Source organism: Dendrobates tinctorius, unplaced genomic scaffold, assembly GCF_039654945.1.
Source record: "Dendrobates tinctorius isolate UK_male_01 unplaced genomic scaffold, ASM3965494v1 ptg000404l, whole genome shotgun sequence".
Classification (NCBI taxonomy): domain Eukaryota; kingdom Metazoa; phylum Chordata; class Amphibia; order Anura; family Dendrobatidae; genus Dendrobates; species Dendrobates tinctorius.
In genome coordinates, this window is record NW_027362069.1 from 1,604,470 (window position 1) to 1,748,648 (window position 144,179).

The 144,179-nt window shown below is 46.3% G+C and overlaps 1 protein-coding gene across 1 annotated transcript; it reads right to left on the minus strand.

The window, feature by feature from the left end:
- Window positions 1–17,202: 17,202 nt before the first annotated feature.
- On the minus strand, window positions 17,203–78,191 carry LOC141076413 (uncharacterized). Its single transcript, XM_073563865.1, is given in 5 exon segments — window positions 17,203–18,699; window positions 61,818–63,898; window positions 77,116–77,206; window positions 77,878–77,975; window positions 78,059–78,191. Coding segments are annotated over 5 exon segments (3,843 nt in total). The 3' UTR covers window positions 17,203–17,259.
- Between the last annotated feature and the right edge of the window lie 65,988 nt (window positions 78,192–144,179).

The following is a 144,179-nucleotide window of genomic DNA, read 5'->3' on the forward strand; positions in this document are numbered from 1 at the left end:
TTACACAGTTAGTAAACACAAAGTACCATAATAACACTGGAGTGATGATTGTTGGAAATGGGTCTCTATACGCCTATTAAGATATTGCATTACAAACCAGACGTTTGCAGCTAGAATAGTCATTTATCACATTAATAATGTATAGAGTGTATTTCTGAATCATTTAATGATGGCTTCATTGGAAAAAACTGTGCTTTTCTTTCAAAAATTAGGAAATTTCTACGTGATCCTAAACTTTTGAATGGTAGTATATGTGTTACCATTCTTTAGAGAGCTGAATTATATTGTGTTGTGTTCCTTTAGCATAATATTCTATATAACATTTGTGATGTGTACTAATGTTCATGTACAGTTTAGGGAGAGTAAGGTGCTTTCTTTTGGGGACATTAGAGAGGACACCTTAGTATATAGTTCTTATATACAAGGGTAAACTAAGGGAAAGGGACAAAGAACCAGCTGAGATTGTAGCAAGGGGACCTCTTGTTTCATGTAGAAGCACCAGATTAAGGGACATCTTGGTAAAAAATCGCATTGGGATGCATAGTGTGAATTGGATACACAACGGCATAACGAAATGAAACCATAAGTGTGGCCATTGCCCTTATTGCAAATTCCATTTAACGGACCAAATTATTTGCATGGGAGCTGTAAGCCATTCTGTTGCAGAGTTTATCTCATGTAAAACGAATGATGTCGTTTATGTAGTGCTCTGCCCGTGCAAATACTTTTATATAGGGAACACCACACGGTCACTATATGTCCGTTTTAGGGAACATTATAAATCTATCATGTCGAATAAGGGTGTACCGAGATTGATTCATCATGTCAGAGAGGCACATGCAGGGGACCCGAATGTTCTGGCATTTGCGGGTTTGGAGAAAGTGGATTTGCCCCCACAGGGGGGAGACCTACACTAACTTCTACTAAGACGTGAGGCTAGGTGGATTATGCAGACTAATGCAATGGGCCCCACAGGATTTAATGATAGGGTGGACATGTCCATTTTTCTGTAGCAAATTTTCCCTGATAATAGTCACTTATCGTTTGCGGTATCCTTAGTAATATTTTGCTTGTATAGCTGGTAGATAATATTCTAATCATGTGAAGATTATTTACAGGGAAGATTAAATATAATAATTAATATTAGGGCATGTATCCATAACTAAGAACAACATATATGATATATCATTGAGTATATTTTAGTCATCACGTCTGTTCTTTAATTATTATCGCTATATTTAGATCGCATAATTTTTGTATAATTAGGTTACATGTTATTAATGTTTAATTTAATATCTAATTTGATTATCCATTCAGTGTGCAAGACAGTGATATTTATAGTAAAATAGTTTTGCAGATAAATGTATATATATGGAATCTGATGAACTACATTATAGTGTAAAAGATTTTTCCCTACACATTTATGTGAATTTCTGTGTTTTCACGTTCGTGACTTGGTTTTAATTGTTTTTAAATGTCTATGTATTTCATGTCATTATGGCAGCAGCTGTAGAAGGAGGAGCAATAAGGTGGCAAGGTATAATTTCCCACGTCACATTCTTCTACTCACTGACCCGTTGAAGTGCTAGTAGGCACGTCGTCAGATTTTGCTCACTCTTCCCTCCAGCCTCCTGGCCATGAAGTTTTCATGTAGATTGCTAAATAAAGCAGACTTTTTCACCTGGATCGGTGAGTGCTATGGTCTTCTTTTCTTCCATGTGGATTTATATACTGTGTCTTCTGTTCCAGCACCCGAGATCACGGGGTTCAGCCTCTATCAGCAATATGGATATAGCAGCTTTATATCGGCAGTAGTTTTGGCAGTGCTGTCTGGCTTTTTCCTTACATGTTGATGATATACAAGGGCAAGTGTAGTTCATTTATGGACCACTAGATGGGGGCATACTAGTGTGCTCTGTTAGGTATAGTTGATAGGATGGTTATAGAGGTTTAAGTGTAGGAGGGGCTGCCGGGTGGTAAGACAGGAGTTTCTAGGAAGTTAGGTCAGACCCGGCCAGGGTGCCCAAGTGTCCACATGGGCTATAGACCCGGACAGCTCATTAGCCACGTAATGTTAAAGCGCTGCAACCCACGTTATCCACAGCCACTGTGCATCATAGCAGTGGGCCAAAACAGGGAAGAAAAGATGTGGCAACTCATCACCTGGGCAGATGCCTTTTAGGGCAGGAATCGGTGGGTGGAGATAAGGGGAGGGGGAAGAAATAGTAAATTAGTGATAGGGGTTTGTTATAAGTCTCCAAAAATAATGGAAGCAACAGAGAATATCCTCATAAAGCAAATAGATGAAGCAGCGACTCAAGGAGAAGTCATTATTATGGGGGACTTCAACTACCCTGAAATACATTGGGGAACCGAAACCTGCAGTTCCAGCAAAGGTGATAGGTGTCTGACAACTATGAGAGACAATTACCTTTCACAACTGGTTCAGGACCGAACAAGAGGGGGGGCACTGCTAGACCTAATATTAACCAACAGGCCAGACCGCAGATCAGATGTAAGGGTTGGGGGTCACTTGGGTAATAGTGATCACAAATTAATAAGTTTTCATGTATCCTTTAATAAGATGTGTAGTAGAGGGGTTACAAGGACACTAAACTTCAGGAAGGCAAATTTCCAACGGATGAGAGATGATCTTGGTGCAATTAACTGGGACGATATCCTGAGACATAAAAATACACAAAGAAAATGGGAGACGTTTATTAGCATCCTGAATAGGAGCTGTGCACAATATATACCATATTATTATTATGCATTTATATAGCGCCAATTATTCCATGGCGCTTTACATGTGAAAATGGGAAATATAGACAAGTATAGCAAACATGTGTAAGACAAGGGACACACAAGTACATAAGGAGAGGGGACCCTGCCCGCGAGGGCTCACAGTCTACAGGGATGGGTGAGGATACAGTAGGAGGGGGGTAGAGCAGGTCGGGCGGTGGTTCAGTAGACCGAGGATCATTGCAGGATGTAGGCTTGTCGGAACAGGTGCGTCTTCAGGTTTTTCTTGAAGGTTTCCGTTGATGGTGAGAGTCTGATGTGTTGTGGCAGGGAGTTCCAGAGTATGGGGGATGCACGGGAGAAGTCTTGTATGCAGTTGTGGGAAGAAGAGATAAGGGGGGAGTAGAGGAGATCTTGAGATGATCAAAGGTTGCGTGCGGATAGGTACTGTGGGAATAGATAGCTCAGCTGGGATCTTTGCTTTGGCACAAGCGTGTGGCTATGAAGTCACTTCAGCAGACTAGCAAGTTCCACATGAATATGGACACGTCATATTTATTGTGCACACTTGTTATTCAATGTTACACATGCCAAACATGAAATAAAACATCTAAGGCCGTCTGGCCACTAACTAACAGTAGCAGGCTAACTACAAAATAAACCTATATAACAGCAAACAAGTCCATGTAATCTTACTGTGTCAGCTCCCAGCTCAGCAGACCAGAGATAGACTGAGAGATCCCAGCTCCTCCTGATTATATCAGCTGGACCAGTCAGGAAACCAAAACCTGGATTGAATAAGTGGAGGGGGAACTACCAGTCCTTTCCATGCTGATCACTAAGGAAACCAGGACTGGATTACAGTGAAATAAACTGGCTTCATCATCAGTACAGGGAGACATACGAAATGAAACGGGGAGAAATATACCTGTTTTCTAGTACCTCTCCCCTTGGCACCTCACACACCCCCCTCCTCTGTTCGAGCCCGTGGGATCGGACATGACGAGTCACCAAGCAGTGCGTTCTAGACAACGCATCTGCATTTCTGTGCGCTGTGCCCGCCCTGTGCTCAACGGAAAATTTAAACCCTTGTAATGCTAAGAACCAGTGTGTCACCCGCACATTGCCTTCTTTTGCCCGGGACATCCACGTTAGGGGTGAATGGTCCGTCACTAGTCTAAACTGGCGACCAAGTAAATAATAGCGCAAGGTGCACAGGGCCCATTTCACAGCCAGGGCTTCCCGCTCAACTACACTGTAGTTCTTTTCTGCTCTCATAAGCTTTCTGCTTAGATAGGCCACTGGGTGTTCCTCGCCATTTGCTTCTTGAGACAAAAGCGCGCCGAGGCCCAGCCCAGAGGCATCCGTTTGGACAATAAACTCCCGTTTAAAGTCTGGTGCAACCAACACTGGTTGGTCACAGAGGACTATTTTCAATCGCTGAAAGGCCTCCTCTGCTTTTGCGTTCCACTTTATTGTGACAGATTTCGACCCCTTAGTAAGATCTGTGAGAGGAGCTGCGATGGTCGCAAAATGTTTGATGAACCACCTATAATAACCAACGATCCCTAAAAAAGCTCCAACCTGTTCTTTGGTTACTGGTCGTGGCCAATTTTGAATAGCGTCCACTTTATTGGCTTGAGGCTTCACGACGCCTCTCCCTATGCTATATCCCAGATAGCGAGCCTCTTCCAATCCCAACGTACATTTCTTGGGATGGGCAGTCAACCCAGCTGTTTTTAGGGAGTCTAAGACGGCTTGTACTTTTGACAAATGCGTGTCCCAGTCATCGCTAAAGATAATGATGTCGTCCAAGTACGCAGATGCATACTGGCCATGAGGTTTTAGGACAATATCCATTAGACGTTGGAAGGTGGCTGCGGCACCATGCAACCCAAATGGCATATCTCGGTACTGGAATAATCCCTGGGGCGTAACAAAGGCAGTTTTCTCTTTGGCTGATTCCGTGAGGGGAATCTGCCAATAACCTTTTGTTAAGTCAATAGTGGATATGTACCTGGCCGAACCCAGTCTCTCTATCAGTTCATCGACTCTTGGCATCGGGTAGGCATCGAATTTCGATACTTCATTTACTTTCCGAAAATCGTTACAAAATCGGATAGTCCCATCGAGTTTGGGCACCAGTACAATAGGGCTAGCCCAATCACTCCGGGACTCCTCAATGACCCCGAGCTCTAACATCTTCTTCACTTCCTGGGCAATGGCTTGTCTCCGAGCCTCCGGAATTTGATATGGTTTTAGCCGTACGCGCGCCTGTGGATCAGTAGCAATGTCATGTTTAATTAGGTGAGTCCGGCCAGGAAGTTCCGAGAAAATATCTGCGTTCCTCTGTATGAACTCCCTGGTCTCTTGTTTTTGGCTTTCGGATAGCGTGTCTGCAATACCCACTTCTGGCGGAGCTACCTGGGGGTCCTTTACCTTAGAAGGTGGTGCCCCTCGAGGCCCATCCTCAAGGGCAGCTCCTGCCACCAGACTCTCCCTGTCCCGCCAGGCCTTAAGCAAGTTTATGTGGTATATTTGTTCGGGCTTTCTCTTGTCTGGTTGGTGTATCTTATAATTTACTTCACCTATTCATTCCAGCACTTCGTATGGTCCCTGCCATTTGGCAAGAAATTTATTCTCTACGGTAGGCATCAATACCAACACCCTGTCTACGGGTTGAAAGACTCGTGTTTTTGCCGCTCGGTTGTATACCGTGCTTTGGGCATGTTGTGCGCGCTCTAAACACTCTTTAACTATTGGCATAACTGCTGCAATTCGGTCCTGCATAAGTGTTATGTGTTCAATTACACTGCGATAAGGAGTCACCTCTTGTTCCCAAGTCTCCTTGGCAATATCTAACAGGCCTCTAGGACACCGCCCATAAACCAACTCAAAAGGTGAAAAGCCTGTGGAGGATTGGGGTACCTCACGTATAGCGAACAGGAGGTATGGTAGTAGGGCATCCCAATCTCTCCCGTCCTTATACACCACCCTTTTCAACATTCCCTTTAAGGTTTTGTTAAAGCGCTCCACCAAACCGTCAGTCTGAGGGTGATTTACTGAGGTACGCAAATGGGAGATTTTTAGTAGTTTACATAAATCCTTAAGTATACGAGACATAAAGGGGGTCCCTTGATCCGTAAGTATCTCTTTCGGAATGCCGGTGCGGGAAAACATATTAACCAGCTCAATTGAAATTGATATCGCATTGGCATTCCGCAAGGGCACTGCTTCGAGATAACGCGTTGCATAATCCAATACTACCAAAATGTACTGATGACCCCTGGCAGATTTAACTAATGGACCGACTATATCCATTGCTATCCTCTTGAAGGGCACCTCTATTATTGGTAAGGGCACTAAGGGGCTTCTAAAATGTGACATACCGTATTTTTCGGACCATAAGATGCACTTTTTTCCCCCAAAATTTGGGGGGAAAGTGGGGGGTGCGTCTTATGGTCGCAATGCACGGTACCTGGTGTGCTGGTGGCAGCGGGCGAGGCTCTGCGGTGCGGTGGTGGCAGCGGGCTGTGCTCCGGTGCAGGGGCGGCGGCTCCGCCGGCGTTTCTTCGCAGCCCGGAGGCCCCCGCACGCCCCTTGCTGGGCGCCGCCATGTTGCGGTGGCCTCCGATAGCATGGACGCCGGCAAGATGGCCTCCGGTCCGGGGACGGCGCATGCGCAGCTTCAGATCTCGTCCCGAGATCTCGGGGGACGAGATCTCGTTGCCGAGATTTGAATCTCGTCCCCCGAGATCTCGGCACGAGATCTGAAGCTGCGCATGCGCCGTCCCCGGACCGGCGGCCATCTTGCCGGCGTCCATGCTCCCGGAGGCCACCGCAACATGGCGGCGCCCAGCAAGGGGCGTGCGGGGGCCTCCGGGCTGCGAAGAAACGCCGGCGGAGCCGGCGCCCCTGCACCGGAGCACAGCCCGCTGCCACCACCGCACCGCAGAGCGCCGCCCGCTGCCACCACCGCAGAGCCCACCTGCCCCAGTACAGCTGCCCCTGCCCCAGCACACCTGCCCCTGCCACAGCTGCCCCTGCCCCAGCCCAGCTGCCCCTGCCACAGCTGCCCCAGCACAGCTGCCCCTGCCACAGCTGCCCCAGCCCAGCTGCCCCACCACAGCTGCCCCTGCCCCAGCCCACCTGCCCCAGCCCAGCTGCCCCTGCCACAGCTGCCCCTGCCCCAGCACAGCTGCCCCTGCCACAGCTGCCCCAGCACAGCTGCCCCTGCCCCAGCCCACCTGCCCCAGCACAGCTGCCCCTACCCCAGCACAGCTGCCCCTGCCCCAGCACAGCTGCCCCTGCCCCAGCACAGCTGCCCCTACCCCAGCACAGCTGCCCCAGCACAGCCCACCCGCCCGAGCGCAGCTGCCCCAGCACAGAGCCGCCACGAGACTGGACCACTGAATGACCCCTGTGACTACTTCTCCACCTGTGCCGGATCCCTTCCCAGGTAAGCTGAATTCGGACTGTAAGACGGACCCCCATTTGACACATTATTATTTTTTTCCCTATTTTCCTTCTGAAAATAAGGGTGCGTCTTATGGTCTGGTGCGTCTTATAGTCCGAAAAAATACGGAAGGTGCGGTCAATTGACACGTAGGACATGACCGACAGTACTGGGTCACGTCTCCCACTAGACCTGGCCAAAAGAAACGTTGCAGAATACGGTGTTTTGTCTTTTCTACCGCCAGGTGTCCTCCCAAGGGATGTTTATGTGCCAACTCCAAAACTACCTGGCGAAAGGACTTAGGTACCACTAGTTGTTCTACCACCACCCCTCGCACCTTGTCTATGTGATATAACATATCCTGCTGCACCGCCACGTGTGGGAACTCGTTTTGAGCCCCTGGGTACAATGGTCTTCCCTCGGAGACCTTTATGTTTTCCCACGCCCTTGCTAGAGTAGGATCCTGGTGCTGAGCGGTCCCGAACTTACCACGGGCCACCTCAAGATCAGGCATTTCTAAAACATCCTCTAGCTGGTCTGCCTCGCCTGCATACACAGCCAAAGGAGAGTCCGCAGATTCTAGTACTTCCTCTGAGATGGGTTCTCCGTCGTCTTGCTGCAATGGTTCAGGGACTAGCTCCGGAGTACCGTCTTCAACTAGAGGGTTCACACCACTTTTGAAGTTCCACAAGTCCCAAAATAAGGGACAGTCTCTCCCCAGGATTACACTGTGTCCCATAGACTTTATGACTGCCGCCTGATGTCTTTTGGTCCCTACTGGCGTGGCAAGAGTAACCCAGGCAGTGGGGTAGTACTTAGTATCCCCATGGATGCAACTAATGCCCACGGTTAAGTTCGTTAGGGCGCTAGAGTCCACCAAACTGGCATGTACCAAAGTTACTTGACTGCCGGAATCCAAGACGGCATTTACACTATAACCGTCAACCTCGACGTGGCACACGTATTGTTCATTTCCCTTGAGGGTCTCCGCCACACAGACTGACTGCACATATAACGAAAGACGCCTCATAGCGTTACAGTCCATTGGCTCTGTAGTCATTGGGCAGTTAGCTGCTACATGGCCAAGTCCGCGACATCGCCAACATTGTATAGGCCCTTGTCTCCTCGATGGAGATCCCAGACGAGGTCTGCTGGCTTGATGTGAGCCCGTACCACCTCCATAGTCCTTTGTAGGTCTGCTACCCTTCATTGTGACATTCTCTTCTTTTGAAGATGAAGTAGGTTTCGCAGGACTCTCCAGTGATTTCTTGGGGAGCCAGTGGGGTGCTAACGTCCCTTGGAGTAGGCTTTCAGAAGCATTGTAGCGTTCGACCATATTCACCAACTGGTCAGCGGTAGTTGGGTCACCCTGTCCAACCCACCTCTGGATCTTAGCGGGTAAGGACCGCAGGTACTTGTCTAGAACAACACGCTCCACCATCTGTGCGGACGTCAAAGCCTCTGGTTGCAGCCATTTTTTTACTAGATGGATGAGATCATGCATTTGTGAGCGGGCTGGCTGATGCTCCACAAAATTCCATAAATGCACCCTCTGTGCGCGTACATACGTGTTTACTCCCTGCCTTGCCAGGATTTCGCCTTTGAGTTTGATATAGTCCATAGCATCCGCTCCACTCAGATCGTAATAGGCCTTTTGTGGATCTCCGCTCAGAAATGGAGCAACTACCTCAGCCCATCTGTCCAGTGGTAAGTGCTCACGTTCTGCAATACGTTCAAACACGGTGAGGTATGCTTCCACATCATCGTCTGCAGTCATTTTAAGTAAAGTCTTCTGTACGGCTTTCTGCGCACTAGCAGCGCTTTGTGCACGGTCTCCCTCATCTCGGGGTTGCCGAACCAAGGCCTGTTTTATTGCCTCCAACTGCTCTTGCTGCATCTGGTGTTGCTGCTCCAGAGCCTTCTGGAAGCAAGTATTAGTCTGCTGTTGTTGCACATTTGCTTGCAATAACTGCTTCACTAGTTCCTCCATATTACTGGACTCTTGGCTCTTCAAAAGCGCAGAAGCTTTCAGCCAGGACATACACAGCGGTTTCTCTGCAGTCACAGTCCAGCAGCCACAAGTGCCCGCATTCGAAACACCATTTGTGGGAATAGATAACTCAGCTGGGATCTTTGCTTTGGCACAAGCGTGTGGCTATGAAGTCACTTCAGCAGACTAGCAAGTTCCACATGAATATGGACACGGCATATTTATTGTGCACACTTGTTATTCAATGTTACACATGCCAAACATGAAATAAAACATCTAAGGCCGTCTGGCCACTAACTAACAGTAGCAGGCTAACTACAAAATAAACCTATATAACAGCAAACAAGTCCATGTAATCTTACTGTGTCAGCTCCCAGCTCAGCAGACGATAGACTGAGAGATCCCAGCTCCTCCTGATTATATCAGCTGGACCAGTCAGGAAACCAAAACCTGGATTGAATAAGTGGAGGGGGAACTACCATTCCTTTCCATGCTGATCACTAAGGAAACCAGGACTGGATTACAGTGAAATAAACTGGCTTCATCATCAGTACAGGGAGACATATGAAATGAAACGGGGAGAAATATACCTGTTTTCTAGTACCTCTCCCCTTGGCACCTCACAGTACCTAGAGACCATGTCACAGATGTATGGAAGAGACAGGTTGTGGATGGCTTTGTATGTCATGGTTAGGGTTTTGAATTGGAGCCTCTGGGCAATAGGAAGCCAGTGAAGGGCCTGGCATAGGGGGGAGGCTGGGGAATAGCGGGGAGACAGGTGGATTAGTCGGGCAGCAGAGTGAAGGATGGACTGGAGCGGAGCCAGAGTGCTAGAGGGGAGGCCAGAGAGTAGGAGGTTGCAGTAGTCGAGGCGGGAGATGATAAGAGCATGCACTAGTGTTTTTGTGGTTTAGTGGTTGAGGAATGAGCGGATCCGGGAAATATTTTTGAGTTTGAGGAGGCAGGAGGAGGCGAGGGCTGGGATATGTGGTTTGAAAGAGAGCGCAGAGTCGAGGATCACCCCAAGGCACCGGGCGTACGGGACTGGGGAAAGAGAGCAGTCGTTGACATTGATGGATAGGTCTGGTGGAGGGGTTGAGCGAGATGGGGGAAAGATGATGAATTCTGTTTTGTCCATGTTCAATTTGAGAAAGCGAGCAGAGAAGAAGGCTGAGATAGCAGACAGACATTGTGGGATTTCATTCAATAAGGAGGCGAGGTCGGTTCCAGATAGGTAGATCTGCGTGTCATCGGCATAGTGGTGATACTGCAAACCGTGGGATTCTATGAGCTGTCCCAAGCCAAAGGTATACCATATGGGAATAAACATGCTAGAAATAGGAGGAAACCACTATGGCTAAATAGAGCTGTAAGGGGCGCAATAACAGACAAAAATAAAGCATTTAGAGAATTAAAGCAAGTAGGTAGTGATGAGGCATTGACTAAATACAGAAGATTAAATAAATTCTGTAAAAAGCAAATCAAGACAGCAAAGATTGAGACAGAGAGACTCATTGCCAGAGAAAGTAAAAATAAGTACATAAATAGTAAGAAGCTAAAAAATGATAGTGTTGGCCCCCTTAAAAATAGTCTGGGTGAAATGGTGGATGAGGATGAGGAAAAAGTCAATATGCTAAATGACTTTTTTTCAACAGTATTTACTCAAGAAAATCCCATGACGGATAACATGATCAGGGATAAAAATTCTCCATTAAATGTCACCTGCTTAACCCAGCATGAAGTATGGCGGCGTCTAAAAATCAGTAAAATTGACAAATCCCCCGGCCCGGATGGGATACACCCCCGAGTACTGCAGGAATTAAGCACAGTCATAGATAGACCATTATTTTTAATCTTTAAAGATTCCATAATAACAGGGTCTGTACCACAGGACTGGTGTATAGCAAATGTGGTGCCAATATTCAAAAAGGGGACAAAAACTGAACTTGGAAATTATAGGCCAGTAAGTTTAACCTCAACTGTGGGTAAAATGCTGGAGGGTTTTCTAAGAGATACTATGCTGGAGTATCTGGAGAAGAATACCCTCATGACCCAATATCAACATGGGTTTACAAGGGACCGTTCTTGTCAGACTAATCTGATAAGCTTTTATGAAGAAGTAAGTTCCGGACTGGACCAAGGGAATGCAGTGGACGTGGTGTACATGAACTTTTCAAAAGCTTTTGATACGGTGCCACACAAAAGGTTGATACATAAAATGAGAACAATGGGGATAGGGGAAAATATGTGTAGGTGGGTTAAGAGCTGGCTCAGGGATAGGAAACAAAGGGTGTTTATTAATGGAGCACACTCGGACTGGGTCACGGTTAGCAGTGGGGTACCACAGAGGTCAGGTTTGGGCCCGCTTCTTTTTAACTTATTTATTAATGACCTTGTAGGGGGCATAGAGAGTAGAATTTCAATATTTGCAGATGACACTAAACTCTGCAGGGTAATAAATACAGAGGAGGACAATTTTATATTACAGGAGGATTTATGTAAACTAGAAGCTTGGGCTGATAAATGGCAAATGAGCTTTAATGGGGATAAATGTAAGGTCATGCACTTGGGTAGAACGAATAAGATGTATAACTATGTGCTTAATTGTAAAACACTGGACAAAACTGTCACTGAAAGAGACCTGGGTGTATGGGTGGACGACAAACTCACATTTAGTGGCCAGTGTCAGGCAGCTGCTGCAAAGGCAAATAAAATAATGGGATGCATTAAAAGAGGCATAGATGCTCATGAGTCACTAGTGCGACCACACTTAGAATACTGTGTACAGCTCTGGTCTCCGGTGTATAAGAAAGACATAGCTGAACTGGAGCGGGTGCAGAGAAGAGCGACTAAGGTTATTAGTGAACTAGGGGGTCTGCAATACCAAGACAGGTTATTACACTTGGGGCTATTTAGTTTGGAGAATCGAAGGCTTAGGAGTGATCTTATTACAATGTATAAATATATGTGGGGACAGTACAAAGACCTTTCTAATGATCTTTTTACTCTTAGACCTGTGATGGGGACAAGGGGGCATCCTCTACGTCTGGAGGAAAGAAGGTTTAAGCATACTCACAGACGCGGATTCTTTACTCTAAGAGCAGTGAGACTATGGAGCTCTCTGCCATATGATGTTGTAATGAGTGATTCCCTACTAAAATTTAAGAAGGGACTGGATGCCTTTCTTGAAAAATATAATATTACAGGGTATATACACTAGTTTCCTTAATATTGCGTTGATCCAGCGATCTAGTCTGATTGCCGTATGTGGAGTCGGGAAGGAATTTTTTCCCCAATGTGAAGCTTACTGTTTGCCACATGGGTTTTTTTTGCCTTCCTCTGGATCAACATGTTAGGGCAAGTTAGGATAGGATATGGGTTGAACTAGATGGACTTAAAGTCTTCCTTCAACCTTACAAACTATGTTACTATGTTACATGACTCGGTCGGTCAAAATATGGAAACATTATAGCTCTCAAAATGTGGTGATGCAAAAACTATTTTTACAATAAAAAGCATCTTTTAGCGTGCGACAGCTGCCAAACATAAAAACCCGCCATATATAGTAAATCAAACCCCCCTTTATCACCTTAGTTAGGGAAAAATAATACAATTAAAAAAAATGTATTTATTTCTGTAATGTTATGTGAGATATTACTGTAAGATATGATGTTCTGGAACACTCTAGAATCTTCCCTTCCTCCACACACAGATGAAAATTGGCCTGTCACAGCTAAGTGAAAGGAGTGTTAATTAAGCTGGAGTGGAGAGCATTTCTTTGTTTGAGACATGTGGCTGAATAAAACTATGAGAGATATTAAACTAAGCTAGCACGGGCTCCGGTCGCGGCAGAAAAATTATACAGACATTTCTGTGATCTGCGCAGACCCAGCTCCGCTACGGTGGATCTTGCAAAGTTCTAAAACCTCCCGAAACTGAGATATGGATTATTCCCAAATGGAGTGTCCATATCATGGCATGCTTGGTGTTGTTTTACTGGATTCGATAAACTGAGAAAAATGAGACCATCAGCGAGTTTATACGAGCTTCCCTCGTTAAGATATAGTTATTATAAGTTTTACAGTTGAATTGCAACTTGCAGAAAGGGGGGGCTGAACTTCTCCAGACTGCCCCTTTCGTGATGTAACCGACCCTAGGCTATAAGATATCCCTGCCTTAAAATTCTTCAGTTAAGCTGGAGTTTTCATGCTGCAAAGACCTGCAGATGTCTGGGGATGTGTGGCTGGCTGGCTGCCCCTCCCCCTAGCACATTGTTTGCCTAATACCAACTAAGCACATGTAAGTGTACTTTCTGCTATCATCCCTGTTATTTTATATTTGCCTTGTACATATTTAATGTCTAACCTTTGTAAGGCTGGTTTCACATTAGCGTTAAAACAACGCTGCGCACTGCGTCGGTAAGCCCCGCCCCGATCCGGCTCCCTGCCCGCTCCATCCGGGATCACCGCCTACTATCGCATTTGCACGCATGCGATCAGCGCACCCTATCTTTAGCATAGGGTGCGCAGATCATGCGCTGCCAGTGTGAAAGTAGGGTGCTGCGCACTTTTGACGGTGCGCCGTGCGCGCCGAAATGCAACATGCACTGGCAGCGCATGATCTGCGTTCTCTATGCTAAAGATAGGGTGCGCCGATCGCATGCGTGCAAATGCGATAGTAGGCGGTGATCCCGGATGGGGCGGGCAGGGAGCCGGATGGGGGCGGGGCTTACCGACGCAGTGCGCAGCGTTGTTTTAACGCTAATGTGAAACCAGCCTAACAACTTTTTATCTATGTAATTACTGCCCTCTTTGGGGAATAAATCATAAAATTATCAGTCTGTCTTCAAGCTCTAAGAAACGAACTATGTGCTTTTTTAGATAATCGCTACTAATTTGGGGGTTTGCTATGCACCCTCTTAATTAACTCTTTGATAATTCCCTTACTGCAGTAGTCTAATTGCCTGTGTACAACAAGCAGCCCATCCAGTGACTAATTATCCTAGGTGCAGTTCCCTGACTGACCTGAGGGTAAGGGGGGCACTGAAGAGCTGCGAGTTCCAAAGTGGAACTGAGAAAGTGGGATATCACAAAATCCCCACAGTTCTTGGAAGGTTGTTAGCGGTGGTGGGGCATCCAAAATAACCCCCCTGCAATAAATTGTTAGGGCAAGATTAGCTTTCTGTATATTTTTGTCACATGGTGCTAGTGGCGGGATAACTAAGATAAGCCCCCACTTTGCCTGTGATAGCCATGTGCTGGCAGTGCGTCGCATCCCTCCGTCTGCTGACATATTGGTGTCAGCGGTGGGATTGTCACATGTTGGCAGCAGTGGGATCGTGACAATTTCCATTTTCCCGTTAGGGCTAAGGCTGAGATTAGGGATAGGGGTGTGTTGGGGTTAGGGTTGGAGTTAGAATTGGGGGTTTCAACTGTTTAGGCACATCAGGTGCTCTCCAAACACAACATGGTGTCTGATCTCAATACCAGCCAAAAAAGTCAAATGGCGCTGCTTCCCTTGCGAGCTCTTCCTTGCGCCCAAATAGTGGTTTACCCCCACATATGGGGTATCAGCGTACTCACGACAAATTGCACAATAACTTTTGGGGTCCTGTTACTTTTGGGAAAATAACAATTGGGGGTGAAAAGATCATTTTTGTGGAAAAAATATTCAAGTCAAACGGCGCTCCTTCCCTTCCAAGCTCTGCCATGAGACAAAAGAGTGGTTCCCCCCACATATCAGGAATCAGCGTACTCAGGACAAATTGCACAATAACTGTTGCAGCCCTATTTCTCCTGTTACCCTTGGTAAAATAAAAAAATTGAACCTTAAGTAATTTTTTTGTGAAAAAAGTTAAATGTTCATTTTTTTTTAAACATTTAAAAAATTCCTGTGAAGCACCTGAAGGGTTAATAAATTTCTTGAATCTGGTTTTGAGCACCTTGAGGGGTGCAGTTTTTAGAATGGTGTCACTTTTAGGTATTTTCTATCATATAGACCCCTCAAAGTGGCTTCAAATGTGATGTGGTCCGTAAAAATAAAATGGTGTTGTGAAAATGAGAAATCGCTGGTCAACTTTTAACCCTTATAACTTCCTAACAAGAAAAAATTTGGTTCCCAAATTGTGTTGATGTAAAGTAAACATGTGGGAAATGTTACTTAAGTTTTTTGAGTGCCGTATCTCTGTGATTTAAGGGCATAAAAATTCAAAGTTGGAAAATTGCGAAATTTTCGCCAAATTTGTTTTTTTCACAAATAAATGCAAGTTATATGAATTAAATTTTACCACTAACATGAAGTACAATATGTCACGAGAAAACAATGTCAGAATCACCGGGATCAATGGAAGCGTTCCCCAGTTATCACCTCATAAAGGGACAGTGGTCAGAATTGTAAAAATTGGTCCGGGCATTAACATGCAAACCACCCTTGGGAGTAAAGGGGTTAAAGCAAAAAATGTGGTCAATTCTGTACTTAATATCCCCTATCCAGGTATATATGGTCGCCTCACCCCCATCCTGATACACAAGGCCCCCTCATCCCTATCCTGGTATGCATGGATCCCTCATCCTTATCCTGGCAGGAATGATCGCCCTCATCCCTATATTAATATAAAGGGGCCCCCATCTCGTCCTGGTATGATTGGCCCCCATCTCGTCCTGGTATGCATGGCCCCATCCCATTTGCCCCCACCCCCATCCTGGTATGCATGGCACCATCAGAAAACTTAAAAAAAAAAAATTACACTTACCTACCTGGCGCTCCCTCGCTGCGTCCTGCTCCGGTATCAGCAACTGCTTTATGCTTGTAAGCAGCACATGGCAGGGGCGTCATGCGCTGCTCACAAGCAGAGCACAGCTGCCGGAGTACTTACCGGGACTGTTCATTGGAGATCGGGGTGATTATTCATTGCTCTTCAGTAGCGCACAGTGTCAGCCCCCGGCTTCCTGCTGCTGCCGGCGGTCACGTGTGCCGCTACTTAAGAGAAATGAATATTCAATGGATTCATCATTCATTCATCAGGAGACTATTTCATACTGAACTACATTCAAGCGGGACTAGACGAAGAAAACCCTAAAATCATGTATCATGTTATCCGAAACAGTCAGAAAACTAGCCACATATTGGCAGATCCCAGACCTCAGACTATATACTGTGTAAGTTTATAAGCCACTCCAGTGTCAGGAATAGATAGTATGTGACAATACCGTATATACCACTCAGGGAACACTTACCTTTCAGAGATAATTTCCATATTCATACTAAATAATGGCACAGATCTCCCAGACATTATGATTGCACATATCCCTAGTCTTTATACCGATATTGCACTCATTCCCTGCCAGACCGCAGCATGGCCATTAGTTAGAAGCTGCTAATGATCTTTGGAGCAGGTAAGTTTTCCCTGAGTGGTCCATATTGGGCCGTCTGAAGACTGAGTTTAGTCTAGGACAATTTGTCTGCACTACTAATTATCAGCTGTTACAATACCAAACTAGGGCAGTCCCTATAGGAGAAAACACAAGAATTATACTGTATTGTCACATACTATCTATTCCTGACACTGGAGGGGCTTATAAACTTACACAGTATATAGTCTGAGGTCTGCGATCTGCCAATATGTGGCTAGTTTTCTCTTTTGGATAACATGATTCATGATTTTAGTTTTTTTGTCTAGTCTCACTTGAATATAGGTTAATATTAAATAGTCTCCTGATGACGCCTTTGGTGAGGATGATGAAACCCATAGAAATGAGAGAATTGGAGAGTGAGTGTGTAAATGTCACCTCACACTATATACTGAACTGTGGTGTACATGTTTTTTCTATTAGTCACCTATTAACTAATCTTCAGGGGGTGAATTATGGGTATAGTTTTACATTTGGAATTAATAAAGTTTAGTTTTATCCTTTTGTCAGCAAACATGAGGAATGACAAGAGACAACCCATTTAAGAAGATTCAATTTTGGTTAAAACTATTCCAACATTATGAATATAAAAAAGACTTCTCCCCTATGTGACATCTCTGATGTTTATTAACAATTGATTTCCAAGTAAAATATTTCCCACATTAAGAAAATGAAAAAGGCTTCTCCTCTGTGTGACTGCTCTGATGTCTAACAAGAAGCGCTTTCCGGTTAAAACATTTCTCACATTCTGAACAGGAAAAAGGCTTCTCCCGTGTGTGGATTCTTTGATGGCGATCAAGATCTATTTTCCATTTAAAACATTTCCCACATTCTGAACATGAATATGGCTTCTCTGCTGTGTGAATTCTCTCATGTGTAACAAGACTTGAATTCTGAGTAAAACATTTCCCACATTCTAAACATCAAACAGGCTTCTCTCCTGTGTGAGTTCTTTGGTGCCTAACAAGATTCCCTTTCTGGTTAAAACATTTCCCACAATCTGAACACGAAAAAGGCTTCTCTCCTGTGTGAGTTCTTTGGTGCTTAACAAGATTGACTTTCAGTCTAAAATATTTTCCACATTCTGAACATGAAAAAGGCTTCTCTCCTGTGTGAGTTCTTTGGTGCATAACAAGATTGACTTTCAGTCTAAAATATTTTCCACATTCTGAACAGGAAAAAGGCTTCTCCCCTGTGTGAGTTCTCTGATGAGTAACAAGCAGTGATTTATGTGCAAAACATTTCCCACATTCTGAACATGAAAAAGGCTTCTCCTCTGTGTGAGTTCTCTGGTGATCAATCAAATGTGATTTCTGGATAAAACATTTCCCACAATCTGAACAGGAAAAAGGCTTCTCCCCCGTGTGAGTTCTATGGTGATCAACCAAATATGATTTCCGGTTAAAACATTTCCCACATTCTGAACAGGAAAAAGACTTCTCCCCTGTGTGAGTTCTCTGGTGACTAACAAGATGACATTTCTGGTTAAAAGTTTTCCCACATTCTGAACACGGAAAAGGTTTCTCCCCTGTATGAGTTCTATGGTGATTAACCAATTGTGAATTCCGGTTAAAACATTTCCCACATTCTGAACAGGAAAAAGGCTTATCTCCTGTGTGGAGTCTCTGGTGCTTAACACAATATGATTTATTGTTAAAACATTTCCCACATTCTGAACAGGAAAAAGGCTTCTCCCCCGTGTGAGTTCTATGGTGATTAACCAAATCTGATTTCTGGTTAAAACATTTCCCACATTCTGAACAGGAAAAAGGCTTCTCCCCCGTGTGAATGCTCTGATGTCTAACAAGAATCGCTTTCTTGCTAAAACATTTCCCACATTCTGAACATGAAAATGACTTCTTTGCTTTAGGAGCAGTTTGTTTCTTATTACCTCTTTTGTGACTTTGATTTTCCTTAGTAGTCGGTAATGAATCAGAAGATGGGACCTGTTTCATAGGATCAGATGACAGATCTTTGCTGTGAATGGATGATGGTATATCTGGAGTAATAGCAATCACTTCAGTTGTATCTTGTAGGATCTCAAGATTATCAGATTTAAAAATTGAAGAGTTCAGCTGTCCTTCTGATCTCCTGGTACAGTTATCTGCTAAGATAAAAAAAAAACAATTTTTTTTAATAAAATATCCTTTAGTTTTATATTTTTGAACATTTCTACTTAAACTGTCCATAAAAATGGCAAGCTATGTAAAAAACTTTAATTATTTACCAAGACAATGACAGTTCACAGTCTAATAGAAAACCTTGTTGGATGAGCCAGTAGTGTGTGGTGTTCAACTGTTTGTTCATTCTGCCTCCCAAATATCAAATAAAAAGAAACCAATCAATGTTATGTAGGCGAAAATAATACCAATTCTCATCTCACAAAAAACAAGTCCCCACTCAGGTCCATCATTTGTCAATGGAAAAACAGGTAAGGCAGGTTAGGGTTACTGTTAGGCTAAAGTTAGGGTTAGGCTAAAGAATTAGGCTTTTCTCAATTGTCTCCCAAATAATTTGGTCACGTCAGAGTTTTCTATTTCCAGAAAAAAAATTTAAAAAAATAAAATGGCCCATCAGTATTATAGTACAGAGGAGGCTTATGCACTTTCCTGTTCTGACAGTGAAGCAAGTGCAGTGTCAGATGGCGATGTGGATTTCGAGGGCTTTAGTAGCAGCGACAGTGATAGCTCAGAAATGAGCAGTGATTCTGGTCCATCCTCACACACAAGGACCAGTACAACAAGAAGGACAAATAGCGCTTCTGGAGAAATGTCTCCAGCTCAGGGAACAATGCCCAGTACTAGCGCTGTCCCTAGTGCTCGAGAATTGGCGCACACCAATGTCCAAGGGGCTTTGCCTCTTCATGTAGCATTTCCCAGATGGGAGGCTTCGGCTACTCCATTCATCCCTAATTTTAATGCCATTCCTGGTATAAATGTGGAGGTGGAAAATTTTGGACCAATTATTTTTTTTAATTTGTTTCTGACAGATAGCTTGCTAGAGCATATTGTCCTACAAATTTATATGCGTCCTAATTCATCAGCCAGAATCCATGATCCTATTATGCTAGGTCAAATTTATGGAACCAACTAATGTCCTAGAAATGAAAACATTTTCAGGACTTACATTCGCTATGGGGCTTGTTAAAAAACGAGCATTCAGTCTTATTAGTCCAACCGCCCTGTTCAAGCCACCCTTATGCTTTCTGCCTTTCTTCCTAGGACCCGTTATGAAAGCTTTTACATATATGAGAGGAAAGATAGCCAACTAAACCCACCAGGAGGCCCTACTTATCTGGGGACATCTGGAAAAATCGTTTGGGAGCTGATAACTCCATTTTTACAAAAAGGCTACAATCTGTATGTTGACAACTACTACACCAGCATACCTCTATTTAAAAGTCTGTTTGAACATAACATAGGGGCTTGTGGGACCATTCGCAAAAACCGTCAGGGGTTTCCACAATCATTGGTCAGCAAATAGTTCCGAAAGGGGCAGTCAGGGGCTTTACACAATGGAAAGCTGCTTGTCCTCAAGTTTAAGGATAAAAAAGATATATCCTGAGCTCGATCCACACAGATGCCACAAGGGCCACTGCAGACCAACAGGGATCCACTACTCCAAAACCTGTGTCTGTCATGGACTAAAAACAAATCTATGGGGGTGTGGACCTTGCAGATCAGGTTCTACAGCCATACCAGGTATCAAGAAAATCATATATCTGGTATAAAAAGTTAGTCATGTATTTGTTTCAGGTGGCCACATAGAATTCTTTTGTATTATACAAAAAAGCCGGAAATGCAGATACTTTCCTTGATCATCAGGAAAAGGTCACTGAAAATCTTGTTTTTGAAAATTTTGTCCCCGCCAATCCTTTAGAATGTGAAGATGTCAGAAGACTCACTGAGCGACATTTTATTGCACTCATCCCAGTAACTGAAACAAGAAAGAACCCCCAGAGAAGATGTCGTGTATGTTCCTAGAGAGGAATGAGGCATGATCCCCGCTATTATTACCCACAATGCCCATCACTGCCAGCCTTATGCCTCCATGACGGCTTTACAATCTTCCACACAGAACCACGTTTTTGAACTGTTTTGACATTCAAGCATTTGGTTTCTTTAGTGACAGACACATTTGAGTAGAGCTGACTTAGGCCTCTTTCACACATCAGGTTTTCGCCGTCAGGCGTGATCCGGCGCTTTTGACAGAAACCGGATCCGGCGAAATGCAATGCCGGATCCGGTTTCCCCCCCATTGACTTGCATTTGCGCCGGATCGTCTGGAAAAAACGGCTACTGTAACGTTTTTTGTCTCCGGCGAAAAAGCCGGACCCACCGGATCCGGCGCGTCCGGCTTTTTCACACAATGAAAGCCTATGAGCGCCGCAATGCGCCTGATCCGGCGAAAGCCGGATCCGGTGGCCGGATCCGTTTTTTTTGGTCTGAGCATGCTCAGTAGCTCTGCCCACAAGACATATATAAAAGCAAGACAGTGGGACCCACAGCCACACCCAACATGCCACCCAAGAAAGCAACCAAGCGCAGCAGGAGAAGGCAGGAGACCACTGCAGCACCATCAGCACCACCACCACCCCAAATGGAGCAGCAAATGGAACATGCTGAGGAGGGGAGTCCAGCAGCAGATGAGAGACGGTAATTATCAAATCCCCCATTCCTCCAAACTAGGGCCATGGAATATCAAGATATTCATTGGCCCTTTGTTTCTCTTTATTCAACAGCCGCCCAAGAGATGCAGCAGCAGCAGCAGCAGCAGAAATGGCATCACTGGCAGCAGCAACAGCAGCAGCAATACCCACAGCCATGGAGTCTGGCCATCAACAGGACAGCACATCTTCTTCTGGGAGACCTCCCTCGCATCGTCAGCGTTTGACGGTAAGTTTTTATTTCCAAAATCCATCATCTCTGTAATATATGTCTATTCATTGCCTTTTATTTCAAAACAGGAATCACAAGATGAAGAGGAGCTCCCAGAAGAAGAAGGAAGGGGTGGACAGACACCTGGAGTGGGCTCACAATTGGTAAGTTTTTTGCATCAAACGCAGAAACACAACATCACACTACACACAACACATAGAAAACAATGTTCTGCAGACCACACACAGCAAACAAATGCCTACATCCAAAGACATAACATTTTTTGTTTTCTTCTCTAGTCTTCCCAATCTGGTGCTTGGCCAAGAGGTCCTCGCAGTGCCTCCCAGGGTCGTCGGCGACAGCAACGCGGCGGTCACCAGCGTGTAAGTATAAATATTTTTGCTTTGTTTTTTTGCACTTTTTATTTCATTTCTTTTGTGGAGGCTAATTATGTTATTTTTGTCTTTTTCTTTAACAGCCTTCACAGCGTGCTCCCGACTCTGACGGTGAGGATGGAGGACTCGATGTGGACCACCTCATCGATCTCGTCAGAGAAAGGGAGCCGCTCTGGAATATGGCTGACTGCCGCCACGCTGACCTTATCGTTACCCGACGACTCTGGGAGGAAATCTGTTCGCTCCTTGTGGGCCGCTGGGAGGACCTCGATGTTCGGGCCCAGATTAAAGAGCGTAAGTATATACAGTACCGGTTGCTTGATGTAAACCAGTGTTTCCCGAACTCCAGTCCTCGTGGTCCCCACGGATCATGTGTTCAGGATTTCTATTTACTATGGAAATCCTGAAAACATGACCCCTGGGGACTATGAGGACTGTAGTTTGGGAAACACTGATGTTGTATACTAACCACTCCTTTCTCGTTTCAGGGAACAGAATTGTGAATTGGTGGCGGTCTGTGAGGGATCGTTTCAAGAAGGAGTTCAATAAAGAGATGCGGGCCCCGAGTGGATCTGGAGGACGCAGGAGCAAGTACAAGTACGCACGAGCCCTTTCGTTCCTCCGGGAGACAATGCTCACCAGAAGGTAAATATTACACACCACATGTGACAAAAAAATGTTAGATGTAACTTTTTTTTTTCAGCCAGGGCCATACCATGTCAGTATTTTAATTGTTTTTTTTTCTCTTTATTCCACAGCACGGTGAGCAACACTCGGGAGCCTGCACGATTGGACCCTTCTGAGGCGATCCCTGAGGAGACCGGCACCGAGGGACACTTCGACCGCCCCGGTACATCTGCACCTTCCCAGCCTTCCCACACATTCGACCCATCTGTCCCATCCACCAGCACAGGAGCATCGTGGCCGCCTACATTACATGAAGCTGCTGGTGAGGAGATCGCTTTCCCTTTACCCCACCCTTCTGCCCCTGCCACCTCTAGTACACCTGCGGGTACTGGGCGGCAGCGGCAGAGGGGTCAGGAAAAGAGTTATGCGCAAGAGTTCTTGCATCTGAATGCATCTTTCCAGAACTGTCTAAAAGTCTTGTCAGAGCAAATCTCCGCAGGCTTTCAGCAGATCAACTCCAGCATTCTGGAGGTGAAGACACTTCTGCAAACCATGCATTCAGAAGCAAGATCTTCGCCAAACCACACCTTTTTCAGGTCTGTTGTGGAGCGCATGGCAACACTATCTCCTACCCAGCAGATGCATGTAATGCATTCGTGCCACGGTGCTCTACAGCAGGTTACCTCCCAACCTCCACCTCCCACCACTGTAGTTCCTCCACCTGCACCCCCTCCAGCCACTTTCCATCCTCCCCCTCCTATTACATCTGCACCCCCTCCAGCCACTTTCCATCCTCCCCCTCCTATTACATCTGCACCCCCTCCAGCCACTTTCCATCCTCCCCCTCCTATTACATACCAGCAACCTCACCAGTACCAGCAACCTCCCCAGTACCAGACATCTCCCCACTTCCAGCAACCTGCCCCGTACCAAACTCCTTCCCCGTACCAAACTCCTTCCCCGTACCAAACTCCTTCCCCATACAGCTTTCCATCAACATCATCTGCTCCTACAGTCCCTGCCCAACCCTCCACTCCACCGCCCACCACCTCTTCTGCCTCCCACATGTCCACCCATTCTGTAGCTTTTTCCACACCTTCACCTCTAACTGTTCCTTCCCCACCACGATCCCAGTCCTCTCTCCACACACCCAGTGTCGAAGTGTCCCGCAGCCCCTCCAGCAGTATTTCCACCCCACACTACACAGATTTGTAATGTGTGTTTTTTAATAAAAATGCCCATTGGGTTTAAAACCTGTATTAAAAAAGTTTTTTGCACTTTAAAAACATTTTACAAAAAAAAAAAAATTTAAATAAAAGTTAAATTATCGTTTCACAATGGTTGTCTGTCATTTCTTTCTGCGGCGAACTATGTTTAAAAAAAAGGTTAAATACAGGGTATTTCAAAGGTAAAAAGGTATTCAAAACCAGGTATATAACTGTGGGTAAATTTTAGCTTTTTGCCACAGTTGTGTTCCTGGTTGTGTTTGAAGCAAAGTATTTCACCTAAAAAGTTGTGTTTATTGTTGGTGATTTCCTAACAATGTACACAACTTTTGTTAAAAGGTGAAATACTTTACATAAAACACAACCAGGTACACACCTGTGGCCTAAAGCTAAAAATAGAGACCATGACAAGATAGCCAACTTTGGTTGGCAAAGGTATATACTGTTGGTCCAGAAGGTACACAAGTTTGGTTAGGGCACAAATCTTTCACACTCTGTCATCCTGCCAGTGTACTCTGCCTTGAGGTGACATAAAGTATAGTGCAAAATTGTCCCTCATTACTGAAACCGTCACAGAACTTCTAGTGGTAATATTTCCAATGACAACATCCATCTTCGCCAGTAACTTGCTCTTCTCTCCAACCTGCACTTTCTTCTCTACAACCTGTCAAAGAAGGGCTGTAGGAACATGCTATATATAGTTTTCCAGTAGCCAATCCCGTTCGGAAGGCCACAAGGGTCAATTTTAAAAACCGGATCCGGCGTAATCCGTCGAAAAACGGATAGAAAAACGGATGAACCGGATGAGACGGATCCGGTTTTGTCTGTCAAGAACAAGACGGATCCGGCAGAAAACCGGATCCGGCACATCAGGTTTTACAAAACATTTGCTGGATCCGGCATTCCGGCACGACGCCGGATCGCGCCTGACGCCGAAAACCTGATGTGTGAAAGTAGCCTTAACAATTTCCGGGGGTAGGTGGGGGGGAGGTCTCCAGAGACACGAGCTGGGCACAATATATTGGGCACTACCATGACATTGCTGCAATTTTTGCTCTGAAACTTCTACGTGTTTCTGGAAATCATCCATGTAGTGAAAATGGTCACTATATCCCTAGATGAATTCCCAGAGGGATGTCATTTCCAACATGGGGTCACTTCAGGGGGATTCTGTTGTTCTGGCACTTAGCGGCTCTCCAAAGTGTCATAACAGCAGAATCCCCCTGAAGTGACCCCATTTTGGAAATGACACCCCTCTGGGAATAGAAAATGACCCCCCTCTGCGAATTCATCTATGGGTGTAGTGACCATTTACCTATCTATATATTTTCCAATGTAAAATCTGGGGTTAAAACAACATTTTAGTGGTAAAAATGTAATTATTTTTCTTCACTGCCCAATGGAATCCTCCATGAAGTGACCCCATTTTGGAAATGACACCCCTCTGGGAATAGGAAATGTCACCTCTTGCAAATTCATCTATGTACACCCATAGATTTACCTATGATGACCATCTACCTATTTTCCAATGTAAAATCTGTGGTTAGAACAACATTTTAGTGGTAAAAATATAATTATTTTTTCTTCACTGGCCAATGGTATAATTTTCTATGGAACAGCTGTGGTATCAGTATGCTCACTGCGCCACTAGAATAATTCATTCAGGGAAGTATTTGGTAAAATGCAGTCACTTTTGCGGCTTATGCTTATCCGGCACCTCAGGGGCTCTGACAATGTGACATGTCACCCATAAACAATTCCAGCAAAATCTGCTCTCCAGTATGACGCTCCTTCCCTTCCGAGCTCTGCCATGCGCCCAAACAGTGGTTTACCCCCACATATGGGGTGTCAGAATACTCAGGACAAATTGAACAACTTTTGCGGTCCAATTTCTCCTGTTACCCTTTGGATAAAAAATGGAGGGCGAAAAGATCTTTTTTTTTTTTTTTAAATATTTTTTATTTTCACGTTTCTACGTAATTAACTTCTGTGATGCACTTGGGGGTTCAAAGAGCCCACCACACATCTAGATAAGCTCCTTGGGGGTCTAGCCAAAAAATGGGGTCACGTGTTGGGGGTTTTCACTGTATAGACACGTCAGAGGCTCTGACAATTTGACATGTCACCTACAAACAATTCCAGCAAAATCTGCTCTCCAATATGGCGCTTCTTCCCTTCCAAGCATTGCCATGCGCCCAAACAGTAGTATTCTCCCACATGTGGGGTATCGGCGAGCTCAGGAGAAATTGCACAACAAATTGTATGGAGCAATTTCTCCTCTTACCCTTATGAAAATGCAAAATATGGGGCAAAAAATGAATTATTTGTGAAAAATGTTTTTTTTATTTCGACGACTCTAAGTTATAAACTTCTATGAAGCACCTGTGGATTCAAGGTGCTCAACACACATCTGGATAAGTTCCCTAAAGGGGTCTAGTCTCCAAAATGGTGTCACTTATTGGGGGTTTCCACTGTTTAGGCAGATCAGGGGCTCTCCAAACGCGACATGGCAACCGCTAATTATTACAGCATATTTTACATTCAAAAAGTCAAATGGCGCGCCTTCCCTTCCGAGCCCTGCCGTGCGCCCAAACAGTAGATTTCCCCCACATATGGGGTTTCGGCATGCTCAGGAGAAATTGCAAAACAAAATGTATAGTCCATTTTCTTCTATTACCCTTACGAAAGTAAAAAAAAATTAGGTCTAAAGGAAAATTTTTGTGATGGTGGGATCTGACACTGACGTTCCTTGAGCTTGAAGTTCACCTTTTGTTTAGAAGTTTTTCTGGGCTCTTTTGTTACCATTCGTATTATCCATCTCTTTGATTTGCCATGAATTTTCCTCCTGCGGCCACGTCCAGGGAGGTCGGCTACAGTCCCATGGAGCTTACATTTCTGAATATTATGTGCAGCTGTAGTCACAAGAACATCGAGCTGCTTGGAGATGGTCTTATAACTTTTACCTGTAACATGTTTGTCTATAATTTTCTTTCTAATCTCCTGAGACAACTCTTTCCTTCGCTTCCTCTGGTCCATGTTGAGTGTGATACACACCATGTCACCACACAGCACAGTGAGTATCTGTAGCCTCTATACAGGCCACTCACTGATTCCAGGATTGTAGACACCTGTGATGATAATTAGTGGACACACCGCGATTTATCATGTCCCTTTTGTCACATTATTTTCAGGGGTACCATCATTTCTACCCAGGCCTATTTCGCGAGTTTCATTTTTTTTTAAATTCTCTGGAAGCATGGCTGAAAAGCAATGTCTGACTTTCATTTGTTCATTTTCAGAAATGCTTTATTTATTATTACTTTTGTCAGATTCAAGTTATTTCTGTCACCATTGTGGGTTTTTCTGTCATTAAACGAGGGGTAACAACAACATTGACCCTGTGTGTATAGATTATAACTCTCAGTGAATTTATAAAATGGAATCACTTTATGGGGATTTCGATTATTCTGGTTTTCTGTCATTTAGTTATATTAGGGCTTCTGCATATGGTGTGTCCAATCTCATCTGGGATCTGTTCCTACTGTCCAGCTGGAGTAATCTGCTCCCTACTTCAGCCAATTGGAAAGTACCACACCCTACTAAAGCGCAAAGCACATGGCCGGAATCTGCCAGATACAGCGCTGTTCTCCTCTGGTTCAGTCCTCTGTGCTCAGCTCCTGGCTTGAGTATTTGTTTCCTGTTGTGACTGTGGCCCGTTTACTGACTACTCTTGTGTCTTCTGATTCTGTCCTTCTGGTTCTGACCCAGCTACCTGACTATTCTTCTTGCCATCTAACTCCACAGAATAGCAGGTAACACCATGGTCCAAGCCTAGGGGTCCCAGTGTAAGTCCAGATTCCATGTAAGGGTGTTATAGAGCGATGAGCAAGGCAATCCTTGGGATATGGAAAGCAGAGAAGATAGGGCCAACCAGCAAAATGTCACCGGCGATGGCGGCGCCTGCGCAGTAGCATCTATAAGTAAGAGATAGAGGTTACTGGACAGGAGCCGCTGGTGTCATTTTGCTGGATGTAATTTTTTTTCTAAGCCTCACAATAGCCCCAATATTATAGGCATTATCAGCAATAACATCAAAGCTATTATATGCATTATGTAATAATGGGGGGCAGGTCAGTGAGGGATCAGCGACCTGTCATAAGCCAATACAGATGAATATGTAATCAGAGCACCACATAAAGCCCCACCCACAGCCCCGCCCACAGCCCCGCCCCAGAGCACGAGAATCTCATTAACTGAAAACTACAAATACAGATTACACAACAGTAAACCAGAGTTGCCCTCATTTATGGTGGACCATTGGAGCTACTATGAATCCTGAGCAGAAGATTAGAGAAAATATTATTGCTCCCCATTTCAGGAGAGATTGTGCAGGAATCTGAATTCCTTAGGATGAAAAACAATGTAATTTATGACGTGGAGTGAATCCATGACACCAGGGCTGGAGCCAACACATCTCCTGCAGGCGGGAATAAATGTATATTACAGCCATCGGCCACACACAGCTTAGAGAGGTGAGTTGTGAAAGACTCGCCAGGATTTCAGTACCGCATTACTCGCCGAGTACCAAATCCTAACGAGTATACTCGCTCATCCCTAGGAACCATGAGACATTCAGCAGCACAGAAGGGAGATTCATCCGATAAGATCTCAGGGATCTAGGAAGCCAACAGCATCATTACCCTCCGCTTTCTCTTACAGGCCCAGCATAAGATTTTTCTTCAAGTGATTTTCTATCTTGTCAGCACATTCTACGTACGCTGTCATTTGGCTTTATAGTTACAGATCTGGGCAGGTAACGGTCAGTTTTTTGAGGTGGATGGATCCTCCAGGTTCTAAGTTCTATAGAAAAGGGCTATCAATGCCCAAAGAAATTTGAACAGTTTTGGGTGGAGGAGAATGTTGTGGTCTAGAGGCAAAATGGTGGTCATGGTAATACGGCCGGACTACATCACCGATAAAGCAGCCACAGCCGGTGACTAAGAGGAATCTGTGACTTCTCTGCATTCAGTGGTTACTACTCACCTGGGTAGTCATATGTGGGAATCTCCTCTTTACACCACTCATCACCCCTCACATATGTCTCTGTAGTATTAATATAGGTGAGATCTTCACCCTGAAACAAATATTGTAAAAGTCACAGACAGATGGAGAAGTCCCATCTATGATCAGCTCTAATCCTGCCATCTCCACCGCTCTCATTACACAAGTATAAAACGTATAATACTGGTGGATAAAACAAGACTGAGCACAAGACCTTCACAGCCGTCTACACATCATAGGGGAGATCTCCTGACACCTTCTCTCCATCTACCTGATGATCCTGAGGAGCACTGGGATCTTCTTGGTTACAGTCCTGTGGAAGAAGAGGACGGGGACATCTCTCTGGTGTTGTCCTCTTACTGGATAGATCTGGAGGAAACACATACAGGGACTGAATTCATCCTCTACATACAGATAATTATAGGCCGTGTGTATTTAGTCCTGTCTATTACCTGGTGATGTGAGGGGCTGGGGAACCTCCATTATGACGTTCTTGTACAGATCTCTGTGTCCTTCTAAATACTCCCACTCCTCCATGGAGAAATAGACGGCAACATCCTGACACCTTATAGGAACCTGACACATACAATGATACCGTCATCCCCCGATCCCTTCATAGCGTTACTGTATAATGTCCCAGCATTCCCAGCAGTGTCACCTCTCCAGTCAGCAGCTCAATCATCTTGTAGGTGAGTTCTAGGATCTTCTGGTCATTGATGTCCTCATGGATCAGGGGGTGAGGTGGAGGCCCCGTGATTGGGCTCAGGGGTCGTCCCCATCCCTCAGACACAGGGTCCTGACAGCGATCACTAGAGGTCTTCTTCACCACTGTGTAATCCTGGTTATGGAGAGACACATTAATAAATCTCACTACAGACATTCCCAGAGTCCTCACCTCTCCAGTTCTGTCCATCTGTTATTCCCATAGATAAGAATGATGTAATGTGACGTCATCAGAATCTCTCACCTCTCCAGTGAGACGGAAGAGGATCTCTAGGGTGAGGTGTAACATCCTCTCCGCCATCTTGTCTCTGTCCATATCCATCCTTGGTGGGTAAATCAGGAAAATTCTCTTTTGCAGATCTTCACTGAGAGGATCCGATATTGTAGAGACCTGAATGAGAAGAAGATGATCCGATGTAACATCATAAGAATCCTGTGTAATAATACAATTACTGGAGATAATACGGGAAACATATGAGGAGATTTATTATCTTACAGGGTTTAGTTTTCTTCCCTGACATCTACTAATAAAACCTATATATTTAGGCCACAGACAACAAGCAGTTTCCTCCTCGGAGTCGGCAGCTGAACACGTTCCTCATAGACTCATCTTCCATAACGCTAATTCTCGTCTCATTACCGACACTGGAATCGGCATTAGCAATACTGCAGGAGATATTCATTACACGCGACATGAGAAATAACTCCTTCATGATGAGGACGACATCTTCATCTTCTACTGCGGCTCTAGAGACAGATGTGGCCAGAGTCGGTCACTGCCTCCATCCCCACCGGCCGTCTATATGAAGGTTTCCCGTCTTCCCCGCACTGGAATCTTCTCTCCCGTTAGATCTCAGCTCTGAGTCACACACAGAAGTTTGAGGCTTTTCTGGAAGAACAGGACAGGAGAGATCTGAGGCCGATGTCTCCATGTACAGGGTTTCCCCTCGGGATAAGAGGCTTTTCTATCCCTTTCCCCCAATTAGAGGGGACACCTGTGGATATCGGGCTCTTTACCGGCTGCAGTCCTGGGGGGATTTACTCGGTAACGTGGACGTTGGACAAACGTCACCATCAATTCCCATCAGAGTGAAGGAACATCGCTCCTCTATTCAGCTCTATGGATCCGGGATGAAATCCACTGCGGCCCCTGCAAGAAAAGAGCGAAGTCTGGTGAGACCCCCGAGGCCGGAGATTTCTACAGCTGCTCTGTGCGCACAGGACCTGTGATGAGGTCACAGGGGGGAGGAGTCAGGGGTCACATGATCAGGGGCCTCAGTGTGTGCAGGACTCTGCTGTGCTGGTTGTCATGGTGCTGGATGAGGGGAAGTTTCTGTGTGGGGTCAGGAGGGGTTTACAGGGTGGATGTAGCGGAGCCGCGTGTGTACAAGGTGTACGGAGCGGAGCCGCGTGTGTACGAGGTGTACGGAGCGGAGCCGTGTGTGTACGAGGTGTACGGAGCGGAGCTGTGTGTGTACAAGGTGTACGGAGCGGAGCCGTGTGTGTACGAGGTGTACGGAGCGGAGCCGTGTGTGTACATGGTGTACGGAGCAGAGCCGTGTGTGTACAAGGTGTACGGAGCGGAGCTGTGTGTGTACAAGGTGTACGGAGCGGAGCAGTGTGTGTACGAGGTGTACGGAGCCGCGTGTGTACGAGGTGTAAGGAGCGGAGCCGCGTGTGTACGAGGTGTACAGAGCGGAGCCGTGTGTGTACGAGGTGTACGGAGCGGAGCTGTGTGTGTACGAGGTGTACGGAGCGGAGCCGTGTGTGTACGAGGTGTACGGAGTGGAGCCGTGTGTGTACGAGGTGTACGGAGTGGAGCCGTGTGTGTACGAGGTGTACGGAGCAAAGCCGTGTATGTGTGGACCCCTCTGTGTAGTCTGTATACCCCCATCTTCGGGCGCAGACCCCTCTCTGTACTCTGTACACCCCCAGCTTTGGTCACAAACCCTTGTGTATGCTGTATACACCCATATACCCCCAGCTTCGGTCGCAGACGCCTCTTTGTACGCTGTATACACCCATATACCCCCAGCTTCGGTCGCAGACCCCTGTGCATACTGTATACACCCAAGTACCCCCAGCTTCAGTCGCAGACCCCTGTGTATACTGTATACACCTGTTTACCCCAAGCTTCAGTGACAGACCCCGCGTCTCACACTGTATACACCTGTATTCCCCCAGCTTCCGTCACAGACCCCTCTGTGTATGCTGTATACACCCGTATACCCCCAGCTTCAGTCTCAGACCCCTCTGTGTACACTGTATACACCCGTATACCCCCAGCTTCAGTCGCAGACCCCTCTGTGTACTCCATATACACCCGTATACCCCAAGCTTCGGTCACAGACCCCTCTGTGTATGCTGTATATACCCGTATACCCCCAGCTTCAGTCACAGACCTCTGTGTTCACTGTATACACCTGTTTATCCCCAGTTTTGGTAGCAGACCCTTGTGTACACTGTATACACCCATATACCCCCAGCTTCAGTCGCAGACCTTTGTGTATACTGTATTCACCTGTATACCCCCAGCTTCAGTCACAGATCCCGCGTCTCTCACACTGTATACACCTGTATACGCCCAGCTTCAGTCTCAGAACCCTGTGTGTATGCTGTATACACCCGTATACCCCTAGCTTCGGTCACAGACCCGTCTGTGTATGCTGTATACACCTGTATACCCCCAGCATTGGTCGCAGACCATTCTGTGTATGTCATACACACCCGTATACCCCCAGCTTCGGTCGCAGACCCCTCTGTGTACGCTGTATACACCGTATACCCCCAGATTCAGTCACAGCCCCCTGTGTTCACTGGATGCACCCGTATATCCCCAGTTTTGGTCGCAGACCCCTGTGTATGCTGTATACACCCGTATACCCCCAGGTTCGGTCGCAGACCCCTGTGTACGCTGTATACACCTGTATTCCCCCAGCTTCAGTCAAAGACCCCTCTGTGTATGCTGTATACACCCGTCTATCCCCAGCTTCGGTAACAGACCCCTGTGTACGCTGTATACACCTGTATACCCCCAGCTTTGGTCACAGACCCCCCCGTGTATGCTGTATACACCCGTATACCCCCAGCTTCAGTCATAGACCCCTCTGTGTATGCTGTATACACCCGTATATCCCCAGCTTCGGTAACAGACCCCTGTGTACACTGTATACATCCGTATACCCCCAGCTTCGGTCGCAGATCCCTGTGTACTCTGTATACACCCATATACCCCCAGCTTCGGTCACAGACCCCTCTGTGTATGCTGTATATGTAAGAAAAAGTTCTACTGAGAGCTGGAAGAGTCGGGAAGAAGTTCCACAGACGATCTCTTATCAAGCTGAGGTTGAAGTTTATTCGGAGATACACGGCAAAACAGATTCAGAATAACAGAGGAGCTGGAATATGCGGGCAAAAACAGGGATTCAGACGGGCAGAGATTCGCTAGGAAGTCTGGCGATGATAAGGCTCTGTGCCCTGGCCATGGTGAGGCACAGTGGCATGATGGCGATGGAATGGCCCCGATCGACAGTAACAGTGGCTTCTTATACATTATCAGAACAAAGAAAGCTGCATTTTGCCGCAGAGGGCGTTAACATTATAATTCTAAGGCGTTTTCATGGTAATCTACAGAGACGTGGTTTAGAACAGAGAATATAATGACATAATACGAAGATATTAATTAACTTTTCTCCAAGCAAAACTAAAACCCATAAGTCATTGGTATCTATGGCTACTGTCCTAAAATCTTATCATTGTCTCCAATCTATGTCCATAAATTCTTACATCCTGACATTCTAATTACTTTACTTTTTGCTACCACACTATCACGTATAAGCATATTGACCATATATTTAGTGACCTGTGGCCCTATTGATCCAATCTTCCTCTATGCACATCTACTGAAGTTGGTAAGAGACATGATCTCATTTTCCATCCTCCATTAAGTACATTTTATTAGCTCTTTTGTAAAAGTTGAATCTTCTCTAACTTTTGACAAGATGACTGCTAGAGACAACATGGCCGCTCAGTATATTATGGCTGACCATTCTCTTACAAGTCCCCCTCTTGTACTCTATCCAGAGTACAACATACAGTACTGTAATATTCATGGGTGAATTATTGAAAATAAGAATATTGAGGTAATTCAGCGCTTTATGCACGTGTGTGTAAGGCAAAAGTCCCTAAAAATAGCACAATCACATAATAAAAAAATAATTCAAATAGTCCCGAAAAAAAATAAGTTGCACAATAGTCTGCACAATAGTCAAGTCTTTTGGTCTTTTTCTTCTCATTCTTTGTCTTCTGGATTTTCCTGATCTCCCCCTCTCACACTATCAGAGTCCCACTGTATAGTGTGAAACATCTTCTCCTGATCATCCAATAGTTTCATGGTCCCAGGAGTCGAATATGAAAATCTTCAGCTGACCTGGAAAAAATAGAAAAAAAGTGGAGTATCAGTCCTTACCAGAAAACTCAGTAAAAATAATTAAGAAGTCTACACTGATTGATATGAACCATTTAACACCTTTGCAGCTTGAAATTTGAGCAAAGACTTAATCATTGTTGTTGGGATGTAAGGCACTAGCCTGTCCCCTTCAATGGGCAGGGACTCAAGGGAATTGAACAGGGATGAGTCTCCATCCTTCTCCTGTGCCTTTATGAGATCTTGCAGAGGAGAAAAGACAAGGGGGGGCTCACGGGGTTGTTTTGTGACTGCAGCGATGATTTCTTGAGGATATTTGTCATCGCCTGTGAGTGCAGCCTCCTTGGCTGCGTGGTCTACATATGCATTGCCAAGGATGTGGGGGTCAGGAATCAACCTCTGGTGTCCTTTGATTTTACAGAAGGACCATAATTTTGGGAATTCTTTGCCCCTATGCTCAATTCGTTTAAGAATTTCTGCATGCTGCAAGGGCTTATTCTGAGAATCAACCATCCCCCTAAGGGCCCATACATTAAGATACAGAGTGAGTGATGACACGACATATGCGCTATCACTGAAGATATTCATTGGTTCTGTACACACGAGAATGACCTGTAAAGCTGCTTCCAACTCAGCTCTTTGAGCGGAGAAATGACCAGGGAGTTTATACTGCAGCAGCAATGGCTTAGCTGGAAACCACACAGCGAAGCCTGTGACCTAATGCCCCTCATGCCAATAGCGAGCTCCGGCAATATAGGCACAAGGGATTCCCTCTTGAAAGTCTGCTCGGAAGGGAGAGGGAGTGATATTAGCCTGTTCAATTTGACAATCGTGAGTTTTTCCTGCATATTGCATCATCTGGGCTAAGTGATATTTCTCACCCACTTCGACTTGTAAGTCTCTAGTCTCAAAATCAATGATCCATTGGGCCATTCTCTGTGAATTAATACCTGAAGCTTTTCCCTTCAGCAAAGTTTTTAAGGTGACATGCGGGGTATGTAAAATTAAAGGAGCAAATCCCACTATATGCTTCACTTGATTCACAGTCCAGTGCACGCCCAGTAGGTGCTTCATGCACTGAGTGAATCCTTTTTCCACGGGGGTAAGCAACCTGGAGTAATAACCTAGGGCATACAACTGACACTAGACACTTCTGGGCTTTCTTTGGGTCATTTTTGTAGGAGCACCGAAGAAATAGAAATATCACCAGTGTGAGTCTGAATGTAAAAAGGCTGGGAAGGGTCAGGGTTAATCAATGCAGCAGCTGCCGTAAGGGCGCGCTTCAATCCCTCAAAAGCCTGTAAGGCGGTTCCCTCCACATTAACAGGGTCAAAGTCATTATCAACATTTTTCAATAAATCATACAGTGGTTTAGCCAAATAAGCAAAATCTTCAATGAATTCTCTGGAAAAATTAATAAGACCCAAAAATTTTCTGAGCTCAGTGATATTGGTTGGTATGGGAACAGCCTGAATAGCTTTAACCCTGTCATGCATGGGTTTCTTTCCTTCTGCTGAGACAGACACACCCAGAAATTTAACCTCTGATTTCATCAATTGTACTTTATCTAGACTCATTTTGAGCCCTGCATCTTGTAAAGCCTGACAAACATTTTCAAGGGTTTCTCTGTGTTCACCTTCATCGACAGTTTGAATCAATAAATCATCCACATACTGTAAGACTTTGTCTCCGTAGCCAAGGGGTTCTAACATCTGAGCCAATGCCTGATCGAAATACACAGGAGAACTGTGAAATCCCATGGGCAACCGCGTGAACAAGTATTGCACATTCTCAAAAGTGAATGCGAAGCGGAGGGCAGATTCAGGTGTTAGGGGTACTGAGAAAAAGCCATTTGCAATGTCCAAACAAGAAAACACTTTACAATCACTCCTCAGCTGTGACATAACTTCAGGGACAGATGCAACAAGGTGAGCAGCTGAGGGAGTGTACTTATTTACAAGTCTCAGGTCTACTACCATTCGAAAACTGCCATCTTCCTTTTTTAAAGGTAGAATAGGACTATTACATGGAGAATTACCTTTTACAACAACACCTTGTTTCTCCAATTCACTGACTGCTACTCTTATGTAAGGGATTGCATCCTCAGGAATACGGTACTGACGCTGGAAAGGTGGCAGTTTTTCACCATCAATTTTAACCTGAGTTTGCATTAACCCACAATCAGTTTTCTTTGAGATCCACAATTCAGGGAACCTCTGCTTCAATTCATTCTTTAAAGCATCATTGTCAGCATTTTCAACATTCTCACTATCACATATTCCGAAACTAGCATTGGGTAATTTATGACTCTACTCTTCCTCCTCCACAGGAACAATTACAGAAATCAACAATTCCCATTGCTCCCAAAACATCAGTTCCCAAAATAGTATACCGTAACTGTGGGTTTACCCTAAAAGTGCATCGAAGACCCCTTTGCGTCGATCCCCCTGTGTCCTGAAATCTCAGGTTCACTGGATGACTTTTTACTGCTTGAATACAGGAGCCCCCAAATTCTAACAAAATTGTTAGTCTCAGGCAGTCCAGGGGGTGACTGCAGTTTGTGTCTTGTTACTAACTGGCTACGTCGATGGTGCCGTCAGGAACGATTTGGATTTATGGATCACGGAGTGAATTACCTTTACGATGGACTACTTGCTAGAGATGGGGTGCACCTTACGAAGACTGGAAAAGATATATTTGGAAGTCGCCTTGCTACACTTGTAAGGAGAGCTTTAAACTAGAACAACATGGGAAGGGAAGCAAAAGACCAGAAAAAGCCATACATCTGACAAATACTATTGAGAACTCTGCTATTAGAAGTGGAAAGGAAGAACAAAGACAAAAGAATCTAAATAATAAAAATATTGGAGAAAGAGAAACCAATCACAAACTAAAATGTTTCTATACTAATGCACAAAGCATGGGCAACAAACAAGGAGAATTGGAACTACTAACACAGGAAAAGAAATATGATGTCATTGGAATCACTGAAACTTGGTGGGATGATACACATGATTGGAATACAAGACTAGAAGGATACAACTTATTTTCAAGAAACAGACTTGATAAACGAGGAGGAGGTGTCGCATTGTATGTTAGAAACGCGTATATCTGCACAGAGATTGAAGCTTCAGAGACTGGAAGTTCTGTGGAAACTGTTTGGGTAAGAATACAAGGACAGAACAATGGAAAGGACACCATTGTAGGCATTTACTACAGGCCGCCTGTGCAAGCTGAAGATATGGATGAACTCTTTATGCATCAAATGGCCAAGTTCTCCAAAAAATATGACATAGTTGTCATGGGAGATTTCAACTATCCAGACATTTGTTGGGAATCTCTCTCAGGCAAAACTAACAGGTCAAGGAAATTCTTATCCTCTCTTGCTGACAACTTTATCTTCCAAAAGGTAGGGGAGAAAACAAGGGGAACTGCTACCTTGGATCTAATCCTTATAAACAGGGAGGAAATGGTTGAGGAGGTAAAAGTGGCTGGGACCCTAGGAGGTAGCGACCATGCTATTTTAGAATTTTGGATAACTAGAGGAGGAAGACCTGTGAAGACTCAGACGTCAAGGTTAGATTTCAGAAAGGCAGATTTTAAGGGATTCAGAAAGAGAATTGGTGGGATCCAATGGCTGGATATCCTTAAAGACAAAAATGTCCAGGAAGGATGGGAAATCTTGAAAAATGAAATTCTCAAAGCACAATTGTTAACAATTCCGAAAAGAGGGAAGAATAGGAAGCATTTAAGGAAGCCAGGATGGATGAACACAGAACTTAAACACATGCTAAAAAGGAAGAAAAACATGTTTATAAAATGGAAAGAGGGAGGCATATCTAAAGAAGAATATAATGCTGTCTGCAGAACCTGCAGGGCACAAATCAGATTAGCTAAAGCTGACAATGAATTGAGGCTTGCAAGAGATGTCAAAAGCAATAATAAAGGATTTTGGGGATATGTCAAAAGTAAAAGAAAAGTCAAAGATGCTATAGGATTTTTACAGGATGAAAATGATGAAATGGTAAGACAGGATGTTGAGAAGGCCGAACTTTAAAATTCCTATTTTGCATCTGTTTTCTCTCAGAAAGGAAATGTAACATCAACTGTTCTTCACTGTCCTATTAAGGGAATAGAAGAATCCAGGATATCTATAAACAGAAAGATAGTGAGGAAACACTTAGCTAACCTAAATGAATTCAAGTCACCAGGTCCAGATGAATTACACCCCAGAGTACTGAAGGAGATAGCAGAAGAAATTTCTGAACCCCTCTCCATAATCTTTGAAAATTCTTGGAGAACAGGAAAAGTCCCAGAAGACTGGAGAAGAGCAAATGTTGTTCCTATTTTCAAAAAGGGGAAGAAGGTGGACCCAGGCAACTATAGGCCGGTGAGTCTGACTTCTATACCAGGAAAGATCTTTGAACAAATTATTAAACAACATGTATGTCAATACCTGGATAAGAATGAAGTGATTAAACAGAGTCAGCATGGGTTTGTAACTAATAAGTCATGTCAGACTAACTTAATTTCCTTCTATGATGGAATCACTGATTGGGTGGATCAAGGAAATGCTGTAGATATAGAATCATAGAATCATAGAATCATAGAATCATAGAGTTGGAAGGGACCTCCTGGGCCATCTGGTCCAACCCCCTGCTCAAAGCAGGATTCGCTAAATCATCCCAGTCAGATGTCTGTCCAGCCTCTGTTTGAAGACTTCCATTGAAGGAGAACTCACAACTTCTCATGGCAGCCTGTTCCACTCATTGATCACTCTAACTGTCAAAAAGTTTTTTCTAATATCTAATCTGTGTCTCCTCCCATTCAGTTTCATCCCATTGCTTCTAGTCTTTCCTTGTGCAAATGAGAATAAAGTTGATCCTTCTACAATGTGACAGCCCTTTAGATATTTGTAGACAGCTATTAAGTCTCCTCTCAGTCTTCTCTTTTGCAAACTAAACATTCCCAAATCCTGCAACCTTTCCTCATAAGACAGGGTTTGCAGACCGGTCACCATTCTGGTCGCTCTTTTCTGAACTTGCTCCAGTTTGTTGATGTCTTTTTTAAAATGTAGTGCCCAAAACTGGACACAATATTCCAGATGAGGTCTGACCAAAGAGGAGTAGAGGGAAATAATGACTTCACGTGATCTAGACTGTATGCTTCTGTTAATACATCCTAGAATTTCATTTGCCTTTTTTGCTGCTGCATCACACTGTTGACTCATATTCAGTCTGTGATCTATTAGTATACCCAAGTCTTTTTCACATGTGCTGTCACTTAGCCCTATTCCTCCCATTCTATATATGCTTTTTTCATTTTTATTGCCCAGATGTAGTACTTTGCATTTCTCCCTGTTAAAAACCATTCTGTTAGTTGCTGCCCACTTCTCCAGTTTATTTAAATCTTTTTGAATCCTCTCTCTCTCTTCTCTAGTATTAGCTATCCCTCCTAGCTTTGTGTCATCAGCAAATTTAATCAGTTTACCCTCAATTCCTTCATCTAAATCGTTGATAAAGATGTTGAACAATACAGGGCCCAGGACAGAGCCCTGTGGTACCCCACTTGAGACATTCTTCCAACTGGATGTGCAGCCATTTACGACCACTCTTTGGGTCCGATCACTACGCCAGTTATGAATCCACCTAACAGTTGCCTTGTCCATTCCATACTTAGTCATTTTTTCAATAAGGATTGTATGAGAGACTTTGTCAAATGCTTTGCTGAAGTCAAGATATACTATATCTACAGCATTTCCTTGATCCACCCAATCAGTGATACCGTCATAGAAGGAAATTAAGTTAGTCTGACATGACTTATTAGTTACAAACCCATGCTGACTCTGTTTAATCACTTCATTCTTATCCAGGTATTGACATACATGTTGTTTAATAATTTGTTCAAAGATCTTTCCTGGTATAGAAGTCAGACTCACCGGCCTATAGTTGCCTGGGTTCACCTTCTTCCCCTTTTTGAAGATAGGAACAACATTTGCTCTTCTCCAGTCTTCTGGCACTTCTCCTGTTCTCCAAGAATTTTCAAAGATTATGGAGAGGGGTTCAAAAATTTCTTCTGCTATCTCCTTCAGTACTCTGGGGTGTAATTCATTTGGACCTGGAGACTTGAATTCATTTAGGTTAGCTAAGTGTTTCCTCACTATCTTTCTGTTTATAGATATCCTGGATTCTTCTATTCCCTTAATAGGACAGTGAATAACAGTTGGTGTTACATTTCCTTTCTGAGAGAAAACAGATGCAAAATAGGAATTTAAAAGTTCAGCCTTCTCAACATCCTGTCTTACCATTTCATCATTTTCATCCTGTAAAAATCCTATAGCATCTTTGACTTTTCTTTTACTTTTGACATATCCCCAAAATCCTTTATTATTGCTTTTGACATCTCTTGCAAGCCTCAATTCATTGTCAGCTTTTTGTCAGCTAGTCATATAGTATATCTTGACTTCAGCAAAGCATTTGACAAAGTATCTCATACAATCCTTATTTAAAAAGTGTCTAAGTATGGAATGGACAAGGCAACTGTTAGGTGGATTCATAACTGGCTTAGTGATCGGACCCAAAGAGTGGTCGTAAATGGCTGCACATCCAGTTGGAAGAATGTCTCAAGTGGGGTAGCACAGGGCTCTGTCCTGGGCCCTGTATTGTTCAACATCTTTATCAACGATTTAGATGAAGGAATTGAGGGTAAACTGATTAAATTTGCTGATGACACAAAGCTAGGAGGGATAGCTAATACTAGAGAAGAGAGAGAGAGGATTCAAAAAGATATAAATAAACTGGAGAAGTGGGCAGCAACAAACAGAATGGTTTTTAACAGGGAAAAATGCAAAGTACTACATCTGGGCAATAAAAATGAAAAAAGCATATACAGAATGGGAGGAATAGGGCTAAGCAACAGCACATGTGAAAAAGACTTGGGCATACTAATAGATCACAGACTGAATATGAGTCAACAGTGTGATGCAGCAGCAAAAAAGGCAAATGCAATTCTAGGATGTATTAACAGAAGCATACAGTCTAGATCACGTGAAGTCATTATTTCCCTCTACTCCTCTTTGGTCAGACCTCATCTGGAATATTGTGTCCAGTTTTGGGCACCACATTTTAAAAAAGACATCAACAAACTGGAGCAAGTTCAGAAAAGAGCGACCAGAATGGTGACCGGTCTGCAAACCCTGTCTTATGAGGAAAGGTTGCAGGATTTGGGAATGTTTAGTTTGCAAAAGAGAAGACTGACAGGAGACTTAATAGCTGTCTACAAATATCTAAAGGGCTGTCACATTGTAGAAGGATCAACTTTATTCTCATTTGCACAAGGAAAGACTAGAAGCAATGGGATGAAACTGAATGGGAGGAGACACAGATTAGATATTAGAAAAAACTTTTTGACAGTTAGAGTGATCAATGAGTGGAACAAGCTGCCACGAGAAGTGGTGAGTTCTTCAATGGAAGTCTTCAAACAGAGGCTGGACAGACATCTGACTGGGATGATTTAGCGAATCCTGCTTTGAGCAGGGGGTTGGACCAGATGGCCCAGGAGGTCCCTTCCAACTCTACGATTCTATGATTAAAACTGAGGCTCCTGTATCGATGAGGATGTCTTCCCAAGGCAGCCCCTCTATTCTCCCTCTGACATAAGGTCTACCGTCCCTGCCCAGGGAAAGGGGGGCAAGGAGGGTAAGGGGAACAGGGGGAGCACTCCATTAATCAGTGTTACCTGCGGTGGGAAGCCCAAAAAATCCATCATCCCCATCTGGGCATGGCTTCCGTCCAACAGCTGCCATCTCCGCCCCAAAGAGATCCTTAGTCAGGGTCCGGTCCTCATGTTCCCGTAGCTCCTTGATCAGGGGAGCGTAGGGACGAGGAGGAGCGACCCCTCCCTGAATGACATGGACCTCCGGGCACGGATGAGTGAAAGCCGTTGGGGAAGGAACAGGAGCAGAAGGCACCTGTAAAACTGGGTTAACCATTTGAAGACCATTATACTGCTGATACTGCCTAGGGTCATTCACTGCTGGATACGGAGGTCTAACTCCGAAAGGTGGTCTGGAGAACTCCCGCGTCTGTTGGGGTTAAATGGTGCCCGGGGTTCTCGGGGAACAATCCCTGGCACAAGGCTGGGACAAAAACGTCTAACATGTCCCAGATGTCCACAAAAGTAACACAAGGGAGGACCCCTCATGGGATCCCTTGGGGGCTCTGCCGAACGGAACCTGCCCATTCTCGGTACCTGGCCGTACCCCCCTGGAACCCCTGGCCTCCCCGAATCAGCAGATACACCCCGAGGTGAATGGTACGCAAAAACATTAGACTCATCACCCCTCACCTCGGATTGCATCGTCCTAACAAAACACTCCTTTACTTTCCTCCCAATTAGGCAACATTTTTTTTAATAAATTTAAGATGGACCAGGAACATTTGGCCTAGGATTTTTTTCTCTCGGGGTTGAAGCAGCATCACACCTAACCTAGGGTCTGCATGTGCTGGAGCTGTCGGGACAATATATCTTTCCTCAACTGTGTCTGCATAAGCTGGAGCTGTTGGGACACTATATCTTGTTATGTACTACTTCACTCATTCTCCTAACTCTCTTCTCCAGTCTACAACTGTATTTACATCAGCACTGTGTCTCGAAGCTGCAGTGTCCATCTGTGACATAACTGCTCTCAGCTGCTGCTGCTGCTCGCACCCCTCCTCTCTGTGCTTCTGTGCTAGCTCCAGCATCTCACTCAGCTTTTCTAATCTCTCCCTATTTGCTGCCCCTCCCCGGGTGATCATGTTAACATATTGTTGTGTAAGCTGCCTATCAAGAGCCTGATCAAAAGTTATGACTGTCTTACACAAAGCCGCTACTTGACTATAAGCTTACCCTAGCGAATTTTTTCTATCTAGTTCCCTGTTCTCTGTGGTAAACCAACGCATACAATTTAACCACGTGGTTTCCACATTAACCCCCTCCAGCTGGGGTGTGCCAGCATATTTCTCTGCCTGCTTCCGTAACCACTCCATATTTACAGTGGTCTACAAGGACGAATTTTACTCTGTTCTAGTATCAACAAATGCAATTTAAACAAAGTTAGATACTCACACCTCTCAGATGGAAGACCTCGCTGCAGCTGTTTGGGGTCGACCAGATATCAAAAGAGGTGCAGCCGTGATTCCAGCCTCACTCGTTACGCTTGCCAAGCGTCTCCCCACGCCCTTTTAAAGCTTCTTGCTACCCGGCACAACAAATTCTCACGTCCTTGTAGATAGCTTCTTCTCATATATTTTTATAGTCTTTTTTTCTTCTGTAATTTTCTTATAAAAAAATCGGGCAGGCGGTTTCAGAGCGATCACGAGAGGTTCTCCTTCAGGCTGGCTTCCTTTGACCGGTTTAACGTATGGCCACACGCGTTTCTTTTATGTTTTTCTCTTCATTCTTCCAACCTCCAAGCCCTCATCTGCAGCTTCTTCCGGTGGTTCTTCTGGAGGCAGCTCTCCGGAGCCGCTCCTCCTGGCTGGCAATCGCCACTTGTAAGAAAAAGTTCTACTGAGAGCTGGAAGAGTCGGGAAGAAGTTCCACAGACGATCTCTTATCAAGCTGAGGTTGAAGTTTATTCGGAGATACACAGCAAAACAGATACAGAATAACAGAGGAGCTGGAATATGCGGGCAAAAACAGGGATTCAGACGGGCAGAGATTCGCTAGGAAGTCTGGCGATGATAAGGCTCTGTGCCCTGGCCATGGTGAGGCACAGCGGCATGATGGCGATGGAATGGCCTCGAGCGACAGTAACAGGGGCTTCTTATACTTTATCAGAACAAAGAAAGCTGCATTTTGCCGCAGAGGGCGTTAACATTATAATTCTAAGGCGTTTTCATGGTAATCTACAGAAACGTGGTTTAGAACAGAGAATATAATGACATAATACGAAAATATGAATTAACTTTTCTCCAAGCAAAACTAAAACCCATAAGTCATTGGTATCTATGGCTACTGTCCTAAAATCTTATCATTGTCTCCAATCTATGTCCATAAATTCTTACATCCTGACATTCTAATTACTTTACTCTTTGCTACCACACTATCACGTATAAGCATACTGACCATATATTTAGTGACCTGTGGCCCTATTGATCCAATCTTCCTCTATGCACATCTACTGAAGTTGGTAAGAGACATGATCTCATTTTCCATCCTCCATTAAGTACATTTTATTAGTTCTTTTGTAAAAGTTGAATCTTCTCTAACTTTTGACAAGATGACTGCTAGAGACAACATGGCCGCTCAGTATATTATGGCTGACCATTCTCTTACAGTATACACCGTATAACCCCAGCTTCGGTCACAGACCCTGCATCTCTCACACTGTAGAACTGACGCCGGACACACACGGTAAAACTGCGGTCGTCGGTCTTCTCATCTCTCGCACTTATACTGATAACATAAGATGGAGTCAGACGAACCCTCCTACAAAACGTGAGAACAAAGTCATTACTACAGGACTGTGTGAGAAAGGGATTTATTCTACAGGAAACGCTGGGGCCACAAATGAGAATAACATAATGTCGCTCATCTTCTCTTTCACCATAGATATTGGCAGTGAGGGCGACTTCCACTTTGCCGCAATGTGGATTTTAGTGGCCATACATAAGTAGTTTACTAGCTTCTGAAAGCTTTCTGGAAGCCGGGAAGGCCTGGTTCCCAGTAAAAGGGTAGAAGGTTTCAGAACAACCGGTCCACCATACATCTGTGCTATCAGACGCTTCACCTTCTCCCAAAGCCCAGAAACCACCGTACAAGTCCACCAAATATGTCTCATGTCACCAGATATTCCACAGCCCCTAAAACAGTCTCCCGAGATATTGGGAAAAATGCTGTGAATTTTTTCCGGTACATAATAGACTCTGTGCAATAGTTTTAAGGAGGTCTCCACAAGGGAAGTCTGGTGACTACCTCTTGATATGGTGTCACAGCTACGATACCATTCATCAATTGACTGTTCCATCCCCCAAATCCTCCTCCCACTGTAACATATACTTTAATTTTTTTAACATTTTGTGGAGAATTTATAGCATAGTAGATCAATGAGCAGAGGCGTAGCTAGGGTTTTGGTTCAGGGGGGCGAAACTTTTGAGTGGGCCCCCAACCAGGTAACCTTGATTACAACTCGGTGACGCCCAATAATAGTGGAGGAGAACCTCAGCAGAGGACCGCGCTATTGCTGAATATAATTTCTAAATAAAGACCAATATTGATATTACCGCCATATAGTGAGTGGTAGATACCTGTCCTGCACAACATACCGTATAAGAGATCACAGCACAGTTACAGATGGTGACTTACAGCTGACGTTCTTTCTGATGGAATCGTTCACTTTTCCATCTCGCCCAGACCAACATGACAACTTCTTCCAGCCAGTACTCGTCTGCAGAGATTACAACAAAGATCCATTTCATGTCTCATATTTTCAGCACTGTCACCAATGGGACTACTCCCTACCTGCACAAACTCCTTACCCTGCTGATACCCCAATGCTGAGCCGCTGCTGCTGTATGTGTCCCTTTAACTGTACCTGCTGTGTGGTTCTCTGTGCCCTCTAAATTCTAAAGCAACTCTCGAAAACAGTGCCCATATTTTGTCCCCTAGAAAGTAATAGCGCCATTTGTGCCCCTTTGACAGTCAGAGTTACCTGAGTTCCCTATACTTATAAGTGCCCACTTTACATTTAATAATGTCATGAGTCTCCCCCCGTACAGCTCCCCTATACACAGTATGATGCTCCCCTATACACAGTATGATGCTCCCCTATACACAGTATGATGCTCCCCTATACACAGTATGATGCTCCCCTATACACTGTATGATGCTCCCCTATACACAGTATGATGCTCCCCTATACACAGTATGATGCTCCCCTATACACAGTATGATGCTCCACTATACACTGTATGATGCTCCCCTATACACAGTATGATGCTCCCCTATACACAGTATGATGCTCCCCTATACACTGTATGATGCTCCCCTATACACAGTATGATGCTCTCCTATACACTGTATGATGCTCCCCTATACACTGTATGATGCTCCCCTATACACAGTATGATGCTCCCCTATACACTGTATGATGCTCCCCTATACACTGTATGATGCTCCCCTACACACTGTATGATGCTCCCCTATACACTGTATGATGCTCCCCTATACACTGTATGATGCTCCCCTATACACAGTATGATGCTCCCCTACACACAGTATGATGCTCCCCTATACACAGTATGATGCTCCCCTACACACAGTATGATGCTCCCCTATACACTGTATGATGCTCCCCTATACACTGTATGATGCTCCCCTATACACTGTATGATGCTCCCCTATACACTGTATGATGCTCCCCTATACACAGTATGATGCTCCCCTATACACAGTATGATGCTCCCCTATACACTGTATGATGCTCCCCTATACACAGTATGATGCTCCCCTATACACTGTATGATGCTCCCCTATACACTGTATGATGCTCCCCTATACACAGTATGATGCTCCCCTATACACTGTATGATGCTCCCCTATACACTGTATGATGCTCCCCTATACACTGTATGATGCTCCCCTATACACAGTATGATGCTCCCCTATACACTGTATGATGCTTCCCTATACACTGTATGATGCTCCCCTATACACAGTATGATACTCCCCTATACACTGTATGATGCTTCCCTATACACTGTATGATGCTCCCCTATACACAGTATGATGCTCCCCTACACACAGTATGATGCTCCCCTATACACTGTATGATGCTCCCCTATACACTGTATGATGCTCCCCTATACACAGTATGATGCTCCCCTATACACTGTATGATGCTCCCCTATACACTGTATGATGCTCCCCTATACACTGTATGATGCTCCCCTATACACTGTATGATGCTCCCCTATACACTGTATGATGCTCCCCTATACACAGTATGATGCTCCCCTATACACTGTATGATGCTTCCCTATACACTGTATTATGCTCCCCTATACACTGTATGATGCTCCCCTATACACTGTATGATGCTCCCCTATACACTGTATGATGCTCCCCTATACACTGTATGATGCTCCCCTATACACTGTATGATGCTCCCCTATACACTGTATAATGCTCCCCTATACACTGTATGATGCTCCCCTATACACTGTATGATGCTCCCCTATACACAGTATGATGCTCCCCTATACACAGTATGATGCTCCCCTATACACTGTATGATGCTCCCCTATACACTGTATGATGCTCCCCTATACACTGTATGATGCTCCCCTACACTGTATGATGCTCCCCTATACATAGTATGATGCTCCCCTACACACTGTATGATGCTCCCCTATACACAGTATGATGCTCCCCTATACACTGTATGATGCTCCCCTATACACTGTATGATGCTCCCCTATACACAGTATGATGCTCCCCTATACACAGTATGATGCTCCCCTATACACAGTATGATGCTCCCCTATACACTGTATGATGCTCCCCTATACACAGTATGATGCTCCCCTATACACTGTATGATGCTCCCCTATACACAGTATGATGCTCCCCTATACACTGTATGATGCTCCCCTATACACAGTATGATGCTCCCCTACACACTGTATGATGCTCCCCTATACACTGTATGATGCTCCCCTATACACTGTATGATGCTCCCCTATACACTGTATGATGCTCCCCTATACACAGTATGATGCTCCCCTATACACTGTATGATGCTCCCCTATACACTGTATGATGCTCCCTATACACTGTATGATGATCCCCTATACACAGTATGATGCTCCCTATACACAGTATGATGCTCCCCTATACACAGTATGATGCTCCCCTACACACAGTATGATGCTCCCCTACACACTGTATGATGCTCCCCTATACACAGTATGATGCTCCCCTACACACTGTATGATGCTCCCCTATACACAGTATGATGCTCCCCTATAAACTGTATGATGCTCCCCTATACACTGTATGATGCTCCCCTATACACAGTATGATGCTCCCCTATACACAGTATGATGCTCCCCTATACACTGTATGATGCTCCCCTATACACAGTATGATGCTCCCCTATACACTGTATGATGCTCCCCTATACACAGTATGATGCTCCCCTATACACTGTATGATGCTCCCCTATACACTGTATGATGCTCCCCTATACACAGTATGATGCTCCCCTATACACTGTATGATGCTCCCCTATACACAGTATGATGCTCCCCTATACACTGTATGATGCTCCCCTATACACTGTATGATGCTCCCCTATACACTGTATGATGCTCCCCTATACACAGTATGATGCTCCCCTATACACTGTATGATGCTTCCCTATACACTGTATGATGCTCCCCTATACACTGTATGATGCTCCCCTATACACTGTATGATGCTCCCCTATACACTGTATGATGCTCCCCTACACACTGTATGATGCTCCCCTATACACTGAATGATGCTCCCCTATACACAGTATGATGCTCCCCTATACACTGTATGATGCTCCCCTATACACTGTATGATGCTCCCCTATACACAGTATGATGCTCCCCTATACACTGTATGATGCTCCCCTATACACAGTATGATGCTCCCCTATACACTGTATGATGCTCCCCTATACACTGTATGATGCTCCCCTACACTGTATGATGCTCCCCTATACATAGTATGATGCTCCCCTACACACTGTATGATGCTCCCCTATACACAGTATGATGCTCCCCTATACACTGTATGATGCTCCCCTATACACTGTATGATGCTCCCCTATACACTGTATGATGCTCCCCTATACACAGTATGATGCTCCCCTATACACAGTATGATGCTCCCCTATACACTGTATGATGCTCCCCTATACACTGTATGATGCTCCCCTATACACTGTATGATGCTCCCTATACACTGTATGATGATCCCCTATACACAGTATGATGCTCCCCTATACACAGTATGATGCTCCCCTACACACAGTATGATGCTCCCCTATACACTGTATGATGCTCCCCTATACACTGTATGATGCTCCCCTATACACTGTATGATGCTCCCCTATACACTGTATGATGCTCCCCTATACACAGTATGATGCTCCCCTATACACTGTATAATGCTCCCCTATACACTGTATGATGCTCCCCTATACACTGTATGATGCTCCCCTATACACAGTATGATGCTCCCCTATACACTGTATGATGCTCCCCTATACACAGTATGATGCTCCCCTATACACTGTATGATGCTCCCCTATACACTGTATGATGCTCCCCTATACACAGTATGATGCTCCCCTATACACAGTATGATGCTCCCCTATACACTGTATGATGCTCCCCTATACACAGTATGATGCTCCCCTATACACTGTATGATGCTCCCCTATACACAGTATGATGCTCCCCTATACACAGTATGATGCTCCCCTATACACTGTATGATGCTCCCCTATACACAGTATGATGCTCCCCTATACACTGTATGATGCTCCCCTATACACTGTATGATGCTCCCCTATACACAGTATGATGCTCCCCTATACACTGTATGATGCTCCCCTATACACTGTATGATGCTCCCCTACACTGTATGATGCTCCCCTATACATAGTATGATGCTCCCCTACACACTGTATGATGCTCCCCTATACACAGTATGATGCTCCCCTATACACTGTATGATGCTCCCCTATACACTGTATGATGCTCCCCTATACACAGTATGATGCTCCCCTATACACAGTATGATGCTCCCCTATACACAGTATGATGCTCCCCTATACACTGTATGATGCTCCCCTATACACTGTATGATGCTCCCCTATACACTGTATGATGCTCCCTATACACTGTATGATGATCCCCTATACACAGTATGATGCTCCCCTATACACAGTATGATGCTCCCCTACACACAGTATGATGCTCCCCTACACACTGTATGATGCTCCCCTATACACAGTATGATGCTCCCCTACACACTGTATGATGCTCCCCTATACACAGTATGATGCTCCCCTATACACAGTATGATGCTCCCCTATACACTGTATGATGCTCCCCTATATACTGTATGATGCTCCCCTATACACTGTATGATGCTCCCCTATACACTGTATGATGCTCCCCTATATACTGTATGATGCTCCCCTATACACTGTATGATGCTCCCCTATACACTGTATGATGCTCCCCTATACACAGTATGATGCTCCCCTATACACTGTATGATGTTCCCCTATACACAGTATGATGCTCCCCTATACACAGTATGATGCTCCCCTATACACTGTATGATGCTCCCTATACACTGTATGATGCTCCCCTATACACAGTATGATGCTCCCCTACACACTGTATGATGCTCCCCTATACACAGTATGATGCTCCCCTATACACTGTATGATGCTCCCCTATATACTGTATGATGCTCCCCTATACACTGTATGATGCTCCCCTATACACTGTATGATGCTCCCCTATACACTGTATGATGCTCCCCTATACACAGTATGATGCTCCCCTATACACAGTATGATGCTCCCCTATACACTGTATGATGCTCCCTATACACTGTATGATGATCCCCTATACACAGTATGATGCTCCCCTATACACAGTATGATGCTCCCCTATACACAGTATGATGCTCCCCTACACACAGTATGATGCTCCCCTATACACTGTATGATGCTCCCCTATACACTGTATGATGCTCCCCTATACACTGTATGATGCTCCCCTATACACTGTATGATGCTCCCCTATACACAGTATGATGCTCCCCTATACACTGTATGATGCTCCCCTATACACAGTATGATGCTCCCCTATACACTGTATGATGCTCCCCTATACACAGTATGATGCTCCCCTACACACTGTATGATGCTCCCCTATACACAGTATGATGCTCCCCTATACACAGTATGATGCTCCCCTATACACTGTATGATGCTCCCCTATACACTGTATGATGCTCCCCTATACACAGTATGATGCTCCCCTATACACTGTATGATGCTCCCCTATACACAGTATGATGCTCCCCTATACACTGTATGATGCTCCCCTATACACTGTATGATGCTCCCCTATACACTGTATGATGCTCCCCTATACACTGTATGATGCTCTCCTATACACTGTATGATGCTCCCCTATACACTGTATGATGCTCCCCTATACACTGTATGATGCTCCCCTATACACTGTATGATGCTCCCCTATACACTGTATGATGCTCCCCTATACACTGTATGATGCTCCCCTATACACAGTATGATGCTCCCCTATACACTGTATGACGCTCTCTTATACACAGTCTAATCCACCCTCACTGTATATACACTGACCGCTTAGTATTCCCCAAATTGTTTGATAGCTCCAACACTGTAATCTCCACACTGTATGATGGCCCGCTAGATAGCCTCCATATAGTATAATGTGCCAGACAAGTTCACTATAGTCCTCAATATAGTATAATGCACTCCCCATAGGCAGACCCTATAGAATAATGCAGCCCTTTATATAATGCACCCCATAGGCAGCCTCATAAAAAATAAATCCAAAACTCACCTTTCCTCCTGGTTTCTTCACTGCTGCGAGCTCCCGCACATCTCCGGACTGTAGGCTCCGAGTAGTGACGTCTTCGCGACCCCCTGTCAGTGTTGGCGTTAGTGACATCAGAAGCTGATGAGAGGGGGATGATGGGAGAGGGAGCGTAATGCTCCTCCTCTCATCAATGCAGTCAGCTGAAATGGCCTCCAGCCAACACAGTTGATTTTGCAATGACAGGTGGGGACCCACTGCTGGCGCAGGGCCCTAGCGCCTGCTCACGGGCCCCATAGCGGCCAGGTGGCAGAGCAGGGAGATCGATTCTGCCTGATCTGCCGCAGAATGTAACACTATCGGCGTGCTGTGGGTGGGTCCCCTCAGAGCGCTGGTCCCGGGGTGACCTCCCTCCCCCCCCCTGTAGCTCCCCACATTGTAGGGTTAGAGATAAGTCACCTGCATTACTGATACTAATATATCACACTAGTAACATGTCCATGCCACTAACAATCGCTGCATAGAAAAACACTATTCCACAGCTATTTGTCACCAAGCACTAACTGCTGCTGTGGCACTACAAGTGCCAGACTTCACTTCCCAGTAGGAGCAGCAAACACTAGTTAGGCTGTGTGCACACGTTGTGGATTCTGCTGCGGATCTGCAGTGGACTTGGTCCTGCGGATCAGCAGTTTCTGCTGCGTTGTACAGTACAGTCTATGAGAAATGAAGAACACAGTGCACACGCTGAGGATTTTCTGCGGATTTAAATCTGCAATATGTCAATTCTTTGTGCGGAATCTGCAGGTGTAAAAACGCAGGGGAAATCCGCACAAAATCTGCACTAAATCCGCAGGTAAAACGCCGGTCATTTAACCTGTGGATTTACCTGTGGATTTGGCCAAATCCGCGCGTAAAAATCCGCAGAGTAATCCACAACGTGTGCACATCCCCTAATCCTCCAGGACTCGCTGTCAGCCTGGTAACGGGTAGGTTAATAATTACACGCCAGCACAAACAGCGAGATAAGGTGATACACTGGTTTAACCCTCCCTCTGCCTGCCAGGGAGGATGCGCCGCTCTCTCTGCACAGCTCAATGCCTGCAGCCAGCAGTGCGATCTCTAGTTTGCACTTTTCCTGGTTTTCTCTCAGTCCCAAAGTGCAGTAAATTCCCAGGCCAAGACAAAGCATCGCCATATAGCGCATCAGTGACCGCTGCAAAGTGCCTGAAAACTATGTAACACGTAAGGAGAGCATCATGTAATGAATATTACACCCAAATAGCAGTAAGTTGTATGTATATATCCAAAGCAACAGATTAGACACTTCAAATAGCAATTAACATAGATACTCATCAATCCCCATGCTGTGTGCAGTGTCCACCGGTCCTGGAGCAGCGGCTCCTCAGCTGTCAGGCTCCTCTCAGTCAGAAGCAATCAAGTGCAGAGCAGACAGTGAACTCAGCTCACAGGCAGAGGCAGAGCCCCCCGCGGTCAGGCTGCTGCTGGAGCTGATGACTTCTCTGCAGCAGGGAGCTTTCAAGGAGAGCGCGCTCAGCCAGGATTGAGTGAGTCACCTCCCCTCCCCCTCTCCTCTGCAGAAGAACGGTCACATGACTCACTCCCTGCTGCAGCATGGAATTGTATCGGCACAATCTGCACGCCGATATAGTTACATAGCATAGCTCGGGTGGGCCCCATCAGAGCGCGGGGCCCGGGGCCACCGCCCCCTCTGCCCCCCCCCGGTAGCTAAGCTACTGCAGTACACAGATCACTAAATGCTCTCCTTTTCTTTGTGACTTCTACGGAATAATCGTTGAATAATAAACCTTTGTAGCCTCTAATAGTGATCCGAGTCGACTTTTTTTCTGTAATGTTGTAGAAGGACAGATTTAGCCACAAAGTCCAGATATTTCATAATTACCGGTCTTGCTCTACTAGAAGGAGAGGGAGAATTGTGCTGCTGGGGCAGAGGTGGACCCACTCTGGGGGCTCTTTCTACTTTCATACTGTTTTCTATCCCCAACGATCTGGGAAGTTCCTCCATACAAATCTTCATTAAATGAGTAGGGGGGATAGATTCTGGGAGACGTATTATCCTTAGATTGTTTCTCCTCGATCTGTTTTCTAGATCATTTACTTTTTCAGACAATTGCAGGCTCAATTTTGTGGCTTTTCTCAGCTTTAGTTGTATATACTGAAGTTCATCCTCTGCTGCACTCAATCTGTGCTCAGCTATATCAAGCCTTCAGACCGCTGGGTGATGGAAGCCTGCAGCTGCTGCAATGATGCAGAAACTGTTTGTTCAAGTCTTTTTTATGTCTGGTGCCAATATTTTAGCCTCCTCTGCAGCCAGAGCTTTATATGATATATTAAGTCCTGCTGGTAGTTCCCCCTCTTCCTCCCCCGTCTGTATCGTATGCGGTGCTGTGCCCGAGGACTTACTAGATTTCTTTGCTTTTGGAGTGTCGGGCGCCATCTTGTTGCACGCTTCTAGTGGTGTGTGGGGATTTAAACTTTTCCGGGACCCGCTTCTGTTAATAAATCTCTCCATGCGCCGCCGATGGAGATGTCTGGAGAGTCTCACTGACAGGCAATTAGCCAGTCGCAAGGTTGAATAGGTCCCAGTAATCTCACTGAGAGAAGCTGGTTTACAGACCTCTTGTCACACCGGAAGTTCCTGATATGTGTTTTAGCGCACTTATAAATATTTATATCCATGTTCATTTTAGTTAACATTTAATAAAATTCAGCAAAAATACCTATTTGAATAAAAAGCATAGTGAGCTCTTACTTCACTGCCTGCAGAGCAGGCACCGAGAACGGAGAAAAAGAAAGAGCCGATCGCCATATTAGATGGAAGCTCTGGGATGGAATTCCCCATAGTGCCGAGCTCAAAGAGTAAAATCAACTCAATTCAATAATGTGGGAATTCATTCTGCTCACAACAGCATGAACAGTAAACCAGAGAGGTAATATACCAGGGTCGTGGACAGGAAACCAGAGAGGTAACATACCAGGGTCGTGGACAGGAATCCAGAGAGGTGGGATATCAGGATCATGGACAGGAAACAAGAAAGGTAATATACCAGGGTCACGGACAGGAAACCAGTGAGGTAAGATACCAGGGTCATGGACAGCAAACCAGAGAGGTAAGATACCAGGTTCATGGACAGAAAACCAGAGGTAATATACCAGGGTCGTGGACAGTAAACCAGAGAGGTAATATACCAGGGTCATAGACAGGAAACCAGAGAGGTAATATACCAGGGTCATAGACAGGAAACCAGAAACGTAATATACCAGGGTCATGGACAAGAAACCAGAGAGGAAATATACCAGGGTCATGGACAGAAAACCAGAGAGGTAATATACCAGAGTAATGGACAGGAAACCAGAAATGTAATATACCAGGGTCATGGACAGAAAACCAGAAAGGTAATATGCCAGGGTCATGGACTGAAAACCAGAAATGTAATATACCAGGGTCATGGACAGAAAACCAGAGAGGTAATATACCAGGGTCATGGACAGAAAACCAGAAAGGTTATATACCAGGGTCATGGACAGGAAACCAGAAATGTAATATACCAGGGTCAAGGACAGAAAACCAGAAAGGTAATATACCAGGGTCATGGACAGGAAACCAGAAATGTAATATACCAGGGTCATGGACAGAAAACCAGAGAGGTAATATACCAGGGTCATGGACAGGAAACCAGAAATGTAATATACCAGGGTCATGGACAGAAAACCAGAGAGGTAATATACTAGGGTCATGGACAGGAAACCAGAGAGGTAATATACCAGGGTCATGGAGGGTCATGGACAGGAGCCTAGAAACGTAATATATCAGGGTCATGAACAGAAAACCAGAGAGGTAATATACTAGGGTCATGGACAGGAAACCAGAGAGGTGGGATATCAGGATCATGGACAGGAAACAAGAAAGGTAATATAACAGGGTCACGGACAGGAAACCAGTGAGGTAAGATACCAGGGTCATGGACAGCAAACCAGAGAGGTAAGATACCAGGTTCATGGACAGAAAACCAGAGGTAATATACCAGGGTCGTGGACAGTAAACCAGAGAGGTAATATACCAGGGTCATAGACAGGAAACCAGAGAGGTAATATACCAGGGTCATGGACAAGAAACCAGAGAGGAAATATACCAGGGTCATGGACAGAAAACCAGAGAGGTAATATACCAGAGTAATGGACAGGAAACCAGAAATGTAATATACCAGGGTCATGGACAGAAAACCAGAGAGGTAATATACCAGGGTCATGGACAGGAAACCAGAAATGTAATATACCAGGGTCATGGACAGAAAACCAGAAAGGTAATATACCAGGGTCATGGACAGGAAACCAGAAATGTAATATACCAGGGTCATGGACAGAAAACCAGAGAGGTAATATACCAGGGTCATGGACAGGAAACCAGAAATGTAATATACCAGGGTCATGGACAGAAAACCAGAAAGGTAATATGCCAGGGTCATGGACTGAAAACCAGAAATGTAATATACCAGGGTCATGGACAGAAAACCAGAGAGGTAATATACCAGGGTCATGGACAGAAAACCAGAAAGGTTATATACCAGGGTCATGGACAGGAAACCAGAAATGTAATATACCAGGGTCAAGGACAGAAAACCAGAAAGGTAATATACCAGGGTCATGGACAGGAAACCAGAAATGTAATATACCAGGGTCATGGACAGAAAACCAGAGAGGTAATATACCAGGGTCATGGACAGGAAACCAGAAATGTAATATACCAGGGTCATGGACAGAAAACCAGAGAGGTAATATACTAGGGTCATGGACAGGAAACCAGAGAGGTAATATACCAGGGTCATGGAGGGTCATGGACAGGAGCCTAGAAACGTAATATATCAGGGTCATGAACAGAAAACCAGAGAGGTAATATACTAGGGTCATGGACAGGAAACCAGAGAGGTGGGATATCAGGATCATGGACAGGAAACAAGAAAGGTAATATAACAGGGTCACGGACAGGAAACCAGTGAGGTAAGATACCAGGGTCATGGACAGCAAACCAGAGAGGTAAGATACCAGGTTCATGGACAGAAAACCAGAGGTAATATACCAGGGTCGTGGACAGTAAACCAGAGAGGTAATATACCAGGGTCATAGACAGGAAACCAGAGAGGTAATATACCAGGGTCATAGACAGGAAACCAGAAACGTAATATACCAGGGTCATGGACAAGAAACCAGAGAGGAAATATACCAGGGTCATGGACAGAAAACCAGAGAGGTAATATACCAGAGTAATGGACAGGAAACCAGAAATGTAATATACCAGGGTCATGGACAGAAAACCAGAGAGGTAATATACCAGGGTCATGGACAGGAAACCAGAAATGTAATATACCAGGGTCATGGACAGAAAACCAGAGAGGTAATATACCAGGGTCATGGACAGGAAACCAGAAATGTAATATACCAGGGTCATGGACAGAAAACCAGAAAGGTAATATACCAGGGTCATGGACAGGAAACCAGAAATGTAATATACCAGGGTCATGGACAGAAAACCAGAGAGGTAATATACCAGGGTCATGGACAGGAAACCAGAAATGTAATATACCAGGGTCATGGACAGAAAACCAGAGAGGTAATATACTAGGGTCATGGACAGGAAACCAGAGAGGTAAGATACCAGGGTCATGGACAGAAAACCAGAGAGGTAAGATACCAGGCTAAAAGTTATGAGGTCCAGAATAAATGCCTGAATCATTTCTTATGTACTGATGAGTATTTTTGTGGCTATTTAAATGTATAAATATTTTAACCATGATAATTTTATGTAGATTTTATTTTAATTGTTTAAATGAAAATAATTATAAGCTCAAACTTCACAGCGTGAGGAGCAGGCACAGAGGGCAGTAAATCAGCAGAATGAGCCGAACGCTGCATCACTTCAGAAAGTGAGGTGAACGGAGTCCAATATTTTGGGAATCCATTCTGCTCACTAATAGCAGTATGGGCCGGAGACCAGAAGCACAGTGTACTAGGACACAGAGAGAAACATGGGTTCCAGGACATATGGGCCCCGATATCCTGTTAAAAAACTAGAAATCAGGAATATCAAGGAATTTATGGAAAAAAGAAGAAAAGAGAAAATGTTGATGGGTAAGTTTTTCATATTAGGCTCAATATATACCTGGCTTGGTTTTAATAAGGTGGAAATATAATTTTCCCACCAGGTTCAGGAATTGACAAGGAAGTTATCGATTGTAACCAGAACCTTTGAAATTTCGGGATATTACAGACCCGCTTTTTAATTTGACATATGTTAAATCTACTGATCTCAAAGAACAACTGCCCATAATAATATATGCTATTCACCATAAATACTGGACGTGAAGCACCATGTATCTTATCAATGGTATCTAGTGGAGCAGAAGCTATCCTCCAGGAACACAGACCGATATAGTATATCATTAATCTGCAGAGAGCTTATCACTATAGTCGGATGGTAGATATATATCTAGATGGGAAAAGATGACTGGGGGGGAAAGGGGGAGGATGGAAGTAAGATGGGGAATTGTGGCCGGGGAGAGAGCACAGTAGGTGGTCATCCGCGCTGATTCTACCGGCAAGAATCTTCTTATGGGAGAGAAAGAAGGGGAACTACAATATATTTGATCATATATATTATATTTATATCTAATTTATAACCCACTTGCTGATTGTCTCTCTTAGGCCAAACACATCCACACAATCACAGGGAGTGAGTGTGAGGACAAAATAGTATTGTGACCCGGTCACTGCTTCACATAGAGTCTTCATTGCTAGTGCATCAATCAAGAAGCAGGAGAACGTGGCGAACCCCACAATGTCCACATACCAAAGAGGCACACACAGACAAGACCGATCTATAGAGAGGATTACATTACCCAGAGGCGCTCTTTTAAGCACGTTTCGCTTGTAATGCTTCCTCAGAAAGGGGTTTCTACAAGAGAAACGCGTGTAATGTGCAGTTTGCCCCGTTCTGCTGCTTCTGGATTTATGCACCAGCAATGAAGACTCCATGTGAAGCCGTGACCGGGTCATGCCCATAATGCCACACATGCCCTATGGAATCGGCTTTATAACATTCATTGTTTGTACTATTTTTTGAATGTTTCCATGAGCACTGTCACTTTATGAGTCTACAATGTAATATTTATTCCTGTGTGGATTGTAAACCTGTTCTATATATTCTTTGTATCTGGGTTTATTGTGAATTGCTATTGACCATTCGGCGGAGACCTTACACCTGAGATATGTAATGATATAGGATGATAAGCGATATAATTGTTATACTTCTTCCATATGGACTTTCCACTTACAATTATATATACAGTCATATGTAAAAGTTTGGGCACCCCTATTAATGTTAACCTTTTTTCTTTATAACAATTTTGGTTTTTGTAACAGGTATTTCAGTTTCTTATATCTAATAACTGATGGACTCAGTTATATTTCTGGATTCAAATGAGGTTTATTGTACTAACAGAAAATGTGCAATCTGCATTTAAACAAAATTTGACCGGTGCAAAAGTATGGGCACCCTTATCATTTTCTTGATTTGAACACTCCTAACTACTTTTTACTGACTTCCTGAAGCACTAAATTGGTTTTGTAACCTCATTGAGCTTTGAACTTCATAGCCAGGTGTATCAAATCATGAGAAAAGGTATTTAAGGTGGCCACTTGCAAGTAGTTCTCCTATTTGATTCTCCTATGAAGAGTGGCATCATGGGCTCCTCAAAACAACTCTCAAATGATCTGAAAACAAAGATTATTCAACATAGCTTTTCAGTGGAAGGATACAAAAAGATGTCTCAGAGATTTAACCTGTCAGTTTCCACTGTGAGGAACATAGTAAGGAAATGGAAGAACACAGGTACAGTTCTTGTTAAGCCCAGAAGTGGCAGGCCAAGAAAAATATCAGAAAGGCAGAGAAGAAGAATGGTGAGAACAGTCAAGGACAATCCACAGACCACCTCCAAAGACCTGCAGCATCATCTTGCTGCAGATGGTGTCACTGTGCATCGGTCAACAATACAGCGCATGCATAACGCCTTTTTGTATGACCAAACAACTCAATCTTTGTTTCATCAGTTCACAGGACCTTCTTCCAAAATGTAACTGGCTTGTCCAAATGTGCTTTTGCAGACCTCAGGCGACTCTGTTTGTGGCGTGCTTGCAGAAACGGCTTCTTTCGCATCACTCTCCCATACAGCTTCTCCTTGTGCAAAGTGCGCTGTATTGTTGACCGATGCACAGTGACACCATCTGCAGCAAGATGATGCTGCCGGTCTTTGGAGGTGGTCTGTGGATTGTCCTTGACTGTTCCCACCATTCTTCTTCTCTGTCTTTCTGATATTTTTCTTGGCCTGCCACTTCTGGGCTTAACAAGAACTGTACCTGTGTTCTTCCATTTCCTTACTATGTTCCTCACAGTGGAAACTGACAGGTTAAATCTCTGAGACAACTTTTTGTATCCTTCCACTGAAAAGCTATGTTGAATAATCTTTGTTTTCAGATCATTTGAGAGTTGTTTTGAGGAGCCCATGATGCCACTCTTCATAGGAGAATCAAATAGGAGAACTACTTGCAAGTGGCCACCTTAAATACCTTTTCTCATGATTTGATACACCTGGCTATGAAGTTCAAAGCTCAATGAGGTTACAAAACCAATTTAGTGCTTCAGGAAGTCAGTAAAAAGTAGTTAGGAGTGTTCAAATCAAGAAAATGATAAGGGGGCCCATACTTTTGCACCGGTCAAATTTTGTTTAAATGCAGATTGCACATTTTCTGTTAGTACAATAAACCTCATTTGAATCCAGAAATATAACTGAGTCCATCAGTTATTAGATGTATGAAACGGAAATAGCTGTTGCAAAAACCAAAATTGTTATAAAGAAAAAAGGTTAACATTAATAGGGGTGCCCAAACTTTTACATATGACTGTATGTAAAGGATTTTTCTAAACTACATTTTGGGACAGATTAGATTCGTTTTATATACATACCTGATGATTTCTCTCTGCATAATCTCTTCTTTTTACATTTTTTTATGTGTTTTGTTGAAATACAGATATATTTCATACTGAAATGTTGTTTATGGGAGTAACTCTTGTAGGCTATGTTGTTGATTTCTACTTCTGAATATATGGAGGACCTCATTTGGGCTTTTTATATATATATATATATGGTTAGACAAACAAACTACATAGAGCGGCAAAAGGTGTATACATGATAACCTCATACTGCAGGGAGAGACATGTATTCTAGAATACTAAAGAAAGTGATAACACAAAATGACAATATTTAGGAGTATTTCACCAAACCCCATTACAGTCCATAAATCCCCATGTCCCTTTTATCTAATGTCATTACTCACATAACTCTTCACATATTGACAACTGTATTGTCCTCATCACAGACACTGCTTACTACCATATGACACCATTACTTACTCTCACAATGCCCTGCAGCTACTCCTATTAACCCTTGTGTATGCCAACCATACCTGCTAATGGCTCTGATGTCATTTTATGTCTCCATTCTGGCTAGAGCTCCCATAAAGTCATCTCATTAGCTGCAAAGTTAGTTAGCGAAAGATTTTCTATGATGGCAGCTCAGTCTGACATGGCTGTTCAATATATTTACTACTGATCATTCTCGTACAATGAGTGTTTTTATTGTAACACTAGCTGAAGAGCCCGGCGCTGCCAGGGCATAGTAACTAACTGTGGTTAGTTATAGCAAATTATAATTATCCTCCATCCCATAGTCCTGTGCCCATATACCCATCATACATATCTACGATCCCATAGGCCCGTGCCCATATATCCATCATACATATCCTCCATCCCATAGTCCACTGCCCATATACCCATCACACATCCTTCATCTCATAGTCCCATGCCCATATACCCATCATACATATCCTCCATCTCATAGTCCTGTGCCCATATACCCATCATACATATCCTCCATCCCATAGTCCCATGCCCATATACCCACCATACATATCCGCCATCCCATAGTCCCGTGCCCATATACCCGTCATACATATCCTCCATCCCATAGTCCAGTGCCCATATACCCATCACACATCCTCCATCATACATATATCCATCATACATATCCTCCATCCCATAGTCCAGTGCCCATATACCCATCACACATCCTCCATCCCATAGTCAACCATTATATCATTTCCCACATTCTGAACAGTTAAAAGGCTTCTCCCCCATGTGAGTTCTTTGGTGCTTAAACAAATATGATTTACAGTTAAAACATTTCCCACATTCTGAGCAGGAAAAAGGCTTCTCCCCTGTGTGAGTTCTATGGTGTTTAACCAAATGTGATTTGCAATTAAAACATTTCCCACATTCTGAACAGCAAAAAGGCTTCTCCCCTGTTTGAGTTATACGGTGCATAATCAAATCTGATTTCCTTGTAAAACATTTCCCACATTCTGAACAGGAAAAAGGCTTCTCCCCTGTGTGAATTCTTTGGTGACTAACCAAATGTGATTTCTTTGTAAAACATTTCCCACATTCTGAACAGGAAAAAGGTTTCTCCCCTGTGTGAGTTCTATGGTGATTAACCAAATGTGATTTCTGGATAAAACATTTCCCACATTCTGAACATGAAAAAGGCTTCTCCCCTGTGTGAGTTCTCTGGTGCTTGACACAAACTGATTTCTTTGTAAAACATTTCCCACATTCTAAACAGCAAAAAGGCTTCTCCCCCGTGTGAGTTCTTTGGTGCTTAACCAAATCTGATTTCTTTGTAAAACATTTCCCACATTCTGAACAGCAAAAAGTCTTGTCCCCTGTGTGAGTTCTATGGTGACTAACCAAATCTGATTTCTGGTTAAAACATTTCCCACATTCTGAACAGGAAAATGGTTTCTCACCTGTGTGAGTTTTATGGTGAGTAACAAAATGTGATTTATGTGCAAAACATTTCCCACATTCTGAACATGAAAAAGGCTTCTCCCCTGTGTGGGTTCTATGGTGATTAGCCACATATGATTTCTTTGTAAAACATTTCCCACATTCTGAAAAGGAAAAAGACTTCTCCCCTGTGTGAGTTTTCTGGTGTGTAACAAAATTAGATTTCTGGTTAAAACATTTCCCACATTCTGAACAGGAAAAAGGTTTCTCGCCTGTGTGAGTTTTATGGTGAGTAACAAAATGTGATTTATGTGCAAAACATTTCCCACATTCTGAACATGAAAAAGACTTCTCCCCTGTGTGGGTTCTATGGTGATTAGCCACATATGATTTCTTTGTAAAACATTTCCCACATTCTGAACAGGAAAAAGACTTCTCCCCTGTGTGAGTTTTCTGGTGTGTAACAAAATTAGATTTCTGGTTAAAACATTTCCCACATTCTGAACAGGAAAAAGGTTTCTCGCCTGTGTGAGTTTTATGGTGAGTAACAAAATGTGATTTATGTGCAAAACATTTCCCACATTCTGAACATGAAAAAGACTTCTCCCCTGTGTGGGTTCTATGGTGATTAGCCACATATGATTTCTTTGTAAAACATTTCCCACATTCTGAACAGGAAAAAGACTTCTCCCCTGTGTGAGTTTTCTGGTGTGTAACAAAATTAGATTTCTGGTTAAAACATTTCCCACATTCTGAACAGGAAAAAGGTTTCTCGCCTGTGTGAGTTTTATGGTGAGTAACAAAATGTGATTTATGTGCAAAACATTTCCCACATTCTGAACATGAAAAAGGCTTCTCCCCTGTGTGGGTTCTATGGTGATTAGCCACATATGATTTCTTTGTAAAACATTTCCCACATTCTGAACAGGAAAAAGACTTCTCCCCTGTGTGAGTTTTCTGGTGTGTAACAAAATTAGATTTCTGGTTAAAACATTTCCCACATTCTGAACAGGAAAAAGGTTTCTCCCCTGTGTGAGTTCTATGGTGCTTAACCAAATCTGATTTCTTTGTTAATTTCCCACATTGAGAACAGGAAAATCTATTGTCTGTTATGTGTATTTTTTCATGTTTAAGAAAAGTCTTTTCAAGAAAACTATTTCCATATTCTGAATCTGAAAATGGCTCCTTTCCTTTAGAAGCAATTAATTTTTTAATGCCTATATTGTGACTTTGATTTTCCTTAGTAGTTGGTAATGAACCAAAAGATGGGACCTGTTTCATAGGATCAGATGACAGATCTTTGCTATGAAGGGATGATGGTATATCTGGAGTAATGGCAATCACTTCAGTTGTATCCTGTGTGATCTCAAGATCATCAGATTTAAAAATTGAAGATGTCAGCGTTCCTAAAAATAAAACCAGTTAATAATTTTGAATAAAATATCTTCAAATTTTATACTTTTGAACATTTCTACTTAAGCTGTCCATAAAAGATACAAGCTTTTTAAAACCATTGAATTATTCACCAAGACAATGAGAGTTCACAGTCTAATCGAAAGCCTCATAGCATGAACCAGTGCATCATGGTGTTCAATGGTTTGTTCATTCTGCCTCCCAAACATGGAATAAAAAGCCAACAAACAATGTTATATAGGCAAAAATTATACCAATAAAACTTCTACTCATCTCACGGAAACACAAGACACCACTAAGGTCCATCATCTGTCAGAAGAAAACCAAAAGGTTTCCACAATATTTGTGGCTCAAAAGCTCTTGAAAAGCAACATGGCTTCCATAAACCAATCCAGCAATATCCGCTCTCCCAAAGTCAAATATCCACTCTCTTCTGAGCCTTGTAGTGCGCCCAAACCATATTTAGCATCCATATATTTGGCATTACTATAGTGAGAAGAACCCACTTAATTTACGGTGTGTGTTTCCTGGAGCACAATCTGGGCATTATGTGTTGGGTAATAAAATGGCAAATGTGCAATTTTCATGTTGCAACATCCAGTGCGAGCTAATTTCCGTAAAGTGTCACTACTCCCATAGAATAATTCACTGAGGGTTATAATTTCCATAATGGAGTCACTTTATGGGGATTTCTACTGCTTCAGTTCCCTGTAATTTTGCTATATTAGGGCATCTGCAGATGGTGTGTCCCCTCTCCACTGGAATCTGCTCCTGTGATGTTTGATTCCATCACCAAGCAGCGCCTTATTTATTGTGCAGGCGTTGCTGGTAATAGAAGAGATGTCGAAACCAGAAGCTCTGGGTGGCGCTGGCTCTGTCCAACCACTAAGATTAGGGTGCCTGAGACCAGTAGTTTCATCCAGCCTGGCAGTATGTGTGATGTACAATGTCTGCAAGATATGTTTTCTGTTGCAATGTGCTAACAAATCCTCCATCCTAGGACATTGTAAACTGTCAGTAGTAGGAATTCCTTCCCCCCCAGGTTTTATCAACCCTGCCACTTCCTCTGGAAGAGCAGGAATGTTAATTAGCTAGACCATCTTCCTCACACCATTTGGCTTCTCTCAGCTGAAAGAGAAAAATGCGGGAAAAAGGTCTTTGTTTGAAATAAAAACTTTAAGAGCCTGCCCTGCGAAAACCGTACCAAGTAGAGATATGAAAATCATATTTCTGCGATCCGAGCAGACCCAGCTTCGCTGTGGTGCCTGTTGCAAAACTCTCGGATGTCCAGAACCTGAGATATGATTTGCGCCCAAATGGATGGTCATATCGCATAGATGTTTGATGTTTTCTTGATAGGCTCATTACGCTGGGTAACATGATACCACTGATGAGTCCATACCAGCTTCTCCCATAAAGTTATAGCTAATCTAAGTTTTGTAGCCAAAACATAACTCGGATGAGAGAGGAGGGATCAACCCAGAATGCATCTCTCCGTGATGTCACAAAGCAAAGCCTATAAGGCCTTCCCTGGGCAAACCAGCACAGAACAGCTGCAGAGTCCGTGCTGACAAGAACTCAGATGAGCGGAGAAGTGCAGCTCCGCCTCCACCCACCTTAGCCGCATGGTCTGCCTAAGGAACAATATGGAACTGTGAGTGTAATCTCTTTGTTTTCTCCACTTTTATTTTATACCTGTACTGTACATATTTTATGTCTCAATTTTATAGCAACTTTTATCTGTAATCACTGTCCTCTTTCGGAAAATAAATGAAATTATTTAGATCTGTCTCCATGCTCTAAGAATCGAACTATACGCCTTTGTTAGATAATCGCTACTAATTCAAAGGGTTTGCCACGGACCCTCTTAACTTAACACTGTGAATTAAGTAACCGTGACTGGTGGCAGCGCGTTGTGCACGGCTATTGCGGCTTGCTGGCAGTCTAGAAGGGTCTTATATTGCTGAATAAGGGTCTGCGGCCACAGCATTGATAATTCCCTTACTGCAGAAGCCTAATTGCCGGTTCACAACAGGCAGCCCGTCCGGCGACTAATTATCCTAGGTGCAGTTCCCTGACTGACCTGAGGGTAAGGGGGGCGCCGGAGAGCTGCGAGTTCCAAAGTGGAACTGAGAAAGTGGGATATACATAAATCCCCGCAGTACTTGGAAGATTGATAGCAGTGGTGGGGCATCCAAATTAAACTCCCCCTGCGGCAAATTGTAGAGCGAGATTAGCTTGCTGGATATTTTTGTCACATGGTGCCAGTGGTGGGATATCTAAGATAAGCCCCACTGCGCCTGTGATAGCCGTGTGCCGGCATTGTGTCACGTCCCTCCGTCCGCTGATACACCGGTGTCAGTGGTGGGATTGTGACATAGTGGTGACACAGGGTCCGCTGTCCGTCGCGTTTTGGTGGCAGCGGGACCCCCGTTAGTCGTCGCCCGTAAGTGGACGAACGGCGGTGGGCTGGTCGTCACATATTGGTGGCAGCGCGGTGGGATAATCCTAGAGCATTAGTGATTTGGTTTGAGCAATCATTCCTCTCACTAAAAACCTGCACGGTTCCTGCGGGAATCCTGCATCATAGGTTTTGGAGAACAGACTCAGTGGTTACTAGTCCTGAGACATTAGTGTGTACTTGCAAGTATCCCCCTCCCGTTTCTTCGTTTTTCTTTTTCTATCTTTTATTTGGCAACCATGGCGGCAAAAGGAGAACCTTGGTACAACCGGCAGACAAAGGAAGTTCTTGCTGGGTTATGCACGTACCAAGGCCTTGACGCCACGAACAAAAACAGAGCTCAAATGATCGCGGCTCTAGTGCAGCTGGACAACGACCAGAATCCAGCGAGCGCAGAAGTTGGCCCAAGTGGCAATGGGGCTGCAGCAGAGGCTCCACTCCTGAGCGCTGGCCCCACATTCAGCCAGAACGGGGTGGACCCCTATCTGCAAATGGCCTTGGACGAACTCCCCGCCGAAGACAGTGATGGGCGGGTGAGGCTGATCCAGCAATATCGGCAGGAGGCCCAAGCCGAACGTGAGCGCCAAGCTGAGGCTGAGAGGGCCGAGCGTCAAGCCCAGGCTGAGAGAGCTGAGCGCCGAGCAGAGGCTGAGAGAGCCGAGCGCCAGGAGCAGAGGGCCCATGAACTGGAGGTACTCCAGCGGGGTGGGAATGCCCCCACAGCCCGAAGCGGTGAGCCCAGCAGCATCCAGACTCCTAAACCCCGGCCAGAGCTTTTTCCCGTGATGGAAAAGGACGGGGACTTGGACACGTTTCTGCGAGCCTTTGAGAAAGCCTGCAGACAGTACCAGCTGCCCAGAGACCAATGGGCAAGGTACTTGACCCCAGGGCTAAAAGGCAAAGCCCTGGAGGCATTTGCTTCTCTTCCGCCAGAAGCCGATGATGACTATGACGCCATAAAGCAGGCGCTGATCGCCAAATACCGGCTGACACCTGAGGTATACCGAAAGAAGTTCCGGCACCTCCAACGTGGCCCACATGATAGCTACAGTGATGTGGTGCAAGGACTCAGGACCCACTTTGACCAGTGGATCCATGGACTGTCCGTTGAAACCTTTGAGCAGCTACGGGACCTGATGATCAAAGACCAGTTCCTGCATCTCTGCCCAGCTGAGGTCCGACAGTTCATCCTGGACCGCGAACCAACGAACGCGGACAAAGCGGCGCAGATCGCCGACAACCACGAGGCCAACCGGAAGCCCGAGACGCGGAGGCCAGTCGCCACCAGCTGGAAAGGGGGTAAGCCAGCAACCAACCCCAATGCCCCAGATAGCCGTCCCTCCGGAGGCCCAGTCCCTGTTGCCAACAGCAGGCCGGCTACTGACAGTCGCCTGTGTCACCACTGCCAGCGGCCTGGTCACTTCTTTTACACCTGTCCGAATAGGCCGAAGAACCCCCCAGCCAAGGCCCCCGGGCCCAACGCCTCTGTTCTTTTGGTGGGAGGTGTGGTTGGGAGGGCTGACGACAACGTTCAACCTGTTCAGGTGGGGGCCCGTCTTGCTACAGGCCTCAAGGACACCGGGGCTGAACGAACCCTCATCCGTCCTGGACTGGCGGCCCCTGAAGAGTTTGTTGAGGGGAAAACCCTGACTGTCACCGGGATTGGAGGCACCCGTTGTCCCTTGCCAGTGGCACGAGTTTTTCTTGACTGGGGTGCCGGGAGCGGGTTGAGGGAGGTGGGAGTGTCTGAAAACCTGCCCACTGATGTTTTATTGGGGACTGACTTGGGGCGGATGGTTGCATACTACGTCCCTGACACCCTTCCCCAAACTGATAATAAGGGTAACGTTAACCCTGATGATGATGATGATGACGGGAAACTGAATGTGTTACCTGCTAATGCCTTGATGAGTAATGATGCAACTAACAACCATTCTTTCCCCAGGTACGATGCTGATGCTGATGTGAATGTACCAAAGCAAACTGATAACCATTCTTCTCCTAGGAAGGATGATGATGATGTTGATGTATCTGTGCCGACTGAACCCGTTAACCCTTTCTTTGAAGCGGTAGATGTGTCCACAGGTACCGAAGTGCTCAGCCCCATCACTCTGCGGAGTGAGACGGCTGAGGAACCCCTGGCAGGAGTAAGCAACGGTGCTCAAGGAAATGGGGAGGTGCATGGGGACCATGAGGAAGGTAATGCCATGCAGCTGACCAGTGCCACCGAGGAAGGTAACTGGCCCATAAGTAGCACTGCTCCTGAAGTGTTGGGGGTGGATGGGGAGGTAGAGCCAAGGGCAGCACCAGCTGGTGGGTCTGAAGAAATCCCCAGGGAGACAGCATACATAGCAGCTGTCACACGCAGTCAGAGTGCCCAGATCGCAGGTAACGCACTGTCTTCTGGACCCTCTGCTGCTACAGGAGAGACTGAACCAGAGGTGAACCCAGAGCCGGTTCCAGAGGGTCCCAGTAAAGAGGGGACCCTGACGTCACTTCTGGCAGCCTCCAGCATGGAGTTCCAGGCTGCTCTGCACTCAGATGCCAGCCTGGAGAAATTGAGAGGTCTCGCCGAGACGCCCACCTCCAAGTCTGATAAGGAGAGGGTGTTCTGGGAACGAGGAAGGTTGTACCGGGAGACAGTACCCGGAGATCCTAAAAAGGAGTGGTTGAGGGAAAGACAGCTGGTCGTCCCCTATCAGTTCAGAACTGAGTTGTTGCGGATTGCCCATGAGATTCCACTCGCTGGACACTTGGGGATCAGCAAAACAAAGGCACGGCTGTCTCAACACTTTTATTGGCCCAAGATGGGGACAGATGTAACACACTACTGCCGCTCCTGTGCCACCTGTCAAAAAGTGGGTAAGGCGGGGCCTGCTCTTAAGGCTCCCCTTATTCCTTTGCCGGTGATAGAGGAGCCTTTCCAGAGAATCGCGGTGGACATTGTAGGGCCGCTGTCCGTCCCCAGCAGCTCCGGAAAGCGATACATTCTCACCGTGGTAGACTACGCTACCCGGTACCCGGAGGCAGTAGCTCTGTCTTCAACCAGGGCAGATAAGGTGGCTGACGCACTGGTGACCATCTTTTCAAGAGTAGGATTTCCCAGGGAGATGCTTACCGATCAAGGGCCCCAATTCATGTCTCGCCTAATGGAGCCTCTCTGTGAGAAAATGCAGGTGACGCAGCTGGTATCGAGTCCGTATCACCCACAGACTAATGGTTTGTGTGAACGCTTCAACGGTACCCTCAAACAGATGCTCCACATACTGGTTGAGACCCAAGGGCGCGACTGGGAGCGGTACCTCCCACACCTGCTGTTCGCTTACAGAGAAGTTCCGCAGGCCTCGACCGGGTTCTCCCCCTTCGAGCTCCTGTATGGCAGGCGAGTCCGGGGACCCCTTGGGTTGATAAGAGAATCCTGGGAAGATGAGCCAAACCCCACAGAAGTGTCCATCGTGGATTATGTCATGCGCTTCCATGACAAGATGCAGACCTTGACGCAGTTGGTGCATGACAACATGACGCAGGCTCAGGCTGACCAGAAGCACTGGTATGACCAGAACGCCCGGGAGCGGACCTACCAGGTGGGTCAAAAGGTGTGGGCGCTGGTCCCTGTACCAACGGATAAGCTTCAGGCAGCCTGGGAAGGCCCGTACGTCGTCCACCAACAGCTCAACCCGGTCACCTACGTGGTCACGCTTGACCATGCTCGGGGTAGGCGCAAGGCCTTTCACGTCAACATGCTGAAGGCGCACTACGAACGTGAAGCTTGCGTCCTACCGGTCTGCAATCTGCCAGAGGATGGGGAGGAAGATTCCCTCCTGGACATGCTGGCCCAGGCCAAGGCCAATGGGTCCATTGAGGACATGGAGATAAGTGGTTCGCTCACCGTGTCCCAGCGGTTGCAGTTGATGGCCACCCTGGAACTCTTCTGGCCCGTGTTCACCAACCGTCCTGGGAGGACGGAGTTAGCGGTTCATGAGGTGGACACCGGGAATCATGCCCCATTACGGCGAACACCTTATCGGATCTCTGAAACGGTGCAACAAGTCATGCGCCAAGAGGTCGATGAGATGTTAAGGCTGGGAGTGATTCGACGGTCAAAAGGTGCGTGGGCTTCACCTGTAGTCCTCGTGCCTAAAAAGGATCGAACCACCCGGTTCTGCGTGGACTACAGGGGGCTCAATGCCATCACAACCTCTGATGCCCACCCGATGCCGCGCATCGAGGATCTGCTCGAGCGGTTGACAAACGCCAACTACATATCCATCATGGATTTGAGTCGGGGATACTGGCAGATTCCCCTGAGCCCTGAGGCGCAGGAGAAATCCGCCTTTATCACCCCCTTTGGACTGTACGAGTCCACGGTCATGCCCTTCGGCATGAAGAATGCCCCTGCCACTTTCCAGCGGATGGTCAACCACCTGCTTCGGGGACTGGAGGAGTACGCAGTGGCGTACTTAGACGATATTGCCGTCTTCAGTTCCACCTGGGAGGAACACCTTCAGCACCTCCAGGAGGTGCTCAAGCGTCTTCACAAGGCAGGCCTGACCATCAAGCCGGGGAAGTGCCAGATAGGCATGCACAAGGTCCACTACCTGGGGCACCGGGTAGGCGGGGGTTCCATGAGTCCGGAGCCAGAAAAAGTGGACGCAATCGTGTCCTGGCCCACCCCCAGGACCAAGAAACAGGTGAAGTCCTTCTTGGGCACTGCAGGGTACTATAGGCGGTTTGTACAGGACTATAGCGCCCTTGCCAAACCCTTGACTGACCTCACCAAGCAGAGGCTACCCCAAACAGTCAACTGGACAGATGACTGTGAGGCGGCTTTCCAAGCTTTGAAAGCAGCCCTGTGCAACTCTCCAGTGTTGAGAGCAGTCGACAGCAGTCGCCCGTTTCTGGTACAGACCGACGCCAGCGAGTTTGGCCTCGGTGCTGTGCTTAGCCAGGTCGACTCGGGAGACCAAGAACACCCCGTGCTGTACCTAAGCCGGAAACTTTTGCCGAGGGAAGTGGCATACTCGACCATCGAGAAGGAGTGTCTGGCCATGGTGTGGGCACTGCAACGTTTGCAGCCCTACCTGTACGGGCGCGCCTTCACGGTGGTAACTGACCACAACCCTCTGAGCTGGTTGCACACAGTGTCGGGAACCAATGGAAGATTGCTCCGCTGGAGCCTTGCCCTTCAGCAGTATGACTTCACTGTAAAACACAGGAAGGGCAGTGAAAACGGCAATGCCGATGGGTTGTCCTGCCGGGGCGAACCCGCTGAGGTGCGCATGGCCGATTACCGAGAGGTAATGCCTCCTTAGCGCCCTCTTAAGGGGGGAGGTGTGATGTACAATGTCTGCAAGATATGTTTTCTGTTGCAATGTGCTAACAAATCCTCCATCCTAGGACATTGTAAACTGTCAGTAGTAGGAATTCCTTCCCCCCCAGGTTTTATCAACCCTGCCACTTCCTCTGGAAGAGCAGGAATGTTAATTAGCTAGACCATCTTCCTCACACCATTTGGCTTCTCTCAGCTGAAAGAGAAAAATGCGGGAAAAAGGTCTTTGTTTGAAATAAAAACTTTAAGAGCCCTGCGAAAACCGTACCAAGTAGAGATATGAAAATCATATTTCTGCGATCCGAGCAGACCCAGCTTCTCTGTGGTGCCTGTTGCAAAACTCTCGGATGTCCAGAACCTGAGATATGATTTGCGCCCAAATGGATGGTCATATCGCATAGATGTTTGATGTTTTCTTGATAGGCTCATTACGCTGGGTAACATGATACCACTGATGAGTCCATACCAGCTTCTCCCATAAAGTTATAGCTAATCTAAGTTTTGTAGCCAAAACATAACTCGGATGAGAGAGGAGGGATCAACCCAGAATGCATCTCTCCGTGATGTCACAAAGCAAAGCCTATAAGGCCTTCCCTGGGCAAACCAGCACAGAACAGCTGCAGAGTCCGTGCTGACAAGAACTCAGATGAGCGGAGAAGTGCAGCTCCGCCTCCACCCACCTTAGCCGCATGGTCTGCCTAAGGAACAATATGGAACTGTGAGTGTAATCTCTTTGTTTTCTCCACTTTTATTTTATACCTGTACTGTACATATTTTATGTCTCAATTTTATAGCAACTTTTATCTGTAATCACTGTCCTCTTTCGGAAAATAAATGAAATTATTTAGATCTGTCTCCATGCTCTAAGAATCGAACTATACGCCTTTGTTAGATAATCGCTACTAATTCAAAGGGTTTGCCACGGACCCTCTTAATTTAACACTGTGAATTAAGTAACCGTGACTGGTGGCAGCGCGTTGTGCACGGCTATTGCGGCTTGCTGGCAGTCTAGAAGGGTCTTATATTGCTGAATAAGGGTCTGCGGCCACAGCATTGATAATTCCCTTACTGCAGAAGCCTAATTGCCGGTTCACAACAGGCAGCCCGTCCGGCGACTAATTATCCTAGGTGCAGTTCCCTGACTGACCTGAGGGTAAGGGGGCGCCGGAGAGCTGCGAGTTCCAAAGTGGAACTGAGAAAGTGGGATATACATAAATCCCCGCAGTACTTGGAAGATTGATAGCAGTGGTGGGGCATCCAAATTAAACTCCCCCTGCGGCAAATTGTAGAGCGAGATTAGCTTGCTGGATATTTTTGTCACATGGTGCCAGTGGTGGGATATCTAAGATAAGCCCCACTGCGCCTGTGATAGCCGTGTGCCGGCATTGTGTCACGTCCCTCCGTCCGCTGATACACCGGTGTCAGTGGTGGGATTGTGACATAGTGGTGACACAGGGTCCGCTGTCCGTCGCGTTTTGGTGGCAGCGGGACCCCCGTTAGTCGTCGCCCGTAAGTGGACGAACGGCGGTGGGCTGGTCGTCACATATTGGTGGCAGCGCGGTGGGATAATCCTAGAGCATTAGTGATTTGGTTTGAGCAATCATTCCTCTCACTAAAAACCTGCACGGTTCCTGCGGGAATCCTGCATCATAGGTTTTGGAGAACAGACTCAGTGGTTACTAGTCCTGAGACATTAGTGTGTACTTGCAAGTATCCCCCTCCCGTTTCTTCGTTTTTCTTTTTCTATCTTTTATTTGGCAACCATGGCGGCAAAAGGAGAACCTTGGTACAACCGGCAGACAAAGGAAGTTCTTGCTGGGTTATGCACGTACCAAGGCCTTGACGCCACGAACAAAAACAGAGCTCAAATGATCGCGGCTCTAGTGCAGCTGGACAATGACCAGAATCCAGCGAGCGCAGAAGTTGGCCCAAGTGGCAATGGGGCTGCAGCAGAGGCTCCACTCCTGAGCGCTGGCCCCACATTCAGCCAGAACGGGGTGGACCCCTATCTGCAAATGGCCTTGGACGAACTCCCCGCCGAAGACAGTGATGGGCGGGTGAGGCTGATCCAGCAATATCGGCAGGAGGCCCAAGCCGAACGTGAGCGCCAAGCTGAGGCTGAGAGGGCCGAGCGTCAAGCCCAGGCTGAGAGAGCTGAGCGCCGAGCAGAGGCTGAGAGAGCCGAGCGCCAGGAGCAGAGGGCCCATGAACTGGAGGTACTCCAGCGGGGTGGGAATGCCCCCACAGCCCGAAGCGGTGAGCCCAGCAGCATCCAGACTCCTAAACCCCGGCCAGAGCTTTTTCCCGTGATGGAAAAGAACGGGGACTTGGACACGTTTCTGCGAGCCTTTGAGAAAGCCTGCAGACAGTACCAGCTGCCCAGAGACCAATGGGCAAGGTACTTGACCCCAGGGCTAAAAGGCAAAGCCCTGGAGGCATTTGCTTCTCTTCCGCCAGAAGCCGATGATGACTATGACGCCATAAAGCAGGCGCTGATCGCCAAATACCGGCTGACACCTGAGGTATACCGAAAGAAGTTCCGGCACCTCCAACGTGGCCCACATGATAGCTACAGTGATGTGGTGCAAGGACTCAGGACCCACTTTGACCAGTGGATCCATGGACTGTCCGTTGAAACCTTTGAGCAGCTACGGGACCTGATGATCAAAGACCAGTTCCTGCATCTCTGCCCAGCTGAGGTCCGACAGTTCATCCTGGACCGCGAACCAACGAACGCGGACAAAGCGGCGCAGATCGCCGACAACCACGAGGCCAACCGGAAGCCCGAGACGCGGAGGCCAGTCGCCACCAGCTGGAAAGGGGGTAAGCCAGCAACCAACCCCAATGCCCCAGCTAGCCGTCCCTCCGGAGGCCCAGTCCCTGTTGCCAACAGCAGGTCGGCTACTGACAGTCGCCTGTGTCACCACTGCCAGCGGCCTGGTCACTTCTTTTACACCTGTCCGAATAGGCCGAAGAACCCCCCAGCCAAGGCCCCCGGGCCCAACGCCTCTGTTCTTTTGGTGGGAGGTGTGGTTGGGAGGGCTGACGACAACGTTCAACCTGTTCAGGTGGGGGCCCGTCTTGCTACAGGCCTCAAGGACACCGGGGCTGAACGAACCCTCATCCGTCCTGGACTGGCGGCCCCTGAAGAGTTTGTTGAGGGGAAAACCCTGACTGTCACCGGGATTGGAGGCACCCGTTGTCCCTTGCCAGTGGCACGAGTTTTTCTTGACTGGGGTGCCGGGAGCGGGTTGAGGGAGGTGGGAGTGTCTGAAAACCTGCCCACTGATGTTTTATTGGGGACTGACTTGGGGCGGATGGTTGCATACTACGTCCCTGACACCCTTCCCCAAACTGATAATAAGGGTAACGTTAACCCTGAAGATGATGATGATGACGGGAAACTGAATGTGTTACCTGCTAATGCCTTGATGAGTAATGATGCAACTAACAACCATTCTTTCCCCAGGTACGATGCTGATGCTGATGTGAATGTACCAAAGCAAACTGATAACCATTCTTCTCCTAGGAAGGATGATGATGATGTTGATGTATCTGTGCCGACTGAACCCGTTAACCCTTTCTTTGAAGCGGTAGATGTGTCCACAGGTACCGAAGTGCTCAGCCCCATCACATAACGGCGGTGGGCTGGTCGTCACAGTATGGGTTTGTGTGCTGTCCAGCAATCTGGTAGCAATCTGCTACCTGCTTAAGCCAATTAGAAAGCACCAAACCCTCCTAAAGCTTGAAGCCTATTCCCGGAATCTGCTAGATACAGCCTTGTTCTCCTCTGGTTCAGTCCTCTGTGCTCAGCTGGTGTATTTGTTTCCTGGTGTAATCCCAGCCCGCTTACTGACTACACTTGTGTCTTCTGATTTTGTACTTTCTCTGCCCTCCTGGTTATGACCAACTACCTGACTATTCTTCTTGCCATCTCACTCCACAGAATAGCGGGTAACACCATGGCCCAAGCCTAGGGGTCTCTGTGTAAGTCCAGATCCATGTAGAGGGGTTAAAGGATGATGAGCAAGGCAATCACTGGGATCTGGAAAATAGTGGTGGCCATCTTTTGATCTGCCAGGTGACCACTAACAGTGCTCCCAGTACATCGTGTCTGCAAACTATTCCATCAAGATCTGTGTATGAATAGCTAAATGGCGCTCCTTCCTTTCTTAACTCTACCATGTGCCCAGACAGTAGTGTACAACCATATATAGGGGATTGTTGGACTCAAGAGACATTGGGAAATAATTTGTAAGGTCCATTTGTTTCCTATGATTCTGGTGAAAACTCTCTGGGTAATTAGAGTATGGGGCTCGGTGGCTCTTGGCAATCTAAACTATCGTAAGGGCCAATATTTTCCATCAGATGAGTTTCAAGAAGAAAGATTAGACATTCATAGAGAACTTTTTATAATAGTGCAGAGCTGAGGTGTCTTAAATTTAGATCTCAGCCATCTGGCAGAGGTAATGGAGACCTTATTTTAAAGGCTACCAGGTAGTTGCAGACTCACATAAGTGAGGCAGGCCGATCCCACCATCATCAGACTACCATACAAAATGAACCTGTACAAAAAGAACTAGAATAAAAAACATGTTACCGTATTTTTTGGATTATAAGACGCACCCCAAATTTTGAGGAGAAAAATAGGAATTTCTTTTTAATAAAATGGTGGTGCTTCTTATAATCCATGCGTCTTATTTCTGTGGTGAAGCGGGGTCCCAGGGTCGCTGCTGGAGGAGGCAGGAGTGGGGTGATGCTGCAGGCCACAGGGTGGGATGAGGGGGGTCCGATGTGCAGTGCACCGCTGTGATTGTTTGGTGCTGCTGGGGTGCCTGGCGCTGCTGCCCGGGGAGTCCGCTGCTGCAGGGGGACTCTGCCGACATTTCGTGAAAGGCCAGAGCCCCCCGCATGTCCATGGTTTCCTCCTGTGCGGTGGACTCTGTGAACATGGCTGCCGGGGGGCGGCACATGCGCAGATGGAGGTCTCGGTATCAAGATCTTGGGAGATGAGATTACAGCCCTGATATTAGATCTCAGGGATCTAGGAAGCCAACAGCATCATTACCCTCCGCTTTCTGTTACAGGCCCAGCATAATAGTTTTCTTCAAGTGAGTTTCTAACTTGTCAGCACATTTTACGTACGCTGTCATTTGGCTTTATAGTTACAGATCTGGGCAGGTAACGGTCAGTGTCTTCTAATCCCAGGGGTAGATGGATCTACCAGGTTGTAAGTTCTATAGAAAAGGGCTTTCAATGCCCAAAGTCATTTGAACAGTTTTGGGTGGAGGAGAATGTTGTGGGCTAGAGGCAAAATGGTGATCATGGTAATACGGCCGGACTACACCACCGATAAAGCAGCCACAGTCGGTGACTGAGAGGAATCTGTGACTTCTCTGCATTCAGTGGTTACTACTCACCTGGGTAGTCATATGTGGGAATCTCCTCTTTACACCACTCATCACCCCTCACATATGTCTCTGTAGTATTAATATGGGTCAGATCTTCACCCTGAAACAAATATTGTAAAAGTCACAGACAGATGGAGAAGTCCCATCTATGATCAGCTCTAATCCTGCCATCTCCACCGTTCTCATTATACAAGTTGTTGGAATAGTTTTAGTGCAACAACTCCATTCATGTACATGACTGTTTAGTTGCTAGATTTGTATGCTGTTTATAAAGTTTAAAAAAAAACTCCCAGAGGCTCACACAGGGAGAGCATGTGACTGTATTTCCTGTTTTCCTGCTGTGTCTGAGTATGGGAGAAGCAGCCTGCTGTAGATGCTGCACAAATAGAGACACTCAAATGATTTATTCCTGATCTATTAAGCTTATCATATATTGTTCTTGATTGCTCCTGAAAAAACAACTTCTGTTGTCACACGCTTGGAGAGAATCGTGAGTAATCCGCTGCCAACACAAGTTCTGTGATGTATTAAGAGAAGTATAGAGTCTACATCACGTCAAATAATTCTACTCCTCTACTCCTTCTTGGTCAGATCTCTTCTGGAACACTGTGTCCAGTTCTGGGCATCACACTTAAAAAAAAGCATTGACAAGCGAGAGCAAGTTCAGAGAAGAGCTAACAGGATGGTGACATAAAACAAGACTGAGCACAAGACCTTTACAGCCGTCTACACATCATAGGGGAGATCTCCTGACACCTTCTCTCCATCTACCTGATGATCCTGAGGAGCACTGGGATCTTCTTGGTTACAGTCCTGTGGAAGAAGAGGACGGGGACATCTCTCTGGTGTTGTCCTCTTACTGGATAGATCTGGAGGAAACACATACAGGGACTGAATTCATTCTCTACATACAGATAATTATAGGCCGTGTGTATTTAGTCCTGTCTATTACCTGGTGATGTGAGGGGCTGGGGAACCTCCATTATGACGTCCTTGTACAGATCTCTGTGTCCTTCTAAATACTCCCACTCCTCCATGGAGAAATAGACAGCGACATCCTGACACCTTATAGGAACCTGACACATACAATGATACTGTCATCCCCCCCGATCCCTTCATAGTGTTACTGTATAATGTCCCAGCATTCCCAGCAGTGTCACCTCTCCAGTCAGCAGCTCAATCATCTTGTAGATGAGTTCTAGGATCTTCTGGTCATTGATGTCCTCATGGATCAGGGGGTGAGGCGGAGGCCCCGTGATTGGGCTCAGGGGTCTTCCCCATCCCTCAGACACAGGGTCCTGACAGCGATCACTAGAGGTCTTCTTCACCACTGTGTAATCCTGGTAATGGAGAGACACATTAATAAATCTCACTCCAGACATTTCCAGAGTCCTCACCTCTCCAGTTCTGTCCATCTGTTATTCCCATAGATAACAATGATGTAATGTGACGTCAAAACATTCTTTAACTACATAAATAGTAAGAAGCTAAAAAATGATAGTGTTGGCCCCCTTAAAAATAGTCTGGGTGAAATGGTGGATGAGGAGGAGGAAAAAGCCAATATGCTAAATGACTTTTTTCAACAGTATTTACACAAGAAAATTCCATGACGGATAACATGACCAGGGATAAAAATTGTCCATTAAATGTCACCTGCTTAACCCAGCAAGAAGTACAGCGGCGTCTAAAAATCACTAAAATTGACAAATCCCTGTGCCCGGATCGGATACACCCCCGAGTACTGCAGGAATAAAGCACAGTCATAGATAGACCATCATTTTTAATCTTTAAAGATTCCATAATAACAGGGTCTGTACCACAGGACTGGGGTATAGCAAATGTGGTGCCAATATTCAAAAAGGGGACAAAAACTGAACTTGGAAATTATAGGCCAGTAAGTTTAACCTCAACTGTGGGTAAAATCCTGGAGGGTTTTCTAAGAGATACTATACTGGAGTATCTGGAGAAGAATAACCTCATGACCCAATATCAACATGGGTTTACAAGGGGCCGTTCCTGTCAGACTAATCTGATAAGCTCTTATGAAGAGGTAAGTTCCGGACTGGACCAAGGGAATGCAGTTTACGTGGTGTACATGGACTTTTCAAAAGCTTTTGATACGGTGCCACACAAAAGGTTGATACATAAAATGAGAACAATGGGGATAGGGGAAAAGATGTGTAGGTGGGTTAAGAGCTGGCTCAGGGATAGGAAACAAAGGGTGGTTATTAATGGAGCACACTCGGACTGGGTCACGGTTAGCGGTGGGGTACCACAAGGGTCAGTTTTGGGCCCGCTTCTTTTTAACATATTTATTAATGACCTTGTAGGGGGCATAGAGAGTAGAATTTCAATATTTGCAGATGACACTAAACTCTGCAGGGTAATCAATACAGAGGAGGACAATTTTATATTACAGGAGGATTTATGTAAACTAGAAGCTTGGGCTGATAAATGGCAAATGAGCTTTAATGGGGATAAATGTAAGGTCATGCACTTGGGTAGAACGAACAAGATGTATAATTATGTGCTTAATTGTAAAACACTGGGCAAAACTGTCACTGAAAAAGACCTGGGTGTATGGGTGGGAGACAAACTCACATTTAGCGGCCAGTGTCAGGCAGCTGCTGCAAAGGCAAATAAAATAATGGGATGCATTAAAAGAGGCATAGATGCTCATGAGGAGAACATAATGTTACCTCTATATAAGTCACTAGTGTGACCACACTTAGAATACTGTGTACAGTTCTGGTCTCCGGTGTATAAGAAAGACATAGCTGAACTGGAATGGGTGCAGAGAAGAGCGACCAAGGTTATTAGGGAACTGGGGGTCTGCAATACCAAGACAGGTTATTACACTTGGGGTTATTTAGTTTGGAGAATCGAAGGCTTACGGGTGATCTTATTACAATGTATAAATATATGCGGGGACAATACCAAGACCTTTCTAATGATCTTTTTACTCTTAGACCTGTGACGGGGACAAGGGGGCATCCTCTACGTCTGGAGGAAAGAAGGTTTAAGCATACTCACAGACGCGGATTCTTTACTTTAAGAGCAGTGAGACTATGGAACTCTCTGCCATATGATGTTGTAATGATCGATTCCCTACTAAAATTTAAGAAGGGACTGGATGCCTTTCTTGAAAAGTATAATATTACAGGGTATATACACTAGTTTCCTTAATATTGCGTTGATCCAGGGAGCTAGTCTGATTGCCGTATGTGGAGTCGGGAAGGAATTTTTTTCCCCAATGTGGAGCTTACTGTTTGCCACATGGGGTTTTTTTGCCTTCCTCTGTATCAACATGTTAGGGCAAGTTAGGATAGGATATGGGTTGAACTAGATGGACTTAAAGTCTCCCTTCAACCTTAATAACTATGTTACTATGTCATCAGAATCTCTCACCTCTCCAGTGAGACGGAAGAGGATCTCTAGGGTGAGGTGTAACATCCTCTCCGCCATCTTGTCTCTGTCCATATCCATCCTTGATGGGTAAATCAGGAAAATTCTCTTCTGTAGAAGATCTTCACTGAGAGGATCCGATATTGTAGAGACCTGAATGAGAAGAAGATGATCCGATGTAACATCATAAGAATCCTGTGTAATAATACAATTACTGGAGATAATAAGGGAAACATATGAGGAGATTTATTATCTTACAGGGTTTAGTTTTCTTCCCTGACATCTACTAATAAAACCTATATATTTAGGCCACAGACAACAAGCAGTTTCCTCCTCGGAGTCGGCAGCTGAACACGTTCCTCATAGACTCATCTTCCATAACGCTAATTCTCGTCTCATTACCGACACTGGAATCGGCATTAGCAATACTGCAGGAGATATTCATTACACGCGACATGAGAAATAACTCCTTCATGAAGAGGACGACATCTTCATCTTCTACTGCGGCTCTAGAGACAGATGTGGCCAGAGTCGGTCACTGCCTCCATCCCCACCGGCCATCTATATGAAGGTTTCCCGTCTTCCCCGCACTGGAATCTTCTCTCCCGTTAGATCTCAGCTCTGAGTCACACACAGAAGTTTGAGGCTTTTCTGGAAGAACAGGACAGGAGAGATCTGAGGCCGATGTCTCCATGTACAGGGTTTCCCCTCGGGATAAGAGGCTTTTCTATCCCTTTCTCCCAATTAGAGGGGACACCTGTGGATATCGGGGTCTTTACCGGCTGCAGTCCTGGGGGGATTTACTCGGTAACGTGGACGTTGGAGAAACGTCACCATCAATTCCCATCAGAGTGAAGGAACATCGCTCCTCTATTCAGCTCTATGGATCCAGGATGAAATCCACTGCGGCCCCTGCAAGAAAAGAGCGAAGTCTGGTGAGACCCCCGAGGCCGGAGATTTCTACAGCTGCTCTGTGCGCACAGGACCTGTGATCAGGGCCGGTTTTAGGCAAAGTGGGGCCCTAGGCAAAGTTTAAAATGGGGCCCCAAATGCTAACATACTGCACATCACACAGAAGCATTTCGATTGTATTTACATGCACTGAGTTCGGGCCGCTAAATGATCGTCAAAATTGAAGCTGTTCAATGCTTGTTTCCCGGCCTCTTTCCACCATCTGAGAAAGAATGATGGGAACAGAACGATCACTAAGGGTGTGTGCACACGTTGCGGTTTTTGCTGCGGTTACGCCGCAGTTTCCATGCAGTTTACAGTACAATGTAAACCTATGGAAAACCAAATCCGCCGTGCACATGCTGCGGAAAATTCCGCGCCGATTTGCTGCGGTTTATTTTCCGCAGCATGTTACATCTTTTTTGCGGGACCGCAGCTGCAGTGTATGCTCCGGGACATACAAATCAATCTCTCTCTCTCTCATTCACACTGCCAAACCGCACTAGAACCTGCATCAAATCCGCTGTACACATGCTAGGAATCCGCAGAAAAAATGCATGTGTTTTACCCTGCAGTTTCTGCCAAGAGATATGGATTCTCTGCAGAAAAAGCCGCAGACTAATCCGCAACGTGTGCACACACCCTAAGGGTGGTTTCACATTAGCGTTTCAGGCCGCAGCATCGGCCTGCACACGGCCGCCGCTAAGCCCCGCCACCTGCCGCGCCTCCTCCGGTAGCTCCGCCTACGGGCGCATGACGCTGCATGCGTCCTGCGTCCCCTATCTTTAGCACTGGGGACGCAGGCCGTGCGCAGATATGCGTTTGGCGGCGCATGCGTCCTTTTGACAGTGCGCCGACCAGCGCCAAACGCAACCTGTTGCAATTTGGTGCGCTCGGCGCACCGTCAAAAGGACGCATGCACCGCCAAACACATACCTGCGCACAGCCTGCGTCCCCAGTGCTAAAGATAGGGGATGCAGGACGCATGCAGCGTCATGCGCACATAGGCGGAGCTACCAGAGGAGGCGCGGCAGGTGGCGGGGCTTAGCGGCGGCCGTGTGCGTCCCCAGTGCTAAAGCGTCATGCGCCCGTAGGCGGAGCTACCGAAGGAGGTGCGGCAGAGAGCGGGGGGGCTTAGCGGCCTGCAACGTTAATGTGAAACCACCCTAACAGATCACCATACAGTATCATGTTATCAGCAGGACATCTACAGTTTACACCCCATAGTCCTCCATATAATATAATCTGCCCCAAAGTCCTCCATATAGTATAATACACTCCTTATAGCTCTCCATATATTAAAATACACTGCTCAGTCCTCCATATAGTATACTACACTCCTCATAGCCCTCCATATATTAAAATACACTGCTCAGTCCTCCGTATAATACACTCCATATAGTATAATGCACCGCCATAGTCACCCATGTAGTACAAATCACTTCCCATAGCATAATGCACCCCATAGTTCTTCATATAATGTATTCCCCATAGTCCTCGATACAGCATAATGCAGCCCACATATAGTATAATGCAGCCACCCCACAGAGTATAATGCAGCCCCGCCATACAATATAATGTAACCCCCATAGAATATAATGCAGCCACTCCACAGAATATAATGTAACTCCCCATAGTATATAATGCAGTCCCACCCCCCATAAAGTATAATGCAGCCCCTCCATAGAATATATGGCAACCCCCTCATGGGATATAATGAAGCCCCTTATATAGTATAATGTAGCCCCTCCATAGAATGTAATGTAGCCCTCCTCATATAATAACTATAATACAGCGTCCCCCATAGAATATAATACAGCCCACCTCCCCATAGAATATAATGTAGCCCTTCATATTATTTAACACAGCCGCATAGTATACAGCCCAGCCCACCATGGTATACAGCCCACCATGGTATACAGGCTGTATACCATGCTGGGCTGTATAATACAGCCCAGCATTGTATAATATAGCCCGCCCAGCATGGTATAATACAGCACAGCATGGTATAATACAGCCCAGCATGGTATATAGCACCCCAGAATGGAATAATACAGCCCAGTATGGTATAATACAGCCCAGCATGGTACTGTATATAGCCCCCCCCCAGAATGGTGTAATACAGGCCAGCATGGTATAATACAGCCCAGCATGGTATATAGCACCCCAGAATGGAATAATACAGCCCAGTATGGTATAATACAGCCCAGCATGGCATATAGCCCCCCAGCATGGTATGATACAGCCCAGCACGGTATATAGCACCCCCCAGAATGGTGTAATACAGGCCAGCATGGTATAATACAGCCTAGCATGGCATATATCCCCCCACAGAATGGTATAATACAGCCCAGCATGGTATATAGCCCCCCCAAAATGGTATAATACAGCCCAGGACGGTATAATACCGCCCAGCATGGTATATAGCCCCCCCAGCATAGTATAATACAGCCCTGCATGGTATATAGCCCCCCCAGAATGGTATAATACAGCCCTGCATGGTATATAGCCCCCCAGAATGGTATAATACAGCCCAGCATGGTATAATATAGCCCAGCATTGTATATAGCCCCCCCAGCCTGGTATAATACAGCCGAGCATGGTATGATACAGCCGAGCATGGTATATAGTCCCCCCAGAATGGTGTAATACAGCCCAGCATGGTATATAGCCCCCCCCAGCATGGTATGATACAGCCGAGCATGGTATATAGTCCCCCCAGAATGGTGTAATACAGCCCAGCATGGTATATAGCCCCCCCCAAAATGGTATAATACAGCCCAGCACGGTATAATACAGCAAAGCATGGTATATAGCCCCCCCCAGAATGGTATAATACAGCCCAGCATGGTATATAGCCCCCAGCACGGTATAATACAGCCCAGCATTGTATATAGCCCCCCCCCAGCCTGGTATAATACAGCCCAGCATGGTATATAGCCCCCCCAGCATGGTATAATACAGCCCAGCATGGTATATAGCCCCCCCAGCATGGTATAATACAGCTGAGCATGGTATATAGCCCCCCAGCATGGTATGATACAGCCGAGCATGGTATACATATAGTCCCCCCAGCATGGTATAATACAGCCCAGCATGGTATATGGCCCTCCCAGCATGGTATATAGCCCCCCAGCATGGTATATAGCGCCCCCCCAGCATGGTATATAGTCCCCCCAAAGTGGCCCCACAGTCTAGTACTCGCACTGATTTAAAAAAAATAAACAAAAAAAAACAACACTCCTCACCTTCTCCTCATGCCCGCGCTGCTGGCTGCTCCTGTCTCCTCCTGCACACAGTGAGAGCGCGATGACGTCATTGCGCCCCCGCTGTGTCAGAGGCAGAGCGGGGAATGATGGGAGAGGGAGCGTCAGCTGACGCTCTCTCCCCCATCACTGCCTCCTTCAGTGCGGCGGCGGGAGTCGGCGCTGAGGGCAGGCGGGCCCTCCTGCCTCACAGGGGCCCCATAGTGGCTGTGTGATGTGCCGCTGGCTGGGGGCCCCTGGAGGAGCGGGGGCCCTAGGCAGCTGCCTGGTCTGCCTGCCCATAACGCCGGCCCTGCCTGTGATGAGGTCACAGGAGGGGAGGAGTCAGGGATCACATGATCAGGGCCTCAGTGTCTGCAGGACTCTGCTGTGCTGGTTGTCATGGTGCTGGATGAGGGGAAGTTTCTGTGTGGGGTCAGGAGGGGTTTACAGGGTGGATGTAGCAGAGCTGTGTGTACGAGGTGTACGGAGCGGAGCCGTGTGTGTACGAGGTGTACGGAGCGGAGCCGTGTGTGTACGAGGTGTACGGAGCGGAGCCGTGAGTGTACGAGGTGTACGGAGCAGAGCCGTGTGTGTACGAGGTGTACGGAGCGGAGCCCTGTGTGTACGAGGTGTACGGAGCGGAGCCGCGTGTGTACGAGTTGTACGGAACGGAGCCGCGTGTGTACGAGGTGTACGGAGCGGAGCCGCGTGTGTACGAGGTGTACGGAGCGGAGCCGTGTGTGTACGAGGTGTACGGAGCGGAGCCGTGTGTGTGCGAGGTGTAAGGAGCGGAGCCGCGTGTGTACGAGGTGTACGGAGCGGAGCCCTGTGTGTACGAGGTGTACGGAGTGGAGCCCTGTGTGTAAGAGGTGTACGGAGCGGAGCCGTGTGTGCACGAGGTGTACGGAGTGGAGCCGTGTGTGCACGAGGTGTGCGGAGCGGAGCCGTGTGTGTACGAGGTGTACGGAGTGGAGCCGTGTGTGTACGAGGTGTACGGAGCGGAGCCGTGTGTGCACGAGGTGTACGGAGTGGAGCCGTGCGTGTATGAGGTGTACGGAGCGGAGCCGTGTGTGCACGAGGTGTACGGAGCGGAGCCGTGTGTGTACGAGGAGTACTGAGCAGAGCCATGTGTACGGAGCGGAGCCGCGTGTATACGAGGTGTACGGAGCGGAGCCGTGTGTGTACGAGGTGTACGGAGCGGAGCCGTGTGTGTACGAGGTGTACGTAGCGGTGCCCTGTGTGTACGAGGTGTACGGAGCGGAGCCGGGTGTGTACGAGGTGTACGGAGCGGAGCCGCGTGTGTACGAGGTGTACGGAGCGGAGCCGCGTGTGTACGAGGTGTACGGAGCGGAGCCGCGTGTGTACGAGGTGTACGGAGCGGAGCCGCGTGTGTACGAGGTGTACGGAGCGGAGCCGTGTGTGTACGAGGTGTACGGAGCGGAGCCGCGTGCGTACGAGGTGCACGTAGCGGAGCCATGTGTGTACGAGGTGTACGTAGCGGTGCCCTGTGTGTACGAGGTGTACGGAGCGGAGCCGGGTGTGTACGAGGTATACGGAGCGGAGACGTTTGTGCACGAGGTGTACGGAGAGGAACCGTGTGTGTATGAGGTGTACGGAGCGGAGCCGTGTGTGCACGAGGTGTACGGAGCGGAGCCGTGTGTGTACGAGGTGTACTGAGCAGAGCCATGTGTACGAGGTGTACGGAGCGGAGCCGCGTGTGTACGAGGTGTACGGAGCGGAGCCGTGTGTGTACGAGGTGTACGGAGCGGAGCCGTGTGTGTACGAGGTGTACGTAGCGGTGCCCTGTGTGTACGAGGTGTACGGAGCGGAGCCGGGTGTGTACGAGGTGTACGGAGCCGCGTGTGTACGAGGTGTACGGAGCGGAGCCGTGTGTGTACGAGGTGTACGGAGCGGAGCCGCGTGTGTACGAGGTGTACTGACCAGAGCCGTGTGTACGAGGTGTACGGAGCGGAGCCGCGTGTGTACGAGGTGTACGGAGCGGAGCCGTGTGTGTACGAGGTGTACGGAGCGGAGCCGTGTGTGTACGAGGTGTACGAAGCGGAGCCGTGTGTGCACGAGGTGTACGGAGCGGAGCCGTGTGTGTACGAGGTGTACTGAGCAGAGCCGTGTTTACGAGGTGTAAGGAGCGGAGCCGCGTGTGTACGAGGTGTACGGAGCGGAGCCGTGTGTGTACGAGGTGTACGGAGCGGTGCCCTGTGTGTACGAGGTGTACTGAGCGGAGCCGGGTGTGTACGAGGTGTACGGAGCAGAGCCGCGTGTGTACGAGGTGTACGGAGCGGAGCCGTGTGTGTACGAGGTGTACGGAGCAGAGCCGTGTGTGTACGAGGTGTACGGAGCGGAGCCGTGTGTGTACGAGGTGTACGGAGCGGAGCCGTGTGTATACGAGGTGTACGGAGCGGAGCCGTGTGTGTACGAGGTGTACGGAGCGGAGCCGTGTGTGTACGAGGTGTACGGAGCGGAGCCGCGTGTGTACGGAGCGGAGCCGTGCGTGTACGAGGTGTACGGAGCGGTGCCGTGTGTGTACGAGGTGTACGGAGCGGAGCCGTGTGTATACGAGGTGTACGGAGCGGAGTCGTGTGTGTACGAGGTGTACGGAGCGGAGCCGTGTGTGTACGAGGTGTACGGAGCGGAGGCGTGTCTGTACGAGGTGTACGGAGCGGAGCCGTGTGTGTACGAGGTGTACGGAGCGGAGCCGTGTGTACGAGGTGTACGGAGCGGAGCCGTGTGTATACGAGGTGTACAGAGCGGAGCCGTGTGTGTACGAGGTGTACGGAGCGGAGCCGTGTGTGTACGAGGTATACGGAGCGGAGCCGTGTGTGCACGAGGTGTGCGGAGCGGAGCCGTGTGTGTACGAGGTGTGCGGAGCGGAGCCGTGTGTGTACGAGGTGTACGGAGCGGAGCCGTGTGTGTACGAGGTGTACGGAGCGGAGCCGTGTGTGTACGAGGTGTACGTAGCGGTGCCCTGTGTGTACGAGGTGTACGGAGCGGAGCCGGGTGTGTACGAGGTATACGGAGCGGAGCCGTGTGTGCACGAGGTGTACGGAGTGGAGCCGTGTGTGTATGAGGTGTACGGAGCAGAGCCGTGTGTGCACGAGGTGTACGGAGCGGAGCCGTGTGTGTATGAGGAGTACTGAGCAGAGCCATGTGTACGAGGTGTACGGAGGGGAGCCGCGTGTGTACGAGGTGTACGGAGCGGAGCCGTGTGTGTACGAGGTGTACGGAGCGGAGCCGTGTGTGTACGAGGTGTACGGAGCGGAGCCGCGTGTGTACGAGGTGTACGTAGCGGAGCCGCGTGTGTACGAGGTGTACGGAGCGGAGCCGTGTGTGTATGAGGAGTACTGAGCAGAGCCATGTGTACGAGGTGTACGGAGCGGAGCCGCGTGTGTACGAGGTGTACGGAGCAGAGCCGTGTGTGTACGAGGTGTACGGAGCGGAGCCGTGTGTGTACGAGGTGTACGGAGCGGAGCCGCGTGTGTACGAGGTGTACGTAGCGGAGCCGCGTGTGTATGAGGTGTACGGAGCGGAGCCGTGTGTGTACGAGGTGTACGGAGCGGAGCCGTGTGTGTACGAGGTGTACGGAGCGGAGCAGTGTGTGCACGAGGTGTACGGAGCGGAGCCGTGTGTGTACGAGGTGTGCGGAGCGGAGCCGTGTGTGTCCGAGGTGTACGGAGTGGAGCCGTGTGTGTACGAGGTGTACGGAGCGGAGCCGCGTGTGTACGAGGTGTACGGAGCGGTGCCCTGTGTGTACGAGGTGTACGGAGCGGAGCCGGGTGTGTACGAGGTGTACGGAGCAGAGTCGTGTGTGTACGAGGTGTACAGAGCGGAGCCGTGTGAGTACGAGGTGTACGGAGCGGAGCCGTGTGTGTACGAGGTGTACGGAGCGGAGCCGCGTGTGTACGGAGCGGAGCCGTGCGTGTACGAGGTGTACGGAGCGGTGCCGTGCGTGTACGAGGTGTACGGAGCGGTGCCGTGTGTGTACGAGGTGTACGGAGCGGAGCCGTGTGTGTACGAGGTGTACGGAGCGGAGCCGTGTGTATACGAGGTGTACGGAGCGGAGCCGTGTGTGTACGAAGTATACGGAGCGGAGCGGTGTGTGTACGAGGTGTACAGAGCGGAGGCGTGTCTTTATGAGGTGTACGGAGTGGAGCCGTGTGTGTACGAGGTGTGCGGAGCGGAGCCGCGTGTGTGCGAGGTGTAAGGAGCGGAGCCGCGTGTGTACGAGGTGTACGGATCGGAGCCGCGTGTGTACGAGGTGTACGGAGCGGAGCCGTGTGTGTACGAAGTATACGGAGCGGAGCCGTGTGTGTACGAGGTGTACGGAGCGGAGGCGTGTCTTTATGAGGTGTACGGAGCGGAGCCGTGTGTGTACGAGGTGTACGGAGCGGAGCCGTGTGTGTACGAGGTGTACGGAGCGGAGCCGTGTGTGTACGAGGTGTACGGAGCGGAGCCATGTGTATACGAGGTGTACAGAGCGGAGCCGTGTGTACGAGGTGTACGGAGCGGAGCCGTGTGTGTACAAGGTGTACGGAGTGGAGCCGCGTGTGTACGAGGTGTACGGAGCGGAGCCGGGTGTGTACGAGGTGTACGGAGCGGAGCCCTGTGTGTACGAGGTGTACGGAGCGGATCCGCGTGTGTACGAGGTGTACGGAGCAGAGCCGCGTGTGTACGAGGTGTGCGGAGCGGAGCCGCGTGTGTGCGAGGTGTAAGGAGCGGAGCCGCGTGTGTACGAGGTGTACGGATCGGAGCCGCGTGTGTACAAGGTGTGCGGAGCGGAGCCGCATGTGTACGAGGTGTGCGGAGTGGAGCCGCGTGTGTACGAGGTGTACGGAGCGGAGCCAGGTGTGTACGAGGTGTACGGAGCTGAGCCCTGTGTGTACGAGGTGTACGGAGCGGAGCCGCGTGTGTACGAGGTGTACGGAGTGGAGCCGTGTGTGTACGAGGTGTACGTAGCGGTGCCCTGTGTGTACGAGGTGTACTGAGCGGAGCCGGGTGTGTACGAGGTGTACGGAGCAGAGCCGTGTGTGTACAAGGTGTACGGAGCGGAGCTGTGTGTACGAGGTGTATGGAGCGGAGCCGCGTGTGTACGAGGTGTACGGAGCGGTGCCCTGTGTGTACGAGGTGTACGGAGCGGAGCCGGGTGTGTACGAGGTGTACGGAGCAGAGCCGTGTGTGTACGAGGTGTACAGAGCGGAGCCGTGTGAGTACGAGGTGTACGGAGCGGAGCCGCGTGTGTACGAGGTGTACGGAGCGGTGCCCTGTGTGTACGAGGTGTACGGAGCGGAGCCGGGTGTGTACGAGGTGTACGGAGCAGAGCCGTGTGTGTACGAGGTGTACAGAGCGGAGCCGTGTGAGTACGAGGTGTACGGAGCGGAGCCGTGTGTGTACGAGGTGTACGGAGCGGAGCCGCGTGTGTACGGAGCGGAGCCGTGCGTGTACGAGGTGTTCGGAGCGGTGCCGTGCGTGTACGAGGTGTACGGAGCGGTGCCGTGTGTGTACGAGGTGTACGGAGCGGAGCCGTGTGTGTACGAGGTGTACGGAGCGGAGCCGTGTGTATACGAGGTGTACGGAGCGGAGCCGTGTGTGTACGAAGTATACGGAGCGGAGCGGTGTGTGTACGAGGTGTACAGAGCGGAGGCGTGTCTTTATGAGGTGTACGGAGTGGAGCCGTGTGTGTACGAGGTGTGCGGAGCGGAGCCGCGTGTGTGCGAGGTGTAAGGAGCGGAGCCGCGTGTGTACGAGGTGTACGGATCGGAGCCGCGTGTGTACGAGGTGTACGGAGCGGAGCCGTGTGTGTACGAAGTATACGGAGCGGAGCCGTGTGTGTACGAGGTGTACGGAGCGGAGGCGTGTCTTTATGAGGTGTACGGAGCGGAGCCGTGTGTGTACGAGGTGTACGGAGCGGAGCCGTGTGTGTACAAGGTGTACGGAGCGGAGCCGTGTGTGTACGAGGTGTACGGAGCGGAGCCATGTGTATACGAGGTGTTCAGAGCGGAGCCGTGTGTACGAGGTGTACGGAGCGGAGCCGTGTGTGTACAAGGTGTACGGAGTGGAGCCGCGTGTGTACGAGGTGTACGGAGCGGAGCCGGGTGTGTACGAGGTGTACGGAGCGGAGCCCTGTGTGTACGAGGTGTACGGAGCGGATCCGCGTGTGTACGAGGTGTACGGAGCAGAGCCGCGTGTGTACGAGGTGTGCGGAGCGGAGCCGCGTGTGTGCGAGGTGTAAGGAGCGGAGCCGCGTGTGTACGAGGTGTACGGATCGGAGCCGCGTGTGTACAAGGTGTGCGGAGCGGAGCCGCGTGTGTACGAGGTGTGCGGAGTGGAGCCGCGTGTGTACGAGGTGTACGGAGCGGAGCCAGGTGTGTACGAGGTGTACGGAGCTGAGCCCTGTGTGTACGAGGTGTACGGAGCGGAGCCGCGTGTGTACGAGGTGTACGGAGTGGAGCCGTGTGTGTACGAGGTGTACGTAGCGGTGCCCTGTGTGTACGAGGTGTACGGAGCGGAGCCGGGTGTGTACGAGGTGTACGGAGCAGAGCCGTGTGTGTACAAGGTGTACGGAGCGGAGCTGTGTGTACGAGGTGTATGGAGCGGAGCCGCGTGTGTACGAGGTGTACGGAGCGGAGCCCTGTGTGTACGAGGTGTACGGAGCGGAGCCGTGTGTGTACGAGGTGTACGGAGCAGAGCCGCGTGTGTACGAGGTGTACGGAGCGGAGCCGTGTGTGTACGAGGTGTACGAAGCGGAGCCGTGTGTGTACGAGGTGTACGGAGCAGAGCCGTGTGTGTACGAGGTGTACGGAGCGGACCCCTGTGTGTACTCTATATACACCTGTATTCCCCCAGTTTCAGTCACAGACTCTTGTGTACACTATATGCACCCGTATACCCCCAGCTTCGGTCGCAGACCCCTCACTGTGCACTGTATAAACCCGTATACCCCCAGCTTCAGTCATAGACACCTCCATGTACGCTGTATACACCTGTAATCCCCCAGCTTCTGTCACAGACCCCTGTTTGTAGGCTGTACACACCCGCCTACCCCCAGCTTCGGTATCACCCCCCGTGTATGCTGTATACACCCGCATACCCGCAAGTTCAGTCGCAGACCACTCTGTGTACACTGTATACACCTGTAATCTCCCATCTTCAGTTGCAGATTCCTGTGTACACTGTATACACCCGTATTCCCCTAGCTTCGGTCACAGACCCCTCTGTGTATACTGTGTACACCCGTATTCCCCTAGCTTCGGTCACAGACCCCTCTGTGTATACCCTCAGCTTAAGTAACAGCCCACTGTGTACGCTGTATGCACCAGTATACCCCAGCTTCAGTCGCAGACCCCTCTGTGTATACTGTATACACCCGTATATCCCCAGGTTCGGTCACAGACCCCCTTAGGCTACTTTCACACATCAGGTTTTCGGCGTCAGGCGCGATCCGGCATTGTGCCGGAATGCTGGATCCGGCAAATGTTTTGTAAAACCTGATGTGCCGGATCCGGTTTTCTGCCGGATCCGTCTTGTTCATGACAGACAAAACCGGATCCGTCTCATCCGGTTCATCCGTTTTTCTATCCGTTTTTCGACGGATTACGCCGGATCCGGTTTTTAAAATTGACCCTTGTGGCCTTCCGAACGGGATTGGCTACTGGAAAACTATATATAGCATGTTCCTACAGCCCTTCTTTGACAGGTAGTAGAGGAGAAAGTGCAGGTTGGAGAGAAGAGTATGGATGTTGTCATTGGAAATATTTTGAAGAATTTGGCGGATTTTATAGCGGAGGCGAATCGTTTGAGGGTGATTGTTCTGGAGAAGGAGAGAGCGAGACAGCAGCGCATCAGGCATCGTAGACGACGTTTGTGGATCCACCCCATCACAGCCAAGAGAATGACGCATGGGGTCTATTCTACACTCTGCATGGACCTTCGACGAAACCCGGATAAATTTTTTGGATATGTTCGGATGAAAATGGAGAATTTTGATTACTTGGTGGAGCGCATTGCACACCTCATAAGAAAAGCGGACACCTATTGCCGCTTCTCTGTTTCACCCGCAGAGCGTCTGATGGTGACTTTAAGGTAAGCCACATTTATTGGATGTGATCGCATCAGAGCACACTTTCACTGCAATCTTGTTGGTGGTAGTTTGCATCTCCAAGTGTTATAGGTCAGTTTTGGTATGTAATGCTGTGATTTAAAACTAATTTATTGTTTTTTAATTCCCCACAGATTTCTTGCAACTGGAGAATCCCTTTCGTCACTGCATTTCCAGTACAGACTTGGGATTTCCACCATATCTGGAATTGTGAAGTACACATGCCATGCACTGTGGGACTCCTTAGCTGAAGAGTTTTTACCAGAGCCCACAACAGAGAGGTGGATTGAAATTGCTGACAAGTTTCAACAGATATGTCAGTTTCCCAACTGCTTGGGCGCTGTGGACGGGAAACATATCCGCATTGTAAAGCCAGCTGGATCGGGATCGGAATATTTCAATTACAAGAAATATTTTTCAATTGTCCTCATGGCCATCGCTGACGCGGAATACAAATTTATTGCGGTTGATATTGGGGCCTATGGCCGCTCCAATGACTCTCAAGTTTTCAAACTATCTGCCATGGGGCGTAAACTGTATGGAAACACCTTCCAGTTCCCACCACCTAGACCGCTGCCGCAAACATCTGGTCCACCTATGCCATTTGTCTGTGTAGGGGATGAAGCCTTCCAGCTGTCAGAACACCTTTTGAAACCGTACTCTAGCAGAGGATTGTCAAGAACAAAACGCATTTTTAATTACCGCCTCACAAGAGCAAGAAGAATGGTTGAATGTACCTTTGGTATTCTGACAGCCAAATGGCGGGTCCTATTGACTGCGATCAACCTCAAGACAGAAACTGTGGACGAGGTGATCAAAGCTTGCGTGGTACTCCACAATTTTGTTATCTGCAAGGAACCCATTTCCATTGAGGACACCTCTGAAGAAACCACCTTGCAAGATTACCATGACATTACCACTAGAAGTTCTGTGACGGTTTCAGTAATGAGGGACAATTTTGCACTATACTTTATGTCACCTCAAGGCAGAGTACACTGGCAGGATGACAGAGTGTGAAAGATTTGTGCCCAACCAAACTTGTGTACCTTCTGGACCAACAGTATATACAGTATATAACTGGACCAACAGTATATACCTTTGCCAACCAAAGTTGGCTATCTTGTCATGGTCTCTAATTTTAGCTTTAGGCCACAGGTGTGTACCTGGTTGTGTTTTATGCAAAGTATTTCACCTTTTAACAAAAGTTGTGTACATTGTTAGGAAATCACCAACAATAAACACAACTTTTCAGGTGAAATACTTTGCTTCAAACACAACCAGGAACACAACTGTGGCAAAAAGCTATAATTTACCCACAGTTATATACCTAGTTTTGAATACCTTTTTACCTTTTAAATACCCTGTATTTAACCTTTTTTTTAAACATATTTCGCCGCAGAAAGAAATGGCAGACAACCAGTGTAAACAATAATTTAACTTTTATTTAAAATATTTTTTTTTGTGTAAACTGTTTTTAAAGTTAAAAAAACTTTTTTAATAAAGGTTTGAAACCAACTGGGCATTTTTATTACAAAACACATCATAAATCTGTGTAGTGTGGGGTGGAAATACTGCTGGAGGGGCTGCGGGACACTTCGACAATGGGAGTGTGGAGAGAGGACTGGGATCGTGGTGGGGAAGGAACAGTTAGAGGTGATGGTGTGGGAGGCAGAAGAGGTGGTGGGCGGTGGAGTGGAGGGTTGGGCAGGGACTGTAGGAGCAGATGATGTTGATGGAAAGTTGTATGGGGAAGGAGTTTGGTACGGGGAAGGAGTTTGGTATGGGGCAGGTTGCTGGAAGTGGGGAGATGTCTGGTACTGGGGAGGTTGCTGGTACTGGGGAGGTTGCTGGTACTGGGGAGGTTGCTGGTATGTAATAGGAGGGGGAGGATGGAAAGTGGCTGGAGGGGGTGCAGATGTAATAGGAGGGGGAGGATGGAAAGTGGCTGGAGGGGGTGCAGATGTAATAGGAGGGGGAGGATGGAAAGTGGCTGGAGGGGGTGCAGATGTAATAGGAGGGGGAGGATGGAAAGTGGCTGGAGGGGGTGCAGGTGGAGGAACTACAGTGGTGGGAGGTGGAGGTTGGGAGGTAACCTGCTGTAGAGCACCGTGGCACGAATGCATTACATGCATCTGCTGGGTAGGAGATAGTGTTGCCATGCGCCCCACAACAGACCTGAAAAAGGTGTGGTTTTGGCGAAGATCTTGCTTCTGAATGCATGGTTTGCAGAAGTGTCTTCACCTCCAGAATGCTGGAGTTGATCTGCTGAAAGCCTGTGGAGATTTGCTCTGACAAGACTTTTAGACAGTTCTGGAAAGATGCATTCAGATGCAAGAACTCTGGCGCATAACTCTTTTCCTGACCCCTCTGCCGCTGCCGCCCAGTACCCGCAGGTGTACTAGAGGTGGCAGGGGCAGAAGGGTGGGGTAAAGGGAAAGCGATCTCCTCACCAGCAGCTTCATGTAATGTAGGCGGCCACGATGCTCCTGTGCTGGTGGATGGGACAGATGGGTCGAATGTGTGGGAAGGCTGGGAAGGTGCAGATGTACCGGGGCGGTCGAAGTGTCCCTCGGTGCCGGTCTCCTCAGGGATCGCCTCAGAAGGGTCCAATCATGCAGGCTCCCGAGTGCTGCTCACCGTGCTGTGGAACAAAGAGAAAAAAAAAACAATTAAAATACTGACATGGTATGGCCCTGGCTGAAAAAAAAAAGTTACATCTAACATTTTTTTTCACATGTGGTGTGTAATATTTACCTTCTAGTGACCATTGTATCCCGGAGGAACGACAGGGCTCGTGCGTACTTGTACTTGCTCCTGCGTCCTCCAGATCCACTCGGGGCCCGCATCTCTTTATTGAACTCCTTCTTGAAACGATCCCTCACAGACCGCCACCGCTTCACAATTCTGTTCCCTGAAACGAGAAAGGAGTGGTTAGTATACAACATCAGTGTTTCCCAAACTCCAGTCCTCATGGTCCCCAGGGGTCATGTTTTCAGGATTTCCATAGTAAATAGAAATCCTGAACACATGATCCGTGGGGACCACGAGGACTGGAGTTCGGGAAAAACTGGTTTACATCAAGCAACCGGTACTGTATATACTTACGCTCTGTAATCTGGGCCCGAACATCGAGGTCCTCCCAGCGGCCCACAAGGAGCGAACAGATTTCCTCCCAGAGTCGTCGGGTAACGATAAGGTCAGCGTGGCGGCGGTCAGCCATATTCCAGAGCGGCTCCCTTTCTCGGACGAGATCGATGAGGTGGTCCACATCGAGTCCTCCATCCTCACCGTCAGAGTCGGGAGCACGCTGTGAAGGCTGTTAAAGAAAAAGACAAAAATAACATAATTAGCCTCCACATAAGAAATGAAATAAAAAGTGCAAAAAAACAAAGCAAAAATATTTATACTTACACGCTGGTGACCGCCGCGTTGCTGTCGCCGACGACCCTGGGAGGCACTGCGAGGACCTCTTGGCCGAGCACCAGATTGGGAAGACTAGAGAAGAAAACAAAAAATGTTATGTGTTTGGATGTAGGCATTTGTTTGCTGTGTGTGGTCTGCAGAACATTGTTTTCTATGTGTTGTGTGTAGTGTGATGTTGTGTTTCTGCGTTTGGTGCAAAAAACTTACCAATTGTGAGCCCACTCCAGGTGTCTGTCCACCCCTTCCTTCTTCTTCTGGGAGCTCCTCTTCATCTTGTGATTCCTGTTTTGAAATAAAAGGCAATGAATAGACATATATTACAGCGATGATGGATTTTGGAAATAAAAACTTACCGTCAAACGCTGACGATGCGAGGGAGGGCTCCCAGAAGATGATGTGCTGTCTTCCTGGTGGCCACACTCCATGCCTGTGGGTGGTGTTCCAGCTGCTGCCATTGCTGCCAGTGATGCCATTTCTGCTGCTGCTGCTGCTGCTGCATCTATTGGGCGGCTGTTGAATAAAGACAAACAAAGGGCCAATGAATATCTTGATATTCAATAGCCCTAGTTTGGAGGAATGGGGGATTTGATAATTACCGTCTCTCATCTGCTGCTGGCCTCCCCTCCTCAGCATGTTCCATTTGCTGCTCCATTTGGGGTGGTGGTGCTGCTGATGGTGCTGCAGTGGTCTCCTGCCTTCTCCTGCGCCTGGTTGCTTTCTTGGGTGGCATGTTGGGTGTGGCTGTGGGTCCCACTGTCTTGCTTTTATATATGTCTTGTGGGCAGAGCTACTGAGCATGCTCAGACCAAAAAAAACGGATCCGGCCACCATCAGGCGCATTGCGGCGCTCATAGGCTTTCATTGTATGAAAAAGCCGGACACGCCGGATCCGGCGTGTCCGTCTTTTTCGCCGGAGACAAAAAACGTTACAGTAGCCGTTTTTTCCAGACGCCGGATCGCGTCACATTGCCGGATCCGGCGAAAACCGGATGAAACGCATGGCCATCCGGCTCGATCCGGCTCTAATGCAAGTCAATGGGGGGGGAAACCGGATCCGGCATTGCATTTCGCCGGATCCGGTTTCTGTCAAAAGCGCCGGATCGCACCTGACGGCGAAAACCTGATGTGTGAAAGAGGCCTTAGTGTACACTTTATATGCCTGTATACCCTAAGCTTCGGTCACAGACCCCTCTGTGTATGCTGTATACACCCGTATACCCCCAGCTTCGGTCACAGACCCTGCATCTCTCACACTGTAGAACTGACGCCGGACACACACGGTAAAACTGTGGTCGACGGTCTCTCATCTCTCGCACTTAGGGTGTGTGTAGACGCTGCGGAATCCGCTGCAGATTAATCCGCACGGGTTTTGCAAAAACCGCAGATAAACCGCAGGTCAAAAGACCTGCGGATTATCTGCGGTTTTGCCTGCGGATTCACCATCTCCACAATGGTGGAGTAGGAACCCGCTGCGGATTCCGCAGAAAGAATTGACATGTCAATTCTTTCTGCGGTTTCAAAACCGCAGCAAATCCGCGCTGATTTTTCCGCAACGTCAGCACAGCAGTTTTTTTTTACCATTCATTTGAATGGTACTGTACACCGCAGCTAGAACTGCTGCGGGTCCGCAGCGGCCAAAACCGCTGCGGAAACGCAGCGGAATCCGCAGCGTGTGCACTTAGCCTTATACTGATAACACGAGAAGTGGTGAGTTCTCCTTCAATGGAAGTCTTCAAACAGAGGCTGGACAGACATCTGACTGGGATGATTTAGCGAATCCTGCTTTGAGCAGGGGGTTGGACCAGATGGCCCAGGAGGTCCCTTCCAACTCTACGATTCTATGATTCTATGAACATAAGATGGAGTCAGACGAACCCTCCTACAAACCGTGAGAACAAAGTCATTACTACAGGACTGTGTGAGAAAGGGATTTATTCTACAAGAAATGCTGGGGCCACAAATGAGAGACTCCGGGCCCCGTGGCTGGATACTCCGGGCCCCCAGCGTGTTAGGACCAGACGGGGTCTTTGTCCCTGGAGCTTCTCTACTCGGGATAATGAGACTCTGATCTTGGTCATCCGTATGGCTAATGGAAATGGAATTACAAAGCTTCTCATAGACTTTCCATGTTACACACGGACGGCACATGTACGGCACACAGACGGCACATGTACAGCACACGGATGGCACATGAACAGCACACGGACGGCTCATGTACAGCACACGGATGGCACATGTACAGCACACGGACGGCACATGTACAGCACACGGACGGCACATGTAAAGCACACGGACGGCACATGTACAGCACACGGACGGCACATGTAAAGCACACGGACGGCACATGTACAGCACACGGATGGCACATGTACAGCACACGGACGGCACATGTACAGCACACGGATGGCACATGAACAGCACACGGACGGCTCATGTACAGTACACGGATGGCACATGTACAGCACACGGACGGCACATGTACAGCACACGGACGGCACATGTAAAGCACACGGACGGCACATGTACAGCACACGGACGGCACATGTAAAGCACACGGACGGCACATGTACAGCACACGGATGGCACATGTACAGCACACGGATGGCACATGTACAGCACACGGATGGCACATGTAAAGCACACGGTCGGCACATGTACAGCACACGGACGGCTCATGTACAGCACACGGACGGCTCATGTACAGCACACGGACGGCTCATGTACAGCACACGGACGGCACATGTACAGCACACGGACGGCACAGGTACAGCACACGGATGGCACATGTACAGCACACGGATGGCTCATGTACAGCACACGGATGGCTCATGTACATCACACAGACGGATCATGTACAGCACACAGACGGCACATGTACAGCACACGGATGGCTCATGTACAGCACATGGACGGCTCATGTACAGCACACGGATGGCACATGTACATCACACAGACGGCACATGTACAGCACACGGATGGCTCATGTACAGCACACGGACGGCTCATGTACAGCACATGGACGGCTCATGTACAGCACACGGACGGCACATGTACAGCACACGGATGGCACATGTACAGCACACAGACGGCTCATGCACAGCACACGGACGGCTCATGCACGGCACACGGATGGCTCATGTACAGCACACAGACGGCCCATGTACAGCACACGGACGGCACATGTACAGCACACGGATGGCTCATGTACAGCACACGGACGGCTCATGCACGGCACACGGATGGCACATGTACATCACACAGACGGATCATGTACAGCACACAGACGGCACATGTACAGCACACGGATGGCTCATGTACAGCACACGGACGGCACATGTACTGCACACGGATGGCTCATGTACAGCACACGGACGGCACATGTACAGCACATGGACGGCTCATGTACAGCACACGGACGGCACATGTACTGCACACGGATGGCTCATGTACAGCACACGGATGGCTCATGTACAGCACATGGACGGCTCATGTACAGCACACGGACGGCACATGTACAGCACACAGACGGCTCATGCACAGCACACGGACGGCTCATGCACGGCACACGGATGGCACATGTACATCACACAGACGGATCATGTACAGCACACAGACGGCACATGTACAGCACACGGATGGCTCATGTACAGCACACGGACGGCTCATGCACGGCACACGGATGGCACATGTACATCACACAGACGGATCATGTACAGCACACAGACGGCACATGTACAGCACACGGATGGCTCATGTACAGCACACGGACGGCACATGTACTGCACACGGATGGCTCATGTACAGCACACAGACGGCACATGTACTGCACACGGATGGCTCATGTACAGCACATGGACGGCTCATGTACAGCACACGGACGGCACATGTACATCACACAGACGGATCATGTACAGCACACAGACGGCACATGTACAGCACACGGATGGCTCATGTACAGCACACGGACGGCTCATGCACGGCACACGGATGGCACATGTACATCACACAGACGGATCATGTACAGCACACAGACGGCACATGTACAGCACACGGATGGCTCATGTACAGCACACGGACGACACATGTACAGCACATGGACGGCTCATGTACAGCACACGGACGGCACATGTACAGCACACAGACGGCTCATGCACAGCACACAGACGGCTCATGCACGGCACACGGATGGCACATGTACATCACACAGACGGATCATGTACAGCACACAGACGGCACATGTACAGCACACGGATGGCTCATGTACAGCACACGGACGGCACATGTACTGCACACGGATGGCTCATGTACAGCACACGGACGGCACATGTACAGCACATGGACGGCTCATGTACAGCACACGGATAGCTCATGTACAGCACATGGACGGCTCATGTACAGCACACGGACGGCACATGTACAGCACACGGACGGCTCATGCACGGCACACGGATGGCACATGTACATCACACAGACGGATCATGTACAGCACACAGACGGCACATGTACAGCACACGGATGGCTCATGTACAGCACACGGACGGCTCATGCACGGCACACGGATGGCACATGTACATCACACAGACGGATCATGTACAGCACACAGACGGCACATGTACAGCACACGGATGGCTCATGTACAGCACACGGACGGCACATGTACTGCACACGGATGGCTCATGTACAGCACACGGACGGCACATGTACTGCACACGGATGGCTCATGTACAGCACATGGACGGCTCATGTACAGCACACAGACGGCACATGTACAGCACACAGACGGCTCATGCACAGCACACGGACGGCTCATGCACGGCACATGTACAGCACACGGACGGCACACGGACGGCTCATGCACGGCACATGTACAGCACACGGACGGCACATGTACAGCACACGGACGGCACACGGACGGCACATGGACAGCACATGTACAGCACACGGACGGCACATGTACAGCACACAGACAGCACATGTACAGCACACGGACGGCACGTTTACATGGACTCATAGACTTGTATTGGCGCTTTGTCATCTGTGCCGATGGGGAAACACGGACATGAGAGCAGTACCGTAGGTCAAATAGGGGACACGTGGCATCTGTGAAAAACATGACAGGTCGTGTGAAGGGGCCGTACAGTCACATAATAGAAAACAGCAGAATAAAAAGTGATTAATAACAAGTCCTACATGTCCCCCAAGCTACTCTGCTAAATCCCCTCTGGCTCCGTGGCCGATGGTTCGGGGGCCCTGATGGTTATTATTCACTTTGCAGCTATAATATAAGGTGAAGCCACAAGACCCCTGCAGACCAGTGCTGAGGCTGACGGAGACCCCCGGAGCCACAAGACCACTGCATCCCAGTGCTGAGGCTTACAGAGAACCCCGGAGCCACAAGACCACTGCAGACCAGTGCTGAGACTAGCAGAGACCTCCCGCAGCCACAAGACCCCTGCAGCCCAGTGCTGAGACTGACAGAGACCCCCGGTGCCACAAGACCACTGCAGCCCAGTGCTGAGACTGACCCCCGGTGCCACAAGACACCTGCAGCCTAGTATTAATACTCCCGGAGACCCCCGGAGTCACAAGACCACTGCAGCCCAGTGTTGAGACTGGTGGACACCCCCGGTGCCACAAGACCCCTGCAGCCTAGTGCTAAGACTCACAGAGACCCCCTGGAGCCACAAGACCACTGGAGCCCATTGCTGAGACTAGCAGAGACCCCCAGAACCAAGACTCCTGCAGCCCAGTGCTGAGACTGATGGAGACTCCTGGAGCCACAAGACTACTGCAGCCCAGTGCTAAGACTGTCAGAGACCTCCAGAGCCACAAGACCCCTGCAGCCCAGTGCTGAGACTCGCAGAGAACCCCGGAGCCACAAGACCACTGAAGCCAAGTGCTGAAACTGATGGAGACCCCTGGAGACCCAAGAACATTGCAGCCCAGTGCTAAGAATGACGGAGACCCACGGAGCCATAGAACACTGTAGCCCAATGCTGAGACTGGCGGAGACCCCCGAAGTCCCAAGACCACTGGAGACCAGTGCTGAGACTGATGGAGAACCCTGGAGCCACAAGACCATTGCAGCTCAGTGCTAAACTGAAGGAGACCCCCGGAGCCACAAGACTATTGCAGCCCAGTGCTAAGTCTGGCAGAGACCCCCAGAGTCACAAGACCACTGGAGCCCAGTGTTGAGACTGACAGAGACCCCCAGAGCCACAAGACCCCTACAGCTCACTGTTGAGACTGGCGGAGAAGCCCGGAGCTTCACAACCACTGCAGCCCAATGCTAAGACTGACAGAGACACCTAAAGCCACAAGACCATTGCAGCCCAGTGCTAAGATTGACGGAGACCCCTGGAGCCACAAGACTATTGCAGCCCAGTGCTGAGACTGGCAGAGACCCCCCCGGAGCCACAAGAACACTGCAGCCCAATGCTAAGACTGACAGAGACCCCCGGAGCATCGGTGCTTGAGCAATGGGGGATTTATCAGTTCATGCTAATTATTTTTACATTCTCAGAAATCCCCTGTAGTGTCTGTTCACACTCACAATTTTTGCTGTGGATTGATCTACAGTGTTGGCAGGAAATATTCTGCTTTTTTGCAGCCTTTTCACTTACATTTTTGTGTCCCATTCATTTGAACAGGGAAAAAAACACTGCAGAAACTCTGAAAGACGACAGCAACAGATTTATACTGGCTGGTGTCCGTGTCTGGTCAGTGTCCGTGTTTGGCTGCTGTCCGTGTCTGGCTGGTGTCCGTGTTTGACTGCTGTCTGTGTCTGGCTGGTGTTTGTTTCTGGCCGGTGTACATGTCTGGCTGCTGTCCGTGTCTGGCTGCTGTCCGTGTCTGGCCACTGTCCGTGTCTGCCTGGTGTCCATGTCTGCCTGGTGTCCGTGTCTGGCCGCTCTCCGTGTCTGGCCGGAGTCCGTGTCTGCCCGGTGTCCATGTCTGGTCAGCGTCCGTGTCTGCCCAGTGTCCATGTCTGCCCAGTGTCTGTGTCTGGTTGGTGTCCGTGTCTGGATGCTGTCCATGTCTGGATGCTGTCCGTGTCTGGCCGGTGTCCGTGTCTGGCCGGCGTCCGTGTCTGGCCGGCGTCCGTGTCTGGCCGCTGCACTGGGACAGGCCGGAATAGTATAGTAGACGGCATTATTCCACACAATAGGATATTAAGCCCTGTTCACACTGCGCTTCTGCAGTGCGTCCGGGGGCTCTGCCTGAATCCCTCTAAAATAGGAATCACATAAATCCCCGTTGGGGTCACAGACGGCACTGACACCAGCAGAGGTCAAAGGAATTTGCTTTTTTTCTGTAATTGACTGATTTATTTCCTTAGGCCGGGTGCACACGATCAGGAATTGGCAGCGCTTTGGACGCAGCACATGTCCGCTGCCGGCTATTGAACGCAGGTGACTCCACATGTGATTACTGAGCCGTGTGGATTCACTGCATACAATAGATTGTAGGGTGAGATTTATCGCATCTCCACAAGATAAATAGACATGTTGTGATCTGGAAAGACGCCGCCGCATGTCCGTCTCTAAAGAAGGGAATGTAGATTGTGAGCCTCATTGGGGACAATGCCACTAATGTCTGTAAAGCGCTGTGGAATTAATAGCGCTATATAAATGAGTAAAAATATATAAACTGCGGGGGTTCTGGCCTTTCACAAAATGTCAGCAGAGCCCCGGCAGCACCGTACACCCGCAGCGAAGCGCCACACATCTGAACGCCCCCTCATCCCAGCCTGCAGCAACGCTCCACTCTTGCTTCCTCTAGCAGCGACCCTGGGACCTCGCATCACCGCAGTCACCACCCCCGGTAAGTAACTTATTAAAAAAAGTTATTTTCCTTTTCCTCTCTTCAAAATTTGGGGTGCGTCTTATAATCCGGAGCGTTTTATAATCAGTAAAATACGGTAAACTACTGATCCCTATTATGGCGACACTACAATTACAGGACTATATATACAGCACATATACACAGATACACACTATACATGGACACGCATTATATATACTTTATAAATATAGAAACATACACTATATGCTGTACATACAGTACACACATACTGTGTATATAAAGTATATACACACAGAAACAGTCAGTTTATATATAGTATATACAGTATGCTCACATACATATACAGTTTAGATATTTACAGAATACAGTGCACACAAGCAGTATACAAGTATAACATACATACACATACCATATACTGTATGTACATGTATATATACATTATATATAAACTCACATGCACCACAGATATGCACACACATACTAATACACATATACAGGCACACACACTATATACTGCACATGTACATGCACAGATACACATATACATGTATACTTACCAGGTTCCACTCCTGTGTCTCCATTCAATGTCAGCAAGCAGTTAATCCTGAATGCTATCTCTGTGTTTTCAACTCTGCAAGCTTCTATATGGTAACCAGCTTTTCCAGTCTCTGCTCTGAATCCACTCCTGTGTCTCCATTCAATGTCAGCAAGCAGTTAATCCTGAATGCTATCTCTGTGTTTTCAACTCTGCAAGCTTATATATGGTATATAGTTTTTTTCAACTTACTCTGCTTGTCCCCTTATGTTGTGAGGTCAAGAAACTTTTCAAAGTGCTTTATGATCCATGTAGTGCTGGACATGTGTTTATTTGACCACAACATTTTATTGGGTCCTGGTGTCTCAATTTAGTGTGATTGATTAACGAGAAGAGAGAGAGGCCAAAAAAAAAAAAAGTTCTAAGTCTTATCCTCCTATATATTCAGACATAGCTTGGGGATAGCATTTATGCACACTTTATCCAAGTACAGTTTATCAAAGTACTGGCAGTTATAACATGGCAGTTAGACAGGGCAGGAGATAGGTAAGACATTTATATACATCTACTCCCTGTACATTAGGAGTGCAACAAATATATACCATATGCATTTGTGTAATTTTAATCCTGGCCACTGCATTCACACACATCCACCGCCCTGGCATTAACTCTCTACACTCCATCCACATTGGCCCCTCGCTTCTTTCCTCTCCTATGTATAGCACTCATGCTCTTTTCACATTGTTAAATTGCACAGATCCAGTCAGTCCCACCATTCAACATCAGAGACGCTCTCACAAATCAATTAACCATCTGCTCACTCTTTCTATCCTCCTTCTCCTAGTCGCAGGAGACATTGCTCCCAACCCTGGTCCCCCATGTTATAGAGAGTCAAACCCCCCGACTGCTACACTCAGAAACCCCTCTAATCTTATTAATATTCCCTGCATGCCATCTGTCTCTCTTAATTGTGCACTTTGGAATTCTCGCTCAGTGTGTAACAAACTCTCCTTCATTCATGACTTTTTCCTTTCTAATTCTCTTAACCTCCTGGCTCTTACTGAAACCTGGATCCAGCAGTCAGACACTACCGCTGCTGCTGCTCTTTCATACGGGGGGCTTCACTTCTCTCATACCCCAAGATCAGACAGTAGAGCTGGTGGAGGCGTTGGTCTGCTCCTATCACCAAAATGTACCTTTCAGGTTATCCCTCAAGTACCCTCACTTGTCTTCCCTTCTTTTGAGGTCCATGCCGTCAGACTCTACACCCCCTTCTCCATGCGAGTGGCGGTGGTGTATCGTCCTCCCGGCCCCTCCCATCAGTTCCTGGATCATTTTGCCACTTGGCTTCCACATTTTCTCTCCTGTGACATCCCTACCCTCATCATGGGAGATTTCAACATCCCCATTGCTCTTCCCCTCTCACCATCTGCTACTCACCTTTTATCTCTAACCTCCTCGTTTGGCCTTTCGCAGCTTACTAATTCTCCAACGCATGAAGACGGAAACTCCCTCGACTTGGTCTTCTCTCGGCTTTGTGCAGTGGATGATTTTGCAAACTCCCCTCTCCCGCTCTCTGACCACAATCTTCTTTCATTCTCTATCAAGAACTGCCAGGCTGCTCAGGTCACCCCCACTGTCCAGACTTATAGAAACATACAGGCCATTAACACCCAGAAACTTATGAAGAACTTGCAGTCTTCATTGGCCCCTATCTCCTCCCTCTCATGTCCTGATTCTGCATTGAAGCATTACAATGAAACACTTCAAACTGCCCTGGATGAATTTGCACCCCCTATAAATAGAACACCACAACGCAGACGGCGACAACCCTGGCACACGGTGCAAACACGTTTCCTGCAGCGGTGCTCCAGGTGCGCCGAACGTCTGTGGAGAAAATCCAATCTACACGAAGATTTCATCCATTTTAAGTTTATGCTTAGAACATACAACACTGCCCTTCACCTCTCCAGACAAACCTATTTCAACACCCTCATCACCTCACTGTCCAATAACCCGAAACGTCTCTTTGACACTTTTCATTCTCTACTCAATCCAAGAGTACAGGCCCCAACCACGGAGCTCCGAGCTGACGATCTGGCCAATTACTTCAAAGAAAAAATTGACCAGATCCGACAGGAAATTATCTCCCAATCACCTCATACCATGCACTGTCCTCCCTCCCCCACTGCATCTAACTCACTCTCTGATTTTGAACCAGTCACAGAAGAAGAAGTAAGCAGGCTCCTTGCATCTTCTCGCCCAACTACTTGCACCAGTGACCCATTTCTGTCACAGCTCCTCCAGTCCCTTTCCCCTGCTGTCACCCCTCACCTAACTAAAATATTTAACCTCTCTCTCTCTTCTGGTATTTTTCCCTCCTCATTTAAGCATGCCATCATACATCCACTACTTAAAAAACCATCCCTCGACCAAAACTGTGCCGCTAACTATAGACCTGTCTCTAATCTTCCCTTCATCTCTAAACTCCTGGAACGCCTGGTCCACTCCCGTCTTATCCGCTATCTCTCAGAAAACTCTCTTCTCGACCCTCTCCAATCCGGTTTCCGCTCTTTACACTCCACTGAAACTGCCCTCACTAAAGTCTCCAATGATCTGCTAACAGCTAAATCAAATGGTCACTACTCCATGCTAATTCTCTTGGATCTCTCTGCAGCATTCGACACTGTGGATCATCAGCTCCTCCTCACTATGCTCCGTTCCATTGGCCTCAAGGATACCGTTCTCTCCTGGTTCTCCTCCTATCTCTCCGACCGCTCCTTTACTGTATCTTTTGCCAGTTCCTCCTCCTCTCATCTTCCCCTTACTGTTGGGGTCCCCCAAGGATCGGTTCTAGGCCCCCTCCTCTTCTCCTTGTACACTGCCCCTATTGGTCAAACAATCAGTAGATTTGGTTTCCAGTACCATCTCTATGCTGATGACACCCAATTATACGCTTCTTCTCCTGACATCACGCCAGCCTTTCTAGAAAACACCGGCGATTGTCTAAACGCTGTGTCTAATATCATGTCCTCACTATATCTGAAACTGAACCTGTCAAAGACTGAACTCCTGGTGTTTCCTCCCTCTACTAATGTACCTATACCCGACATTGCCATTTCTGTGTGTGGTTCCACTATTACTCCCCAGCAACAGGACCGCTGTCTTGGGGTCATACTTGATTCCGAGCTTTCCTTTGCCCCCCACATTCGATCACTGGCTCGCTCTTGTCATCTGCACCTCAAAAACATTTCTAGAATTCGACCTTTTCTTACCTTTGACTCTGCAAAAACTCTTACTGTTTCTCTTATTCATTCTTGTCTCGGTCTCCCTCTTACCAAACTCTCCCCTCTCCAATCTGTCTTGAATGCTGCAGCCAGGATCATATTCCTCACCAATCGTTACACCGATGCCTCTACCTTGTGCCAGTCATTACACTGGCTACCCATCCACTCCAGAATTCAGTATAAACTTATTACCCTCACTCACAAAGCCCTCCATGGCTCAGCACCACCCTACATCTCCTCCCTTGTTTCAGTATACCACCCTACCCGCGCCCTCCGTTCTGCTGATGACCTGAGGTTAGCATCCTCAATAGTCAGAACCTCCCACTCCCGTCTCCAAGACTTTACACGTGCCGCGCCAATTCTTTGGAATGCACATCCCAGGTCAATACGATTAGTCCCCAATCCCCACAATTTTAAGCGTGTCCTGAAAACGCATTTATTCAGACTGGCCTATCGCCTCAACACATTAACCTAATCTATCCCTGTGTGGCAGAGCCAAAAGTTTTACCATAACCAGGTTCCCCGCATCATTCTCCCACATGCTTTATGCATCCATTAGCCCTCTGTGTCCGTACTGTCACACACCTAACATTATGGCTGGTCCATACAATCAGGGCAACTGTTACCACCCACCTTTCATGTCTACCTCTTTCCCAATAGACTGTAAGCTTGCGAGCAGGGCCCTCTTTCCTCTTGGTATTTGCTATAATCTACTGTATGTGATTATTGTTATGCTGTAATGTCTATTGTCTGTACAAATCCCCTCTGAAATGTAAAGTGCTGCGGAATATGTCGGCGCTATAAAAATAAAATTTATTATTATTATTATTATTCTGTGGTTTCACTTGCACAGATCCATTCCCAGGACAGTGCTTTATGAGCAGCCATGATGTGGACTCAGGAGGAGATGACACAGACACACAGGGCTGCAGGCATCTTCCTGGCCATGCTTTGATCTCTGCTGTGTTGTAATCGGCCCCTTCCCACTCACTCTCAACTTCTAACCTGACTGTAGGGAGAAAGAGAGAGAGGGGCTGGAGGGGGGTTTAGGAGAGATGCTCCGGGACTACAGAGGATGCACAGCGTTATTGACTGCTGTAAACCGTCTACTATAGAGCGAAATTGGGATTTATATCATTGTAACCGGTTGTTGTATTGTTTACTGGTTTTTCTTTTTTTTATTGTTTTTCTCACAGTTTGTACAAGAAAAACAAAATGTTAGTAATTCTTTGTTTTGTTCAATAAAATTTATCTGATTGAAAAAAGAAAGGTGATAAAGTTGTTAATAGATGAAACGATAGAAAATACCAAGATCACATGAGAAGGTGCTCGTATGAATTCACAGATAAATGTGGTTGCTCATTGACAAGGAGGTTATATCCATGCATGCAAGGGACATATGTATCCAAAATAAAAGAGGCACCCGGGCCAGAAATTCATAACCCCTCTGACACAACTGAGGCATGTTGTTGCTGTTATAGCTCGCTCTATAATATCCATGGATAATACCACGACATGCCACCTAATATTCTGGAAAGAAAAATTGACAAATATATTATGGACGCTGCTCTTCCTTCCTTACAGACCCCTGAGCAGGAGGAACTAGACAAAGCTGTCACTGAGGAAGAGATCGGAGAGGCCATTACATCATTCCCTATCGGGAAGAGCCCTGGGCCGGATGGAGGCAATAATAGATTTTATAAGATGTTTGCACCCCAGTTATTACCATTTTAGGAGAAGTGTTCAGTAATATCTCAGAAGACTCCCTCTCTGCCCCTTAATTACTTGAGGCTGACATAACATTGTTTCTGAAAGCCTGGAGAAGAACCAAATGTCTGCCCTAATTTTCATCCAATATCACTAATTACTGTAGATGTGAAAATATTCTCTAAAGTGATTACAGCCCGGCTCTCCCACTACCTGCCCTCAATTGTTACCGATCATCAGGTTGGCTTTATTAAGGACAGAGAAGCTCGTGAGAAAACATTGTTATTAATGTCACATGCGGAAACCCCGGGGATCCCAATGTGCCTTGTTTCTGCCGACACTGAAGAAGCGTTGGACATAGAGCCCGGACTTTCTTGAAGATCACCCTACGACATATTGGGTTGGGCCTTTTCTTGTTATCTATCATTCTCTCCTTATACACTGACCCTAAACTGATAATTAGGGGAGACGGCCTTCTATCTGACACATTATCTATTAATAATGGGACGAGGCGAGGGCGTCCCTCATCACTTCTCCTATACACACCGGTGATTGAGCAGTTAGTGGTGGCATTACGTATAAATCCCGATATTAGTGGGTCACTATAGGCTCACAGCTCTATACACTCGCTCTATACACAGGTGACTTGTGGCTCTATGTTTCACCCCAATGATCTCATTTCCCTCTGTAATAAAGGAATTCGGAGATTTCGGCCATGGAAGGAATTTTATAGTCAACTCCTCTAAATCAGAAGCCATGAACATAACGCTGACCTGACACAACTAATTTCTATCTTTCACTTTAAGTGGCAGAAAGACGCAATTAACCCCTTCATGCTGCGGGACATTTTCGTTTTTTTGTTTCTATTTTTTCCTTCCCTTCTTCCCAGAGCCATAACTCTTTATCTCTCTGTCCACATAGACATATGAGGGCTTGATGTTTGCGGGGCGAGTTGTACTTTTCAATGACTCCCTTAATTTTACCACATAGTGCACTCAAAAACGAGGAAAAAATTCCAAGTGCGGTGAAATTGTGAAAAAAACAATTCTGACATTGTTTATTGTGAATTGTTTTTGTACATTTTGTGGTATAATTGACCATGTAATATGATTCTCCTCATCACTATGATTACGGCAACACCAAACATGTCCAGTTTTTATTATTCTTTTAGTGGAGAAAAAAAAATCTGAGGTTTGGAAAGAAACATTTTTGGAGCAGTTTCTCCATTTCCCGAGCCCCGTAACATTGTTATTTTCCTCCGGTGGAGCTGTATGATGGATTATTTTCTGCAGGACGAGATAAGGTTTTTATTAGTACAATTGTGATCGCTCGTTACAGCATTTTTTGTGGAATTGTGACATCCATAAATACGTAATTTTGTCATTCTCAATGTTTTCTATTTCCAGTGTTTACTGATCGGGTTAATTGTTTTTATGTTTTTTACAGAGGGGTAAAAGACACACAGGCAGTGCTGTACAAAAACAACAGATAATGTAACAAAAAAGAACAGCGAGCACTGAAGGAGATAAAAACTGCCAAGATCCTGTTATTAGAGAAGCCGATAAAGGCAATAATGTAGTGTTAGTAGCAATGGACAATATAGTAAGGAGCAGAAAGACAGCGATCAGAGAGCAGCACAGAGAAAAACAAGCGCTGATCCCACAAATAACGAGAAGGAACAACTAAGATCTTCTCTGAGATTTCAGATAGAGAAGGGACGATTGTCTAAGAAATATCAGAGAAACTCTTCCCTGAATTTCCACACAAGCCGCATTGGTGTTATATTCCTAAAGTCCACAAAGACGCAGCGCTCCCACCAGGCCGCCCGATAGTGTGCGGGGCCGGATCAGTAACAGAATCTTTATCTACATTTATAGACCGGTGTGTGAGACCATTACTGAGAATAGCACCTGCTCACATCAAGGACACCGGAGATTTATAGAGAATTGTGTCCGGTATAGATTGGCAGGAGGGTTATAAATTGGCTTTGATCGACGTCGGGAGCTTGTACGCACGAATTCCACAAATCACAGGACTGGAAGCAATAAAAAATCTATGGAAAAAACTGCTGAAACAGATGAGTATATTGGATTCATCCTGGAAAGCCTGAATGTTATATTGTCCCATAAGGCCTTCTCTTTTGGGGGCAGCTGGTCCACCCAGATGACGGGGACAGCGATGGGGGCGACAGATGCTGCAGTTTCACTAATTTGTTCTTGTCAGACTTTGAAAATAAATATATTTATAGTGTAAACCCCCCCTGACACCTCCGTGGATGATGTGTTTCTGGTGTGGGCTGGGACAGAAAGGGGTTAATGATTTCATGAAATATTTGAATGAGGAGAATAAGGTTAATATGAGATTTATTCACAATTTGCACAGAATAACTTAGATTTCTTAGGTGTGAATATTATCTGCCATGGTCTCTCTGAATTCACCCTTATTTCTACTGGTGAAATTTTCCCAACCAAAACTCCCATGTCATGTTCCACCAGTTATGTCACATACGTGATTATATGCTCATACCAGAAATTATATGTGGGAAGGACGACCCAACCCCTCCACAAAAGGCTGAACTCACACCGTCCCAATACTCCATAGGGTTTTCTCCAACATGGGCTTTCACGTCACTGCACCATCAAACACCAGAAAGATTCCACACAACTGAGAATATTCCCCACAGAGGAGATTCCCCCACAGGGTCAGAATCGCATTGGACAACTACATCGGGAAGAAATCTTCTGGATTTATAAACTAAACCCCCTTACTCCAAATGGCCTCAGTGAGATTACAGATGTTACAGAGGCTCCTGCTGCACCAGCCTGGGATAAGTCAGATCATCGCCGGATCCCCGAACACCTCCTGTGACCCGGCTCCACCAGCGCTGCCGACCCCCCCCCCGGGTTTACTGAATTCAGACTGTGGGACAGACCCCCATTTGATGCATTAACTTTTGCCCTATTATCCTTCTGAAAATTTGGGGTTCGTCTTATGGTCCAGTGCGGCTTATAGTCCATACCAATGAAGGGACTGCTGGGACGGTAACGGGGTCCATCTGAGACCCCAATGCAGAAGCCACATGTCCTGAGAACTGGACCTGCTGGACCACAAATTGTCATTTCTCCAGGATACCAAATAAATAGTTGTCACGTAGACCCTGGAGACCCTGTCTGACATGCTCAGCATGCTCCTCCAGAGGACGGGAGTAACTCACTATATCATCCAGGAAAATTACCACAAATCTACCGATCAGTGAGAAAAATATAATTACTGACATTGTCACAGACTGCCGGAGCATTGGTTACCCCGAATGGCGGCATCAGGTTGGGTTTTCTTACAATGAATATTGGATTTATGTTGGGGCCCCCTGTCCCTGACAGCCGGTGTCATTTCCCCTACAGAGGCTAATCCACAAGGGCACTGAGGTGCGAGACTCGGGTGAGTTTCTCCCAAGTGTGACCCCGGCCTCAGCCGGACTCTGGAAGGGGGGAAATAACCGAGATTTGGGCATTTTAGCTCCTGGTGTGGAGTCGATAGCACAATCATATGCCGCCATATAGTAGACGGCCGGTAACTGGTGAGAATTCCCTCATGTGTGGGGTCTATTTCCCTCCAGAGAAACCACACGTTACATTCCACACATAACACTGTGTAGAGAAGGCGGCGCGGGGTAATTGTGCCAGTAGTGAGGGGCGAATAATGGCGGGAATGTCACTGACTGAGGAGAAGGCTCCATGGAGCGTCTTCACTCCGGAGATCATGTGACCCCTGACTCCTCCCCTCCTGTGACCTCATCACAGGTCCTGTGCACAGAGCAACCATATATGTGGAGTGCGGCTCTGCAGGTTAGTGATGGGCAGTCCGGCTCTTCTGGCTCCTTTCCCCATTTTTCTCCCTCCTGTCCCTTCACTATAAAGCCTGGGCCTCATTATACAGCTGTACAGGGGTCTAGTGAAGGCTTTTTAGCCCTTTCCTCAGTCTGTAGCTCCTGGGAACAGGCCCTCACTCCTGTCCCTTCACTATAAAGCCTGGGCCTCATTATACAGCTGTACAGGGGTCTAGTGAAGGCCTTTTAGCCCTTTCCTCAGTCTGTAGCTCCTGGGAACAGGCCCTCACTCCTGTCCCTTCACTATAAAGCCTGGGTCTCATTATACAGCTGTACAGGGGTCTAGTGAAGGCTTTTTAGCCCTTTCCTCAGACTGTAGCTCCTGGGCACAGGCCCTCACTCCTGTCCCTTCACTATAACGCCTGGGCCTCATTATACAGCTGTACAGGGGTCTAGTGAAGGCTTTTTAGCCCTTTCCTCAGACTGTAGCTCCTGGGAACAGGCCCTCACTCCTATCCCTTCACTATAAAGCCTGCGCCTCATTATACAGCTGTACAGGGGTCTAGTGAAGGCTTTTTAGCCCTTTCCTCAGTCTGTAGCTCCTGGGAACAGGCCCTCACTCCTGTCCCTTCACTATAAAGCCTGGGCCTCATAATACAGCTGTACAGGGGTCTAGTGAAGGCTTTTTAGCCCTTTCCTCAGTCTGTAGCTCCTGGGAACAGGCCCTCACTCCTGTCCCTTCACTATAAAGCCTGGGCCTCATTATACAGCTGTACAGGGGTCTAGTGAAGGCTTTTTAGCCCTTTCCTCAGACTGTAGCTCCTGGGAACAGGCCCTCACTCCTGTCCCTTCACTATAAAGCCTGCGCCTCATTATACAGCTGTACAGGGGTCTAGTGAAGGCTTTTTAGCCCTTTCCTCAGTCTGTAGCTCCTGGGAACAGGCCCTCACTCCTGTCCCTTCACTATAAAGCCTGGGCCTCATTATACAGCTGTACAGGGGTCTAGTGAAGGCTTTTAAGCCCTTTCCTCAGTCTGTAGCTCCTGGGAACAGGCCCTCACTACTGTCCCTTCACTATAAAGCCTGGGCCTCATTATACAGCTGTACAGGGGTCTAGTGAAGGCTTTTTAGCCCTTTCCTCAGTCTGTAGCTCCTGGGAACAGGCCCTCACTCCTGTCCCTTCACTATAAAGCCTGGGCCTCATTATACAGCTGTACAGGGGTCTAGTGAAGGCTTTTTAGCCCTTTCCTCAGACTGTAGCTCCTGGGAACAGGCCCTCACTCCTGTCCCTTCACTATAAAGCCTGCGCCTCATTATACAGCTGTACAGGGGTCTAGTGAAGGCTTTTTAGCCCTTTCCTCAGTCTGTAGCTCCTGGGAACAGGCCCTCACTCCTGTCCCTTCACTATAAAGCCTGGGCCTCATTATACAGCTGTACAGGGGTCTAGTGAAGGCTTTTTAGCCCTTTCCTCATACTGTAGCTCCTGGGCACAGGCCCTCACTCCTTCCCTTCACTATAAAGCCTGGGCCTCATTATACAGCTGTACAGGGGTCTAGTGAAGGCTTTTTAGCCCTTTCCTCAGTCTGTAGCTCCTGGGAACAGGCCCTCACTCCTGTCCCTTCACTATAAAGCCTGGGCCTCATTATACAGCTGTACAGGGGTCTAGTGAAGGCTTTTTAGCCCTTTCCTCATACTGTAGCTCCTGGGAACAGGCCCTCACTCCTGTCCCTTCACTATAAAGCCTGGGCCTCATTATACAGCTGTACAATGGTCTAGTGAAGGCTTTTAACCCCTTTCCACTGAAGGTACTGTCACACTTAGCGATGCACCAGCGATCCCGACCAGCAATATGACGCGGTCAGGATCGCTGGTGCATCGCTAAGTGGTCGCTAGTGAGCTGCCACACAGGCAGATCTCACCAGCGACATCGCTGGGGACAGGGGTCGCTACTTACCTGTCACACCAGGTGATCCTGCGTCCTCCCGCCCGCATCCACGCTCGTCACTCGTCGTGACAGCAGGAAGCGCCGCAGGAAGCAGACGACAAGAAACAGTCCAGCCTGTTCTAGCGCGATCAGCGATAACCAGCGGGGGAGCGGGTTGTAGATAAGTATCAGACACAGTGATTTCGCTAGCAATATCGCTATAACGTCACAAGTTATAGCGATATTGCTAGCGATATCTCTTAGTGTGACATGCCCTTGACTGTAGCTCCTGGGCACAGGTCCTCACTCCTGTCCCTTCACTATAAAGCCTGGGTCTCATTATACAGCTGTACAGGGGTCTAGTGAAGGCTTTTTAGCCCTTTCCTCAGACTGTAGCTCCTGGGATCAGGCCCTTCAGTCCCTTCGCTATAAAGCCTGGGCCTCATTATACAGCTGTACAGGGGTCTAGTGAAGGCTTTTTAGCCCTTTCCTCAGACTGTAGCTCCTGGGAACAGGCTCTCACTCCTGTCCCTTCACTATAAAGCCTGGGCCTCATTATACAGCTGTACAGGGGTCTAGTGAAGGCTTTTTAGCCCTTTCCTCAGACTGTAGCTCCTGGGAACAGGCCCTCACTCCTGTCCCTTCACTATAAAGCCTGGGCCTCATTATACAGCTGTACAGGGGTCTAGTGAAGGCTTTTTAGCCCTTTCCTCAGACTGTAGCTCCTGGTCACCATGTGATCTCACCATAACCCTAACAAGCTAATTAACGTGTAAAATCTTGGTCAAAATTATCTCAGTACACAAATCTCCCAGGATGCCCAAAGTTTTGCATCACCCCTTTTTCCTTTTTGCAATTATGAAATTGTAAAAAAGTCTATATATATATATTTTTTTATTATTGTTGCCTAAAATACAAAGGCCATGTGTCATCTTAGAGGTTCGGCCTTTTAGAGATCATTTCATCTTCGTCTTACTACTGCTCACAATAACGGTCATTTTGACCAGGGGCGCCCACACTTTTACATGCCTTTGTCAATGCTTCGTCCTTTTGGTGCTCAATATTTAATAGGTTCTTGCTATTAAACTTAATGAAAAGTTTGGTGAATGTCTTTGAGCTGTTATTACTAGAGATGAGCGAATATTGTCGGAGAAGTTGTTATTGGCTAATATCGCTTACCGAATAGCTGCATCGGGACCCCGGATCCCTGGAGCGCTCCCGATAATCAGCTGCATGTGTCGCCCTCCATGCAGGTGCTGTGACTATCACACAGCGCTACACACGCAGCTGATTATCGGGAGCGCTCCAGCACACTGAGTCCTGCACACCCTGAGGCCCCTGATCATGTGACCCCTGACTCCTCCCCTCCTGTGACCTCATCACAGGTCCTGTGTGCACAGAGCAGTCATATATGTGGCAGACACTCCTGGATCTTCTGCTTTCTGGGCCAGTTCCTCCTGTGAGACCTATTAACCCTTTCGCTCCCTGTATTCTCCTTTCTCACAGGACAATATCTGAATTCGGACAGTGTGACAGGAATATAAGCAATGTGGAAGGAAAAAATGACAATTTTACTTTTTTCCTCACAAAAATGTGACTTTGCCCCAAAATTGGCAGCGTAACAAATCCTTATTTTCCCCACTGTAGTTTGTAGACTCCATATACAGATCCCTTAAGTGCGAATGGATGTTGCAGGCAGCAGATCGCTCTCCACGGCGTCTCCAGACTCTGTCACGGCTGTCACATGTGCTCAATGTGAACCTGCTTTCATCTGTGAAAAGCACAGGGCGCCAGTGGTGAATTTGCCAATCCTGGTGTTCTGTGGCAAATGCCAAGTGTCCTGTACGGTGTTGGGCTGTGAGCACAACCCCCATCTGTGGATATCGGGACCTCAGACCATCCTAATGGAGTCAGTTTCTAAACGTTTGTGCAGACACATGTTCATTTGTGGCCTGCTGAGTATCATTTTGCAGGTCTCTGGCAGTGCTCCTCCTGTTCCTCCTTGCACAAAGGTGGAGGTAGCGGTCCTGCTGCTGGGTTGTTGCCCTCATACGGCCCCCTCCACATGTCCTGATGTACTGGCCTGTCTCCTGGTAACACCACCAGCCTCTGGACACTACACTGTCAGACACAGTAAACCTTCTTGCCACAGCTCACATTGATGTGCCATCCTGGATGAGCTGCACTACCTGAGCCACTTGTGTGGGTTGTAGAAGTCCGTCTCATGCTACCACAAGTGTGAAAACACAACCAACATTCAAAAGTGACCAAAACGTCAGCCAGAAAGCATTGGTACTGAGATGTGGTCTGTGGTCCCCACCTGCAGAACCACTCCTTTATTGAGGGTGTCTTGATAATTGCCAATAATTTCATCTGTTGTCTATTCCATTTGCACAACAGCATGTGAAATTGATTGTCAGTCAGTGTTGCTTCCTAAGTGGACAGTTTGATTTCACAGAAGTTTGATTTACTTGGAGTTATATTCTGTTGTTTAAGTGTTCCCTTTATTTTTTGAACCGTGTATATAGATGGATAGATTTTTTTTTTCTTTGCATTGGAGGGTCCAATTCCAGCTATTGCTGTGGGATCTGTGATTTCTATCTACTCCACTGTGTACAGGATAATAGAGTATAATAAAGTAGTTATGGCCGTGACGTAACTAACATTGTGCAGTGACTCTGCTTTCCATATAGTGATGGATATTTCTTGTTGGTGAAACTGTGATTTTTTTCCACTTTAAGCCTTTTTTAAACCCCTCTGATCAGTGCGATCATACAACATACAAGCCTCTGATGGCTCCGGTGATGCCCTGTACTCCTGTAGTGCCGTGTATCATCACTGCCTGTCAGTGTAATACTAACGGCCCCATACACATGAGATCAGAGTTGGCTGAGCGGTCATTTGGCAGACGGCGATCTCTCCCGACTCCCCCATACACACAAATATTCCAGCTTTCCTGTGGTCTGTATGAGAGAGTCGCCTCCAGACTCCTCTAGAGGAGGATTATCTACACGAAGAACAGACGGATTATCCTCTGAAATTCAGGATGCCGGATCCTTCTCTGCCCTGACATCATCTGTCGGGAGGCCCCGAAATACATTATATGGTCGGCCAAACCCCCCGAAATCAGTGCTTTCATGGAACTTTAGTCTAATGTGTATGGGGGGTTATAAGGTAACTTATTGGACGCTGTCTCTGGCCCGGCCTAATAGACCTTCATAAATTGCAGCCCAGACCCCATTATTAGGCATGTAAGTATCGGAGTAACTAGGCCGCCCCATACTATCGAGTACTTGGAGGCGGGGGGCATTCAGCCAAACTCTGTCACACCTTCTTAGATGCCATGTTTGCTTCTCACAGCAGCAAGTGGTTAAACTGTCAGGGTTTTTGTTGAAGCCTCATCTGTGCCGTCCCTGCGGTGTACATCTATGTTCTGGGGCCCAAAAAGATTAATTTCTTTTTAATAAATGTTTAATTGTTAAAAATTATAAAATGTGTCTTCTGCTTTTTGCATATTTTTTTCTTCTTACAAGAATTATTGGAGCCAATTTTCTTTAGAAACATTTTAATATCGGCTTTTTCTGGAGTTTTTCTTGTAATATAGGAAAGCCTCAGGCCAGAAATAATCCCCATAAATCACTGTACATGGAGACTTTGGGATCAGATCATTTCTGTCCGTTGTGTTTGTGAAAACTAAAAATCTTTTCTAAAAGCCTCAAACTTCTGTGTGTGACTCAGAGCTGAGATCTAACGGGAGAGAAGATTCCAGTGCGGGGAAGATGGGAAACATTCATATAGACGGCCGGTGGGGATGGAGGCAGTGACCGACTCTGGCCAAACCTGTCTCTAGAGCCGTAGTAGAAGATGAAGATGTTGTCCTCATCATGAAGGAGTTATTTCTCATGTCGCGTGTAATGAATATCTCCTGCAGTATTGCTAATGCCGATTCCAGTGTCGGTAAATGAGACGAGAATTAGCGTTATGGAAGATGAGTCTATGAGGAACGTGTTCAGCTGCCGACTCCGAGGAGGAAACTGCTTGTTGTCTGTGGCCTAAATATATAGGTTTTATTAGTAGATGTCAGGGAAGAAAACTAAACCCTGTAAGATAATAAATCTCCTCATATGTTTCCCGTATTATCTCCAGTAATTGTATTATTACACAGGATTCTTATGATGTTACATCGGATCATCTTCTTCTCATTCAGGTCTCTACAATATCGGATCCTCTCAGTGAAGATCTTCTACAGAAGAGAATTTTCCTGATTTACCCATCAAGGATGGATATGGACAGAGACAAGATGGCAGAGAGGATGTTACACCTCACCCTAGAGATCCTCTTCCGTCTCACTGGAGAGGTGAGAGATTCTGATGACGTCACATTACATCATTCTTATCTATGGGAATAACAGATGGACAGAACTGGAGAGGTGAGGACTCTGGGAATGTCTGTAGTGAGATTTATTAATGTGTCGCTCCATAACCAGGATTACACAGTGGTGAAGAAGACCTCTAGTGATCGCTGTCAGGACCCTGTGTCTGAGGGATGGGGAAGACCCCTGAGCCCAATCACGGGGCCTCCACCTCACCCCCTGATCCATGAGGACATCAATGACCAGAAGATCCTAGAACTCATCTACAAGATGATTGAGCTGCTGACTGGAGAGGTGACACTGCTGGGAATGCTGGGACATTATACAGTAACACTATGAAGGGATCGGGGGATGACGGTATCATTGTATGTGTCAGGTTCCTATAAGGTGTCAGGATGTCGCTGTCTATTTCTCCATGGAGGAGAGGGAGTATTTAGAAGGACACAGAGATCTGTACAAGAACGTCATAATGGAGGTTCCCCAGCCCCTCACATCACCAGGTAATAGACAGGACTAAATACACACGGCCTATAATTATCTGTATGTAGAGAATGAATTCAGTCCCTGTATGTGTTTCCTCCAGATCTATCCAGTAAGAGGACAACACCAGAGAGATGTCCCCGTCCTCTTCCTCCACAGGACTGTAACCAAGAAGATCCCAGTGTTCCTCAGGATCATCAGGTAGATGGAGAGAAGGTGTCAGGAGATCTCCCCTATGATGTGTAGACGGCTGTGAAGGTCTTGTGCTCAGTCTTGTTTTATCCACCAGTATTATGTGTTTTATACTTGTGTAATGAGAACGGTGGAGATGGCAGGATTAGAGCTGATCATAGATGGGACTTCTCCATCTGTCGGTGACTTTTACAATATTTGTTTCAGGGTGAAGATCTGACCCATATTAATACTACAGAGACATATGTGAGAGATGATGAGTGGTGTAAAGAGGAGATTCCCACATATGACTACCCAGGTGAGTAGTAACCACTGAATGCAGAGAAGTCACAGATTCCTCTCAGTCACCGGCTGTGGCTGCTTTATCGGTGGTGTAGTCCGGCCGTATTACCATGATCACCATTTTGCCTCTAGACCACAACATTCTCCTCCACCCAAAACTGTTCAAATGACTTTGGGCATTGAAAGCCCTTTTCTATAGACCTTACGACCTGGAGGATCCACCTACCCCCTGGGATTAATAATAAGAATCCCATGTAAAATGCTAAAATGCCTTTGGATGATACCAAAACAATTTGTTCACCCTAGGCACAAGCCACATCAGCTCCTATAAACATGGAAACACTGGAGAAAAAAGGGAGCAAAACGATGATTGCAAAAATATTAATAATTTTTATTAAATATCGTACAAAGAAGTGCCCAAAATCATGATGAGGTGCCAATATAAAGCAGATGAACACATACCCGACCATCCCCTCGTCCATCCAAGATAGAAATAATGTCCTCATATATGTATTTTAGACATCATGCCTATAAAGTGGAAGCCCAAAATATAATACCTCCCTACAAAAATCAATGGCCATATGGCCCAGATTACTTCAAGTAAATCCCCTGAGCAAAGCTCAAAAAGTAAGGAGGAGAGACATATAATGTCCTTAGGGTGCATTGAATCTGGACATAAACAAGGGCGACCACCAGTGAAAGACAGAAATAAATGTCAGTTCAAAATCTTACCAGAGGATGCAGGAGGAAGAGGGGAAGCGTCTGGCAGTGACCCCGATGCGCGTCTCGCGGCGCAGAAAGGCCGCTTTATCAAGGAGATAATAACCATATCTCCACAGGACCTTCATATACCCTGTGACCCCGGTCACGTGACCGGGATCAACCAATCATCGCGGCCTCATCGGCGCATGCGCTCTGAGGTCGGCAAGCACCGCTGCACAGAACAGGCGTCATGCTGAACACAGGACACCGGTCAAAAGACAAAGGCGCCCGTGTACAACACAAAGACGCCCATCTGTCAGCAGCACAATTACCACCGCAGAGAGATGCGCACAGCCGCCCATAATTGTATCCCATATATAGGGTAAATGGAAATCCCAAAAAATCCATACCGGGAAGATGAATGATTTTTAAAGGGGTCATGGCCATTCAAAAGAATCATCACATACATACATGGATATACATCACATATAGCCCAGGCGATAAAGAGTCTCATATATTAAATACGTCAAATGCATAAAACGAATATATGGTCATGACACATACAACTATAAAGGCCACTAGATCCGATTCACATGTTTGATATAATATGCTCATAATTATATCCCATACATGGGAAGAACCCTAAGGTCCATGCAGACAATAATCCTAAGCGGGTCATGACCGTAAAAAAAGTCATCACATGTATATAAATGTACATCGTATATGACATAAACAGTGAAAAAATCTCACATACTAAGTACATAAAATACATAGAATACAATATATGGTCATGATTCCCACAACTGTAGAGACTGCTGGATGCGGTTCACATAGATATGGTACAGGGTGAGGGTCCAAGGAGATATATGGTGTCCTCAAGGTCACTAGCTATAAATTATTGACATACAAGAAAAGATTAGTGAAAATAAAGAGTAAAAATTAAAAACAATATAAAAACAACACACTGCCAGAAAAAAGGAGGGAGTGTGATATAGACCTGTGGAGGAAAAGGGACAGGAGGAATTCTCATTACCTATATATTATATGCCTATAAATATACCCATATCTCCATATGGAATATACTATAAAGAGAATAATGCAAATCATCCCATTGGGAATCCATTAACAAAAAAGAAAATAATATCCGGGACCAATTGATGCATAATTGTTAAATCTCCAAAGACTATAGGAATGGGGCCAAGCTCAAAACTTCATTGAGTCCATTAGGGGTCATGGTGTCCAGTTGAATGAACCACCTGAGTTCCATCTGTGATAAAAAAATGTTTGTTGTCACCCCCCCTAATCCCCATATGAAACGCATCCATCCCTCTAGTTCTCTTCTCATCAGATGGGACAAGGGAACTCCAGATTAGACAGAGAATTTCCTGTGGAACTTCAAACGTGATTTACTATGCCACGTGCCCTTGTCCCAAAATATATGTGGGTCTGACAACAAGAGAACTCAGGATTCGAGTGCGCGAGCATGTGCGGGACATTGGCGCGGCCAAGACAGTGTCCGATATTGGGGATCTGAAAACCATTCCCCAACATTATAGATCATGTCATAATAGCGATGCGACCTTATTGAAGATTAGAGGGATTGATGCGCTTCATATGGTCTATGCGGCTTCATACTCTAATTACACCAGAGAGGTTTCACCCCTAGTTACTCATTTATTACTGATGGAGACTGTGGAGTTTGACCATTTCAGTAGTTCCTAATCAGGCCCCATTATTAATATCTGACGTGTGTCACTTTATGTGGTGGTAAGTTTGGAATTCTTCACAAAGGATAATAGAAAACAAATGGATCTTACAAATTATTTTCCAGCTTCGCACTATACCCTACATACGGTTGTACACTACTGTCTGGGCACATGGCAGTGTTCAGAAGGGAAGGAGCGCCATTTAGCTATTTGAATGCAGATCTAGCTGAATAGTTTGCAGACACAATGTACTGGGAGCACTGTTCATGGTCACCTGGCAGCTCAAAAGATGTCCCCCATGAACATGCTTGGCTCTATCTTCTCTGCTTTCCATATCCCAAGGATTGCCTTGCTCATCGCCCTTTAACACCCATACATGAATCTGGACTTACACAGGGACCCCTAGGCTTGGACCATGGTGTTACCTGCTACTCTGTGGTGTTAGATGGCAAGAAGAATAGTCAGGTAGCCGGGTCAGAACCAGAAGGACAGAATACAGAATCAGAAGACACAAGAGTAGTCAGTAAATGGGCCACGGTCACAACAGGAAACAAATACACAAGCCGCAAGCTGAGCACGGAGGACTGAACCAGAGGAGAACAGCGCTGTATCTGGCAGATTCCGGCCATGTGCTTTGCGCTTTAGTAGGGTGTGGTACTTTCCAATTAGCTGAAGTAGGGAGCAGATTACTCCAGCTGGACAGCAGGAACAGATCCCAGATGAGATTGGACACACCATATGCAGAAGCCCTAATATAACTAAATGACAGAAAACCAGAATAGTAGAAATCCCCATAAAGTGATTCCATTTTATAAATTAATTCACTGAGGGTTATAATCCTTAGGAGGAGTGAATATTGTGACTCCACAGCCACTTTCTGGAAATTAACACACAGTGGATGTTGGAGAGTGAAAATTACACATTTGCCATTTTCTTACCCAGCACATAGTGCCCAGATTGTTCTCCAGGAGACACACACCGCAAATTAAATGGGTTCTTCTCACTATAATATTGCTAAATACAGGGATCCTAAATGTTGTTTGCGCACACTGCAAGACTCCGAAGTGAGAGCGGATTTTGCTGGATTGGTTTATGGAAACCTTGTTGCTTTTCAGCAGCCTTTGAGCCACTAATAGTGTGGGAACCTCTGTTTTTCCATTGACAGATGATGGACCTGAGTGGGGACTTGTTTTTTGTGAGATGAGAATTGGTATTTTTTTCATCTACATAACATTGATTGGTTTCTTTATATTCGATATTTGGGAGGCAGAATGAACAAACAGTTGAACACCGCACACTACTGGTTCATCCAACAAGGTTTTCTATTAGACTGTGAACTGTCATTGTCTTGGGAAATAATTAAAGTTTTTTACATAGCTTGCCATTTTTATGGACGGTATAAGTAGAAACGTTCAAAAATATAAAAAACTCAAGGATATTTTATTTTAAAAAGTTTTTTTTTATCTTAGCAGATGTCTGTACCAGGAGATCAGAGGGACAGCTGACATCTTCAACTTTTAAATCTGATGATCTTGAGATCCTACAAGACACAACTGAAGTGATTACTGTTATTCCAGATATATTATCTATTCACAGCAAAGATCTGTCATCTGATCCTATGAAACAGGTCCCATCTTCTGATTCATTACTGACTACTAAGGAAAATCAAAGTCACAAAAGAGGCATTAAAAAACAAACTGCTCCTAAAGCAAAGAAGTCATTTTTATGTTCAGAATGTGGGAAATGTTTTAACAAGAAATCTCATTTTGTTACACACCAGAGAACACACACAAGGGAGAAGCCTTTTTCATGTTCAGAATGTGGGAAATATTTTGCATCAAAATCAAATTTTGTTATCCACCAGAGAACTCACACAGGGGAGAAGCCTTTTTCCTGTTCAGAATGTGGGAAAAATTTTGCACAGAAATCAAATTTTGTTATCCACCAGAGAACTCACACAGGGGAGAAGCCTTTTTCCTGTTCAGAATGTGGGAAATGTTTTAATAATAAATCTGATTGTGTTAAGCACCAGATAATCCACACAGGAGAGAAGCCTTTTTCGTGTTCAGAATGTGGGAAATGTTTTAATCTGAAATCGGTTCTTGATAGACACCAGAGAGCACACACAGGGGAGAAGCCTTTTTCCTGTTTACAATGTGGGAAATGTTTTAACACTAAATCTGATTGTGTTAATCACCAGAGAATCCACACAGGGGAGAAGCCTTTTTCCTGTTCAGAATGTGGGAAATGTTTTAACACTAAATCAGATTTTGTTAAGCACCAGAGAATCCACACAGGAGAGAAGCCTTTCTCATGTTTAGAATGTGGGAAGTGTTTTAGACAGAATTCACATTTTCTTACCCACAAGAGAACTCACACAGGGGAGAAGCCTTTTTCATGTTCAGAATGTGGGAAATGTTTTATGAATAAATCATATTGTGTTAGGCACCAGAGAACTCACACAGGGGAGAAGCCTTTTTCCTGTTCAGAATGTGGGAAATGTTTTACCACTAAATCAGAATGTCTTAAGCACCAGAGAATCCACACAGGGGAGAAGCCTTTTTTATGTTCATAATGTTATAATGTTAGAATAGTTTTAACCAAAATTGAATCTTCTTAAATGGGTTGTCTCTTGTCATTCCTCTTGTTTGCTGACGAAAGGATAAAACTAAACCTTATTGCAAATGTAAAACTATACCCATAATTCACCCCCTGAAGGTTAGTCGGAAAGTGACTAATAGAAAAAACATATATCCCACATCTCAGTATATAGGGTGAGGTGACGTTTACACACTCACTCTCATTTCTACGGGTTTCATCGTCCTCACCAAAGGCGACTCATCAGGAGACTATTTAATATTGACCGATATTCAAGAGAGACTAAATGAGAAAAAAAAAAACTAAAATCATATATCATGTTATCCGAAACAGAAAACTAACCACATATTGGCAGATCCCAAACACCAAACTATATACTTCGGAAGCTTATAAGCCCCTCCAGTGTCAGGAATAGATAGTATGAATTTGAATTTACCAAACGGTTGCAATGAAATAAAGAGTGAAAAATTTAAAGGGGTGTGAATACTTTCCATACCCGCTGTATCAGTAAAAATAACTCCTCTTTATTAGGTTAAGTATAAAAGAATTGCACCATTTTCCGATACCCGTCACGTCTCCATTTTTCATGATCTCGGATCGGGTGAAAGACTATTTTTTGTGTGCCGAGCTGACGATTTTAATGAAGACCATTTTGGTGCAGATACGATCTTTTGGTCATCCTTTATTGCATTTTAATGCAATGTTGCGGCGACCAAAAAAAGTAATTCTGGCGTTTTGACATTCTTTCTCGTTACGCCATTTAGTGATTGGGTTAATTCTTTTTATATTGATATATTCTGAATATGGCTATAACAAATATGTGTTTGTCTGATTTTTTACTGTTTTATTTTGAAAGGGGGTGACTTGAACTTTTATATTTTTTTATATTTTTTAAAACATTTTTTTTACTTTTAGCATTGTGAAGACATACAGCATTGTATCTTAATTAACCAGACAGCTATTTTTAGCAAATGAAGAATAATAGAATGTTATCTGTATGTTGGCTTTAAATTTAAGTGTTGATTTCTGATTGGTCAAGAAAACTGACTTTTGTTTGTGTAAGTCAGTAATATTGACTTTTATTGTGCGCTTATCCTTGATCACTGGTGATGTTTGCTGATATGCTAATTATGCATTGTGTTAGGGAGCCAGTTTGTTGACTTCTAAAGCAGAGAGGGAAAAACTATGCAAATAGTTTAAATAATCAAGTAATGCTATAATAATCTCACCTCCATTCTTACCCTTTATGTAAATACTGAATGAGGGACACTTGTTAAGTGTAAAAATGGGTTACATGCCTCTGTATAAAGAGACTGAGAGAGAAACAGCCAGAGAGATTCTGCCAAGACATCCATACATCCCAAAAGGACAAGAGACAGGACAGCAGCCACAACATCATCACAAGGGACACGGATCTATCATTCTATAGGAAACATCCTAGGGGTTTTCAGCCTTGGTTGGAAGAATACAGATCTGCTCCATTGACCATCGCTGAACCATGGATATGTTCGGAGAAGCCAGATTGTGATCTTTGGATCAACTGGCCTTGTACCTTGTATGGACTCAATGGACTGTCATCTTCTTACATTTATTGTTACCTCCTCTCTGTGTGCGTGCCACAGGTGGAGTAGTCGACCCTGGAAGATGAAGCCAGGCTGTGATCCTCGGATCAACTGTCCTTGTATGGACTGTCATCTTCTTATGCTTGTCGTTACCTCCTCTCTGTGTGTGTGACACAGCTGGGGTAGTGACCCTGGAAGATCTGAAATCACAGAAGCTATTATCCCGGCGGGTCAGTGGAAGGGTGAGACTCTGTAATGTGCCCCATCTTGGGTACTGTGCTGGGACTGTTCTATGCGTTATCTGCCTGTTTTGTGGTACAATAAAGCATCGCCCACACTGTTTTACCCTCACCCTGTGTTGTCTGAGTAGTGTTTTGCCCATGTTAAAAGGAATCATAGAATCATAGAATCATAGAGTTGGAAGGGACCTCCTGGGCCATCTGGTCCAACCCCCTGCTCAAAGCAGGATTCGCTAAATCATCCCAGTCAGATGTCTGTCCAGCCTCTGTTTGAAGACTTCCATTGAAGGAGAACTCACAACTTCTCTTGGCAGCCTGTTCCACTCATTGATCACTCTAACTGTCAAAAAGTTTTTTCTAATATCTAATCTGTGTCTCCTCCCATTCAGTTTCATCCCATTGCTTCTAGTCTTTCCTTGTGCAAATGAGAATAACGATGATCCTTCTACAATGTGACGGCCCTTTAGATATTTGTAGACAGCTATTAAGTCTCCTCTCAGTCTTCTCTTTTGCAAACTACACATTCCCAAATCCTGCAACCTTTCCTCATAAGACAGGGTTTGCAGACCGGTCACCATTCTGGTCGCTCTTTTCTGTACTTGCTCCAGTTTGTTGATGTCTTTTTTAAAATGTGGTGCCCAAAACTGGACACAATATTCCAGATGAGGTCTGACCAAAGAGGAGTAGAGGGAAATAATGACTTCACGTGATCTAGACTGTATGCTTCTGTTAATACATCCTAGAATTGCGCCTGCCTTTTTTGCTGCTGCATCACACTGTTGACTCATATTCAGTCTGTGATCTATTAGTATACCCAAGTCTTTTTCACATGTGCTGTTGCTTAGCCCTATTCCTCCCATTCTGTATATGCTTTTTTCATTTTTATTGCCCAGATGTAGTACTTTGCATTTTTCCCTGTTAAAAACCATTCTGTTAGTTGCTGCCCACTGCTCCAGTTTATTTATATCTTTTTGAATACTCTCTTTCTCTTCTCTAGTATTAGCTATCCCTCCTAGCTTTGTGTCATCAGCAGAGCGATCAGGAGAGCGGGAGTTCGGCGAGATGATCCTTAGTTCATGTGGTTTTGGCTAGTGGGTGGCGCTCATAGCATTCCGGCAGTGACAAGCATAGAGGTCTGCTGGAGATCACTGGTTGTCATGCCAACCCGTCGGTGACCCATGATCATGTGACGGGGTCACTGTTGGGTGGATTTCCGGCGCGCTTGCTGGAAGTGCCCATTAAATGCCGCTGTCAGAGGCTGATAGGGGCAAATGGCAGCTGTTCAATACAGCTGACATGTGCCGGAAAGGATGTGAGCTCACCGCCGGAGCCCTCATCAAAGGGAGGAAGTACATTTACGCCCGATGTCGGAAAGGGGTTAAAGGGGATTGTCTTTACAGAGACAAAAGTGGTAATCAATCATGTATACGTACAAATAATTACAGAAATACACAGCTTCTAATGTTATAGTATAGAGTTACCACAAGACAATATAATTTGTGTAAACCATGTGTAGATATAAAAATTCAGGCAAATGTCAGATGTTGTAGCGCCATCTAGTGGCCGTGTGCAAAAGTGCCATCATAGAGTAACATGTATCCTAAAGGGTATGTCACACTAAGCGAGATCGCTCGCGATATCGCTTAAGCGACCTCGATTTTTTGACGCAGCAGCGACATCGCTGACGATGTCGCTGCATGTGACATGTTCTGGCGACGTGGCCCCCGCTGCGATGTCGCTGATCGTGCACGAACGTTCAGGACCGTATTTTGATCGTTGGCGTCCCGCTGGTGTGCCTGAATCGTTGTGTTTGACCCCTGTTATGAACGACGAGCGATCTCGTTGGCGACTCATATGTCAGCGGCGGAGGCGGGAATAAGTTTCATTTGTAATAACGCCCCCCAGCACCGATTGGTGGCCACTACATCACCCCAGCAATAAATGAAAACGTCACAGTGCGTCCCCATCTATTGTTCCATTGTGCTTGGATTATTACACCTCATTCTGGTCCTTTGTGCGTGCTGAGTATAGTATCGTGTATAGGCTGGTTTTGGATTCTGTCGGAGTCACAACTGCGATTCATCTTTGGCATTTCTACCATCTGGTTTTCTGGATTACCTTAGCAAGGTACATATATTTGGTTTGTTTTTTTCCCATTTTTAAAATATTTTAATCTTATTACAATTTGTTATATCTAATGTTTTATCTTTTAGCAGTGCAAACCGCATCTATTGTTTGATTTTTGTGGCTTTGTCAGTAAATATTTTTGTAATATTTGATACTCTATTTTTTTTTTTTTTTTTTTAAACTTTCTAAATAACTTTTCTATTCCTTTTACCGGGCAGGTTGCACATAATGTACATGTCCACCGCGGAACGTGTGATTGTGGCAGCAGCTTTACTGATGGAGGGCGATCGACAAGAAGAGGCTCGGGTGGACGAGAGGCGTTCCAAACGAAAGCGTCGCATGTGGACCAGAGAATGGCTTGAGCAGCGGTCCAAATTCACCCACATGCATCTAGTGAGGGAGTTACAGGAGAAAAATCCGCAGGATTTCCGCAATTATCTACGGATGTCGGAGGATTCATTTAAGCTCCTACTGGAATGTGTGAGGCCACTCATTGAACGGCAGGATACACGGATGCGTGCAGCTGTTTCGGCAGAGGAACGTTTGGCTGTCACACTGCGATTTCTGGCAACCGGACGTTCAATGAAAGACTTGCAATTTTCAGCAGCTGTTTCCCGATCACTCCTCAGCGTGTTAATCCCAGAGACATGCAACGCCATCGTCCACAGTATACGGAGCTACATGCCTTTTCCTAAATCTGCGGCTGAATGGAAAAAAATTGCATCTGATTTTGAACGTATTTGGCAGTTCCCTAACTGTGGTGGTGCCTTGGATGGCAAACATGTGCGCATCACACAACCAGCCAACAGCGGAAGTTATTTCTACAACTACAAGGGCTACTTCAGCGTGATCCTCATGGCCCTTGTGAACGCAAATTATGAATTTATAAACGTTGATGTTGGCATGAACGGGAGGGTTTCGGACGGAGGCGTTTTGGAGCACACTATTTTTGGTGAACGCTTGAAGAACTCTGAACTGCACTTGCCAACCAACATGGACACCACCGCCAATCTTAACTTTGTGTTTGTGGGCGATGAAGCCTTCCCCCTTCATGAGCATCTTGTGAAGCCATACCCACTAAAGACTCTGACGGAGGAAAGGCGTATTTTTAATTACAGGCTGTCAAGGGCACGCCGCGTTGTGGAGAATGCGTTCGGCATCATGGCCAACCGCTTCAGGGTTTTCCACACTCCAATAAACATGAAGCTGGAATCCATAGACTCCGTGGTGTTGGCCTGTTGCGTGCTGCACAATTTTTTACGACAACGCGATGCTGCAGCCTACAGTCCGCCAGGGTTCATGGACTCAGACAGCAATGGTGACGTGGTGCTCGGAGAATGGCGTGAGAATGATCCCGCTATAGCAGGACTTCGACCTGTCAATCAAGGCAGGACCAAGGACGATGCAAAGGCCAGCCGAGATAAGTACTGCCAATACTTCAACGGGCCTGGTGCTGTGAGTTGGCAGCATCAAATATAGTTATGTAAAGATTGCTTGGCTATCCTGTTTAAAAGTTTGTGCTAATAAAATAAAAAAAAAAAATACAATTTTGTGTTGTCTTTATTCAGAGGTGTGATGGGGAGGGGCAGTACTGGGGACATAACTTCGAATGAGGTGGAGGTGATGGTGAGGGGGGAGTTATGTGGGGGAGGGTAAAACAGGTGGTGTGATGGTTGTGGAGTGAGCAATGGGCAGAAGGAAAAATGAGGTTAAGCCCACACATATGCATCCAAGGTGCGATCTCAAAGAGGCTGTGAGACTATGACGCATCTGCGTTCCCGTTCGCTGTGACGTCATGACGCATGCGTGGGCGGCTTAACAGCGGCCTATAAAAAATTAATCTAAACACTATGGCTTCCAGGCGTTCTGTACCCTGGGGAGAGCCTGAGGTTCGATTCTTGATCCAGGAAATCGACGCAAGGGACTATGATTGCACCACACACGTCCGGCCCATGCTTCATAAGAAGAGGGTGTTGAAAAAAATTAAAAGAGGCCTCATGCGCAGGTTTGGGGTCGAGCGCAGTACGACGCAGATAAGAAAAAAACTAGCAGATCTGCGCTACTGCTCCAGCCAGCGCATAGCAAATATCAGGTCCGACAACCAAATTGAAGAGGGTGAGTGTTTTGGACAGAATATGAGAAAAATTTCTTTTAAGTTGTATATTGTCTATTAACGTGTGCGTTAACGCTTCATATCTCTTATTGCACGTTCAGCATTCGCTAACTGTTGAGTTGTTAACAGTTTGCAAAATGCCATGTGGTTATGCTGGGACATAGCAATGTGTTGAAGTGAAAGTGAAATGAATTTTGAATACTATTTTCCTTTATTTTTACAAAATAAACATGAGCTTGCACTGTGGAGAATAACATAAATTATTGTTATTATTCAAGTGTTCTTATTCAAATAACGGTGACGATGTAGCATCTCGCAGAACAATATGCTTTTTTTTTTTGGGTTTCAATTAAAAACAGCATTTAACATGCAGATATCCATGGATTGTTTTCCATATCTGTAGAACCACCATTACCATCAAGCCCGCCATCGCAGGATGATCCAATAGCCCCAGCATCAACGATGGATCAAACAGGGTCACCACCTACCCCTTTGCCCGCTTCAAGCCCATGTCTATCATCACTCCAGGATATAGATGTGGCCTCTCCATCCGGTAAGTAAAGACATTTATTTTTAAACATGAAATAACAAAAAAAGGGGTTCTTTAACTTTTGTCTGTGGAAAGGAGGAAGTGTTGCCGTGTAAAATTTCATTTTTTTTTTTCTCATAGCCGTTGGTGCCAGTGCTTTAGGGTGGGCTATTAGCCCCTCCCCAGAAAGAACAGTTCAGACCCAATACCGTAAGGATAAAAACAAAAGCCATGTACCTTTTGTTTCTACTGTCTCTATAGTTGCCAGGTTTACATTTTACATTCTTTTCATCCACAGAAATACCAACAGCACAGGCACTGCTGGCTTCTCACCGGCGGATGAGAGCAGCTATGGCTGTCACTCTGGCAGCCATGGATGTTCACGGAGTGATGCTGGAGAGGTTCTTGGCAGGTGTACAAGAGGGTGGCAGTAGCCAGTAATTTAATTTTTTTTTTTGTTTATTTATGTTTTTTTTGTTAAACCCCCTTGTTTCTGATGTTGTAAAAGATGTTAAAAAAAAGAGTTTCTAAATATATCATAACTAAAAATTTTTATATTTTCTGATTATATACGTGGCTGGATATTACTTTTAGTAAAAGATGTTCATGTGCACAGCCATCTTTTAAGTGTTGTTAACATCAATGTTCTACTACAAAACAAAGGCAAGTAAACGACACCACAATTCATGTAAAATATTACATTTTTATTTTATAAAAAAACTTATACAATTTGAATAATTAAAAAAATTTAAAAATATATACAAAACAAAATTTTATAAAAAAAAAAAAATGGCACAACTACAATTGTAAAAAATATGGATCTTTTTCATTTACACGCTGCCTAGGCGGAGTTAAATAATAAGGTGCAGGAACATGGCCTTGGTTTGGCGGATGCTTCCTCCACATTGTAGGCTCTGGAGTCTCAGTATTCTGCGGCCAAGCGTTTTGGGGGTACTGACGTCTGTCCATGAAAGCTATTGTGTCAGTAAGTTTCCCCATTGAGGCTTCACTCAAAACTTGTAGCATAAGCCTTTCTGCATGGAGACGCTGAACTGGGTCTAGTGTTGGCAGCTTTTCATTAGCATAGAACGCAAAGCCGGTCAGGTTCTGAGGTGAAGTTAAAACTTTTTTTGCCAGTTCAATAAATTGTGGTGTCTCCGAGGTGGGGGCCTTCCTTTTGCGCCCGGAAAAAGTCAGTTGCCTCGGCACAGAGGCGGATGGTGCAGATGGGGATGGTGTCTCTGTTTCCTCCTCTTGTGTCGTAGATGTGAAGCTGTGTTGCTCTGGCGTGATTATGGGTGTAGAAATGCCTGCCTCTTCTGTGTCCTATGGGAACAGAAAATACATGTTACATCACAAGCAAAAGAAATATACCTTCACAACAGCCAAATACAGCTACAAGATGAATAAAGGGGGTTGTATCAATGGTTTTTCATTTGTCCTTCAACGGTATGTCAAAGAGGTAGGCATCTAGCGTAAAGCTAGATCAATTATCATTATGTTACGGGATAACGTCTGCTATTGTGTCAATGTTTCCTTAATTATTCATAAATTCTATTCCTAATGGCCACGTACATTACTATGAGTTGTAAAATCAAGGTACTTACATCACCGACAGGGGAGTCATGCTGGATCAATGGGTCCGGGGCCAAGATAGCTGCCATTTTTCTCGGAACTTCTTGGTCCCTTGTGAAAGAGAGAAGTTCAAAGTACCAAAGTTTCGGCACATAAACATCCTCCGACCCCGCTCCCGACTTGGTTGAATTCTCGACTTTGTTAACTTCTTTTCGGTACACTGTGCGTATGGCCTGAATCCTTTTTTTAACCGATACTTCATCCGCTGGCTCACTGGGGTAATGTTGTTTTGTAAGCTCGACAAGTTTTTGGTAGGCCTCCTTCTTTTTAAGTCGGTTACTATAATCAGCCGACTTTATTCTCCATAAGCATGGCATCGTGCGGTACATCTCTATGAAGTCCCGCAGGAATTCGTGCTTATCAGCCATCTGTAATAATGAAAGGATAATGTTAAAATGGCACAATACTAATAGTAACATTTGTTTTATTAACAAATAGGATTAATTAAAATGCATACATTACCAACAACTTATAACACACCGAGGATCATAAAATGGCATAGATGGGCACGGCTGAAACTAAAATGGCTGCCTGACAGCCAAAAAAAAAATTTGATGGACAACAACAGTTTACACAGCTGCAGAAAAAGGCAGTGGTGGGCGCAGCAGAAAAAAACATTTGCTGCAACAAAAAATCACAAAGATAGACGACAAGTAAAAAAGCTGACAAGAGATTGACGCGGCACAAATAACAAAAAAAAAAATTTACAGTGATAGCCAACAACACAGTAATGGTGGGCGCGGCAGAAAAAAAAAAGGTCCGAGATAGATATGTGATAGCGGAGGGCGGTGGAAGGAAAACTACCAAGGCTGCTATAAAAAAACATGTAATTCAAAAATGTTAGTGACACGAAAAAATGATAAAAACAAAAAATTTGAAAAATAAGTGCCTACCTTACAAGACTGTATGGAGATCCAGATGGAATCAATGAATCGAGGGCGAACGCAGCAGCGCCACACAATGGATCTAAGGTCTTGAATCACAGAAGGCGGGCAGGACGCATTAAGGTAACCACAGCGCTCGAGAACAATGAAAGGGAGCGCTATTGCGTCGTCCTTTATTACTCTGTCGTCCAATCACAAAGCGAGAGCTCTGACAGCAACAGTCATGCCATACCGTGCCATATAGTGATGACCAATCTGGGTTGAGGGGAGTGGAAAATGATGCGCTCAATCACGCCTATCTAGGTCTGGGTCTTTAACAATACATGCTGTGTGACAGGTCCCAACGACTCCCGAGGTCGTTATACAGATCGCTGATCGCAGATGTGTCGTTTATGAGATCTTCCTGTTTGGAAGCTAACTAACGATCATATAGCGATGTTCTAACGATCTCTCCCAGGTCGTGTCGTTGTCGTGATCGCTGGTGCGATCGTTTAGTGTGACAGTACCTTAAGAGAGTGTCACTATCAAGGTGGAGATGAGATAAGTGCACCGTATTTACTGATTGTAAGATAAATCCATACATAGATATATGGAACCGGATTGTAGATCTATCACTGGATATCAGTGTATAAGGGGAATAGATCCTGTGCACTTATAGATTTTTTGGTGAAAAGAAAAAATATTCTGATACTAGAAAATCTACAATAATTTTTTCAACACAATATAGTACAGATTTTTATAATATCAAGAAAATTCTTCTGAAATATTTACCCATTCTTAATCAGGACCCAAAATTAAGGGAAATCTTGAGAAATAACAAAATTGAATTTATTGCCAAAAAAGCACCTTCTTTAAGGGATATCCTTTCCCCGAGTTATTTTTCTGAAAAATCCACCACTCCAACAACGTGGTTGGATATGAAAGGGTTTTTTCCATGTGGTGCAAGAAAGTGCAAGTGCTGTCATTTTGCGAAAAAATCGAAACTTTTTTCTTCATTTGCTTATAAAGAAACCTATGTAATGAACAATTTTATTAATTGTAGTTCTGACTATATCATATATTCAGTAGAATGCACCATTTGATCCAATATATTGGTTGTACTTCAGGACCCTTAGGCGTATTCGTAAGCATCTGAGCGATATTGAGAGCACTACGGCACTTACTATTTCTGCTGCATCTAGACATTTTGTGACAGTCCATGGAAGAAACACAGATTTTCCTTTATGGGCATTGAGAAGGTTTTTCCACCTCCACGTGGCGGTAATTATAAACACAAATTATTAAATAGGGAGAGTTTTTGGATTTTTACTTTAGGTAGTCGTACACCAGATGGCATGAAGAAGAGACAGGACCTTATTACTTGTTATTGAATGTGTTTCCGTTTGGGTTTTTTTTTGTTTTTTTTTTTCAGAAAGAAGGATTAAAGGGAATCGAATAAGAAATAATAAATTTATAATTAAAATTGATGATCTATCCATCTGGTGAATGTATATTTATGCATATATATATATATATATATATATCTTTTGTTTGTTGTATTTTTGTGTCAAGATATTTATTTAGTGACATTATTATGACGTAGAATACTGGAACAATTTTTTTTCCCATATATATATATTTGTATACTTGTTAACTGATTTTTCATATGCTCTTTCCATGTATCACTATTGATTGGGGTTTTGTCATCATAGGGTTAAAGTATGGGAGGACTTACTCTTGATTTTAATTCCCCTTTTTTTTTCATCCCTTCCCCCCTCTTCCTTATGTATTGGTAGCTTAATTTTCAGTTGGACAGACCATGTAGAAGGCGTTAATTCGCCGAAACGCGTAGTCTGAGAGGCTAACCCCCCTTCCCCTAATCTATTTATCTACTGTCCAGAAGTGTGGATTTATTTTATGATGGACTTTAATAATAAAAATCTTTGCTAATGCAAGAAAAAACTTTTTAAACAAAATTTTGCATCCTGGATTTTGTCCGCTGGAGTTTAAAGTTACATTTCTTCATTTGAATCTTTCGTGGCTGGCTCCTGCTCTGGTCTCCGTGCAGACTTTCTCCTGGATTGATATTGGATCTCACACACCGGGGTGTACGGGTAAGCTGGCTTTGAAAATCTGGAGTTTTTTTGTATAGATGAATAGCTTATATAATGAGAGGACACAGAGCAAAGGGTATAAATAGTGAGAGAATAAAGAGCTGACAGCGCATTACATCCCTGGAGTACAGATAGGAGATATAAAGTGCAGCCAGTGCTATATGGGATATCCCAGGAATACAGCACAGCCCATATAGTGTAAAGGAGGAACCATCCTAACAAGAGATGGAGATTACAGGTCCTACAGACGACATGCCGGGAGTGTACAGAGAAAGATGGCAGATTCACCACTATTCCCTCTTACGGGTGTTTCGCCCCGTCAGCTTCCTCAGAGGGTACGGATAAGTGTTTCCAACACACCAAGGTCCGGCACTAATCCAGGCAAGGGAAGTAACTCTGGGGTAAAGTGGGGGTGTTCCTAAAGGAATTGGGGCTGTTCCCAGGTCACATCTTCCCCAGTGAAGCAGGAGGATCAGGATGAAAACCTGTTGGTAAGACCAAGATGGATAATGCTGCATAGAGCCATCTGGTAGCGATCAATCAGGTAAAGTGATAGTGAGGGGATCCGGAAACAAAACAATGCAGGTGAAAAGAGCCAAATGTGACCCCACCAAGTAACCAGTGAAAGTGCAAATGTGCAACGGGTAAGAAAAGAGAATAAACAGTGATATGGTAAAGATATAAAGAGAAAAGCAGCTTAATAACAGTGATGATAATAAAATCTATGGGAAGTGTTTGTGGTGAAGTGTATACACTCCTAGAAATGTTTCCTCTACAATATAGAGATATAAATGATCAGTATTAGGACGTGTAACAAAGAGGAATCTGTTATTATATAGAGAGAATGTAATGAGCAATAAATGACGGGAATAATCGGGAAGGAAATTGTTATTAATAATATAATGAGATCCCAGCACCTGACACTTCCCGGGATATATGGGCTTATATTAGAATCCCAATTACCAACTGGAAAGATAAAAACAAAGGGAAAAGGGCGGAACAAAAAACAAGCCCCAAACACCTCATAACCCACAATGTAAGGGCAGAAAAATACCGGAAATATAAGTTTCTATTCACACTGCAATATTAGTCACCTGTGATCTGTGTCTCTCCCAGAAGAGAAGTCATCACAGCGTCATTCCCTGTAATAACCGTATAGAGGAGGAAATGATCGCGGAGAGAGCGTCCATTGTTAGAATAGTGGGGAGACACAGATGGGGTCCAATGCTCCTGACTGTCCGGATGTCTAGAGGATCGTCACCATCGGAGAGTAAAGTGCAGATCGGCGATCTTGTGACCGTTGTATTATGGGGAAATAAAAAACAAATAAGACACATTGAGATCAGAGAAAACTGTTTTATGTAATAAAGAGTGTAGAGAACGAATTCCACCAAACCCCCTATAGGAAAGGTGTTAAAGAAATGGTTAATCTTAGTTCTCTAAAATTCAGAAAATAACTGAAAAACAACTTATAACCCATGACACTATTTAATTGTTATCATCTGTCTACGTGGTTAGATAATTCTGCCAGTGGTCAGTTCCAAATTCCCCTCTCATTCCCAGAATGTCAAGGCCAACTATTTATCTGGCCAAAAAGTACTAACGGATACGGTTCCACGAATTGTTAAATTGACATAAGGGAAATGCCATAAATCCCACGTACTCCCCACACCCTCAATTAAATATATCTTATAACACATAATATACTCTGACATTTCTGTTATATAACTATCGTTCTTGCCAATTATTGTGTAAGCTATCCACCATTTTGTTAATTATAACACAACGTTACGGAAGTATCCATATTTGTTCATTTCCTCTGTGATCCTATAAAAGATGCACCCATCTTAATAAAGGATGAGATTAACTTGAAAGACAAGCAACCTGTGTCTCTCTTTTTATTTCTCCACTCCTAGGATCCTAGGTAAGAGAAGCTCTAAGTGAGCTTTACCCGAGGTTGGTGACGAGAGAAATAATCCCGATGCTGACAACTTGGAGGCCCACAGCGGGATTGCATTCCCCTTTATCGATTTGGACTGAAAAAGATTGCCTTGCTTTGTCGGAGGGAGAGCAGAAAGGAGGACCCGGGTAAGTGAGCATTTTTGCTCGCATCCTTTCTTGTCTCCCTCGGACAAGGTAGGTAGGTCAGTCTGTCTGGATCTTTGAATGGGAATCCCCTCGGGTAGCAAAATTTAAATTTATTTTATATTTGTCTCTTTGCTTTAAACTATTTTGTTTTGTGTTTTTGTTTGTTGTTGCATATTTGCACTTGTTTATCTGTCTAAAAATACTAACCAGCTTAACATTCTAATATTGTGTGCTTAATTGTTGTTGCAAAGCAAAGACTGGGCAACAGACTAAAAGTGCTGCTAAAAATTTTCCTTTTCTAGATAATCTTAAATCTTAAAAAGGAGTGTGAGAGTGTGAGTTGTATGTTGTATGCAGTATGCAGAATTGAAAATTAAAAGTTATGTTGTGTTATACATGTTCCACCCTTCTCACTTTGATTGCTATTTTGGCTTTTCCTTGGTTGGTGGATTATGTTATTATGTATTTCTGTTGCTTTGCCAGTTGCTAAGTAGTAAAAGGATAAGAATTGGTTGATTTTTTGGTGTGAATCTGCAAAAATAAAATTAAAGGATTATCAAGGGAAATTTGATAAATGTCCTGTGCTCAGTGTGTTCAAAGCATAGTTATAAAGAGTTTGCAGACAGAGGCGACCCCACGTTATTGGAAGTCTGAGGAAAAGATCACTGGAGGAGTCGGCTGGTGGGCAGCCATAAGGTGGCTTGGACCTGTGAGAGTGTATATTTTGACTATAAATATTCATTTTAGAGTGCCTCGAGATATCCCGGTCAATTGTGGGATAGCAGAGATATTGCAAAGATTTGGAAGTGCAGGAGCCAGTTACTGCCCGGTGGCTTTGAGACACTTTGAGATGAATACTAATCTGTGAAGTGTACGTGTTACATGCCATGTGAAAATTGTTTGTGTTCGGTTACTATAGTTGAAAAAAGAGTGAAAAGATTAAGGTCTGATTGGTTTTTGGAAAGAATACATTTGACGCCAGTTGTTCCCCATCAGTACAGAAGAGCAAATAAGCTGTATAGAGTATTCTCTTGCCATGTAGTGCCACACCCACATGCACTATTGAAAAGTTGGTCATACATCTTAGAGACTAGATGGTACATGCCAAGTTGGCAAGATATAGTTTCACATGAATATTATTTTGATTTCTTTGAAACAGATTCAGGAATAGATTTGGCATGCTCAGAGTCTAGCGAGAATTCATGTTCTGATTCTGATGAATGAGGAATATGTAGGGCTTGCTTTTGGAATAATATTGTTTGTAGCGACATAGTTACCTGTTCTACAAGGTGTGTAGTAGAATCAGGACAGAACAGAAAGTACAAGTTCAGCTTGTTACTTTGGAAGCAGAGATTGCTGGGTATCATAACCGTCCAGTGGGATCCTGCTAAGTATAGATATCGGAGCTGAAGATAGGAGTAGCTAACCTTGACAGCTTCTGATACAGATAGTCAGAGCTGAAGATAGGAGTAGGTAACCTTGACCGCTTCCGATACAGATAGCCAGAGCTGAAGATAGGAGTAGGTAACCTTGACAGCTTCTGATACAGATAGTCAGAGCTGAAGATAGGAGTAGCTAACCTTGACAGCTTCCGATACAGATAGTCAGAGCTGAAGATAGGAGTAGCTAACCTTGACATCTTCTGATTCAGATAGCTTTTTGCTATGGGTATTAAATTTACCAGGCCAGGATGAAACATGGATCCAAGATATAAAATGAGGGATCTGGTACGCTTGGGCAAAAAGCGGTGAGAAATGCTACAAAAATTTTAGAGCGAGCAGGAATGCCAAAGAATGGGTGTTTGGATGTTGAGAGATGGAAGCAATTTAGCAGAGAACATGATAAATGGATTGAGAAACATGGTTATGAGGAGCAGGTGGCTGCACGGATGAGAACAGCTGAGCAGCATGATCCATATTTTAATACTGATAATGATGATGATGAGAGGGAGTTCACCCAGAACAGGAGAGGGAGAAATCAAATAGTGCAGGGACGAGCAGCAGCCCCTCCTTTACAGCGACAGTCTGTGTCCGCAGCTCCCTCCGCCCCTTTGAGTGAGAGTAGGGAAATCTCTCTTAGTGACTCAAATGTTACCAGTAGTTGCAGTCCTACAAGGGACAGAATCGTTAGTGAAAAAGGCATAGAATCCATGTCCACTGAGGCAGCAGTTTCCACTCCAACGGCTAGTACTGTGCCTTATGTTTCTTCACCATCATTTTTGTCCCCACCAGACCTTCACATGTCAGGACTCCGTTCTGGTCAGATACTGGTGATTTACCAGACACCAGGAGCCCCATTCATTCAGTATGTGGTGGAGAGAATGATTTCTTCTGCATCTCCAATGCAGATGCGGTCGAGCCCCCTTACTTTTGAGTCTTCTCCTCCTACATATTCGGTTACCAGTCAATATCCTGCGCTACCAAGGGGGTTCCCAGATAGTTTTTAGACCCCAATAAAAAGTTCTGGACAGGGGGAGCTGGAGGTCTCAAGGAGAAGGGGGATGATTTTAATTTACAAATATCACCCAACCCCTCCCAGAGTAGCCCCCAGGTAGCGAAGTTAAAGCTAATTAGGAAAAATAATGAGTGGAGATGTGAGGACAATCACCAACAGTAAGGATACTCAGGGTTATTCAAATAGAGCTATGAGATCCCTTACTTGGATTTGTAATAGGTGTAATAAACCGCAGGAGAAGGGAAAGACAGAATGTGATTTTTGTAGTAGGGCTGAGAGAAATACTACAGTCAGCAGCTTCCCTGTGATAACTCAGACTACAAGCAGACCAACAGATGACGGAGATGATGAGGCAAAGATAGATACCACTACTTGGTATAAGCCATGGAGCAGATCTGAACAGTTAGCCATGGCAAACAGCTTCCCTAATCCCTATAAGAATCCCTTAGGATTCCATAGAGCAGTGGAAGGGGTCGCTGATAATTATGACGCAGCTTGGAATGATCTGGAAATATTGTGTCGAATATCTGCTGGAGTGCCTTTGCTTGAGAACATAAGGGCAGTCCCTGCAGATACTAACTTGATTCACGAAGTTCCAGAGGATAAGAAAACTAGAGAATCTGGGCGACAATTCATAGCAAGGTTACACGTAGTAGCCAAGAAGCTAACAGAAGAGTTGACTTCAGGGTTACCTGAAGTATTTCAGGAATCAGATGAGCCTATTGACAAATTCCATGCCAGGTGTGCAGCAGTGTTCACAGACCATGACTATGACCTGAAAAATCCTAGGGAAGCTAGGTTTCTAAAAAACATGTTCCTAACAGGATTAAGAGAAGACCTGAGAGCTGAAGTAATGAAAGTAAGACCTGAATGTGTATTTGCCACAGTGGAAAATTCTCTTCCCGTATTCCGGGGGATAGAAGCCCAAATTAATAATCGCAAAGTAAAAAAACAGCAGAAACCAGTGCCTGTCATGGTAAATATACCTGTTATTGATCCCAGCAATGCCTTCTTCTCGGTGCCAATTGATGAGGAGAGCCAACTGCTGTTTGCTTTTACACATGCTGGCAAGCAGTACTGTTGGACACGGTTGCCTTAGGGGAAGCTACTTCCCCCTCTGTGTCCTCTGAGGCAATGGCTGGAATCCTCCTTTCTTGGCACCCTGAAAGGGAAGATGTGCAGCTGTTACAGTATGTGGATGATTTACTTCTTTGTACCCCAGATAGACAGGTGTGTCTAAAGGAAACTGCTTCATTACTGATATTTTTATATCATGAAGGATGCAAGGTGTCAAAGGACAAATTACAGGTAGCAAAGGAAAAGGTCATTTTCTTGGGACATTGCATCTCATCTCAATTAAAACACATAACACCACAAAGGAAGCAGGCCATAAGCCAAGCCATTGAGCCCACTTCGGATACTACACTGAGAACATTCTTGGGATTGATTGGTTACTGCAGAGAGTGGGTTCCTGCTGCATCACAAATGATGCCGCCTCTCTTTGATGTGCTATCTGCATGCAATAAGGGGCAGCCATACCAGCTGACCCCGGAAGCCAAATAGGGGTTCAGAGACCTAAAGGAGGCCATTGTCTCTGCACCCGCCCTTGGAATTCCAAATTATGACCTGCCTTTCCATGGAGGGAAACATCGCCCCTAGGATACTATTCAGCCAAACTTGACACAGTGGCACAAGGAGCACCAACATGCATCAGAGCAGTCGCTGCTTGTGCAATACTGAAGGAAAAAGTTGCAGACTTGGTGCTGGACAATCCTTTGGAAATTCTAGTACCACACTCTGTGCAGGAGCTGCTGCTCCAGGCAAGGACAAAACATTTGTCCATGAACAGGTTAACAAAGTACGAAGTGGCTCTGCTTACACCTCCAAATGTGACTATAAAAAGGTGTACAGTTCTGAACCCCGCTACTGTGTTACCAGACACTGATAATTCAGAATTAATTGAAGCTCAGCATGATTGCTTTGAGCTCATGGAGGCAGAGACACAACCACTTGCCAATGTGCAAGAGACACCAATTTCTAATGCAGATTTAGAGTTGTATGTGGACGGATCACGGTTTTACCAAAATGGTGTACCTCACACAGGGTATGCCATTGTAGATCAGCATGAGGTGGTGAAGAGTGAAGCACTGCCAGCCGAAATGTCTGTGCAGGAGGCTGAGTTAAAGCGCTCGCTCAGGCGTGTGTAATCGCTGAACATTTGACAGCAAATATCTTCACAGATAGCCGCTATGCATTTGGCATATGCCATGTTTATGGTCCTATATGGTCCCGGTGTCGAGGGAGGTGGATCTTCATTTACTCCAGAGCCTGCAAGAACAGGCCTCTGCACCAGAAAAGGAAGAATGGCAAAGGCACGCAGGTGCGAAGGAAGAAGCTGGATTGTGGAGAGCGGACGGTAGGTATTGCTTGCCTAGGGCGCTGTTCCCTATGGTGTGCTCCCTCTGCCACGGATTAACACACCAATCCAAGGATGGAATAGTAAGCCAGGTAAAAGCAAGTTGGGTCGCACCAGGGTTCCATTATGCTGCTGCAAAATTCATACAGGGATGTGTAATCTGTGCATGCCATAATGTAGGAAAATCAGTGAAGGTGCCACCAAAGGGCACCCCGAGGCCATTGTACCCTTTTGAGTGACTGCAGATTGATTTCATTCGGCTTCCAAGAGTAGGCAACTATAAGTATGTGCTGATGTGTGTGGACCTTTTCTCCAACTGGCCAGAGGCATGGCCCTGTGCTCATGCAAATGCACGCACTGTGGTTAAAATGCTACTTTGA